At 31.2% G+C, this 142,862-nt stretch overlaps 16 protein-coding genes and 2 pseudogenes across 28 annotated transcripts in view; 8 read left to right on the top strand and 10 right to left on the bottom strand.

Annotated features, from left to right (window-relative positions):
- Nucleotides 1–7,501, bottom strand: part of LOC114186238 (condensin complex subunit 3) — a 7,689-nt gene extending 188 nt beyond the window's left edge. Inside the window, exons 1-12 of the mRNA XM_028074316.1 lie at nt 7,049–7,501; nt 6,644–6,847; nt 6,011–6,156; nt 5,646–5,914; nt 4,090–4,187; nt 3,348–3,495; nt 2,825–3,264; nt 1,817–2,331; nt 1,663–1,723; nt 1,274–1,552; nt 615–876; nt 1–391 (exon numbers count right to left, since the gene is read on the bottom strand). The exon at nt 1–391 is cut by the window's left edge and continues 188 nt beyond it. Of these exons, the coding sequence (XP_027930117.1) occupies nt 81–391; nt 615–876; nt 1,274–1,552; nt 1,663–1,723; nt 1,817–2,331; nt 2,825–3,264; nt 3,348–3,495; nt 4,090–4,187; nt 5,646–5,914; nt 6,011–6,156; nt 6,644–6,847; nt 7,049–7,426 (3,111 nt within the window). The 5' untranslated portion in view covers nt 7,427–7,501 and the 3' untranslated portion in view covers nt 1–80. The remainder of the gene's footprint in view (nt 392–614; nt 877–1,273; nt 1,553–1,662; nt 1,724–1,816; nt 2,332–2,824; nt 3,265–3,347; nt 3,496–4,089; nt 4,188–5,645; nt 5,915–6,010; nt 6,157–6,643; nt 6,848–7,048) is intronic.
- Nucleotides 7,502–20,638: 13,137 nt separating this feature from the next.
- LOC114185122 (glutamine synthetase nodule isozyme) lies at nt 20,639–24,299 on the top strand. 2 transcript variants are annotated; one of them, XM_028072657.1, is made up of 12 exons: nt 20,641–20,936; nt 21,658–21,697; nt 21,791–21,894; nt 21,996–22,044; nt 22,288–22,394; nt 22,482–22,569; nt 22,781–22,909; nt 23,030–23,104; nt 23,176–23,229; nt 23,322–23,359; nt 23,448–23,607; nt 23,808–24,299. In XM_028072657.1, the coding sequence occupies exons 1-12, from the start codon at nt 20,863–20,865 to the stop codon at nt 23,958–23,960; spliced, it is 1,071 nt and encodes a 356-aa protein (XP_027928458.1). In that variant the 5' UTR covers nt 20,641–20,862; the 3' UTR covers nt 23,961–24,299. The 2 variants fall into 2 exon arrangements, with proteins under 2 accessions (XP_027928465.1, XP_027928458.1); XM_028072664.1 differs by lacking the exon at nt 23,448–23,607 and having other exon boundaries at nt 20,639–20,936; nt 23,868–24,299.
- A 1,275-nt stretch (nt 24,300–25,574) lies between these two features.
- LOC114169976 (kinesin light chain 3) lies at nt 25,575–35,995 on the top strand. 2 transcript variants are annotated; one of them, XM_028055448.1, is made up of 18 exons: nt 25,575–25,795; nt 26,427–26,525; nt 27,400–27,587; nt 27,672–27,776; nt 28,244–28,344; nt 29,207–29,285; nt 29,956–29,967; nt 30,121–30,186; nt 31,151–31,219; nt 31,332–31,388; nt 32,442–32,519; nt 33,353–33,450; nt 33,522–33,567; nt 33,702–33,829; nt 34,425–34,533; nt 34,605–34,667; nt 34,779–34,841; nt 35,584–35,995. In XM_028055448.1, exons 1-18 carry the CDS (start codon nt 25,693–25,695, stop codon nt 35,683–35,685), a joined length of 1,566 nt encoding a protein of 521 aa, XP_027911249.1. In that variant the 5' UTR covers nt 25,575–25,692; the 3' UTR covers nt 35,686–35,995. The 2 variants fall into 2 exon arrangements, with proteins under 2 accessions (XP_027911249.1, XP_027911330.1); XM_028055529.1 differs by having other exon boundaries at nt 25,578–25,795; nt 26,427–26,521.
- Nucleotides 35,996–36,698: 703 nt separating this feature from the next.
- Nucleotides 36,699–37,297, top strand: LOC114188866. The gene has a single exon (XM_028077845.1). The coding sequence runs from the start codon at nt 36,706–36,708 to the stop codon at nt 37,207–37,209; it is 504 nt and encodes a 167-aa protein (XP_027933646.1). The 5' UTR covers nt 36,699–36,705; the 3' UTR covers nt 37,210–37,297.
- A 2,773-nt stretch (nt 37,298–40,070) lies between these two features.
- Nucleotides 40,071–42,268, bottom strand: LOC114177031. The gene is made up of 5 exons (XM_028062262.1): nt 41,932–42,268; nt 41,625–41,732; nt 41,428–41,526; nt 40,849–40,974; nt 40,071–40,443 (listed from the first exon to the last, which is right to left on the bottom strand). Exons 1-5 carry the CDS (start codon nt 42,092–42,094, stop codon nt 40,298–40,300), a joined length of 642 nt encoding a protein of 213 aa, XP_027918063.1. The 5' UTR covers nt 42,095–42,268; the 3' UTR covers nt 40,071–40,297.
- Nucleotides 42,269–47,674: 5,406 nt separating this feature from the next.
- On the bottom strand, nt 47,675–49,588 carry LOC114195574 (annotated as a pseudogene). The gene has a single exon (XR_003606513.1). The product of XR_003606513.1 is annotated as an aspartic proteinase PCS1-like (transcript).
- Nucleotides 49,589–60,108: 10,520 nt separating this feature from the next.
- LOC114174712 (centromere protein V) lies at nt 60,109–61,885 on the top strand. Of its 7 annotated transcripts, none has more exons than XM_028059591.1 (2): nt 60,109–60,210; nt 61,174–61,885. In XM_028059591.1, the coding sequence occupies exon 2, from the start codon at nt 61,235–61,237 to the stop codon at nt 61,646–61,648; it is 414 nt and encodes a 137-aa protein (XP_027915392.1). In that variant the 5' UTR covers nt 60,109–60,210; nt 61,174–61,234; the 3' UTR covers nt 61,649–61,885. The 7 variants fall into 7 exon arrangements, with proteins under 7 accessions (XP_027915392.1, XP_027915362.1, XP_027915378.1 ...); XM_028059561.1 differs by having other exon boundaries at nt 61,167–61,885; XM_028059577.1 differs by lacking the exon at nt 60,109–60,210 and adding an exon at nt 60,243–60,316 and having other exon boundaries at nt 61,167–61,885.
- A 554-nt stretch (nt 61,886–62,439) lies between these two features.
- On the bottom strand, nt 62,440–68,826 carry LOC114174262 (NADH dehydrogenase [ubiquinone] iron-sulfur protein 1, mitochondrial). The gene is made up of 5 exons (XM_028059075.1): nt 68,237–68,826; nt 67,155–67,401; nt 66,248–66,542; nt 64,231–64,605; nt 62,440–63,619 (listed from the first exon to the last, which is right to left on the bottom strand). The coding sequence occupies exons 1-5, from the start codon at nt 68,658–68,660 to the stop codon at nt 62,720–62,722; spliced, it is 2,241 nt and encodes a 746-aa protein (XP_027914876.1). The 5' UTR covers nt 68,661–68,826; the 3' UTR covers nt 62,440–62,719.
- A 2,625-nt stretch (nt 68,827–71,451) lies between these two features.
- LOC114177920 (signal peptidase complex subunit 3B-like) lies at nt 71,452–73,806 on the bottom strand. Its single transcript, XM_028063527.1, has 6 exons — nt 73,599–73,806; nt 73,473–73,520; nt 72,715–72,777; nt 72,134–72,187; nt 71,815–71,901; nt 71,452–71,726 (listed from the first exon to the last, which is right to left on the bottom strand). The coding sequence occupies exons 1-6, from the start codon at nt 73,722–73,724 to the stop codon at nt 71,601–71,603; spliced, it is 504 nt and encodes a 167-aa protein (XP_027919328.1). The 5' UTR covers nt 73,725–73,806; the 3' UTR covers nt 71,452–71,600.
- Nucleotides 73,807–74,895: 1,089 nt separating this feature from the next.
- Nucleotides 74,896–82,845, bottom strand: LOC114192443 (nicastrin). The gene is made up of 16 exons (XM_028082166.1): nt 82,538–82,845; nt 82,334–82,447; nt 82,071–82,185; nt 81,783–81,865; nt 81,608–81,684; nt 81,098–81,175; nt 80,383–80,454; nt 80,220–80,293; nt 79,241–79,373; nt 79,050–79,121; nt 77,957–78,076; nt 77,729–77,800; nt 77,420–77,560; nt 76,577–76,661; nt 76,023–76,464; nt 74,896–75,478 (listed from the first exon to the last, which is right to left on the bottom strand). Exons 1-16 carry the CDS (start codon nt 82,602–82,604, stop codon nt 75,214–75,216), a joined length of 2,010 nt encoding a protein of 669 aa, XP_027937967.1. The 5' UTR covers nt 82,605–82,845; the 3' UTR covers nt 74,896–75,213.
- On the top strand, nt 82,671–85,936 carry LOC114192456 (agamous-like MADS-box protein AGL80). Its single transcript, XM_028082189.1, has 2 exons — nt 82,671–82,769; nt 84,613–85,936. The coding sequence occupies exon 2, from the start codon at nt 84,614–84,616 to the stop codon at nt 85,322–85,324; it is 711 nt and encodes a 236-aa protein (XP_027937990.1). The 5' UTR covers nt 82,671–82,769; nt 84,613; the 3' UTR covers nt 85,325–85,936.
- A 260-nt stretch (nt 85,937–86,196) lies between these two features.
- LOC114192450 (U-box domain-containing protein 21-like) lies at nt 86,197–87,821 on the bottom strand. Its single transcript, XM_028082178.1, has one exon. It carries the CDS (start codon nt 87,745–87,747, stop codon nt 86,407–86,409), a length of 1,341 nt encoding a protein of 446 aa, XP_027937979.1. The 5' UTR covers nt 87,748–87,821; the 3' UTR covers nt 86,197–86,406.
- Nucleotides 87,822–88,988: 1,167 nt separating this feature from the next.
- On the bottom strand, nt 88,989–91,874 carry LOC114196307 (zinc finger protein 4-like). Of its 3 annotated transcripts, none has more exons than XM_028086912.1 (2): nt 91,598–91,874; nt 88,989–90,106 (listed from the first exon to the last, which is right to left on the bottom strand). In XM_028086912.1, exon 2 carries the CDS (start codon nt 90,000–90,002, stop codon nt 89,253–89,255), a length of 750 nt encoding a protein of 249 aa, XP_027942713.1. In that variant the 5' UTR covers nt 90,003–90,106; nt 91,598–91,874; the 3' UTR covers nt 88,989–89,252. The 3 variants fall into 3 exon arrangements, with proteins under 3 accessions (XP_027942713.1, XP_027942728.1, XP_027942719.1); XM_028086927.1 differs by lacking the exon at nt 91,598–91,874 and adding an exon at nt 91,358–91,524; XM_028086918.1 differs by lacking the exon at nt 91,598–91,874 and adding an exon at nt 91,210–91,522.
- An 8,013-nt stretch (nt 91,875–99,887) lies between these two features.
- Nucleotides 99,888–103,658, top strand: LOC114163519 (protein GAMETE EXPRESSED 1-like). 2 transcript variants are annotated; one of them, XM_028047828.1, is made up of 7 exons: nt 99,888–100,196; nt 101,190–101,707; nt 101,796–102,383; nt 102,456–102,582; nt 102,661–102,847; nt 102,923–103,070; nt 103,147–103,658. In XM_028047828.1, exons 2-7 carry the CDS (start codon nt 101,232–101,234, stop codon nt 103,406–103,408), a joined length of 1,788 nt encoding a protein of 595 aa, XP_027903629.1. In that variant the 5' UTR covers nt 99,888–100,196; nt 101,190–101,231; the 3' UTR covers nt 103,409–103,658. The 2 variants fall into 2 exon arrangements, with proteins under 2 accessions (XP_027903629.1, XP_027903633.1); XM_028047832.1 differs by lacking the exon at nt 99,888–100,196 and having other exon boundaries at nt 101,072–101,707.
- Nucleotides 103,659–104,574: 916 nt separating this feature from the next.
- Nucleotides 104,575–107,972, bottom strand: LOC114191138 (annotated as a pseudogene).
- A 2,467-nt stretch (nt 107,973–110,439) lies between these two features.
- Nucleotides 110,440–112,242, top strand: LOC114179521 (uncharacterized oxidoreductase At4g09670-like). Its single transcript, XM_028065892.1, has 2 exons — nt 110,440–111,054; nt 111,232–112,242. The coding sequence occupies exons 1-2, from the start codon at nt 110,578–110,580 to the stop codon at nt 111,850–111,852; spliced, it is 1,098 nt and encodes a 365-aa protein (XP_027921693.1). The 5' UTR covers nt 110,440–110,577; the 3' UTR covers nt 111,853–112,242.
- An 803-nt stretch (nt 112,243–113,045) lies between these two features.
- On the top strand, nt 113,046–115,905 carry LOC114173263. The gene is made up of 3 exons (XM_028057578.1): nt 113,046–113,412; nt 114,331–114,568; nt 115,400–115,905. Exons 1-3 carry the CDS (start codon nt 113,113–113,115, stop codon nt 115,549–115,551), a joined length of 690 nt encoding a protein of 229 aa, XP_027913379.1. The 5' UTR covers nt 113,046–113,112; the 3' UTR covers nt 115,552–115,905.
- A 5,103-nt stretch (nt 115,906–121,008) lies between these two features.
- On the bottom strand, nt 121,009–126,410 carry LOC114163029 (transcription repressor KAN1-like). The gene is given in 7 exon segments (XM_028047113.1): nt 121,009–121,452; nt 121,649–121,748; nt 123,940–124,093; nt 124,507–124,552; nt 125,068–125,144; nt 125,415–125,748; nt 125,751–126,410. Coding segments are annotated over 7 exon segments (1,491 nt in total). The 3' UTR covers nt 121,009–121,332.
- Between the last annotated feature and the right edge of the window lie 16,452 nt (nt 126,411–142,862).

Below are 142,862 nucleotides of genomic sequence, written 5' to 3'. Positions count from 1 at the left end.
AGTATTCAAACAATACAACAACATGATGTTAACAAAGTAAAGACTATTAGATGTATCACATCAGGTACATATTGACAGTACTAATCGGATGCATCAGAATCGTCAGATGTCACATCAGAGTCTTCTTCCTGTTCATTAATTTCATCAATTTTGAGCGATCTACTAGCAGAAGACATTTTGTTAATTGCTGCGGTTTTGCTTGCTCTCTCTGAGCGACTTTTTACAGTATGATGGGTGGTTGGAACCACAGAAAGTGATTCTTCGTCAGAATTTTCTTCCTCAATCCTCACCCTTCTCCTGGAACGTGTTGGCCTGGTCACGGGTGCAGCTGGTGTTTGTGGCATTGAAACAGGGCCATCCAAATCCAGGTCACAGTCAAGTTCTAATTTTCCTTCGATAAGGTGAGAGAAGAAATAGATTAGCAGTAATAAAAGATTTTGAAAGGGAATCCAAAACAACAGTAAAACAACAATGCAGAAGCACGAAAGCCATTGGTTTGAAAAGTTATACCATAGGCAAATGAATGTTGAGGAAATAACGAAATTAAGATTAAAAATCACTTCCAAATACTGCATTCCTTTTAAACATATCAGAAGAGAAAATCAAAGAAATACCCAAAATAAGCTTAACGTCATCTTGCAACAATTCCTGATCTGGGAGGCTATCAACTGTCCTGAGACGCTCAGACATGCGTTTCAATTCTTTAACTAGGTCTTTCTCTGAAGATACACATTCAACCACGTGATACAAAAGCTTCCTCATACATTTTATTGGCCCTTGTTCTGATATCCGAAAATGAAGCAAAACGAGTATTCTACATAAAGCGGACACGTAAGCCTTCTCAGCAGCTGTCTTCTTCGATGGAAAGCTCACCACCTTAAGAAAATACAGGGTAAGGGAAAAGACAAAACAATCTTTCATTCAATTCCAATCATCCAATATTTTCATTCAATTGCTAACCATCTGATACAAAATCCATGCATATCATAACCATTTAGTGAATTTTTTCCTTCAACAAAACAAATAACTTCAGTAATAGATTATGCTTATTAATTTAATTTTCAAGCTATATTGCCCACTGACGTTTGCATACAATGAATGCTTATGAAATGTAGTTTATGCATCAAATTCAGAAACAGCAAATTAATCGGAATAACCAGTTCTGCCACTGTCGAATCTTAGTAAGGTACCATAGTATATTGTGCCTATTGCGATGTGAACAAAATTCAAGTATTAGCGTACAATAAATAACTTCAAATTTGTGGATGATTACCTCTACGGCTATGCGTAGTGCAAGCCCCTCCTCACCACAATCAAATGGAACTTCTGCACATTTATCTGTGACTTGTGGCTGTTCCGTGGTAGTACTTTCACAGTCAGGTTGAGCCTCTTTAACGTACAGGGGAATCTGCACCATCTGAAGCATAAAACGGGAAGCTTGAACAGCACGCTTACGCATCTGAGACACCGTAAAATTAGAACCAGCATAATTGCCAAAAATTCCTGGCCACATTGAACGCATTACTGGCATGAAACTCTTCACTATGCCCCTCTGTATTTTTGGAAATAAAACAATTAAGGCGTTAACTGAAATTTAAGTTCAAATAAAGTAAAAAAATTAAGAATGTAATACACAGAAAATATGATATGAGAAACACTTGCCTTGTGATTGGTCGAGAGACATGGGTAAAGCTCAAAGAAAACAGACAAACATTGCTTCAACCTGGTCGACAAGAGATAAATTAAATCTCATGTGCTGCTAGTGCAGAGAAAGAATAGTTCAAACATGGAGGAGGAGGAAATTAACAAATCTCACCTATGCAAGTGTTCCGACACCTCACTGAAATACAAGTAAATGAGTTTTGATAAAAGAATAGGATGCAAAGAGATCGGTAAACTAGGATAGTTGTCACTTAGAAGAAGAATCTTCGCAAATCCCTCTCCAAGTATAGCATGCACGCATTCATCTTCGTTGCTAGGTAAAGGACTCGACCAATCATCATTTTCAAAGCCCCCATATAAGATATCAAGCGTCTCAATATCTAAATCCCCTTCTGAATCAGAAATGTTCACAGGACAAAAGGTCGACTTCTCACTGTTTATTTGGCATGGAATATTGAGCTTTAACACCTTGTCAACTTCTTCAGGTCCATTCCACATTACAAGATCAATTAATGCTTTACAAGCCTCTATACTGATTGAATGTGGCCCCTTAATATATGAAATCCTCAACTGTTTCAAAAGTTCTGCACTTGGTTTCCTTTCCAGAAGGCCATAAAGACCAAGGCATCTGACTGCAATCCTTTGCACGTCCAAGTGAGCTTGTTTGGCCTGCGCATTTCATTTCCCACGCCGATAAACAATTAGCAGTTAGTGACCTCAAGCATGTATCGGAAAGAGCTGAGTTGGCTCTCGTCAAACAGTTTCTATATAGAAAAAGGCATATAGTGTGGTATATCTACGAATTAGCCTATATTGAGTCAAAACGAAAAAGTATTAGCCTATATGTATCATATCAATTTGTCAACTTTTAGTATTATTATTATTATTATCATAAGGAAACATAGCGAAGGAATTACATCAATAAATGAGACACTCTAACTATTCAAGCTTGGATAGATTTATAATTACATAGTTATGAATCACATTTTTCTAAATTTTCGCCCCATTTTAAATATTGCTATAGATTGGTGAGGTTCCTCAAAAAAACATTGATGGTGCAAGAATAAATTCCTGCCAGAATAAATCTGCTAAAATTGATTAATACACAATTAAAGTTAGTTAAACGCCTGAAAACAATAGGGAGAGACGCGGCAATGCTTACCCCAGGAAGTAGTAAGGTTTGGAGTAGCTCATCAGGCGTAATGGCCTTGCCCTGAAGTATTCGCAGTGATTTTGCATTTTTTAGCAAAAGACCAGTTAGAGAGAGGCTGTGCATCCACTGCACATGATTTGCTGTTCTCTCCTTGCAAGGTTGGGCGAGCTCTTCAATGATTGCAAGAACAACTTCTTCAAATTCACCAGCAGCGGCATGGACTTTCCTTGCGAAACTGGCTACAGCTTCAGCCCAATCATTGTCTCCACCAAAACTTAATCCATCTCCTAGAACAACTATATTCCCTTCATCGTCCTCCTCATGCTCAGGACACTTGCACATAAGCTCGTGCAAAAATGCACCAGCAGCCTTTCTATTTGTAGCATCGGAAAAATCAAACATGGCACCAAGCAAAAGCAGCTGCCGAGTCGCAAACCGATGGTTTGACCCTGAAAATAGTCGATTAGTCTACTTAAGTATACATAAACGGTTTTGGTGTGTATCAAAGTTATCCATATAAACATATGCTCACCGGCATTTATATGAGCTCTGACCAATTCAATATATTCATTAACTGTTGCCGGAAGAATTTTTTCTAGAAGGTCATTTCTATCTGATGCTTCTGCCGCATATACTTCTGCTTCAGTGCCCATTGTTGCTGCAGCATCAGAACCTTTTGCCTATTGGGGTAAAATTATAATCCTTAGTGGTATAAAAAGAAAGAAAGAAATCCTAATAATTGCAAATTAGTTTCCAAGCGGTAAAACATAAATGCATGATGAAGATCAGAATTTTGACAAGAAAAGCCTGCCTTCTTGTTTGATTATTTCTTAATAGCATATTCTTTCTACCAGGAAGATATGCACTAATGTGCTGGCAGAATTCTAAATGTAGAGACCTTTATTCACATTAGATATGGAAACTTGATCCTTTTTTCTCTTTCGAGAAATAAGAAACACTGCCAGAAATGCAAGGAAAGCATACCCTGATACTGACTGATAAAGATCTTGAGGAGGTCGAAATATGCACATTGGAAGGAAAACAAATAATCCAGATAAACTGTATTTTGCAGAAATTATTAACGCTAGCCTACGTTGCTTAATACTGGTAACATAATAGTGTAAATTTGAACATTTTATGTCCGTTTTGCTCTAATTCTTGCATTCATTCAGACACTATTCCATAGTTAACAAAATGAGAAAAAACAGGATACACTCTTTTTCAGGGGTTGCATTTAAAGAGATAAATAAATATGAAAATAGGATTTTACTCACGTGCGCTTCTGACTGTAAATGCTTGCAAACAGTCCTCCAATAAAGAGCAGCCTCTGCTTCCATCAGCTGAATGCTTGGTGGGCAATCAATCGTATCTCCTACAAATAAAATGGAAAACAATAAATTATGACCCAACAGAGTCAGTTCAACATTAATCCCCACCTAGCTGCTAAAAAAATAAGTTAAAATCTAGTGATAGCAATCAATAAAGAAACCAATTTTCTGGAAGGAATAAAATAGCTTAAGTTGTTAAGCATGACTGAAGGAACACAGTGACTAAGTAAAATCCTATTAATCTTTTTGTTTGCTTTTTAAGCTCGTTCTTGGGAAATATTAAGAAGTCGAATATACAAAAATTAGTTAAATGTTTCACATCATACAAACATATATCATTAATGATGTTAATTTTCATCATTCTATTAGTCATTTTACATTTACAAAATCAACTTTTTTGATTATTTTTAACCTAGTCATCATTTGGATCTCTGTTTGGAACTAATTGAATATTAGTTACTATGATATAATTATATTACTAATTTCCGTTATTTTGTCTAATAATTAAAAAGGCGAAACAAGATTGAAATCAAAAATAGTGTAGACAGTGGGTCAAATTTGAGACTTCCAAACGCTACTTGCACCGGAGTATATGCGTCTATCATGGGATGATGCGCGCCAAGCACCAGTTCGACAAGGAGCTGGTTTCTTCCGTCCAAGTGCATGCACCCAGGGTGTAACATGTGGCATTGGCGCCGCTTTTGCTAGCGTGGCACTTTTGGCTTATTTATCCTTATTTTCTTCATAAGAAAAGCGGTCTTTTTTGTTTTTTTCTGGAAGTGTGGAACAAGTTTTGACGGTTTTTTGGGCCGTTAGGTTTCCTTGGAGAACTCTTCCTTGATATCCACCTTTTTCCACTATTCATCTTTTCTTTTTTTCCTCTTCATGACATTGGTACGTATGTATTTCTATTCAATATTAGTATTTTGTTTCTATATTTAATATTTGTTGCGGTTTGATCATATATCTTGATATTTAATAATTGGATATTAGAAAATATTTTTTGTAATATAGAATCAAAGCAAAATATCTAATAAAACTTGTATCTATGAAGTTTTCGTCGTTAGTTGTCTTAAACCATTGTTATGAAGAAAAGTTTGTTTCAGTGTTCAAGGAATTGATTTAAAATAAGGAAACCTAAGTCTATTCTACTAAAGAATTAGGATTTGACCAAATGTGTAAATTGACTTAGCACTAAATTGGATTGAAGGTAAGTAACTATGTGCATGAGAGTAGGATTCAGTGAAATCTAACCCTAACTCTAATCTATCATATTATTTTCAATCTAATTCAAAGAAATATTCTTTTATCTAAATTATATATCGATTCCGATCATATATTGCACAAGTAAGTCCTTTGGGAGAAGGATAATTACTTACTATTAACTATCATACGACTGATCCACCTACCATTTAACAAATCATGCTAACAATAATCAACATTTACCAACACTCAAACGTAAAGCAAATAAAAAACCGTTCAAACTGCAAACGCTTACTAACCTTCTGTCCTGTCACCATTTGACGATATGTACTGCTGTATACTTGCCCCATTTTGTAGTTTTACTAAACCAGCTTTAAGAAGTGCCTCCATCACAGACTCACTAACTGATTCATAGGTTTCAACATCAAGATACTTCAAAAGTTCTACAGGTTCACCATTACAAGACTTCGTAAGCCATTCATCTTTCAATAGTTTAAAACATTCCTTTGAGACAGCAAGAGATCGATCAGCAAGTCCTCTCTGAAGAATTAATGTCCTGAGTTTAATACTGCAGAAGCAGGCAACGAAAGGGGGAAATATTAGCAAGGGTGTTTCAGTAAATTGCAAGTAGAAAAATAATAGAAGAAACATACGGACAACTTACCTTAAGCTTTGAAGAGGAAACTTATTAGCTAGAACACAGTATGCTGCTTTGCGTACAGATTCACTCACATCCAAGGTACAATCGATGATAACATGAGAGGTTGCAGTAGAAGGTGGCAAAGATAACACAATCATCTTCCGAACATCCTGCACAGCATTTCAAAATTAATAATGGAAATAATACGTCTCTGCATACACACACCAGCCATCGTAAATGTTTAGTGCAGATATTTTTCATTCAAAGACAATACATAAGATCCGAAACTCCGTAATTAGATTAAAAAGGAAAGTAAATGTCGACTAACACAATATGATTTTAGTCAAAATCGTAAGATATATATATCTCCTGTACTCAAATCAATGAAGTAGAAAATAAAAAAATTAGTGTACCCAAATAACCATAAGGTGCAGGCAGGCTCTGAGATAATGGTATGGCCGTAGAGCAGTTACAGTATAATGCACAGCCATGCTAATTAATAGCAACAGAATATGATGCTTTTGGCTAAAACCCTCAGTAGAAATTGCACCTAATATAATAAAAACCTACTAAAATCCTGAACATGAAACCACACAATTGATCCAGACCGAAGTAGGATACAAAAGGAAATCGACGTGATCTGATCGTAACACTCACTGCATTCTGTTCCAAAGGGAGCACCTCGAGGTACAAATCAAGGATGTCACTATTCACAGAGTCGTTCACAAAGCGTGAAAGTGCTCTAACCGCAAAAGTACGCACAACAGGAATCTTGTCCCGTACCCTCACCATCATCCACTCAATCACCTCATCCCATAGCTCATTGCTCACTTCTGCGTCATCTGGAAGCCGCAATATTATCTACAATTCAACAAATCCGAGATATTAGCTCTAATTTCAACAATCTTCCGTGCAATCATAATCCTTGAACTTGTAAGCATTTTTCACCTCAGTATGAGACTTCATAAAACCATCCCTTCAGTGACTAATATAAATAAAATTCAGTAAAATGCAGCAAAATCGGAGATTAAATAGTGCTTGGAAATTATGAGAATCCGTTACCTCGGAGACGATCTGGCACGCTCGAAATCTGGCGGTTTTGTTGGATGCCGTAGCGGCAGATAGGAGAAACTTGAGGAAGTAATCGAGGAACTCGTCAGAGGAAGAGGCGGCGAGAGCAGAGACGAAGGAGACGACGCGTTCAATGGAGGCAAGGCGCCTCTGGAAGTCAAAGACAGGAGTTAGGGTTCTGGAGAAGGCGGAAAAGAAGACCGAAGAAGAAGAGGATTTGGATAGGAGGAGTGACAGTTCCTTGAGCTTTCGGTTGTGGGTGGCGTATGATGTTCGAGCCTCATCGAGAATGGCCGCAATTTTCAGCATCAATCGCTTCGCCTCCTCTGTGCCGTTGTCCTCCATGAGTTCCTCCTCTCGAACGGCCATGGCGTGAAATTCGTGTGTGGATGAATTCAAACTCTGAACTGAATCTCAATCCTCGCTTTTGTTTTTGAATTTGAGCGGGAGAAGAGTTCAGCTGTTTTTGGGCCTAAATCAACATGGGCCTGACAGCAGATATGGCCCTTTTATTAAAGTTGAGTATTACAATTACTTCCTTCATAATCAGACCATTGATTTTCCTCCCTTACACACACTTATCTTTGCTCAAAATTTCTAGAAGAATAAATATAATTAATATATATATATATATATATATATATAAAGCATAAAGATTTTTTAGACTTTCCTTCCATGGAAAATTGTCGTGTAAGTTACAATCGTTTACTTTTATGATGAAGGAGAATTCAATGATGACACATCTTAAATGTATACCATTTTTTTCTAACATTGACCCAAGTGCTACTTAACCTTTAGATATTTATAAACATATTCAATTAAATTCACATATAGATTCATTACCGAAATCTCTATATCATTTATTGAGTGATTGCTAAGAATAATGTTGATAATATATTCTCAAACAAAACTTGTGAGTATGCTTTTCATCATTGATTAAACTTATTTGTTTGTTAACAGGCTAAATTCATTAATTCATTAATATTCACAAATTTCAGTAGACTTAACTTTTTTTTACTCCATATCAATTTACCACACATTAAACCCTATTATTTAAAATTAATGATGATAAAGCTGTCACTGATTTAATCATTTAAGATGTGCACGATGATATTAACCATGTAGATATGACCCAACCAGGTTGTTTACAATTGACAAACTCACTTTCACTTTTTCTTTTTTTATTATTCTTATCCAAAATGATACTTTTTTTAATGGTTCATGATCCACACTCATAAATTTTACTTTCAATTGGCTATAGATACCGGATAACAGTTTCAGTAGTATAATATGTTCTGTGGAATCTTCGTATATCAGAATCTGGTTAGCAATAGCTAGGTGCGAAGAAAGTCTGGTCTTGGAAAAAAAATTGATTTTGCTTTCTTTGAGTCAATAATACTTGAGTTTGCTTTCTTTGAACAATATTAAGATTAAGTTGTTTAGAGTTTTATAATCTTTATAATAAATTTTAAAAATATTATAAATAAGAAATAAAATTAAATAAAGAAAGGTTTAAAATAAAAAAGAACATTATACAACATAGTAGATGGACACAAGAACAAAAGCTGGCATAGCCAAATTGACACTAGATGCCACACAATTTAGAACTCCAATAACAATAACAAGAGGTGAAGCCACTATCATCTGCTGCATATAATTTTTCCTATTTTTTCTTTTTTCTTTTGTCACCAACAATGATAAGAACAAAGGCATTTGGTGCTTTCAATGCTTTGGGCAAATTTATCAATCTAGTTATCCCAGAGATTCTATATCCGAAAATGAAAAGCAACCTAAGTTCTTTAATTTTCTGCACAGTGACAAAACATGAATAAAGACAACAAACAACTAACGATCTCGCTCCAGTTCTATGCCGCTGCTAGCCATGTTCAAAGCGTCATTCTCCATGTTGTTGACTTAACCAATAATAACGACAATATAACCTTATAGAAAAAATGAGATGCCAACTAATATACGATAACTGATTTTTCTTTTGCGTACAAAATACATTCTTTATTTTAGAACATTGGTATTCGATTAATAAACTACAACGATATACTTCAACAAAATTTGTCTTCAGAAATAACATCCAATAATCTTATAACGCTTAAGAGTGAAAATTTAAATTAACCGTATTTTAAATATTTTGTTCTTTATCTACCTTTTTATCCATTTTTTAAAAATAAAACCATGACATAACTTAAGATATTTCAATAGCGTGAATATTAAATATTAAAATAATTAAAAATGTATAAACAAACGACGTAAAAATTAAAACAATTAAAAATATGTTCAAACAAAGTTCTACATTAAGACTTTTACAAATAATTTGTTTAGAAACTAAAACTAATACAAATTATAATTAAAGTTTTTAAAAATTATATTAAAGAACTCTTAAAGATTAATTCGCTTATAAGGTAATTTTAGTTTTTTTTTTAAATGTTATTCAAACATATGGTTTTAGCAATGCCTTCATATTTGCTTGTGGAAAAAGAAAATGTAAACGATGACAATACCAATGGAAGCATTGGACTATTAGTTAGCCAGCTGCTTTCTCTCATAGTTTTAACATAATTAAGGAATTATATTATGTTTGTCTTTCTCATCCTTTCATCATCACTTTCGTCACCAATCTATAGAAAAACATTAACTCAATTTTCTCTTAAAGAAAATCAATATTTTTTTTATATGGTGATCCTCGAAGAGAATCATGTTGCATCTAACAGATTATTACATTCTTCAACGGCACACATTTTCTTTTTTTCACACAAAACAATGAATAAACATACGATTCCATCGTTAGTTTATTGGTGGTGGATCATATAATTTACTTGGATTCCAATGGTTGTTTAAATTTTTTTAAGATAGTTTTGAAAAAAGAAGCAACTAATGGGCAAGTTCATGCAACTCTAATAATTGATTCTATAGTATATTCCTTTGTTGATAATGGTTGATAATTAAGAAAACTATGTGATGTTAAGACTAGACGCAGCAAATATATTTTTAAGTAATTTACGTTATTGTCAAATTAACAACAATAGCAACTCAATGGCAATTTATTCACATAAGAGACAAGCTACGATGAATAATTGTGTCCTTTGAAGATAACCAAATAACATTGAATGAGAGCCAATGTTTCAAAGTATGTTACATATTTTAAGATTTGAAGAATATAAATAACTCGAAGTTTACAAGGAAAAGTATTCTCAAGAATTGTATGCAGCATTTTATCATTAAATATAACTGAAAATCATCTTGCTATATATTCAACACTTTCATTCTATCCTCAAAATTTATTTTCTCGCTAATGAAAACCTTTTGAATCACACAAATTGCTCTAGCGATTTAACTTTTAAAAATACTCAAGAGTTTTTCCTGAATAGTCTGAATTATTTTTTCGGATTACATTAGTGCTTCTAGAATTGTATATGATTTCTCTCGTGGATAGAATCATAACTTGTTTGTGGTAACCAGGGACTATATTGCAAATTCATCCATATTTAATTAAAATATGTGACGTTTACGGCATATGCCACGAAAATTACTCACAACCGTCAAGTTGAACAAAGAAAATTAAAAGGTCAATTTTTATCCCAAAATAAAATATATACGATTATTCCTTATATTATCCTCCGTTGACCCGAATCAATAATAATAGCTTCTGTTACATCCTGTGAATCAGCAACTAATTAAGGACCTAATTGGTTTAACCGGTTTCCAATTATATCTACAAAAAGGAAAAACTTATTTAATCTCAAAAAATATTTAAAACAGTTCAGTTTCTAAAATAATAAGTAAGATTAAAAAATAATTATAGACTGAGATGATTTTTAAAAAAAATTTGACTCCCAATATTATACTTTTGGTCCAGATAAGCAAGGAGTGATTTGTGTGATTAGATATGCATTTGTGTAAGTGAAGAAAGAGAGGTGATGGAAAGATCATGTGTTTGATTTGTCACTGGGATGACTGATAGGTGAAGATATAATATCATTAATTATATTATATACATATCAATAATAACTTACAAAATATATGAGCACAGTGATTATTATTATTTTTTGTTTTTTATAATAATATTAAAATAATTAATATATTAATTTGTTTATTTTCATCATCTTTGTTAGAATGATTTTTCCTTATTTTTTCCTGTTTAGGCACTTCACCGTATTATTCCAACAAAGAATTATAGAATCAAAATTGAATTTGTTCCAAATTTCAGAGAACAAAGCATAACCAAATTTCACATTCTCATAAATTAAAAAAAAAACTTCACATTCTCATAAATTAAAAATGTCGATGATTATATGATAGTTAATCACGTAACTCTAAAAAGATACTATTCCATTGTTTTTTTTAAATAAATTAAATATATTTTCTTATCTTTAAATTATTTAAAAAATATATTTCATCTTTAAATTAAATATATATTTCTTTCATATGTACACTTTATAGTGATGTAAAATGTAAAACATTTTGAAATGTATAATACACATGTAACTTTTACAAAATATATATAGATAAAATGAGTATATAATTTAATTTAAAACAAAATTTGAAAAACATTTAATTAATTTTAAATAATTCTATATTTTTATATGTTTATTAAAAAAATATAAAAAATAGCACTCTATATATTCTTTATATAGAGAAAAATATGAACAATTAGGACAAAATAGAAACTTACATTCTCATACAAATGAAGAAAATTATTTTTTTAATTCTGCTGAATCTTTCACTCTATTTTTATTTTTCTTTTAATAATTTAAAATTTGAAAAAAATTAACTGACTATATATTTAATAATATTTAAAAATATATAAATATTTTTTTAAATGTTATTTATGAACATCACAGTGTCACTTCCATGTCCTCCACGAAGAATCCTAAAATTTGCATTACCACATTTCCTATCTTCTATTCTTGTTCTTTTACTCACGCAATAAAATATAAGAACTTATAAAAGCCTAAACCAATTATTAGTTTACAATCTAATTTTTCAGTATAAATATATAATCTGATTTATAGAGTTATCCAATTTAATATATTCCTGTTTTGTTAAAATAATAATGTATTTTTATTTTGTATCAATAACATATGTAAGAGTGTATATAACCAATAGTCAAGTCAACCTCACTACTTTCTGTGTACAAAACCTGCTCCCGAAAAAATAAAATAAAAAAAAGTCATGGTTGTAGTCCGTGGCACCTCATTCGGGAGGGTTAAATTTGACTTATGGTTGTTTTCTGAAAAAATTTAGTTAATTAGAAATAATTTAATTAATTATTTATATGTTTCATTTTCACAATATGTTGTTTTAATGTTATATCATACAAATTTCATTTTTATGTTTTAACTATTATATGGTGTTCATTTTTTGTTTGAACAACAGACTAACAATGTCCATCTAATACATGTTATTTGCTTCTTCTTTTTTATTGCAAAATAAAAAAAAAAAAAAAAACTGGTTGAGTGATGTTTAAAAAAAAAAACAAACACATTAATCTACATTCTATGATATTTTCTATTACTACATACTGTTAAGAAGAGTATACAGAAAAAAATTATATAAATAATAATTAAAAAAATCAAACAAAAAAATTATGCACACATTCATATTAAAAGATTAATTAAATTATTAATTATTATCAACATACAATGTTGTGTCTAACTGAGTTTTCTTATTTGGGAAAATAAATTTTAGTGAATTCAACATAATTAAGTGAATTCATTTGAATTAAGGAGAAAATTATGGTTTTGAGATGAAGGTTTGTGTATGATTTGATTAGTATAATAAATTAAAAAAATTATTTAATGGATAAAATTAGATAATTATTATTTTATCCTTGAAAATAAATATGATATAAATTTAAATATAAATAGTAAATTTTTTGTTGAAATGAAATTGAAGTTGTTATTTAAAATTATAAAAGTATAATTTATTATTACTCATATTTTTGAGGTCAAATAAGGTTTAAATATTTATTCCTCCTTCTACTTTTGAAATGTCTTGTAAGAACAAAACTGTGATATAATTTCATATTTCAAAACAGATAATACTTTGGGAACACGATAGTTGATTGTAACAATCTCTCCTTTTATTCTCTGATGTCCTTTTTGACGACAAAACCGTAACGAAGTTTCACACTAAAATACATATAATACCACAAAAATATAATTGTTGATATTAAGATACCGCGGAACTTCCAGTTGAAATTATTATTATTTAAACATAATAGTTTATTGAGTTAAAATAAAATATTATTATTATTATATATATATATATATATAATAAATTATATTAGAATTTTTTAGATATATTTTTAAAGTTAATGGCAAATCTCTTTTCTTATACTAAGAAAACGCACAATAACACATTTGCGTTAGCTATTGTTTTTTAATTATTTTTTTTGTTATTCGTGTTTTCTATATTCACTTTCAAATCCGTATGTTAAAACAATCACATAGTAAAGGTTACCTCTAAAACATAAAGCAGTAATAATAATATGTTCTTCATACTTTTAATAATTTTTCTATTATTATCTAAAATATATTTAAAATTGAAAGTCACGAGAAAGATTATGTAAAAGTACAAAGTTCATTAAAGATAGTTTTATCAACCAATAAAAATATATTTTAGAAAATATGATGACATACTTACTACTCAAAATATTTTGAAAAGTGAACAAAAGATTAAGAACACTCCATGAAGTGCATGACATACTCTGGCACGCGCGGACTACTTCCTCACGAAAGTGGAGACATACTTTAGCAACTTGAGAGACACATTAAATAAGGTCTTCAAATAAAGCAGCAGCTATAATTTATATATTAGACAAGTTTTAAATCTGTTTTTTTATTTTACTTTTACTTTTACCTATTTAAGAAAATATTAATTTATTCCTTGTCTTCAATTTTATCTTTAACTATGTTTACATTTGATTTTAACTATGTTTATGTGTATTTTGCTTTCTATTTTTACAAGGAAGCTTCTACTGTCATCTCTACCTGTAGGAATCTAATATAAAGAAGAAGAAAAAAAATAGTGCTTGGTGTTGGTGGTGGGTAATCTTTGTCCCACACTCAGATCTTTGTGTGTGGATGCAATTTGGTCAAATGTGATAAAGATCCTTTTATATACATTAACGAGCACAACACTTATAATAAAAAATACTGGATCAATTATTATGTCGAGTAAAATAATTATATTTACATATTCTTTCGTACATTTTGTGTTCACCAAACCTTTTATATCAAATTTATTTTATATAAATAAATGGGAATTAAAAATTTATTTTCTTTTTTAAATGAAAAAAATGTGATGGAGGACTTAATTAATATTTGTTATACATTTTATATATATTTATTGTAAAGTATAATGTAACGTGTGTAATGACTATATATATATATAAGTATAATGATGTAGAAAATAATCAAACTAACACATATTCAGTCCACTGCCATCCTTGTAAATCACTAACTATTTCATATGAAGAATATCTAAAATATTAATGTCGCATTTTTTTATTTGTTCGTCGGCACATGCAAAAGCTTTTGACAGTGTCAAGCAAAATAGGTAGACTGATTTCTCTTTTCATCTGCGTCGATCAGTATCCTTAAAATATGATTCACCATATCACAAAGACTTTGCCAATTAATGTAACTATACAATTTAAATATTTAATCAACAAAACATATTTAATGGTAATATTGGTACAAAGACTTATGGTACACCACTTTGGTCAAGGTGATACACATATTATTAGTATGCTCTAATAAAATTATACTACTCCAATTTTGTATGATAATATGTTAAAATATATCAGTACAGTTTATATTAAAGTTATCAAAAATTATATGCATAAAAATAGTTGTAAATTTATTTTGTTGATTTCTATAATGTTATAACTATATATGTATTTTTTCATAAAACTTAAATATAAAATTATAATAAAATATGCATAAACAAATAGTCATAAAATATTTGCATTTTTCATCTAAAAAATCATGATCATAACTATATAATAAGAACTATTTCAATTTTCTTGATATATTTTTTTAAATAATTAAAAATATAAATGTTATTACTTAAAAGTATAAACAATTACAAAACTCAATTCGTTGTTGGTTATTATAAATAAACCTTGTACGCATTTATAAAATATTTTTCACAAATTTCACCATGTTGGACAACGTTACCACAATGAGAGTCTACTGAGTTTGCAGGAGAAATATCCCACAAGGAAAATTATTCACATCTTGATCACTAATAATGTTTTTTTTTCACATAATTTTTATAATTTAAATAAATATTTTTAAAATTTAAACAATTATTCATAATAAAGTATAAAAAAATATTTAATAATTACTTTTTTATAGTGTAATAATATTTTTTATTTCAATAATTATTATAATAATACATTTTTATTATAATAATGAAAAAATACATGCTCACACTCATATATGTGTTTGCATTAACTTTAATTATTTTATTTAATTTTAATTAATCATCAGATATTTCATTGAGATATTTGTAAATTTTGATAATGATGGGAAGTTCTCAATTTTCACTATAATGAGTAGTTCCACTAAAACAGTGAACACTTATGAACTATATGACACAAATGAAGGTATTGTTGACAAAGACTATATGCTCATATATGTTTGAACATTTTATTAATTTATGAAATAAAAAAAATATGAAATTGTAAAAATATATACTATATCATTCAAGAATGAAATATTTGTACTAAGTTAAGAAAAATTTGCCACCAAAGTTCGTTTGTCATAAATAATTATTTAATTGCATGAAATATGTAAAAGCAAATATTCTTGTCTGTCATACAACGCTCGCATTCATTGAGTGTTGTTTAATAAATATTAGACCTATTGCAATTTTTTTTTTCAGTAAAAAACTTAAGATCATTGGTCAAAGAAAAAAAAAAGTTAACATAAAAAAAAACATTTTTGAAAGTGTTGATTAGCAAAAAGGAGACTTTGGTGTTTAGGGTTCCAACAGCAGCGATGACAGAGTATTAAACGCTGTGATTTGGGAGTGGGTAAGAATATCGAGAATCTGATTCCACACTTATTTCTATATTCAATCGCATTGATTGATTCTTATAAAGAAAGTAGTTGCCGGTTGTAACAGAGGACATGTGCCGGTAAAAACCCTCGTTGGGGTAGCGTCCTTAGCCGTACAATCACGTGCATATCCCCAAAATAAAAACTAAATTCCCAATGCTTAGGAGCACTACACTACACATTTCACAGGACTGATCCACCACCTACAATACACCTAGTGCCCATGTGTTTGCTTTTATCTGAGGGACCCACTTTTCTTTTTCACACTTTTTATCTTTCTAACCTTCATTCATATTCAATATATAAATTAAATAACTTCCCTACCAACTAAGAAAATAATTCTATTAGAGATAACATTCTATATGTGAAAGTTCTTTTTCTTTCTTATTTAGATTCCTCAGTTCTTCCTTTCACTTTCTTTCTTTTATTCCAATTTTGATGTGTCTCTCCAATCTTATTTTGTCTTCCATATACTAATTTGTAAAAAAAATTGTGAAAGACTGTAAAAGGAAAGTTAAGAAAAATATAACATAAACGTGTTTATGTGTAAAGTCAGTAAAACAACTGTAAAAGGTTAAACCTTTTAAAGAGTAATGATGTAGCATTGATGATTTATTGTACATACAATTAATATTATTTTCATTATTAATAACATATTATAACTTGTGATTAAATATTCCAAACCACAGTTTTAATGAAAATTAATGTATTTTTTTTACATTAATATACCATTTACAGTTGATTGACTTGTATTTTCACAGTTTAATGAAAACATCACAATTAATTTAATGATATGGTAGGTCACAGGTGACTTTCTCTACATAAACATGTGAATATACAAAGAAAAAAGAAGACAAAATGAATTACCTTTTTTTGTTATTTATTAAAATTAAAATTATATATGTCAATGTTTAAAAAAAGTTAGATAAAAGAGTTTTTAAAATGTATATAATATAATTTAAACACGTGAAAAATGTTTATTTATGTTTTTTTCTATGTTGGTTCAAAATAATACTTCGTCTGCTTAATTAAAAAAATAAAAAAAAAATGTTAGAAAAATTAAGTGATCAGCGTGATAAGACGTTGATTGGAGAAAGATTCCTCACCATCCTTATATGATTATTTCATAAATCACAAATTTCTTATTATTGATTAAAATATATTTTAAGTTAATAGACGAAAAAAAGAAAACTTATAAAAAATATTATTTGGAGCCAACACTACTCTATTAGTAAAGTTAGCACCTGAAATTTGATAATGCATTAAAGTCTTAAATTCCTTATTAGAATGCCAATAATATGTGTCCATCTTTATGCAAACTGATACTTAAATTTATATTCATGTTATTTTATATGCTGTATTAGTGGTTGAAAGGTCACAATTTATAAAATATCACATGAAGAGATGTTTTTTTTTTTTTTTAATGAAAGTTAAATAAATCAAGTGTGATTTCTATTTCTCTTACAAATTGGATTTTATATATTCAATAATTCATAAAGAGATAATTCCTATCACCGACAAAGCTCCTTTATTATTAGTTTAGATGAATTGTAATTTGTTTTCATACTAACCATAAAATATCACATTTTAAAACTTGTAAAAACAAATAATTAAGATAACGCACTAAAATAATAATTACATTGTAATGTTAAGAAAAATTAAGCGACAATTATTCTGTTAAAAAATAAATTTTTAAAAATTTAATAAATCAATTAAATTTAAATTTAATAAAGATTTAATTAAAAGTAAAAATAAAAAAAAACATGGTTTATAATTAAAGTTATTAAATATTTAATAAATGAAACAAACCAGATTTAAATAAACTCATCGGATATTTAATACAACGTTCAAAAATTTCATATTAAGTATGTTTTATTGGATACTAAAATTTTACCATTTAGACATATGTGGGTTGAGAGTATATTTTAAGAATCTAATAGATTGTCCCTTTAAATTCTGCATACATGTTTTTTTTTTAATGTATCCTATTTAGACATGTAATGAAATCAATATTTTACATAAAACTTTCACATCTTAATACATAATTTCAATTATTGTTTACATAGTCTTTATTAACAACATTAATACATTATCACATTTTAAGTATTAAAAATGTATTTGAAAATATCAATAATTTAAAGAAAAAAACATGCAAAATCAACATGTTATTTAAAAAATGAATTAGTTACCTACAGACTAAGGAAAATTGATATTGAATCTTCAAAAGTAAAAATACTAATGATTTTTTAGATACTTTTTTTGGAATGTGAAAAAATTGACTGATAATAAATATATTAATATGCAGTTTGGTGAAATTCAAAGTTTAAAATATTTTGTAAGAGGCAAATCATAAAGAATAATATACACCTAACAAGTTTAAAATACTCATTTACAACTACCCCATGCAACCACCACCATTATTTTCATGTGCTTATCAATATAATCAAAATTAACCATACTAAACCCAAATATTCAAACCTAAACAAAGTGTCGACTATAAAATGAATTTCAAAAGATTATTATTCAACCCTATCTATTCATAATTTCCCCAAGTTACACTATGGGTTTTCATATATTTCCTACACAAATACCTAATGTTTTAACCCTTATTTTAATTATTTTTTGTAATTGTTTTAACAAACATTATTTTAATTAATTTTTGTAATTGTTTCAACAAAATTCTCAATTTCGATTACATTAGTTTTTTAAACTTGTTCAAGTTATTGAAGAAAAATATAAATTGAATTAAACATCTTTATACTATAAAGAACAATTTCTAAAAGTCGTAATTTTTGTTTGAATGTTCCAGCATTGTATATGCACCGCTTGAATAGCAATTTGTACATGTCTACATTGCAATTATCAATTTTCCATTGCAACAAGACTTCGTTTTACTTTCTATTTTTTATAAATCAATAAATGAAAAAACAAAAATTGAAATAAATTTTTTTAAAAATAAACAATTATTTTTGTGAATTGAAGGATTTTTTTATATAACCAAACTTTATGACAAAAGGTTATTTTAATGCATAAAATATGTGATGGTTAAAATTCATAATTAATAGGTAATTTTTTAATTACTTTTAAATTTTAATTTTAATGAAACACCAAATATAAGATTTTGATATTCTGAAGCTAGGAAAACTTATTTTCAACTATTGGATTTAATAGAGAGATCAACATCCGTATTCATCCTCCAATTAGGGTAGCAGAAAATTCCATTCATTGTTTTTAACCTTTTCTATCATTTCTACTATTGACCGTTGACTTTTCTTCTTAAGAATGTTGACAATGTTGTAGGGTGATGCTTTATATTGTTTTTCCACAAGAAAAATAAAACTAGAAAAAAAACGTTTTAACTCCAATACTTTCAATCATAATTTTTTAAAATATTTGTTATCATAGTTTCTTACTGTACAGATAAATATGAAACTCTAGTTGTGTAATATAAGAATCGAGTTATTTTATTTAAATGTAAAAGTTATCAAAATGAAATAAAATCTAAATACTCTATTGTTTAACTTAGTAGAAAAATAATTATTAAAAATGTATTTTATAAAAACTATTTTTTTAAACATAAATTTTCTCTACCTTCATTTTAAATTTATAAGTTAACTTTCCATGAAAATCCAGCTCATCATATAATAAATCAGTAGATAAAAAACAATAATTACGGATCAATATTGTCATTTAAAACTTATACACACAGTAATAATAAACATGTCTTTATTAAAATAATTTTACTACAAATATTTATTTCTCTAAAAAATGTATTGTTTATCGATGGAAAAATATAGACATAATTTATTTAGAGGAATTAGAAACGGAATAACTAGTATTTCACTGAAAACAAAAAATATAACTCAGTTTAATTTTTGCAAAGAGTAAAACCCTACATTTTTTCAAATATAAATAATATTATATACAATGACTCTATATAATAGATATTTTAAACAAATTTTCCCTTTTTTCAAGGTATTTTTCATCAGTTTCATTATATATATAAAATTTCAGATTAGACAGTATGAATGAAAAAATACGATTTGTATTAGAAGAGACCTTAAAAGTACTAAGAAAACTTTTTAGTACTTATTGGCATCACACATAATTAATTAAATAAATAACCCAAAAACCAGAACAGCAGTTAGCCGGTGAACATTGGTGAACCCCACCGATTAGATTCTTCTGCCAAACACACTTTTGAAACGGCCATGCCATTTGGACAATTTATTATCGTATTTAACAATAGTTTAATAATTCCACCTAATATGATCATGGTTATAATTGTCATTTAATATTATATTTTTAATAAAAAAACGAAGCATTAAATTTTCCCACATCGTTCATCGTAAAATATGTACGGTTACAGGTTCAAAATCTATAATTTTAATGAGTATCTTGATTATGTCATTTGAAAATTGTTTTTTTTTTTACCAAATAAAAATATATTTTCATGAATCTAAAAGAAATAAGCATTAAAGGAGTGAAGGTTTAGGGTAGAAATGAATTAAAAAGAAATCCACATGTGAAGTGAATTACGTATTGAATCTGAGGAAGTACAATGTTGTAGGGAGCAAGAACAACCCACTATAAAATCCCACACACCCTACTCTTCTGCTCACGTACGTGTTGAATCTCAGGATTCATAGAAAGGAGAAAAAGAGAGATCTTTTTTGTGCTGTGAAGAAGGGTCTTTCCTTGTTTCTTCGTCTCTTCACTTTTACCATGTCGCTGCTATCAGATCTCATCAACCTTAACCTCTCCGACACCACCGAGAAGGTCATTGCAGAGTACATATGGTTAGTCTCTCTCCCTCTCTCTATATCTCTCATTTTTTTTTTTTGTGGTTTTTTCTGTACGTACGAACAAGAACACCATGAGAACATGTGAAGAGGTTGTTGTTACCTGCATGCTTCTACGTTGTCAGGGACTTATTATTACAGATCCTTTGTATGATCAACGTTGAGAATTGGGTCCAGCTGAATGGACTAGTCTCGTATGACATGATCAACTCTGTTCTACTCTACAATACATGATTTTGTGCCATCCCCTTTAAAAACGACCCTGGAAACTTTTGACCTGAATTCATGAAATCTCATGAACTTAAATATTGCAAGGAGATTACTTTTACCCCTGATTTCCCTTTTCCCCCTTTCCCTCTTGCTGGTGTTCTTGTCATGTTTCACATATTTTGTTTGTGTGATATATCGTATTCTCTCTCGATGTTTCGGCCCCCTGTTCAATATATATATATTTTTTTGGAGTAGTTTTGGTTATTTTGTAGGGGTGGGGGTCGTGTTCCGAATCCGAGATGTTTACTTTACTCTGTATTTTAGTGGCTATGCTGCTGTTTGACTTTACTCAGTTTTTGATTGCTTCAAAGATGAGCTTGCTCTTTTGTTTGTAATTAATTTGAAAAAAGGAAGTGTTTTTTTCTTCCCTTTATTGTTTGGTTTGAAACTTGCTTTTATGGAAATTTTCCTCTTGATGAATTGTAACGTTTTATTTTTGTTTTGGTAGGATCGGTGGATCAGGACTGGATCTAAGGAGCAAAGCAAGGGTAATTCACTATATGTAGCAAGCTGAAAAAAAAAATTGTATTTGTATTATTTTCTGTTTTCTAACGCAAGTGTAAAATGGATCTGGTACACAGACTCTCCCAGGACCAGTTAGCGACCCTTCAGAGCTGCCTAAGTGGAACTATGATGGCTCCAGCACAGGTCAAGCCTCTGGAGAAGACAGTGAAGTGATTATATAGTATGGTTCTTTAATCCTCTTAGCTAACCACTTTTTTCTTAACCAATACGCAATTTTCTTGAAATTCTATTCTTTACTTATTTGGGTTGGATTCCATACAGCCCACAAGCTATTTTCAAGGATCCATTCAGAAGGGGTAACCATATCTTGGTGAGTTTCTCTTTACCCATACAACTTGTTTTTTTGTAGTAAGTTTAATTTTGATACTGTGAAGGGGGAGGTTTTCACAACAAACACTCTGTAGAAATTACTTTTTACATGATTTTTAAAGTAGTTAATAACCAAAAATCAACAATTTTACTGTGCATAACTTATAATCGGTAGCAGTATAAAAAAATCTTTATATATGGACTATGGTGTAGTCCTCTGTTTTACTCTGTATTTTCACTCCAGGTTATGTGTGATGCGTACACTCCAGCTGGTGAACCCATTCCCACTAACAAGAGGCACAATGCTGCCAAGATATTCAGCCATGCTGATGTTGTTGCTGAAGAACCTTGGTATATGTTGTTTTTCCATTGTTGTTTCTAGTAACCATTTCTAGTTTTCATTTTCTGACTATTTGTTGTTACATGGTTTTTTCTTAGGTACGGTATTGAACAGGAATACACCTTGTTGCAGAAGGATATCAGCTGGCCACTTGGGTGGCCTGTTGGCGGTTTCCCTGGACCTCAGGCGAGTACTCAATTACACACACACACACAACTCATTGTATTATCCATTTCACACTTAACACAGTCAAAACGCGTCCTTAACCCGAGTTGTTTAATGTTGTTGGATGTTTTTTCCTTGGAAGTATACTGTTGTCTCTGTTATTGTTTACACACTTGTTATATTTAATCTGGGGAATAACATTACTGTTTGATTTGTTTAACATGTTTGACAGGGACCATACTATTGTGGTGTTGGTGCTGAAAAGGCTTTTGGGCGTGACATTGTTGACGCACATTACAAAGCCTGTCTTTATGCTGGCATCAACATCAGTGGAATTAATGGAGAGGTGATGCCTGGTCAGGTAAGTTGAAATTGGTATAAATTATGCACTATTTTTCGTACACATCATTGATTAACCCTTGACATTTTCAGCTTGTGTTTGCTTTGTATAATCTATTTTGATTTCTTGTATATTATGCAGTGGGAATTCCAAGTTGGACCTGCAGTTGGGATCTCAGCTGGTGACGAGTTGTGGGTAGCTCGTTACATCTTGGAGGTAGGTGGCACGTGACTACTTCTGGTGTTACTTTACCTACCTTATCCATGAACTAACTTTCTTTCTTGCAGAGGATCACTGAGGTTGCTGGTGTGGTTCTTTCCTTTGACCCTAAGCCAATCAAGGTTAACATTTTTCCCCTGAAGAAACTGTATGTTGATTTTAATCAAAGTAAAAGTTTTTACATCTAATGTCTTTTGTGTTATTAAAAAACCAGGGTGATTGGAATGGTGCTGGGGCTCACACCAACTACAGGTAACATTTGTTAACAGCAAATATAGCTTCGAGTCCATCGAATCAATAAGGAACAGTAACAGTAGTGACGATGATAATATTTTTGCAGCACGAAGACGATGAGAGAAGATGGTGGGTATGAAGTAATAAAATCAGCAATTGAAAAATTGGGGAAGAGGCACAAGGAGCATATCGCTGCTTATGGAGAAGGCAATGAACGCCGTTTGACAGGACGACACGAAACTGCAGACATCAACACCTTCTTATGGGTACGCAACAAAAAAACACCATACTATACTCTTTTGGTTCTACTAGCTTTCCTTCGACACACTTTTCTATGTGGGAACAAGCATTATGGACCCTCTGAACAAGAAAACGACACTAGGGACCCCTTCTAGAAGTTTTTTTCTTTTTAATCATAATAATTTTTATAAGAAATTTGTGGTGTGATGATTGTTGGTTGGTTCAGGGAGTTGCAAACCGTGGAGCTTCTGTGAGAGTTGGGAGGGACACAGAGAAAGCAGGGAAGGGATACTTTGAGGACAGAAGGCCGGCTTCTAACATGGACCCGTATGTTGTTACTTCCATGATTGCAGAGACAACCATTCTGTGGAAGCCATGAGCAACAACACCTGCACTTTGTCTCTTCCTTTGGATTGGGATCAAAAAAAAGAAAGGAACAGTGGTGCTTTTTCTAATTAGGATTTGGTCCTTTATTTCTCACCTCTTTTTAGGATTTGGATTTCTGGTAATTGTTGTGGTTCGCTTGCTTGGGGCCTTGCTTGTTGCTACAACTAACTACCAAGGCTTCTTCATTGCTTTCCATTTCTTTCCCATGTTTTCCGATTGTTATAATAATATCATAAATAATCATATAATATATGAAAGTGTATTCTCATCGTATATAATGTTATTTGTGAGCTGAAAGTTGCAGTTATGAGATTACATAAAATTACATTCCCGTTGTTTTGTTTTTTTTTTTTTTTTTTAATTCTCTTCAAGCCGTATTCTTGGTGGATGTTTTAACGATATTAGTTTATTGAAAAGTTTGTAAAAGAAAATTCTTATTATTTATGGCAGGTAATTTATTGAAAAAATAAAATAAGTTGTATTTATAGAGGTAAAAATGAATAGTTACAGGGGTAAAGAAATATAAATAAATTTAAAAGGTAAAGGAAAGTTTGAAATTTATGGCCTAGGATAATAGTAAATGATTGTTTTTGGCCGTTTGAAAACCAAATATTAATTGATGAGTTCTATTTTATGTAAAATGAATTTAAATAAAAATGTCAAATTTTAAAATCTTAGTTTTGACATATAAATGATAAAAGTTAAACATTTAAGATTCCAAGAACAATCTTTTGGAAATAAGATATGCCAAACAGAATACTTCATGAATCAATTATATAAAGGGGAATAAGGAATCATTCGGCCTTGTGTATTGAAGTTTGATTAGTATATTAAGAGCATAAATATTTTTTATATTGTTAATTTTTTAAAACTATTTTTGAATTATAGTAGTTCATGATCTAATTTAAAATTTTCATAATTTTAACTATTTAAACTAATATATATATGATTATTTGTAACAAACTATTCTGTTACGTTTAGGTTAGTTAGTAGTAATACACTAAAATTATAGTTTTAAAGTTTATAAAAACAATAAATATGATTAAATGTATAAATTATTATGAATAAAATGTATAACTTAAAATCTTTAAATAGTAAACCTCTATTCTTAAGCTAATAACTTGAAAACTTTTATATGGATTTTTATCATTCTCAATTTTAGACCTGTCTTTAAATAAAGGGTTAGACTTTGGTTCACATGGGTTAGAGTTAAAAAGGCTCAAAAGACCATAAATTCACATAAACAAAAAAAGATTAGAACCAAAATAGCAATAAAAGTTCTATGGGTGAGACCAACTCGTGGATCGAATGGAGTTAAATTGGTCTCAAGTAAAATGGGATGCACATGAAAGCTATGGGGTACAAAAAGAAATGATTATAAAAATATTGTTTTAGGCCTGAGGCCCATTTTATTTACGCTTGAGGCCCATTTCATTTTACGCTTGAGGCCCATTTTAGTGTTCCCTCGTCTTTGTTTGTAATTAAGAAAATAGTGATTGATTTTGATTCGCATGAAAAATGAAATAAAATTACAAACAATGTTAAAATAATCAACAAATGAATTCACAATGATAAAAGTAAATATATATAATCAGCTAAAAAAAAAAATGAAAACATAAAATGACATCCCCTGAGAAAAGTTTGAAAGCATAAACCCAAACTCCAACTTTTCGAACTCTGCTGCAGCACATCAACAAATCTGTTGTAAATCTTCTCTAGAAAAGATGCTCTTGCGTGTGGCTGCAGCAAATTTGCTGAAAAAACTTCGCTTTCCTGCTTCTCATGCCTTCCCTGCCTCCACGGTAACCACCACAGATGCACTTTCCGGTACGCAAAACCATGCCTACTCTTTCGTCTTAACTCTCTTGACATCACTTTCACTGCAATTTGATGACACCCCTTACATTTTCTCATCAAAAGTCTCTTTTGGGTTTGCTTGTTTTTCACACGTGTATTCAACTCTTATGGTGATTGTGATCATGTCTCTTTTTTTTTAGATTTTAGATGGAGGGTTTTTGTGTAAACGAGTGGCAAATGAAGTATGCACTGTTATAGCATAATGATGTTAATTTCCAGGGCAAGTTTGTGGCAAATCCAAATGCCAACTTTGGTGCCCTGCATCTTTTCTAGTTTCAGCTATTCTTTAGAGAGACGTTAATTTCCTTGGTGCCCATTTTGAGTTTGGTGTTTATTGGAATTGAAAATAGAATAGATAATATTACTTCAGATTTTCACTAAAACCCTTGCACCCACTTCCTAATTTTGAGGAAAGGAACTATTTTTCCTCTTTGTCATTTAAATTTTATATACTAAGGTTTTTTTCATCTCTCATTGTTGACTGTGCTGCATAGGACCGAGGTCGATCATTGTTATTAGTTGTGCACGGAGAACGGTTTTATTATCCTGCAAGGAAGACGACATTTTTCTATTCTTACTTATTGTTTTTCTGTTACTCCAGTTAAGCTCAAACTTCCCCGTTGGTACCAAACTGGTGGACATGGTTGGAGGATAAACCTTAGGGATCCCTGTTTATGGATTGTTATATCTGGACATGTAGGTATGTTTTTTCTTAACTAGAGGCTACTCATGTTTTGTCATTTCATAATTTTAAAATTGTAACGATGCTATCTCTGTAATTCTGTTATAATTATTTCATGTTGTATTCCAATCTTTTGCTGCTAATTTTTACGGAGAAAGTTCTTCCTAGTGACAGGCAGAGAGTAAAGTTGAATCCTTTGGATCAAGGGGAAAGTTCACTATCTTTTAAAATGTTAATCCCTCAATCAATTTATTCTTTGCCTATCAATTTTTTCGCTTTCACTGGCTGCTATTTCATATGCTTATATAGAACAATGCCGCAAAAATCTTATTCAGCTTCCTTTTCTATATTGTTGGGGAAAACTGGTCACTCAAAATTATAGGTTTCATCTCTAAGACACTCCTCATTAAAGACTTCAAGCTTGAAGCAAGGATAAATCTTGCACCCACTTCTATGTTAGCATTAAATTTAATTGAGATAGTAAGGATTGTAGGGACTGAAATCCTTTGTTTGACAATACTGTGTAAAAGAAACTAAGATGTTAAAGTATGGAGTGTGATTTTTTATGTTTGAGTACACTCTCACTTAGCACATTCCCTATATATTAAATACGCTCTTGGGAAACTTAAGAATGTAATTTTGATTGACCTGTCTATTGGATTGGATGATGAGATAAAATTAAGTTGATTTAAGATTTAAGATGAATTGAATACTTGGATACAAAAACAAAATATTAAAGGAAAAATACAAATTTAAATAGTTTGTTTCCTTTTATTTTCGAAATCAAATTGTACATTAAGCTTATGATATTATGTTGGAATGAAGTTAATGTGAAATGTCCTGTGCCAATTGTCCCACATAATTTAAGTTGAGTAATATGATTTTTGTGCAGCAATAACTTTAGGAATTAGTGCCAACGCCACATTTGCAGAAAATGCGACAACTGAAGCATCTTCTAACAATGACCTGGGAGATGACTTAATGGGCTTGAGAAAGATTGAGGATGGTTCTGTCGTATCAAACATACATACAGCAAAATGGAGAGTCTTTACTGATAAAGCGAGAGAATTTTTTCAGCAGGCAGGATGTTTCTTTGTTACGAAGTTCTTTTATACAGCCTGTGTAGTGGAAAAAGATTGTTGTTGACTATCTATTATTTGCCAGGGAAAACTAGATGAAGCTGAAAAACTCTTCCTTTCTGCTATACAAGAAGCTAAAGAAGGTTTTGGCGAGCAAGATCCGCATGTTGCTTCTGCATGCAATAATCTGGTCATTTTACTTGCAATTGACATCGTCACTTTCTTAATTGATTATATTTTTGATAAAGGAGTTTTATAGGAGGGACAAAAGGTATGAGTTCAACTAGGACAGGGCAAGATTACGTACTACTTGAAAAATCTAAAATGAGAGAGATCAAGCGTCACATTATTTATGAGGCAATAAGGCTTTCCAAGCTAAATGCATATCAAACACGATAATCTTTATCAAAATAATCATTAGAACATTTGATGAAAGATATGATTTGATTATATTAAACAGGGAAATATTATATGACTTGATTACATCAAATAGGGAAATATCATAGCAAATATTTATCATTATTAATTATTGATTTTCTTCCTTATTACTGTATCTCTTCATCATTATAAATAAGAATACTTACGTGTGTTGTTTAGGCTAGTTGAGAAATAAAATGACTCTGATAATATGCCTCATTTTGATTATTATTCTTTCAGGCAGAATTCTACAGGGTTAAAAAGGCATTTGACAAAGCAGAGCCATTGTATTTGGAAGCCATCAATATATTAGAGGAATCTTTTGGTCCTGATGATGTACGGTAGGGTGCAATAACTGTTCCCATCATAAATAATGCTTCATCTACTTTCAATTGTATGAAGCTGAGTATCATTACTAGGAATCAGAAATTTTATAAAATAAATGAATGGGAATTGTGATATTATATAGATCTTACGTCAATCAGGTTTAATGCTTATTAAGGGACTTAATTGATGATCTAGAGCTAGCCTGGAAATGGGTCTTGGGAACATAATATTCTGAAAAGGAGGAACAGATGTAGATAAGAAAATACTAGAAAGTTTCAACTTAAGCCCATTGTACCAAATAAATGAAAATCGTTGCTTCAAGATTTGTGGAACAAGCCTTCAAATTTCCTAGTTCCTACTCGATATATAATATAGGCAGTCAACTTTGAATATCTTGTAATCCAGTTTTCCGTGGAAGGATGAAACATAGAGAGGTTAAGACTCCTTGATCTGCTCTACAAATCAAGGACGGGTGGGGGTGGAAGAATAATGTACATATGTGACAAGTTGGATGCTAATGATATGTATGCTATTGCTTGAGAGTGTATGTTTATATATATGGTATAATTAAGGAATATTAGGGAAATCGTACTTCTTTCCACCATTTTCCTTGATAGATTGTTTCTAATCCCTAAATCTGTGATCAATTCTCTTAAAATTGTGCATAAATATGGTATTGTAATTGTGGAATAAACCCATAATTTATATTCTCGTCTAAAGTAGGGACCAAAACCAAAAAAGGAGGTAAATTATAGGGTAAGAAATGCCTTTAAGCTATATATATATGTGTGTGTGTGTATGGACGTGGATATGGATATCCATATTGATTTCCACATATCCATTCTTGTCTCTAATGTTGAATATTTGATCATGTAGGGTTGGAGTTGCTGCTCACAACCTTGGGCAGTTCTACCTTGGACAGAAGAAATTGGAGGAAGCTCGTGTTAACTACGAGGTAATTAGTTGAACTCAACAATCTTGATCTTAGTGTTGTGTTTTTTCTCTCCCATTATTGGATAAGTATCACTTTATTCAACTCTTCTAATTAATATCCATCAATTTTACCCTACTCTCAATAATGTCTTGTACTTTGAACTACAGGAACTAAACCCCACAAATTACCCTATTTTCTAGGACACTCTAATATGGTGTTGTGAGGCAATACTTAATTGAGAAAAACATCGCTGCTATTATCAACCATGTAATTTTTTTCTACAAATTGACAAGTATGACTTACTATTTCTTGGGTCTACAACAAAGTCCCCCACCTGAACACTTCTTTCTCTTAACTCCTAGTCGTGGGTAAAGAGAGTCTCTTAATCAAGACAATAATGAAGGCAAAAGTTGGATAAAAGCCCTTAATAAGTACAGAGTTCTACAAGAGAAGGTCCCCAATGAATTTTAAATGAACCTATAGAAACCAAAACACTCAACTTTTTAAGCAGTTGGAAATCTTCTGAATGTTATGTAATGTTGGTAATTTTGTTTGTACATTTTTTGTTATTCCCTTTTTCCATGCACTTAATCTGTTTGTGACACTAACACAGTTTGATATTGTAGTTAGTCCTACTGCTTTATGTTCTTTCAATTCTAGTGACCACCTTTTCTGCCTTTTTTTTTAACAGCGCGCTTTGAAGGTATGGAATCTAGTATTCTCAGGGAGAGGCTGTTACTTTCCTCTGTATATCACCATGTATTTCATTTTTTATATCTTGACATCCTTTCTGTGTTTGTTGATTGAGGCTGTATGTTGTCTTGATTATAGCATGTGATAATGTCTATTGATTCAGATAAAAAGGCGTGTTCTGGGGTATGGCCATTCAGAATGTTCAGATACAATGTTTCATCTAGGAGTGGTAATTATTTGTCCTTTTGCACTACTACTTTTTGTTTTTGTTTGTTCTGTTAAAGTAGTCTAGCACTGTCTTTAGAAACAAGAAATTTAGATTCTGGAATATTGATCTTCAGATCAAAATAAATAAAAAAAAGGTAGTGTTTTGGTTAATTCAGTTGACATGCTTCTTCACTATCAATTTCCAAATTTCCACCTTCTTTTTCTGTTTACTATTTTTAATAATTTGGAAAGGAAAATGAAAACAAAATTTGTTTCCACCATTTCCTTTACTACATCTTAGAAACATAAAATTTTATGAAACAGTGGCATTTTTATCTCCACTAGATTGAAAAAATTGAGTTGAAGATAGAAACAGCTTTTTATAGATGGAGTCTTTCACTACTATTTTCACAAAACTTAGACATGCTACCACAAAAGTTTAACCCCAAAAATGAGTGAAAATGTGGATTGAAAGTGGTTTATTTGTTTTAGAATGTGGGTAGAAACAGGATACTGATTTGTCATAGATATTCTCATTACCTGCTCTTTTGTAAAGCTATGCGAGAAATTTTATGCCATAGGTTTTACATGTATTTCTAGTTTTTTTTTCTTCTTTATTTTGAATAAAAAAGGGTATTTCTACTTTCTATTCTTAATAAACTTCTTTTACAAGAAAAAAAAAGAATTGTGAATTAAGGTGATGCATGAAGGAGCAGTGAAATAAGTTTGTTTTAGATATACATGATCAGTCTGTGCCAATGCTCCACAACATTGTAGTATATGAAAAAAATCTGAGATTTAAAAGGATAGTCTATGTAATTTCTCCGGCATATAATAGTTTTCTTGCTTCTTTTAGGTCTAATGCTTAATAGGGGGGTTTGGAATGCAATTGCTTCGTTGTGAACTTATTTTTCTCTTTTTGACGCTTACTGGAAGTTGGAATTTTTTCTCAACGGAGGATCTTATTCTACTGTAATTGTGTTCAGGTTTTGTATCTTCAAGGAAAAGAAAGGGATGCTGAGGTCCTTATTAAGGACTCTATAAGAATGCTGGAGGTATGTGGAACATCGTTATATAACTTAAATTTTTCCCCACAGTGGTAGTTCGTAGTTGTTATTATTATTATTATTATCAGTTGTGCTTAATCTAACTATTTTATGAATGTAGGAAGGTGGTGAAGGGGAGTCATCTGTATGCATTAGAAGACTACGTTACCTCTCACAGGTGGCCTTTTAAGCCTTTTTCCTCGCAAATAATCTTTGATAAAATATAATATCCCTTCCAAAAAAGCATATATATATATATATATATATATTTCATGCATTGCCAGTGTAAAGATTGTTTTGGGTGTCAACCAATTAGAAATCACCCTATATAACTTTTAAGGTAATTATTACAGAAGTCAACAATCCTATCATACATAACAATATGAAAAACCTTTACACTGTATATTTATATATGTTGGCAAGGATGAAATGTAATATTTATCTTGAATATTTTGCAATTGCTTAGGGGGTAGAATCACACAGTACAGTAATGTTAATATAAACTTGTGCTATACCATGGGAATCAATTTAAGGCCAGTTATAATAGTTATTGGCAGAAAGTTGGAACAATAATTATTATCGGAATTTATAATAATAATAATAGCCGTCAGCAGTTTTGTATTATTAGAATATGTTCAACAGCAAATGTTGTGGGACAGTAAAGGGCAGAAAGTTAGGAGCTGTTTGCAAATTTTTTTTATGATGCTGTTACATATTATTAAAATGTGTAGTTGTGTAAATAGAATGATACATCACGTGTTTGTCTTTTAAGACTGAGAACTAATCTATTTAGGAGTCTGCACTCGGGGAGACAGCAGATACTATTATGTTTTAAGCATTTTATCTCTTTTAGTGATTCTGTTCAGTTAGTGTTCTATCTATAAGTGGAGAAAGGACACCTAAAACCTATTTCACACAATCCAAGTTGACTTGAAGGGTAAAATATTGTTTACATACTTGCTCTCAGACACAACTAGATAATAGATAAAAACTATTCTTGTTTCTTCACCAAACAACCTTTAAATTTGAGAAGAGCTGGTTCTGGGCTCTCTGTAGGGTTTTTTTACCAATTTGTAAGGAGTTTGGTCTTCTTCGAAACATAATTATGAGTTCCAGCATATAAAGCCAAAATGAGTTTGTGCGTTGTTCACCTCAAAGTGGATCTGTTTCTGTTTATTAATTCCCATATTATCTTTCTTAATTATATCTACTTATTGCTGTATTCTTTTAGATATATATGAAGTCACATCAAGTTGCTGAAGCTGAGATGATTCAGAGAAAGATCCTGCATATTCTTGAATTGTCAAAGGTTATTTTGTGAACTTCTTTTGTTTGCTCTATATCAAGTTTCCTGTTCATGATGATGCATGTATATTTAAAAAAATATGTAAAGTACTGAGTATGGGGATAATTTTTTTAGGAAATTGTTTAAGTAAAACAAACTTCTGCTTGATGAAATAAAATAATCCTCACTACTCAAATACAATTTCTCTAAACTGGCTGAGTTTTTCATCTGAATGAATTGGTGGTTGCGGCTTATTTGGTACTTTCTCTGCCACTTTTATGTCATGCCATTGTTAGGGATACAAGGATGGCCTTGACTTGACTAGTTGGTTTCTTTTCCTGTTTCTTACTGTCACTGTATTGAGCAGGCCCATAGATAGGGTGGTTGCACGCTATTATTTTCTGATTAAGAGTTCAGTTGTGATAGAATGCTATTTCTATTCTTGCTGAATAATAGTCAAAGATTCAAGTTATTCTATTTAGATTGACATTTTATTATTAGCATATTTAATTTATTTGATCAAATAACAGTGGGTGCTACTTCATAAATAGACTCCTTTTTTTAAACTAGTTAGGAGTTTCATTTCTTGCAAAACAATCATGATCTGATTATTCATAAAACTATTATTATTATTTAACAATTGTGGAAAGAAAGTAGCATAAGTGGCACTGATGTCAGATTGATATTTTATGATGTTCCTTGGTAGGGATTTGTAATCTTTTTCCATTTGCCACTTTCTGTTTTCATTTAGAATTATTTGTGGATCATACTCAATGAAATTAGAAAATGTTGCATGAATTGTTGTCACAAAAATATGTCGTCATTGTCAAAATCACGATGCATTTGGTGTAATATAGGGATGGAATTCCTTGGCTACAGTTATTGCAGCTGAATCTCTGGCTTTGACCCTGCTAGCATCTGGCAATACAAAAGATTCAAAAGATCTTCTTGAAAGGTTGTAATCTTAAATCTGGGAAATTAATTTTAATTTTATACAAATGAAATCCTCAACTTTTTTCCTTTCAGATGTCTTGATGTCAGGAAGGAGTTGCTTCCCAGTGATCATATTCAGGTATGTTTTTCTTTGACAGTAATTTTGGCAGTTCCAATTATGTTTAGATTTCAATTCCCTAAAATTGATTGCAAAGCTGGTGTTTTCTTATTTGAAGAAAAATCATGACGTTTTCTTTCTTTATCCATGGTCAGATTGGTGCAAACCTACTTCATCTAGCAAGAGTGGTAATGCTTGACTGCAGTCAACATAAAAAGTTGGATGTTTCTAAAGCTGAAGCTGAGCTTGACATGGCGAAGAATCATTTGCATAATTCCATAAGGTTGGTATTAGTTTGAGATGCCTATCTCTTTCTCAACTACTTTTGAATATCGAAACTCAAGCAAGTTATCATATGCTTTGTTTCTTTTTCTAGTCACAATTGTTCTTTCTTTTTACAGTGCAGTTTTTTTTTCTGTGTCCATGCCTTTTTGACAGGTGGATTTAATATTTTTATTCATACAACATTTAGGTTGGGTTGGTTCACTTAAGGAAAGGATAATATTTAATTAATTAGTTCTGAAATAGATTTATTTTATCGAATGAGCATTCAACAACTGATTATATTGTGGGGTAACCTTATGGACCTTATTGAATTATATTTGCTGAAGAAAACTTGTGCGTTTTAATTTCCTCCCAACATTATTGCATTACACCAGTAATTTCTTGTTGAAGAATTAGACTGGTCTTATATAACTTTTAATTGTAAACATTAATATAATTTGAACTATCATATTTTGAAGGATAATATTTGGTTTAAGGTGAAGGCATTTGCCTGGTTTGCCCAGCAATTACAGCCATCTCCTGAAATTTCAAGAATTTGTCTAGTCTATAGAATGAAGGACATTTATGATATGCCATTTCTTGTTCCATCTCAGAATTGCACGTGAATGTTTACGGAAGGTATCAAAACAAAAGGACAAGTTAAAGAGAAACAGTGAGCCCGGATATTCTAGAAAGGAAGGCCAAGCTGCACTGGCCATATTGGTTAGTTTTATGGGATTATTTTTGTGATTAAGAATGATTTGTTTATTAAAATATAAATGTAACTTTTTCAGTTGCAATCACTCAATACATTGTCGTCAGTAGAGTTAGAAAAGCAAGAATTGCAGAAGATTCAGGTTAGATTACAAGCCTTGATGGCATTACAACTAGGTTCTTTTCCCAAAGAAATGAGAAAATTGCAAATACAATATTTCTACTTGGTTAAGTGTTGATGTTTTGCTAAGCAGGAAGGGAACATTAACCTCGAGGCTCGGGATGCACTTCTTCAATGCATTTCTGCTTACAAAGAGGTAAACGTTTTTGTCTGATATTTTTTGGGGGATGTATAATCTAATTTTTCAAGTTAATTAATCGTCATATATAATTAATGTACTATTTTGGAACATTACTGAGTAGTATAACGTTATTTCAGGTAAAAAAGAAGTTGATTTTTTTCCTTTCTGAGGAGAGCATTTATATAAGATTTTGTTGATTGATGGTTCCATGTCTGCTAAAAAAATTGAAAGTTATGTCATTGGCTCATCTCATCAGAGTAATCAAATATGAAATGAAGTTCGATTAATAAATTCTTGCTATTCTAGTAATTCCTCATAGAAATTCTGGTGATGAAATATTTGATGAGAGTGCACACATATTGGGAGAATTATTACTGGACATTGTGCTTGACAGTGGCTTCTACAATGGTCCATGATATTAGGAGTCATGGGTGGTCCATAGATCAAAGCCGTTCATTTTATATTACAGAATATTAATCTCTTAAACCAATAAAATGAATGATTTGGATCAATAAACCACCCATGGTCCCTAATATTTTGACTGTCGATGTTTTTTTTTTGACATCTTTACAAATCTGTTGCTTTATGAATTTCATGTAGCATTAAGGAGACAAAATTTTCATCTCCTTACATGCATTTGAGACCATACAAATGATGTTTCATTAGCAAATCATTACATGAAGGGTGTGAACATCTTCCATGCATTTCTTTCATATGGGATTTTGAAATCTGTTCCATCTTCATTCTTGCTTTGCAGTTTGTATCTGAGAAGTCAATTGCTGATACCCCTGAAATAAAGAACGAGTATCTTTCATGTTTAAAGCGAGCTCAAAATTTGTTTGGACACAAACTTCATTAGAAGCCAAGCAATGAAACACCATGACAGGATTTTTTGTTCCCCGTTTCTTTTATTTATTTTTTATTATTATGTTTATGTGTTTACTTCAATACATAGGCAATTTTTTTGTTGATAAAGGAAATAAGTAAAAAGGGAAACAATGTTACTGAGCATAGAAATACTGTTGTTAATTACACTACCTTTATATTGAACTGTTCTATGCTCAGTTATAGTATTTTCTTTTATATCACTTCAATATACTAGACCCCCATCCACCCCCATTTGATTCCAGAAATAATATTTTTCCGTTCTGGGAAAGTTGCAGTGCTAACATTTCTCTCGACGAAGCCATAATTTTTTCACTGAAAAGCATTTACCCTTGTATATTCTTGTTCTCTAGTTCCAAACATGACACTTCCGAGAGAAAATCTAGTAATGTATAGTAATCATACCTTCAAAGAACGTATCAAACTAAGCATCCAATTGATTTTTAAGTAAAAATCATTTGAAAATTTTGAAGTTGCAACACATTCTTACGATGAGATTATATATAAAAAAAAATTAAACTAACAGACAGTAAGATTGAGAAGGATGCAGTTTACAATTCCCAAAAGAAAAATCATGATGAGAACATAAAGGAAGTGCTGATTGTGAACTTTTAGTAGGGCATATACACACCACACATCTTGAAGTGGTTGGTTTCTGACTGAACCTAAAAGCCTCTAAAAAGGGTTGAAGAATAAAACTCTATTGGTGTAGACAAGTCAGAAAAATACATTGCTATAGGCCACACCAGTTTCTTACCGGAGCCAAACGACCACATATTTAAACTTCTGGTAGGTCCGAAAACCCATATTTCATTAAATGATGTTATTAAAATTCTGACAACATCATTGTGATTTGTGAACACTTCAAAAAAAAAGTTACACACACCATTCCTGACACGTGAAGTTCTCAACCACAACACATTGCATTGCATGGCGGAACATAAATTTTCCAAACACATTCACATTTTTCAAAAAGAAGTAGTCTCATGTGATCATGTCCTTCAAGCTCTTCTCTCTGAACTCTCTCGTTGAGAGAAAGAAGCCTCAAGAAACCAAAGATGAATTGGCCATTGTGAAAGCTGCTGCATGGGCATGGTACCTACATGGTTCAGGGTCTAAAGCAAAGGCCAAGAATGAGTTTGATGTCAAAAGATCTCAAACTGTAGCAAGGCCTTCACGTTACAAGTTAGAAGCTATGAGAATGGCTAAGGAAACACCATCAATTCGCCCCATTAAGCCTCTTCTTGACTCATATGAAGTTCAACGAATTTCAAAGCAATTGGATGGGCTTATTAAAGAGTCTGGCCAGAACAACATTGGCAATGGCTGCAGCAATGCAGATAACAGTGATCGTAAGGATAATGGTAACAGAAGGATGAAGAATAAGCAGAGGATGAATAAAAGGGCTAATATGGTAGGTGGCACTGCTTTATCAGTCAAATGTGTACCTACGGTTAATCTAGCTATGTGTCTGCCAAAGGCCAATCATGCTTTATGATCATTATCTGTTTTCCATTACTAGGTTTTGGTGATTTATATCTATCTAAATTGCATGTAATCCATGTTTCTGTAGAATAAATTTGTTGACCAACATAAGAAATTTAAACTAAGCATATATATGTTGTTTGTAGACAAAGTTTCTACAAATAAAGTGTCGTGCTTAAGTATTATGGTAAAATACATGATTAAAAAGAGAGATTGTGTTTAAAATTGTTAACTTTTCCAAAATTAAACTCAGTGGTCAACCAATTTTCTTAATAAAGATTAGTCATTGTTAAATTCGGTGATATTTAGAACAATAACATGAGTTGTCGGAGATTTCACGTTGTTTAAAGATATAATTAAATTAGAATATATATACATATAAACTTCATCTTACAAGATAATTTTATAGGATTAAGTTAGTTTAAAGTTTATTTCTTAACATAGTATTATATTCATCCAAAGTCTATTATAATTAAATTATCTATTGTTGGGTATATCATGTCATCGTCATTAAACCATAATTAATGTTTAATTACACGAGATATATATATGTCTCGATGTGAGAATTATGTTAGAAATTTCATGTTAACTAAAAATATGACAAATTTACACTCATCTTGCAAATAAATTTTGCAAAGCTTAGTTACGTTTGAAGTTTCACTTAAAAATAACTCAAATCCAAATAATGTATTTTTCTTTCAAGAATTAACTTGTGTTAATTGTTACGTATGTTTTTGTGGAACATTTGGAAAATCAAAATCTTCATAGAAGAGAAAATAATTTGAAAGGATTTAATTTATAGAATCATTGATAAGAATCACGAGTCAGTGTAACTGAAGAAGTGTAGGTGAATGGTAGCTTGTGAAGAGCCCTTTTAGGGCTCAGTCATGTGATTCCTGGGACTCCTAACCTTACTTCCAATGTAGGAAAGATATAACACGTGCATTTCATAATCTTTACATCAGTGTGTTAGAAGTACCTAAATCAATTGAAGCTCATGTGTTTCTTTCTCTTCAAAGTAATAATTTGTATATCATCACTCAACACAAATGTGAAGGCTACTCATTTTGATAACGCTATCGTAGGTTAAAGTAAATAAACTTTGGTTTTATTGCTACCACTTCTGTTTTGGCATATGGCTTCTATCAATGAAATGAATTTTTCGTTAGAAAGTTTGAAACTATTAAGATTAGTCGCATTGGGTTAAGTTCACACAAACAAAAAGAGTTAATGCCGACTTTATACAAGCGATCCCTTTCATAATGTGAAGTTGTAGAAATCCAATATGATGAGAAATTAATTATCTTTTTGTGATTTGTTGTTCGAAAAAAAAAAGAAAAATTTCCTGGTTCAGTTTGCTTTGTGCCGACTTTATATTTCTTGGATCCCAAGTTTCTCTGTTCCCTTACTTATCTCTTTCAACCATAGCTCAAATTAACCTTAAATTATTGCCACACTCCAGTTGTTGAAAATAGAGAATTTGCCAATGGAGACTTTCTCATAAATATTGTATGCACCGATAACAACCCTTTCTTTGTTGGTAAAATTTATATCTTAATTTTAAAATATAAGGCACGTCTTAGATTATCAATTTATTTCAATATCCTGAATTTCTCATCTTGTTTTAATGTTTTAATGGTGCAACATGAGGGAAGAATTGTTTTTGATGGCAAAGGTTTATTATTTTTAAATTGTTTGATGTAGGGTTGCAGAACTTCATGATATAAATTCTCCTATGGGTCGTGTAGTGGCAGTCCTCTTCTGGTTATTATTTTGTTTTCGTTCTTGCTGAGAAGTGAGTCATGGGATGGTTGTCCTTGAATTCTACCTTGAAATTCCTTTTCATAACTCATATTGGTGGGCAATCTCTGATACCACAGCATGGGCATCACGCCAGTTAACAGCCTTAAATCGTCGTCCATCAGGACCACGAATCATGAGGTCTTTGAACCTCTTCCTTTTCAAACCATCATAACAAAAGTGGGTTTTGTCTGAAATCAACTCTTCATTTATGTCCTGCAATGGCCAAGCAGATCAAGCTTCAACAATAGCAAACTAAGAACCGAAACCAACCTCTTCTCTCCCTCAGAAGAAGAGTGATCTTGTCGTTGATAATAGAGCAAAGTTTCCCCAAAGCATAAAAACATTCAACAATTTAAGAAATACAAATTCAACCAAGACAATGATAAATGAAACCCCTTGGTCCCAAAAGATCAATCCTCTTACAGGGAATCCTCGCTAGTTGCAGGTGTAATTACATTAAGGATTCACATAAATTTTCACATAGATTTTGATTCTCTCATGTGAGATTTTCGTATGAAATATTAATAAGGAGAATGCAATGTTGCTCTCTAGAAACCATGTTGTGTACCTTTTCCTCTGTAAGTGATTTTTTGGCTTTGCTTTTCTCCTTTTCCTCTGTATCTTTTCTATCAACAAAAAAGGTTACAATAGTTTTAAGTTACACAAAAGCTTAAATAATTGTCTTTATTTCCTTTTCACATAAAAACTTTGTGAAAACTTCATTGGACAGTGATATGGTCCTTCTGAAAAGATTGGAGATGGTGCAACATTCCGAGCTTGATAAGATAAATGGAACCTAAATATGCCTTCGATCCTAAATTGCATAGTGGAATTGACAACGCAGATCTGCTGGAGGAACAAATCCTAAATTGTTTAGTTTACCCTAAACAATTTAAATAGCGACCTATGACTACTAGGTCTAAAGACGAGGACCACTTTGTTTTAGCCTAAAGATGAAGGTCATGCTTTACTAGAAATTGCATACATTCACTAATGACAGTGTATGATCAATTATACATTTGAAATGGTTCAACAAGGGTTTAAGTTTAAGAATGTAGAGTGAACCTAATATACAGCTGCAGTTTTATCAAGATTTACATAGATGAGCAACAAATGGCACTTGACAAGTGAATAAAACAAAATAACAGTAACTATGATCTTATTGGATTTAGCCAAAGGATACACAATAACTTCCATTACTCTTCCCCAAAAATGATTTGGTTGCCACCTTACTCTCTCCTATAGTAATATTTCATGCTCCAACAAAAAAAAAAAGAGGCTTGTACCTCAAGTAAAATTCATGATGAAACATCATATCTCAGATCTTGGAACCTTTTCATCAAGCTCAACTTGAAACCCTCAACTTCTGCATCCTCAAGTGAATTTGGTACAGACCTAATTACTGAAACGGCCCCGACCTGATGCATGGATGCTAGAGCTTCATCTATAACAATGAAGTAATTTATGTCAATAAAAAAGAAACAAAAAAGATTAGCACTAGCAGTACTATTTTGCTTTTGCTTTTGCACATCTTTCAACCTCATAATGTTATTTGAACTGAGTTCTTAATAATAAAAAATATTGACAAATATAATGTCCCAAAGTACCAAGTTATTTTTCATCTTTAAAAGTCCATATCTATTGAATAAGGACGACAAACTGAATATTGTACAAATAAATTAATAAAACGTTAGTATGTAGAGGTTGAGTACTTTTGGTGTATTATTTAGAACAACGAAAGCACCATCGGTCTTAAATCTACCTCTCCAAGAGAGCATGATCATAAGTATATTTTAAACAAGTCTACACAGAACACGTAAATAAAAATACTTAAGAATTATGATTCCACCTGAGTGTAATAGTGCATCAAGAGCTTGCAATGCTGCTTTCCGTGTCCGGTCATCTTTCGCTGTGCTTAACATATTTAAGAGTTCTTGAGCTCCACCCATCTCAATTATCTTCTTTCTTCTTTCATCTTGCGAGCAAAAAAGTAACAATGTTGACTACAAAAAACTTATGCAGAGACAAAAGATTTTAGAATGTAATAAATCACCTTGTTTCATCCTTAATCAGTTTCATGAGATACCTAAAAAAACCTCAGTAAGTATTTCATTATCAGTTTTTGGGGACAAAATTTCAACCTATATTAACTCTTTTATTCCAAATTCAAAATCTCCCATCAACTATAATTTTGTCATCTCAAGAATAAGCTAAGATTAATACTAAATGACTAAATGCAACTAGTGTAAAGCAGAAGGATAATGTAACTATGTTTGTCGCAAGAATAGAAATTTGATAACCTACCCTAATGTACAAATAAATAAACCAACAAGTGCTTCAATATATGTCATGTGCCAAAGAAATATGGATCATAAAGTACCAATAACAAGCAATTAGCGGTGACACAGATAGTGATAGGAAAACTTACCATCTACTGCAAAACGAGTCAATCTAGAAGCTCCCATCCTTTTGAACAAGGGATCCTTGACACGCAAAAGCGAAATAGACTGTTGCATCAAATTATCTCCTGAAAATTGTATTTCAACAACACTGTAAGGCTAGAACTACAAAAAGCAAATGAAGACTTTTTACAAGTTGAAATTGTTGATGGAAAATTGCGGATACCCATATAAGGAAAGAAATGGTATCCTGCAACCCCGGCAGTCACAAAAAAAATCGTCTTCAATAGCCATCCAACTTTCCTCTCGGCTTCTTCCTCGATCGATAGCTCATCTGAAAATCGAAAGAGCAATAAGTGAAGCCGTGCAACATAATTGTAGTTGAAATACAGAAACCAGAAATTGAATTAGAAAAAGAAAACCACTTTCTTTTTATTTTACAATGTCTGATGATCTTAGTCATCACCATACAACATAATCACACAAAAAAATACACCGAAATCATCACTCTAACATAAACGGTATAAGCTAACCAGGAGTCCGCGGCGGCTGCTCCCGCTGCGCGGCGGAGGCCTGGGGATTGCAAAGCTGAGGCTTGGAGACGATGGTTCGGAGGAAGATGGTAGGGTTTTGGGAAGAGTGGAGGAGCCTCGAGGTGGGTCTGAGGACCTTCGAAGCTAACAAACCAAACCCCATTCTCTCTTTTTTACTTTCTGATTCGCTTTCTCTTTCTTTCGATAGATAATGGCTTTGTTCGGAGTGGGAGATGGTGATGCAACAGGCGATGGTTGAAGGAATCTTCTTCAGTTCCTGAAGCTGCGATGTGAGTAAGTTTGTTTCGTTGGTGAAGAAGAAAATGGTTTTCAGATTTGGGTGGGTGGAGTGGTCCGATACTCGATTTGGGTTTTGCCCGACCCGAAACTAATAAATGGTTGCGAAAATGAATGAAAACTACTTTGAGGGCTTGCCATTTCAATGTTGAAAAAGTGGAGTTCGTCGGTTTTTTTGGGAAGGCCCATTAACAGCCCACTTAATGCAAACATAAAACAAATGAAGGCAAAGTATTTATATTTGAATAAATAATATAGGCACTCATCATACAATTATAATAAATTATAAATTTAAATTAGTCAATTACCTTAAAATTCATATAAAAAAAATTGATCGACATAAAATACGACACTTCCTAATTGTTCTTCACCAAAATCAAAGGGCATTACAGAATTTGAACCCGAATGTGTTTTCCGGGTCGGATTCCGAATTAAACAATGTTATTTATAGGGCCAACAGGAGCTTGAGATGAATTAGTGATTTTAGCCCACGATCTATTTGGGTAAGGAACAATTGCTATCTGTACCCCCAACAACTTTTTCTTTCACCAATTCAAACACTTCTTCCTCTATTTTAAATTGATGGATACGAAAGTCACCGATCCATAAGTTAAAAGGCGAAAAAAATATTTTAGTTGTGCAAAGCCTGTTCTGAAACTATCTTTAACAATATTCTTTGATTTTTATAAGAATAAATTTATTCTTTTACCTTAAAAAATCACTTATTATTTTATAATTTGTAATAATTTAAATTATATTATGGGTTCCATCAATTCTCTTACAGTGGAGGTTAGTTGGTTAAATCGTGATAGTTAAATAGTTATATCTAATGCTTGTCCAGTATTCGAAATGTTAAATAAAGGTGTTAAAATTTGAGGAAAAAACAGTGTTACATGAATCCAATATTTTAAAGATGGATGAAAGAGGACGTTGATGAGTTGTAGTACCCACTAAAGCAAACCCTAAAGAAACCTTCCACATAAAAAACTCGCACCATAGGTATCAAAAGTTCTATCATTCTTGGATATTCTCTTAACACAAATCTCTATACAAGCTCTTATTAGAAAGACTAGGTAAAGGGTTGGGTTGGGACCATTCCCACAAATGTGCAACCCATGCTCATAACATAACCCAATTCACCCTTCTTTTTCCACTTTACAGATTCATTTCACCCTTCAATTCCAATTTTAAATTTGGTCTCTTTTTCAATGAATTCGGCAGCGTTTCTTGTACCGGGTGGAATATTATATCCCAACTTTCCACATCTTTTGTTTCTTTTGTGCTCAAAATCAGAGATTCCAAATTAGCCATAGCTGTAAAATAAAAATAAAAAGAAAAAAATTGTTTGTGTAATTATTATTACTAGAATCTTTGGTGAGAAAATAATGTAACATTTTCCTTGGGATTGCACTTTTCTTTTGTTCTCGAGACTAGGTGAAGTCTGCTCCACGGTCTTATGGCCAGCTGGTTCCTATAAATAAAATAATGTTCTGATTGTGACGTAACTTACTTTCCACCTATTCTCTGTTCTCTATTCTCCCCTGGAACAAATAAATTCCTTTCCCCTTTTCACCCTTCACTCCTCCACTCTCTACTACACCTGCTTCCACACATTCTTCCTAATAATAATCAATCAAGTTTTATGGATTCAATTCAAATCATACCTTCATCATGTTTTTCTTCACATTCATCCAAATGAGTTAGGGCTATGATATCTTGTACCAATCATACCCATACAATTATTAATATTTATATTTATTGGTTAATATACGAATAAAATTTTTGAGAAATCAAACTTTAGACGGTTTCAAATACAGGGACTAAATAGTATTTAATTAGGTTGTAACTCATTTATGGTAATGGGCCATTCCATGTTTGCTTTTTTTTTTACTCCTATATCACTTACCTGTCCCACTCACTTCCTTCTGCCATTTTTATTCAGAGATGTTTCCTTCTCCCAATTTTCATATTTCATGGAAAAAAGACAGTTAATACTGGAATATTTTAATACTTAATATTTACTACAAAATCATTTCTAGCCACGACCTTGTTTAATTCCTTGCAACCCTTTTCATAATTAGTTAAATAGTATAAAATGCAGTTTCAAACTCATTTTAATAGTTAATTACTTCAACTCGAGTCATGAACTAAATACACTGAAATTTAATTGAAATTTTAACCATCTTAAGCACACAAATGTTGTAAATGCTCTCATATTTTCCCACTAATATGTGCTACACTTTAGTATAACTTTATAGAAAACTATTAATTATACTTCAAATTACATAGGACAAAATAGCTTTGTTTACAAAAAAGGTTTTTAAAATCGTGAATGTGGGAGAAGATAATGTATCTCAAAGAATATAAACTTCACTATATTTATAAACTCAGGTCAAGCCCTAAGAGATTGGATTAACCTAAGGAATTGGATTTTATCCTATTATAAATAAAATTCAATCCGGTCTACTAAATATTTTTATGAAATTCTTGTAGGAGTCATTAAAAAAGGTTATAAAAGATAAAAAAAATATTGATTTTACTTATTTTAAACTTCTCTTTCTTTACAATTTTATACAATAAAATAATTTTAGTTCATTTTCTCCTCTCTTTTTTTCCTTATTCCTTCATATTTTTCAAAGCAATAATGACCAGGGAGGAAAATCGGAGGGTGTAGTAGGGTCTCACTGACTATCCAACGTGAGGATTAAACAAGCCTAGATAGACCTAGATCGTTACTTAAATTGATGTTCCCATATTATAACATAAATAAAAAAAGTAAACATTTATCAGTGTTTTATGTAGTTTGGCTCATAAACTCATTGTCTTAAGGTTTTGAGTTGAGAGTGATGTTAGTGTCTTATGTGGTTTGGTTCAGATCTCATTGATGTTGTTCTGTAAAATCTGACATAATATATATATATATATATTAAAATAAATTAAAATATCCAAACGACAAATTGTTAACCGGGCCAAGTCTGTTCACAGTGGTTATATTATTTATGTGATCCTTCATATGTGTGTGTGAGATAATATTTTAATCAAAACATTAAATATGTAGGGTCACCGGGCAGTTGTAAAGTGTCTTTCATTTATAGGTTAGTGTACCTTGCAAATTAAGCCTATTGTAGGTTCAACATAGTACAAAAACTTATCGCTTCAGCAAAAGGTTAAATATATTTTTACTTTAATAAATAAAAATGAGTTATATGCTTATAAGCACCATGTAAGAGAGAGATTAATAAAAATCTCAAATAATTTTGCATTAATTATACTCCAAACAAACCAATCAAACGAGTTCTTGAAACATAATTACAAAAATTACAATTGCAACAGAAAGTAGATTGGTTGGAAACAAAAAGTTGAAACCCTTTTGCTTAGATGATTAATCGTTGTAGAGGCAAACAAAACCTAATTGAACGTACACCAATGAAATTTATTTGACAAAAAACAAGTTAGGTGTGGAAATGGAATGGGGTAACCATTGATCATTCTATATTTTGTGGGGGCATGTGTGGAGAGATTTTTATGCTTGTGGTGTGAATAGCATTACTGTATTTCCTTTATAAGTCATATTTTAATTTATTTTTGCTATTATTAATAATTACAGGCTGTGCATATAAGTATTACTTTAAGAACAGTTAAAGCCTAAGAAATCAGTAGCAAGAAAGGAAATGAATCATAACCTATTTGTTTGGTTATGAAAATTAAATATAATCAAAAGTTGACTTCATAATGAGTTAATGTTTTGACTTTAATTCAAAACAAAATAATATTATGACTTCCATATTATTTTACTCATATCTTTTTTATTTTCTAATATGATCTAGTGTAAATTATTTATTAATATATTATTATTTGACGTTCTTTAAGATTAAAAAACTGTTCATAATTACTAATGTATTTGCTTAATTTGATTAAAATGGGGTTAACTTTATTCCCACAAGGGTGTAACATTATTTTGTTAAGGACTTTAATCATACGAAAGATATTGTCGGGAATTAGAAGTGTCTCGGGCGGCGAACTATTCGAAAGTAGCTGTTCTTGTCCCATCCCACTTCGTTTCTTCTTAGTAATCGTAAAATCTTGTTCCTTCACTTTCTTCCTTCTACTACTAATGTCTTTGTCCTCTTCTCATCAAACCAATACCCTTTTACCTTTTTCGCCAAATCTTATTTTAAACTACTATTATCATATTGCTAAAACCACTTTTTGTGGCGGCATGCCCATTCTTTTCTTCTATCAGATAACTTTGGTTAATAGCACCATTAGTCAATGTTTTAGGGGTCAAATTTTAAACATAAACATGTTTCTAAGATTTTGCCTCCTATATTTTATGTTTTCTTTTCTCACACCTGCATGTCTCTCGCCATTTTACAATCTCGTGTTAATCGTCGATGATCTAAATTATGTACTTTTTTTTTTCTTTAGTTGGGTAATAGTTGCCATTGCCAGCTCATTCCCTCTTTTTGAAGATTCATCCAAAAATGCAAAAAAAAAAAGGAAACAACTTTGGCTTTGCTCACAAATTAGCCAGGGTTAGCAACGTGAGATTGATGAATAAAGATGGAGTGAGAGAGACAAGCACGTGCCAATGAGACAAAGAGAATCAATTAAATCAATTAAATTGTAAAAAAGAAATATAACCTACAAATTACATCTCTTTTAACAAAGGGAAAAAAAAGTAAGTTTCTTTAAAGTTTATTTGTCTAAAATAAATTATGAAAACATATAAACTAAAAAAGTTATTACAAGCATATATTATGCATGCCATAGAAATGCTATGCATATTCATATTATTGATTGTCATTGAAAATTATACTAATCTTTGTTATTACATGAACTTTATATTTAAATTGTAAAAATTTAAACTAATAATGAAAAGGGTGGTCCTTAACTTAACACTCGTTAATGAAAACATATATGTGAAAGGTGAAGAAAAGTTGAGTAGTGATATTGAGGCAATGCAGATTTAAAAGAAGCAGTTAAAGATATTGCATGAATGGTGTGATGTAGATTTGAATTCGAAATAGAGAGACAACTGTTTTGAAGTAGATAAGTTTTGGACACGAGAAAGCAATTGCAAGTTGCAACATTGTGTGATGAATGCTACCAGGTGTCACATTCAAACCTTAAGACCGCCACTCTATAACTTCTTCATGGTCCTCCCAACTTAATTACCAAAACAAAAAATTTTGAACCAAACACACAAAAACCATTTCTATTGGATGGGATAATTCATTTCCTTTTATTAATCACCAATAATACACATTTTTTTTTACTTCTTTAATGTGCTTTAAAACTACGCCTGCATTGCCAAACAAATTATTACTAAAACGCGTTCCAGGGTTGCCGAAAGCGATTTCGTATTTATAGTAATTTTGTCTATGAACGCCTAAAAGGTTCAAGAGGAGGAGGACATTCGCAATATAGTATATATAACATTATATTTAAAAAAAACAAACCAATGGTTCATATATATATTAATATTAAATTTATAATAGACATACTCTAATTAATCCTCGTATATATACAATGTGTCATGGTCTCGTTCATATTACAGAGAACAACATATTTATGTGGCTTCCTCACACATACTCCAAAACCAGCCCCACACGTCGATCTTAAACGAACCACGTTTTGGTGTCATCATGGCAACAGCTGCAGAACTTTCTTTTTCTTCATCGCTCTTGGACCGTGTGATCAGTTTCAACTTCATTATCATCATCATCTCACCGGTATAACACTCCTCATACACGTGACACGTTGATATTTCCTTCGTACAAAATCCCTAATTACCTACAGCTGACACACGTAAGGTACGTGCACCATTACGTATCTAAGGGTTTCCCTCTATGGAGCCAATCTGCTACAATCAGCCGCACCGAAACCCACTCTGCGATTGGCGAGATCAAACTCCACCCACAGATTCTGCTGATGGAAATTCCCGATGATGTTACTGGCCGCACCTAATTTATCAGAGTTGCCAATCCCGACGCAATGGACCCCACCCTCCACGGAAGCCAGAACCCCCTCCTTGGGAATCACTATTTCCACGCCCTTCTCGAACTCAAACACCATGTCCCCTATCATCCGTCCGATCTCAATCGCATTCCCGTCGAAGCACATGTCCGCAATGCCACCGTACACGTAATCCTTCTTCATTCTTGGCCCCACAGTCCTCACTACTTCCGCCCGCACCTTATCATAAGCCTCATTAACGAGGTAAGTAAACTCGGATCCGGAGTCAATCATGGTTTGACCCGACCCGCCAGCGTCGGCGCGAAAAACCGCCGGCGAAATGTTCAGTTTTCTGCCCCCGATTCTTATCCCCTGCAAGGCGACGGTATAAGCCAAGGGGTCAAGATTTGGCATACGTTGACTCTGAGCAAAAGTCAACATCGGGATAAACCGAAACCGGAGAGAGTTCGGGTTGTGGCCCAGGTAGAAGGAGCCTGTTGGAGTGGATCCGGGTCGGGTTTCTCGGTGGGAACGCAGTAGGAGAATTTGGTAATTTTAGATTGTGAAGCGAATGAGAGGCGTCCACGGTTCATTCCCAAAATGCCCCTGGGGTCGGTGGACTCCGTGGCGCAGCCGAGGATCAAAGGAGGGGTAAAAAGGGAACGGGAGAAAGTGAATTTTTCTCTGACGAGATTTCCCTCGGCGTAGGTACCGTCGGCGTAGAAGTAGGAGTAGTGACAGAGGCGGTTCTGGTCGCAGGAGGTGGGGAGGGTAAAATCGGGAATCCGCGGTTTGCAAACGGGGTGAGTACAAGGGAGATTAGAGAAAGTGGAGGAGCGAGAAGGGTCAAAGGACGCCGTTGGAGGAGGCAGCCTGGGTGGTTTTTTGTGACACTGAATCCAGGAGAGTTGGCTTCCGGTGTCCAAGACCATAGGCTGAACCTGCGGCGGGGTCCCAATGGGAAGGTTGACGATCAAAGCCATGGAGTAATTGAAGGTGAGCCTGTAGTTATAGGGAGAAGAAGGCGAAACGAGTCGCGTGGTGTTTCTGGTGCGGTTTGTGTACACAATGAGAGAGTCGCGTAGCATGTTGGAGGCGGTGTTGGTGGGGAGAGGGAGTGAAGTGAGAGGGAAAGAGAGTGAGAATGAGGTGTGGTTGAGTTGTGCAGAGGAGAGAAGAGGAAAGAAGAAGAAGAAGAGTAGTGTTGGAGGCATGATGATGTTGTTGTAGGAGAGAATGGCATCGCAGGTTGTAACGGTGTGTTGCATATATATAGAGGGAGGAAGGGAAGAAATAAAGGGAAAAAGAAGACGCGTTTTGATGGGTTGAGTGGGGTGTATGTTGTAATTCTATTTGGGAAATTGAGATCTATCTGTGTGTATGTATCTCTGCATCTTACGTTATGTTTTGATCCCACCCAATTAAATTTGGGGTGAGATATTTAAAGTTGGAAGGTGTGTCTTGCTCAGATGGTTTTATAATTTCATTTATGTGAAGGGGGTATCTGTCCTATCATCTTTCTTTACGCCCCTTCTTTATTACGCTCCCATACTTCTCACTATTTTTTAAATACATTTTATTTCAATTATGCTCAATTCTAGTATTTGCTTCTTTTAACATATGCACCTATCCAATTTAATTTTATTATTAATATTATATATTTTTTTAAACACATAATATATTTCAGTAGTTTAAGAAGTTAGTGGTGTGTGAATTTTGGAAGATTAGATAAAATATTAGAAGAAAATATTTTTGTTGTAAGAAGGAGGGTGACATATGATGTTGGTGAAGAACAGCTGGTTCTTGGAAGAAGAAGTGGGTAACCCAACATTTTGTCACTGTAGTGGTACGACAGAAGGTGATGTTTGTTTGGGTGGTCAACTCCTCAGTGAGTGAAAAAGAAACAATACTAAACTGTTACATCCCCGCCAAAATATTTTCTACACTTACTTTTTTTATTAAGGTTTCTAACTTCGATTTTTAATACTTAATCTTTAACGAATATATGTAAATTTAGTTTTAACAACAATTTTATTATTTTTCAAATATTTTTACTATTCTTAAATTAATAATATTGCCATACAATTATTTATTTAAATATTTGTAGATATACGTATACTGGTGCGTGATACTAAATTATCAATAAAAATTAATATATTAATATTGTTAACTTAAAAGTGACAAAAATAGTTATCAATGTTAAATTTATGTGTTTATTAAATATTAAAAATACTGAAAATAAATTGAAAGTGTGAATTTTATTATTGACTCATTTTAGATTTACCAAAACTTATTTAACCCTATTTTTCTATAAGTGGTTTGATCCCAGCTCATAAAGCATACACTTTCCGCAAGTTATTACTTAATGCTTCATTTCTTTATTTCGGTTAGTCCTATATCGTAATCCAAAAGGGTTTTGCTGACTCACTCAATAAAAAATAATTAAAAACCTTTCCAAAAAAATTACACATAAATGTATAAAAAATATTTTTATATTTAAATCAAAACCCTATATTTATCTAACGCCTTCTTCATTAGTTAAGTTGGAACACATTATTATGAATTAGCGAAGATGATGTGAATTTTCACAATTATATGAAGATGCAAATGTGATGCAAACCAATTCATTGAATCAAAATACAACTACACACAACAAGACGGTGCAAGTAAAAACAGCGAATGTATAGTATAAGTGCATGTGCATACAATCTATAAACAATGTGGATATTATGAGGAGATTTGAAGCATTTGTTATCTTCATTAAATTGTCTACTTCTGAGTAAAAACCAGTGAATCAATTGTTATCTAAAATATTGAGCCGCAAATTCCTTTGTCCCAATTGGAAATCCTATAACTTTCTTTCCATAAAATGTTTGCACATTTTGTCACATTATAAAAATTGTTTACTTTTTTTAATCAGCAAATTTTGTTTACTTGCATCTTACTCTGTACAGCTCACAGATTATGTCTCCCGTTTCAATGCATGCGTTTGAAAAAATATCCGACAAAAGCATTCAAATTATTTAATATTTTGTCACTACGTAAAACAACCATCTAGATTGATAGCTATCTAATCATCAGTAGGCGAAGCAAGTTAGGCAACTATCTTGTACCAAAATTATATCATTGTTTGTTACTTCTCGGTAAATATACATTTTTTTACAAAATTTCTGTCCTGTTTAAAATAGCATTAAAATAAAAAAAAAAAATCTTCTGTTATTCCTAACCTTTATTCATCTTAGTCGATTTTGACCATCGATTCTGATACCAGTTGTTAAGTCTATAGAAGAATAAGTTTTATTAGAGAGAACAAATATGAGTTCAACCACATAAGGCATTGACATCATTTTCAATCTAAAACCTTAAGATAATGAATTTACGAATCTTGATCTTTATATAATGCTCTACCTTCTCTTCTCATCTCTAACCAATACGAGACTTTGACTCACACTTAGATTCTTAACAATTTCAGGAAAATACAAAAATGTATTTAATACTCATCATACAAACGTTTGCTCAATTTTATTAAAAGTTACATAAAGTTTATTCAGAATAAAGTTTGCAAGAGAATAATTCAATTGAAATAACACATGTCATTCGAGTGTAGAGATTGTTGAGTGGACAATGCATGTAGATAAAGAAACAAAATACAATAGCCACATACACCATTAAATAATTAATTGAATGCAAAACTGAATACTCAGTGAACATCAAACAAATGATGTTGGAGATATTAAATTCCCAAACACATTTGAATGCATAAAAACTAATTCACGGGTCATATAAAAACATTTTTGACCAAAAATCACCTGTTAGAGATTGTCCCCAGTCTCACTAACATTTCATTGTGAAAATGGCATCAACAAAACGAACAAGAATGTAATCGACACTTGGTCTGCACCGGAGAGCAAATGAAAAAAAAAAAGTTATGCAAAATCATATAAAACGTCAAACTAACTAATTATAATACAATTTTTTGGTCTCTATTAAAATAATATTGTCTGATTATACCTAGATTAAAATTACTAATAAAATATTTGCAGAAAAGTAATATCTTATTGATATGTATAAACTAATAAGAGAAGAATCAAAGTATAGAATAAAACAAGAAAGACTAATATAAACAATTCGTATCTATGGGCTATGTTATGCCGCAAACATAAAAAAGCAAAGATTAGTCGCATATAGTCATAAGCAATCCTAAAAAAAATAAAAAATATTAAATAAAGAAATAGAAATATAAGAAAGTGTCAATCTAATATTCAAACTTTTTAATTTCTAAAAATTTGATATTAGTAACAAAAAGTTCTCAACAAAGTTACCATGCCAACCCATTGTTTAATTCCTAATAAAAATATAAAGCGGTCAAATTAAACTGCGCTGCAGCTGTGTATGTACATTTATAAATACAATTTATACACACTTTTAATATGTATTTGAGCTTCTTTAATCTATTTTTATGCTTACTTTTGAATACTTAAAATTGGTTTTGACAATTAAGACTGAAAATGATTTAATCATAAAGAGTTTGATGATGTATATTTTAAATAACTTTGATTTCGTAGGTGGATTGAGATAAAAGTTTAAGACAAATATACAAAACAATGTCATGGTAAAAGAAAAAAACAAATGTTATTTTCTTAAAGTTCAAATTTTACCATAGTTGTATTGATTATTAATTATAATTTTTTTTAAGCGATTGACTATCTGTCAAGCAAATATAGTCAAACAAAAATAACTAAATAAACAATGTAAATAAGTAGTCGAATAATTTATAATATTATAATATCATCGAACATTAATAAAATATTATATATATTTTAAACATGGATACACAAGTGCTATCCATATGTATTTACATTAGTATATATTAAAATAATATATTAATAATGACAGTTACGTGATTATAAATGACAAAATTTAATTTTTTAATTTATTTTTTAATTTTAAAATATAATTTAAGAGTAAAATATAAATATTTCTTTTGACATTATTATAGCTGTTTTTCATCTCTTTTATTTTAAAACATACTTAAAAATAAAATGAAAAGCATCAACAAAATTTATTTATTGTTTTATATGATTTTTTATATTAATCACATATTTTTACACGTTTTAATATGTGAAAACAAGTAAGATAATATTTATATTATTTAGTTAATAAAAATATCAAATTACATAAATTCATTTTGAAAAAATCAATACTTAATAAACTAATAAAATTTAATCAAAACTTACTTAATGTCTAAAATTATGAAAATTTTGAAATTTAATTAAACAAAAAGTACATATTAAAGAATAATAATAATTTAATCCACTTTTTTTATCAAATTTTAACCCACCATTACTCCAATCACTTCAAAAAAAGTGAATTAAAGTATCATTATCCCACATTAAAAGATGAAAATGTAAATAATGATTGCTTTCTAGGGATTTCAAAGCGAGTCAAACTCGTCGAATTAGCACACCAGCCTGTCCGAAAAAAGGCAAATCGGATTGGAATTTCGAATCCGCCAACCCGTTGTGGTTTAACCCATATAATTTGCTAATCCGTTTTTTTATTATTTTTTTACTTTTTATGTTTAAAATTTATATATATATATATATATATAAACAAAAATTTTAAAAAAATTAAAAGAAAATGAAAAGAATTAAAATAAAATAAAACTTGACAGGCCAGCCCACTAGTTTGTCCTAAAACAGGACACGTTGAATTGTGCAACTCAGCCCGACCTAGTATTTTTTGACGGATCAAAAGTTGGACGGGTCAAAACAGATAAGACTGACCCGTTTTTCACTCATGCTGCTTTCTCAATTTAGTGTGCAAATATTATAATAGACGTGTTGGAAACTTCTATCTTAATTTCATAATCCCCCGAAAACATATTTTCCTGATATTTTTCATTGTTATTTCTTCGTAATTTAAAAAAATATATATCTTCTTAACTTAACCAATGTTATACAATATATCAAGATAAAGTGTTCCATTAATTTTATTTAAAAAATTGACCAATCCTATTTCTTGTGATTTTAATGAATTTTTCATCAAAAAGAATCAACCATCATTAGTCGTTGCCTTTATCATTTTTTTTTTCTTTTTATCGATAACAATATCACAAATTATATTCCTCATTTACATTTATTTCATAATCCTAAAATTACACCCCAAAATAACTGAAACAAAAATGAAAAACACTTTATTGTCTTGGATGGATGTTAAAAGGTCATATATTTAAAACCAATTAACCTATTTTATATATCTAACCCATCATTAGGGTTTGGATAATAGAGTTCCTACTTTCTGACCAAACACATTTCAAACAGAAAAGTTTTGTAAAAACATCTTTTCAGAATTCACCTACATGTCATTTATAGCCTTGTTCTCATCCCAGAAAGAAATAGTGGAATTAGAGGAATACTGTTACTTGGTAAAAATAAAATGTTTATGACATGACCCACTCAATGATTGAAATTGGCCATGTAGGTCGGAATTGGACCCTTTGTATAATATATAGTTTTGTATCAACATATATCTTCACATAATTTTTTTATGCAATAATATTTAAAAAGCTTAGTTTATAAAAAAAATAACAACTCTAATTATATATTATATGAAGGTTAATTATTTAGACCGGATGATCTAAAAGCACATGGTATTTTTCCATAGATATATAGGAAAGAAAGAAAAAAAAATGATAAACATATAGTGAAATTGGATATATAAATAATTATTGAATAAGTCAACGAAGGTAGTTTTATGTCTTTGGATGAGCTTGAAGAGAGCCATTTCCACTCATAAATTCTTGCTCTGTACAAACTTAGACCACCAGATATCTCGTGGGACATCACAAAAAATCATAATTAATTAATATATTGCATAACACTCCATATCATTTATCAATAGTGTCTTTCAATTGACAGAGGATGTTTAAGAAAAACGTAAGTATCATTCAGATATACTTTATTTTTTAGAATAAGTTATTTATTTATTTATATAATTTAGAAAATAATTAGCAATAAAGCGATGATAAAACGTGAAATATAAGGAGGATTGAGGTAAGTCGATTTTTGAGATAGAGATGGAAAAGAAAGAAGGTGAATGAATTAATAATGAATGGTCACAATCATGGACCAGGGTCAACCATGAATTAATAATTTAATTTCTTTTGCAATTTCTGATTATAAAGAATCAGACATCATGAACAGAAATTTGTACCGCTAGATGTTTCAAGCTAAAATTGAATATTAAATTAATATTTTTAATGATAAAATAGTAGTTAATATATATGAACAAGTATTTTAATTGTCTGTACGTTAGAGTAATGTTTCAAATTTAAATCTATCGAGACAATATTATTAGGATTAATTATTATAATTAATGGATTTTTTTTTAACTCTAAAGGTTAAAAAAGAAAAATAATGTTTGATCTCAACTTTTAAACATATGAGATTGTTTATATACGAAGTGAATAAAAGTTCAATTACAGCCAATTTAGGAGTATTGGGTAACATTAATTAATGTTAACGAAATTTTGTTTGGATATTTATGAAAAGAAGTTGAGTGATTGAAATAAAATTAGTTAAATAAATGGAAATATTGAAAAGTGATGAGTGAGGTAGTAGAAGCTAAAAATGGCATGAGTATGTGGTCCAAAGGAAGTGTTTGGGTTGGCATGTGATTTGTTTCACAACCTCCTCAAACAACATGGACTTGTTCCCCAACCCATCCTTCTTTCACTTTCTTCTTATCTTTAGACAAAAGCAAAATCATCAACTGTTACTTACTGCTAACAAATCATAATTTCTTAAAAAAATTTATAAATAATAATTTCTGTGAGTTAAAACATATTTTTGCATAAATTCAAAATTTTTATTCAGAAAATTTTCAAAAATAATTTACAATTTAACTTCTTTTCTCGGAAGTAGAGTGATTGTATTTTATATTTTAGAGCAAACTTTGTCAAGAGAGATTTATATAGAGTGATGCAGCCTAATTGGTATTGGGTATGATAGATTCAATGACGGTGAACAATGTTCAATACTACATTATTGTTATTATCAATCTTAGTCGAGTTTACTGTTTGAATGCTTTTGAAGATGTCAAATAGTGTTTTCTTCGAAGTTGAAAGAGATAATAGTTACAACATTATCATAAAATTTAATTGAAGTTAACCTCACACCTTTTAAGCAACACTATTTATGAAATCATTTTATCTTTTTCTTTAAAAAAAAGTTAAAAAATCTTTTTATCCCAATTTTCGTTCAGTTTTGTTATTTTAGTTCTAATATTGTTTATTTGTTTAAATAGGTCCAAATTTTTGTCAATTTTGTTCAATTTAGTCATTTTTTGTTAACGTTGTTTAAATAATTAACGGTAATGAACGCTGACTGTCACATGTCACTTTATAATTTTTTTTACTTTTTAATTTTAATTTTAAAAAAATGTCCATGTGTCGATCTAATAGTTGCGTCATGTGTGAAGACCAATATTTTATCTTCAATTGATTTCTATATTTGTTATTTTTGTCCAATTTATTTCAAATTTTGTTTAAAATTAAATAATTTTATCCTAGGTATACCTATCATATTCACTTATTATGACAAGTTTCCAAATACTTGTCATATTAAGTTGAATTTACTATAATTATTACTCAAATACCTGTCATAGTAATAAGTCATATTTACTATGACATGTTTTTCTGACATTATAAAAAGAATGTATTTTTTATAACTTATACAATTATAATGTCAGAATATTTATCATAATAAGTGTTTTTTTACGATGTGTTTTTTTACCCTCAGTGAAAATTATATATTCTAATCAAGATATATTCTAATCAAGATATATGATGTTATTAATATATTATTTTAGCTTAAAGCCCATTCTAAGTACCCATTAAACCACGGTGAATCAATATCCAATAAATTATATATGGTGTTGAGGGGTACAGAGAAAGAAATGGACAAGAAGACCTTTAACCACAGAGAAGCCAAGGGGAGCACCAAATAAAAAAATATGAAGCATGAAATTCGAGTGAAACCATTTTAGGAAATGCCACAGAATAAGTAAATAGAACACAGTTAGTTCAATTCCGGAAAATTCAGTACTGTGAGATACAACAAGTGATTGCTCAGAAATAAAGACTTGTATTTGTCACTGTTATTTATCTTTTTGTCAGAGAGAATGAAGGCATCACTGAGATCAACAAAGAGTGAAAGTGAATCCCCGAAGGAGGCAATTGAAAATATGAAGGCCTGATTAAATGCATTGATTCTTAAATAATTAATGTATTAAATTTTATGTATTTGTCACTGTTTTCCTTTTTAAAAACTATGTATTAGATTGTTAAAATATATTGGAGTATAATTCGCGTGGCCTTTTAAATGGTTAAAAACTGGCGAACATAAAGGTCCACAATAGATTTTGTTTGTAAATGTATAGCAGCTTGTTGGTTCATTGTATTTAGGAATGCAAGTTTCAAACTGAAAATCTCTGCGTTTTATTTCTTCTGGTCAATAAAGAAAGAAAGAAAAGAAGAACTTAGAACTTCCAAATATGGGCACGAAAATTGGTGTTGAGCAGTAATGCATGGAACACCTACTTTTCTCCTCTTGTTGGGGCAAAGAAATGGAACAACTGAAGACGGCAAGAGCTTGTAGAATCTAAGATGGTTAATTGTATGAGGACACAAATCTTAAACTTTACACAATCTACACCTTTAAATATTCTCACAAAAAATCTATACATCGACACGTGCATGGGGACATCAACGACAACAACAGCTGAAACGAATCGAGTACGTTTCAGAGTATCTCGCTGTTAGTTATTACTATGAATGAAGTTTCATCTCATGCATTGCACAGCATAAACTATATATTTTGCATGCGTTGTACATAAAGTATCGACATCACTCTCAACCTAAAATTTTCGAAAGTATTACAGAGGAAAACAAACACCAATAAGATCTGAGCTATGTATCGACATCACTCTCAACCTAAAATTTTCGAAAGTATTACAGAGGAAAACAAACACCAATAAGATCTGAGTTCAACTACATGAAACATTGACACCACTCTCAGCCTAAACCCTTAGGGCAATGAATTTATGGGTCTTTATTAGGTTTATGAGTCTTTATTCTTATATAGTACTCTACTTTCTCATTTCTAGTCAATGTGGGACTTAGATTCACACTTATTTATATCTTTACTTTCTCATTTCTAGCCAATATGAGACTTAGACTCACATTTATATTCTTAACCGTAGATAAGAAAGAAATAAGAGGAAATAAAAGATGTTTTTAATGTATTGCACGGATCGGAGTAAAAAAAAAAACCGGAAAGAATTAGAAGAAGAAAAAAAACACTGCTAAATAAAATTGTATAAAATATGTATGTAGGTTTTGTATATTTATAAAATAAATTTAACTCCAGAAATTGAACTTTTTTACTTCATTATTTTTTTTCTTAGCATGATTTTTCTATTTTGCTTTTATTTTTGTGTTTACTCACATCCTTGTTACAGTGGATGTTCTAGCTTGGCCTAGGAAAGTGAAATACAACAATTTGTGTTCTACCTCTTCATGTAACATTTATCTAGCTGTCTACGAATCAGTATGCCGAAATCAATTACCACAACGGACAGAGGAAAAAAAAAATCTAGATGTACTTAGCCCAACGCATAAGAAAAAGAATTTGGGTTTTACTTGCTGCACCCCACATTTTCTTCGTGCATCCCTTCAAAATTTTAAAATAGCTATTTTATCCTTGAAAAAAGTGATTTTCAGATTACATATGTTGGAATCTTTTGGAAAAAAAAGTTGGAACAAAATTTTCATAATAGAATTTCAGGAAAGAAATTTCTGAAATAAGTTTTCATAATAAATTTTTTGGAACATATGAGATATATTTCAAAATAAACTTTTTCATAATGAAGTTTTCAAAATAAACTTCCCTGTCTTTTGGAACAAGTTTTTCGAAACACCTATACGAATTGTGTTTTTAAAGAGTTTTTGGGATCATACATGTTCCGATAAAAACTTTCCAAAACGAGTTTTTTTTTTTTCTGCATTTTCTATTATTTTTCTTCCCTCTCTTCTTCCTTTGCAGCTGATGTGTGGTGTGTGCAGTAATGAAGGATGGCTGAGTCTTTTCCTAGTACTGATGTGTGTGCAGTAGTGCAGATAGTAATTATTGGGGTGAGGGAAGCAGTAGCCTCAAATCTGGAAGTTGAGGGTCAGACCCAACTTCAAATTCTAATGATATCTCGAGAAATAAAGAGACAAAATCGACTTTTGTGCTGTAAACATGCAATAGTGAACATAGTAATGTATGAAGGTGTCAATGAATGAATTATAAACAATAAGTTTAACAAAACTTAGAATTATCTAAGATGCATAAATAATATTACTTAAATAAATATTTAAAATTCTATATTAACAATGACAGATGTTTTAATTATTAGTTCTAATAATTATCAATAAAATGATGGTTCAATATTTGATATAAGTGTTATACTTAATATAGAGTATGAAGAAAATTATATCCGAAATTTGAAAGTATAAACTGGCGGACAGTATAGAAAAGACATGGATTTGGGCCTTGAGACTGTGATTTGAGGAGATTAAAGATAAATGAATCTTCATTATTTAGCAAGCGCTCTACCAATAGGTGTTAGTTATTGGAAATTGATGTCCTTTTTATTAAAGAAAAAAAAAATAGGACTATATTATTTTGGCAAAATTTAATTTTTTAACACATTAATTTTTTTCCTTTTCAATTTACATTAATTTTTTTATCCATTACTGTCACGTATGTATTATAAAAATTCGTTAATAAAAATTTATTAAAAAATAATATTCCAAAAAGATAACATATAGATATGTATGAAGCAGAATACAAAATAATAGAATATTTGATTCTGACGTATTTAGCCTTGTTACTTCAAAAGAAAATTAGTAAGTTGAATACAGTTTTTCGAATTTGAAGTTGACATGCCCAAGTCACAACCTGCAAGACAATATAACTGGTATACATATTTCATTTATTTTTTTGATTTAATACCCATCTGATGCGATCGTGAAAAAGTTTTGAGAATCTTTGATTTAATTTTGCTTCTTGCAAAGGGTTTTTCTGTATTTCTCAATACTTTTCCCTTTTCTTGATCAATACCTTTGTGAACTAAGCTGATTTGTTTTTCTCTTGCGTGCACTTTGATCAATGTTTCCTCGTTTGTTCTAAATTTAGACCATCAACGCTTTCTCCATGGTTTTTCATTTCCTAGGGTTAGTGGGTAGTTGGAAATTTCATAAAGTTCTTGTAAATATTTTATAGAGGTTAAGAGGTGAAATGAGGGGAGGGGTGGCTGGTTGTGGCTTCAAACAATTGCGAGATGTTTACGGGAAGTTCTTCCTTAGTTTGGTATCAAAATACGGTTCCGCCACTGTGATTAATTGATTTGTGTGTATGCAAAATTTGAAAGCGTGAAGCTGAGTTGTCGTAGTTTGAGGTAAAACTATTGTTGCCTCAGTTCAAGATAGTTGTCTCAGTGGAAACACGCTTGCAGTATGTGACAATAAGTTTCAACATTAATGTGATTGTAAGTTGAATTTTTTATGTGCATACTTTGTAGATCTTTGAATGAAACCTGATTGAGTTGCACAATAATATTTCAAAATCTTTAGTTCTTCTCATTTTGTTAAATCAAAGATTTATTCATCTAAAAAATAGAAGTCCATGTTTAATTTATGTGAGCCTCATCGAATTCCTCACTTTGATTTGCAAAATCCCCCCACCTTGTTCTTTCTCTTTCTTTGGAAACAAAATGTGTAATTTGTTAGCAACATGATTTGTCACAAACCCATAATTTATTTATTACTGAATTTATGGATATGATTCCAACTTGTTCCCTACTTGATTTTTAAGTTCTGATACCAATCTGAGTCTTGTTTCTTTGACTTGGTCTTTGTGCATGACAAACTATAGTTGACAGGAAGCTGTGACCGTAGAAGCCAACATTTCAATCATAATCATCAGGTGTTGAGAACTGTGAAATGGATGCTGAAAAAGTGGTACACAGTGGAGGTTGTCATTGTAAGAGTGTAAGGTGGAAAGTGGTTGCTCCTTCCAGTGTTGTGGCATGGGATTGCAACTGCTCAAACTGCAACATGAGAGGCAATACTCACTTCATTGTGCCTGCTGACCAATTTGAGCTTTTGGGAGATTCTGTGAAGTTTCTCACAACATACACTTTTGGCGCTCAGACTGCAAAGCACACATTCTGTAAAATCTGTGGCATAACCTCCTTCTATTATCCACGCTCGAATCCAGATGGGGTCGCAGTTACATTTAGATGTGTTGACCCTGGAACATTGACCCATGTTGAAATCAGACATTTTGATGGCAAGAATTGGGACACCGCATATAATCAGACAGGTATCTCTTCATTTTCAAAGGTGGAGAAGTAACTCTCGTCACCTCCAGGACTGAAAAATAGGATCATTGGCACTCCTGCGTTATGTTTTCATGCCGTGGATTCGTTGTGTTGCAGTGTGTTGCTACTGCAAATGCTATGGAAAAGATAAATCTGATGCAATACAATACAAAATTATAGAAGGTTTGGGAATGTTTATGCTTCTAGTATGGTTCCATTTTGTATGTCAAACGTGTCTTCTGAAGAGAGAACTGCTCGAGTTTAATTTTCACATGTTATTAAAATAACTATTTCTACAGAATTACTCACATAAATTATCTGAAGTATAATTTTCAAAATAACTATTATAAACTCAACACATTTATTATATGTAACAAATATAATTAAATGACAACATAAAAAAACAAAATTCTTTGATATTTGATGAGATGTTCTTGCTGTGTCTTATAAATGCAAATAATTCATGAAAAAACAAGACAACTGACAAAAACAGTGATATTTTGAGAATGTAGAGCTTCACTGAATTGTCTACCATAAACAATGAGTAGTAATATGTTAGAGGATGATGCAGTCCAAGTCATGAACTCAGACAAATGATAAAATAAAAGAAAAAACCATAAATCTGCGTAAAGTGCCATTTGTATCGATCGAACCCGATAATTTTTTTCTACCAAATCCCCCTATGTAACCTTCCATTAGGTGACTTGAAAGTTTCGACTGAATTTTCAATTCGTCCCTTTTATCTTTCTTCTTACCCCGGTAACCTAATACGTTGAATTTAACTTGGGTAACTGTTCATTCTTGCATACAGCAAAGGTAAATAAATTGCAATAAAATTTATATCTGCATTTCCTGACTATGGAAAATGGATTAGTCGAGTAAATCTTTCACAATCAGTAGGATAACTCAAATTGTACACGGCAATAGTTCTAAATACTGGTGCTTTCACACCGCAAATTACAAATGGAACAGATAAATCCTAGTTTTCATTTATTGGATACTACTTCCAACATCCAATAAGTTTTTGCAAGCAAAGTCTTGCACGGCCAGGATAGATAAACGTGAATCTTCATTATTGAAACCAAAAAATAAAAAAACCCATGCTTCACTTCTTCAACAGCATAGCACTGCATTGTGCCATTATCTTTGATGCCCTGGTTATGGCGTCGGTCATATAGAAATTTTCAATTACAGTCCCGAATGGAGTTGTGTCTACCTTCTGAGTGAAGGATGGTCTCAGTGAAGATGGCAATGTGGCTGGTTCTCTCTCATCCACGTTCACTAGGTTTGGGGCTACATTCCTGATTCGGGCACGAACAGCCCCAATTGTATCATAGGGTAAACGCACTCCTGCCACCTCAGACAGAGCTCGAATTATTTTCCAATCATCTCTGGAGTCACCAACGGTTGGAACTGCAGGCAACGTTTGTTGCGTGCATCCTTCTGTATTTTGATAGGTCCCTTCCTTCTCACTGAATGCTGCCGTTGGCAAAATAACATTTGCACGGTAAACACTTTTGTCACCATGGTGACCTTGATAAACAACAAAAGCATCATCTGGGATCTTGTCTAAGTTCACATCATCAGCACCCATCAAATATACAAATTTTGCAGACTCGAGGCTTTTCTCAGATTGTGGAACAAGTCCAAGGTCAAGTGCGGCAGCCTGGGCAGCATGGAGAAGCAGCACATTGAGGCCATTCCAGTCAGGTCTGACAACATTTGCCTTTTGTGCAATGGTTTCAATAGTGGCAAAAATTGCATCCTGGTCCTTCCTCTCAAAAACCCCGGCACCAACAATGATAACAGGGTTTTTGGCATCTGATAGTGTCTTGAAAAATGGGTGGCGACCCTCAGCAATTTCAATAAGTGTTTGAGGGTCAGTACCAAGATGTTTGTGGTCATAGTTGAAATCAGTAGCAGGCCCAATGTACCCAACTTTGGCTTGGTTTGATCTGACAGTCTTGCGTATTCTGGCATTAACCATAGCAGCTTCTACCCGTGGCTGCAAATTTGAGAATGAACAAACAAGATAATTAAAGACAACACAGAAGCGACAAAAGGTTATGCCTGCATAGAAGATCCCAAGCTCTATCTATAACCAGTAGACGAGCCAAGTCAAAACACAATACTTCAAAAAGTTTACAGGGTTGAAAACTAAAGCTCCTCCTTGGCATAAAAGGCCCCCAATCAAAACAACATTTATCAAAATCAAATCCAGCGCAGAAACAGGATATTTGCAAAAAAAAAAATCAACGATAAGAAAATTTCATTTTCCAAAGCAGAATGTCGTTGTAAAACTTCAGACCAACCTCTCATAGCTGTTGTCAGAGTATCATGAGGATTTAAGGTATCCAAGAGAAGCGCCAAAAGAATAGAATACTATTATGGGAAAAAAGCAAAAACATGGGATTCCTATTTTGTTGACAAGTAAAAAAAATATGAAAACAAAAAAAAGCTGGAGAATAATTAGAATTTACATCAGTGGATTGTTAAATCATTATGAGATGAAGTACCGAAAGAAAATCTATAGTCTATACACAGGAACTATATGACCATCTGTAACGTTAAAATACAGAGAATCAATTAAAATAAATTAGAGATAGTGACAAATACCTGGGTACCAACCAATAGGAACACATCCGCTTTTTCAAGACCAGCAATGCTGGTATTCATAATATATCCTGATCTGAAATCAGCATTAGTATTTACACCAATGCCTTCACCCCACACATCATTTGACCCCATCCTATTTAAGAAATCTTTTAGGGCAATCATGGACTCGGCATCAGAAAGTTTCCCAGCTACTCCAACAATTTCTTCTGGTTTAACTTGGTGGGCAATATCTGCTATAACAGAAAGTGCATCACGCCAGTTAACAGCCTTAAAGCGTCCATCAGGACCACGAACCATGGGGTCATTTAACCTCTGCCTCTTTAAACCATCATAACAAAAGCGGGTTTTGTCTGAAATCCATTCTTCATTTATATCCTGCAATGGGCAAGCAGTTCAAGCTTCAAAAATAACAAAACTAAGACCAGAAACCAACCTCTTCTCTCCCTGAGAATGGTTTTTTGTTAAAGAAAAAAGAAGAGAGCGATTTTCCCATTGGTAATTGAGCAAAGTTTTCCCAAAGCATAGAAATATAAAACAATGTAAGAACTATAAATTCAATCCAGAAAATGATAAATGAAACCCCTTGGTTCCAAAAGATCAGCAGTTACAGGGGATTCTCACTGGTCGGTCATGTAATTACAATAAGGATTCTCTTAAATGATAACACAGATTTGGATTCTCTCACGTGAGCTTTTCATATGAAATGCTAATATGGAGAAAGGCACAAAATTATTTGAATCACAGGTAGTGTGGCTAGTACAGTGCATACAAAACTTTGTAAAGCATGCTCTCTCTGCATGGCCCTACCATAAAAATTAAAAGAGAGGATCTAATTGCAGTAAAAATACATTAACATTGTACAACAATTTAGTCAAAGTCAAAAGCACAATCGCACGAAAACCTTACATCTCCAGCAACCCGCTACCAAAATAATAAGACCAGTCAATTATCTCAGTAAGGTACCTATGAATGGTAATGTAATATCATATAGGTTAAAACATCAATATTTTATTTTGAAAGTGTTGGAGATCCTACATTCATTGGAGATAAGGTCAATTTACGGTATATAAGTAAGGGCAAATCTTACCTTACAAGCCGATTTGTGAGAATGAGTTGGACTTAAACTTGCTTCATGATATGATACCAGAGTCTATCCTAACAAGGTTTGTTGGGCCTATTTTATTACTCACTATCAAACCACTCAAAATGTCTAGTCTTACGCATAAGGTGTCCATGCCTCGGCGTGAAGGGGATATGTTAGAGATCTCATATCAACACTATTTAAGACCAATTTACAGTATATAAGTGGGAACAAACTTAACTTTACTGGCTGGTTTTGTAAAAGTGAGTTAGGTGTAAACTCGCTTCCTAGTAGAAAGTATGGTTATCCATTGACAAATAATCAAAAAACCATTTAGTGGTTTATTTGATCTCACAAGATCATGTTAAATTTTTAGAACATCATCGATAGTATGAAATAGGATGAATTGAGACGATATTTAGTAAGTACACAATTACCTTGAATAAACTCACTATTTCTTTCATTTCCAATCGTTTGGAAAGAGAAAGATGTTTCTTTTGTTCTTTTCTCAACAAGTTCCGATCTCTAGTAGACCTAGCCAACCTAGTCCTTGTTTAAGGTTTTCTTTTTCTTCTTTAATTTTCAATATTACATCATTGAACTTATTTCTAGGTTTAATAACTCATTTATTCCTTATAGTTGTACAAACTTTACCTCTTATAGTTTTAATGCTTAGAAATTATATAATTCAGTCCCTACACATACTGTATTAACATCATTATATTGTTTTGGTGTGCATCAGTTCCCATCAAGTTAATCAGCTTACGAGCAACAATTCTATTACTAAACAAACTCAAAACATGGGAGAAGTATTTCTCAAGCACCAGCAAAAACGGGGAAATGGTTTTTCGTATAGAAATTAAATAATTTCAAAAACCACAAAGAAGCAGCAATCACACACAGTTCAACAAAAATGTTTCCATGAGAAAACCTAACCTCGTTTAGACGAGGAACAATGCGCATTACTTCAGGTCCTCTGCTATCAATTCGAATATTGGAGCCAACAGCATCAGTAACATCAATAGTCTCTGTGCCCTTCAACTCCCAATTTCGGGCTTTAAATGCAAACGGTTTTGAGGTGAGAGCTCCAACAGGACAGATATCTATGACATTTCCAGAAAGCTCGCTTGTCAAGAGTTTTTCAACATATGTCCCAATCTCTTCTCCACTGCCACGACCTAACATGCCAAGATCCTGAACCCCAGCGACCTCAGTTGCAAATCTAACACACCTGTTGCAAGAAAGAAACATTCCACCAGCCTTTCAAGCACTCAGACAACATTGTTTACCAAGGCAATTTAACTGATAGCAAGAAGAGTTTCTAAAATGTCAAAGGTTGGGTTTCAGACATTAACAACGCATGCCAAATGTCAAAAGCAGAAACAAAAGAAACCAAAGATGGTCCTCAGCTGACAGCAAAAAGTAACAAAACAATCAGACAAAATTATTACTCACAAAGGCCACTTTCAGCATATGCAAGTTAAATTGAACCGTGAACTTTGTCATTAACCATCATAACGTCATAAACAGTATTTCATTTTGAAACAGAGTTATGCAACATAGAGGGTCCTTAAATTTTACAAGAATACTATTCAAATAAACATTCTATAGATCAAAGTATTTCATAGTTTTTTTACAGGAAAAAAGTCATAAACACAACCTCCAATGTATAGCTTTTAATTAAAATCGCATTCACAATAAGCAGATGTGCAGGGAAAAATAAAATATTAAAACCTGCATTCACAGTAGCAAGATTTGCAGGGGAAAACAGAATACTGAAATCTGCATTCACAATAATAAGATTTGCAGGGGTAAATATAATAAAGTTTAGTCCAATATTGACCTTGTACACTGAATGCACCGAGTCATCACAGTCTTCACCAGAGGTCCAAGATTTTTATCTACCACAGATCTCTTCACTTCAGTAAACCGTCCGCGATCAGAGCCGAATGCCATAGACTGATCCTGAAGATCACATTCCCCACCTTGATCACAAATTGGGCAATCTAATGGATGATTCATCAATAAAAACTCCATCACCCCCTCTCGAGCCTTCTTTGCCACAGGTGTGTCAGTCTTAATTTTCATCCCTAAAGATGAACATCTTATCTTATTAGACTACATCTTTAACAAGAATCATAGCAACAACAGGTCAAAAACTTCATTAAACAAAATCCAAGGATGTTTATCTGTTTTTGTGCGTGTGACTGTATATGAATATAAATAAAGTAATATCTGATCAAGAAAACGAAGACACCACAAGCAAAATCGACTGGCAAATTATGATTTTTCCTCCAAATGTCAGACATTTAAAATTAAAACTTAAAAAATAATAATACGCTCCGGTGCAAATAAGGAAAAAGAGAGAAAAAAACTAAACTAATGAAATTGTGCACAAACTACTTCATATAAAAACAGCAAAATGAGCAATAAATTGTGATGTAGAACAAGTTTGTTGAGTTCTAACCTAACTATCTTAAAAGTCATATAATCAAATTTCTGTCTGAGTTATCTACAAAATTTTAAAAGGTCAATGCATATTACAGAACGCATATATAATGTCAGCTGGCGACTAAATGATGTATTCAATATAACTCAATCGACTTTCTCGAGCATCACCATCATCCACAAACTATAATGTTCATACGACATCAACCGATCAAAGTTGACAACTATTCCAACGAATTAGAAAACTGAACAACATCAACAAACCTGAAACTCAACAACTAAGTTCGAGAATGCCAAATCTAAGATTGTATCCAGCGGAAATCAGACTCAAATAATCAAACTAAAATAAGTCACCATACATATAATCACTCGAATCACCAACAGTATCAAAATCTAACGATCTTAATCATCATCATACAGGATAATCACAAAACAGACACCGAAATCATCACTCTAACACAAACGATATGAGCTAACCAGGAAGAGCGGGCATGGCGCAAGAGGCGACAGGTTTGGGCGATTTCTCAACCTCGACGAGGCACATGCGACAATTGCCGGCGATGGAGAGTCTGCTGTGGTAGCAGAACCGCGGGATATCGACGCCAGCGACCTCGCAGGCCTGGAGAACGGTCATTCCCTTGGGGATTTTGACGGGGTAACCGTCCACGAAGACCTCGATGGCATCGTCGGGGTTTGCGAAGTGGACGCGCGCGCCAGCGAGCGGAGTCCGCGGCGGAAGATCGACGGGTGGTGGCTGTGCCGGCTGCGCGGCGGAGGCCTCGGGATTGCAAAGTTGAGGCTTGGAGACGATGGTTCGGAGGAAGATGGTAGGGTTTTGGGAAGAGAGGAGGTGCCTCGAGGTGGGTCTGAGGGCCTTCGAAGCTAACAAACCAAACCCCATTCTCTCTTTTTTACTTTCTGATTCGCTTTCTCTTTCTTTCGATAGAAAATGGCTTTGTTTGGAGTGGGAGATGGGGATGCAACACGCGAGGGTCGCAGATCGTCGAAGGAATCTTCGGTTTTTGAAGCTGCGATGTGAGTGAGTTTGATGGTGAAGAAGGAACTGGTTTTTCAGATTTGGGTGGGTGGTGGGTAGAGTGGTCCGATACTCGATTTGGGTTTTACCCGACCCGAAACTAATAAATGGTTGAAAATGAATCGCTGACTTCCCATTTCAATGTTGAAAAAATGGAGTTTTCAGGCTTCTTCGGGAAGGCCCATTAACAGCCCACTCAGTGTAAACATAAAACAAAATGAGGGCAATTCTTCTTGCACCCTGTGATTTCATCTATAAATTTAAAATTTTCAAATTTATCTTATAATTTTAGATTTCATGTTTCACTTCTGAATTGTATAATTTAGAAACTTTTTAGATTATACAGTTTAGAACATTAAATATCAATATTTTTTTATTCTTGAAATGTATGATCTAAAATACAAATTTGTATCACATATAGTATAATATAAAATTTAAAATAAATAATAGAGTTAAATATGTTTTTAGTCTCTAAACTTAGATCTAAAATTGAAATTCACCCCTATTTAAAACTTTGATAAAATTTTGTCCCCAAACTTATTTAAAAATAAATGGATATAGTTTTTTTAGTTGAATTACGTTAAATATCTTTTACGTGTAAATATATTTCTTAGCTGACATTGAAATGAAAACGTATCAAATAATATAAATAACAAAAATGTTAGCATGAAATGCAGAATAAAAAAAATAATGTAATTGGAATAAAATGATTTTATTATTTATTTTCAAAATTTAGAGATCAAAATATATAAAAATTTTGAACAATGACGAATTTTAATTTCGTGTCAAAGTTCAAATACTAAATACATATTTTATCCTAAAAAATACAATATAGGTGACCCAATTCGAACTACAAATTTATATTATGAAATATGGAATTTAGAAATTATATTATGGATTATATTTCATATTATACAATCTATTATATGTAATAAAAAATGCTTTCCGGATGACACAATCGAAAATACAAAATCATATGGAATGTAAAATAAAAATACAAATTTATACCGTCGATTGTGTTCCAAATTGCATATTCCAAAATACAATGTAAAACTTGGAATACAATTAGTAATACAATATAAAATAAAAAATATTTAGAATTGTTCAATTCGAAATGAGTTTTTTTTATTAAGGTAAGCTTCTGAAATAAGACAAAAGTTAATTGGATGAAGAGTTTGTTAACTTTGACAGAGTGGTTCGAAATGAGTTTTTTTTTTTTTTTTATTAAGGTAAGCTTCTAAAATAAGACAAAATTTAATTGGACGAAGAATTTGTTAACTTTGAAGGAATGAGAAATTACATTTGCATGGGAGAAACCACTGCATGGAATGGAACTCTATTCAAGAAGAACTTGCAAAGGGGATGCATGACTGGTATAGGAAGAAAAAAAAAAGAAATGGAGAAGATAAGAACAAAATGGTAATTTCACGATCAATGGAGGTGAAGTATTTTTTATACAAAGGCAAAGTATTTATATCTGAAAAAACAATATAATCACTTATTGATTATACAGTGACATTTAATTATAAATTTCAATTTATTAATTACCTTAAAATTTATATAAAAAAATTAACAGAGAGAATACACAAATTTTTATGTCGAGAGGCAGTGTATAATTATTTAATTCTACATTTCATTTCTACTCTGAAAAAGCAACCAATAAAAATGGAACGAGCTACTAAACAATAAATGAAAAATTGAGGAAAATTTTGTGTCAATAGCCGAAACGGTACGTATCATATATAGTTTTATCAAAAAATGTTATTTATATACAGCAATTATTATTTGTATATATGACATTTCACCAAATATGTGATAAAGAGAAGTAAAGAGAGAAATAATATCAACAAATTATTATTTGTATATATTTGACATTTCTCTTTTATTGCTAATATGGTTACAAGTATGGCATTGTTAATTTCAGTAAATTATTAGATAGTTCAACTCGAATGGAACAAAAATATGACAACTAGCCTACTTGTCTGTACCATGAACATTTCATATATATTCCAAAAAAAATAAATTATGTACGAGTCAAAAGATTATCAAACAAAAATTCTGATTATGAGAATAATATTCACTTTTAAAATACGTTCACAAATTCACAAATTATATAACAATAAACATTACTTCATTTTACGAAGAATTCGTGCCAATTACCATTATTAAATTGGCAATGATATAACTATTTCTTACAATTAATTATCTATTTCAAATAACAGATTATAGTGTCAAAAAATTTTAGTCACTCAAATTAAAGCTAAATTTATTATCCATGACAGCTACGTGATTTCATGGATCAACCGGCCAAATCAAAACCATTTAATAAAATTTCGACAATTCAGATTTTATCTTAACAAGTTACACCTAAAATATAGGTTACCAATTGAATCAGTGCAACTTTAATATTAATTTTGGATGCAAGTAATTTTATAACAATGATTATCAAGTGAAATGATGTTTATGTCTGTATGCTTTCGTTTTCAAAAGTTGTAAAGCTTAGTATAAATTTCCAACTGCTATGAAAAAACCACCTCAATAAAGCTATTATTTTCTTCCTCAAGGCAGAGTTATCGCTTCTAATTGATTGACAATTTCAAAAGTTCCAAGCAAACACTACCTAAATATCTTTCTTTCTCAAGAGACAATTGAAGACTAAAATCAAACTTCTAATGTTTAGGTATTCATTCAAACGCTATTGATTTCACTTTCCAAAACACAATCTCCATAATTCTAGTTTCTTTGAACTAATCATCGACATAGAAAAGGTTACAGTTACAGCTAGAGAATTAACATTACAAGACATCATCTATATTCCTCTGGCAATCTGAAACCTGGCATGACTATTTTATCTGCAAACATTTTGCCAGTCTTAGGCATAACATGCCAATGAATAGTCAGGTTATATTCTTTGCCGCGCAAATTGCTTCCCTGGACATTAAAAAATAAAAATATTAAGGCTTAAAGAAATCTGAAGCAAATCATATATTAGTCATAAAACAAGCTTAGATTTGTGTACCTGGTCAATGAAGCGGTACTTATTTGATGTATGAATCCAAAACTTAGCATGCTCTTTAGAGGGTATGATACCATCCCATAAAGATATCTGTAAAATGGAATTCAAGAACCTAAGCAACATTCATGACACAACATATACCCAAGAAGGGAGATAAACAGCACGCAAGCTATCTGAGTGACATGAATTGTATAAACAAAATCTAACACCATTATTATGGCCTCTTTCTGTTTTTTTCCGTTATAAAAAGGAGCTGGAAAACTTATAATAGAAATAATTATATTTCAAATGTAGAGATACAAACAAACAAATCAGCTCATACCTGATTCAAGGAATGCTTAGGAGTTTCATACTCGGCAGCAAGAAAAACAAAAACCTGCAACCATACAAAATGAAACAAAACTAAGTCCCTGGACAGACCTGAAATTATAGCTTCCAAAATATTTAGAATAATAAATTGTCAGAAATAAGAATCTCATGGGCAGGAAAAATAAAGCAGATTCAAAGTTTCCACAGAAATACAATTTTGTACACAGAAAAAAAAAGGGGCAATATTAGATATATATCATGAAATTAAACAGATATAACAATAGGCAAGACAATTTAAACATTAAGACACGCATTATGTTGGGAGGCATAGAAAAGAAAACAAACACTCATTTTGTAAGGATCAAGTTGAAGAAATAATGTTTTACTTTCTCTAAAAGCTCTCACTGAGAAGTGTAACGTTTCCAGAATAAATTCAACCAAAACATGGGCAAAGTTGATAATATGACAAGACATGAAAACATTATCAATTTTCATTCTTGCTCCTCCAACCAAGAACATCCTTCTTACTTTTGAGAGGCAAATGGAGTAAAGACAAAGCACTTGGAATTAAAAATCAAAATTAAAGGGAAGAACCTGTTTTGTGTTCCATGTAAAAAGGGACTGCAAATCTGCTGATATATTCAATGTCATGCTGACCTGCAAAAGTACAAAGGCTTCGACATGAAATTAATTAACGAATAAAGATGACCTCTGAATAACGCAGAAAGAAATTACATGCAAGCTGTTTCACTTTGAATTCTACAACAACTCTGGATCCATAATTATTCCTAATTGAAGCAACTGTAGGTAGCTTTTGCACTGATAAAATAAAATTAAACCAAGTCTTACTACAAACTTGTTTATACAACAAAACATCCAAACATAAATCACAAAAACTTCAATGTCAATTTTAACCGAAATCAATTTTCAAAATCAATTTTGTAATTGGTCATCCAAACGCACTACAGTATGTTCATTACGACATACGATATCACGATCATGATATCATAAATGTGCAATTCAAAATATGAGCAGCATCACTTTTGGTGCCAGATTTGTTCGTCTTAGTCTTTGCACTTGGAGATTACTCATTTCAGTTCACAAGTGTACACTTTCTTAATCCGTTTTAGTCTATACAATTTGACGCAAAGAGTATTTGGCAGAATTTTGGGTATCAGAAGTAAAACATGAAGATTGCGCAGGCATGGAGAGAAAAAAAGTAATTGAAGATGTTGAAGAGTGAGATTGAGAAGTAAAGAAGAAAAATGAGGGAAAAGGGTGGCATTAGAAGGGGCGAAACCTAGATTGTAAAAACGGTAGACATTGAGTGTAATGAAAGATGAATAAGTTACCTCGTCATTGGCGTTGGGCTGTTTCTGAAACCAGTTGATGTTCAAGACCTGCATAGAGTGAGTGAGTAAAGAGGAGGGGCATGGATCCCTAAAGCAGAAATGCAAATGGAAAGAAAAGATAGATACCTGGACATGGGCGGAGGGAGAGGGGGAATTGAAGTTGTCGGAGAGAGAGGCCATGCCGCACATAAGAGCCAGAATGGTGACGGCGAAGGTCAGCAATGCGTTCGCTCGATACCCCACTGAATGCATTTTCACTTTGCAGCCCGACTCTCAGAGAGAGAAGAGTTGATGCTGTCTCTGTGAGTGTGTCACTGTGTAGGCAAGGAACGGGAGTCAAGGGATTCGTGTGGGGGAGGGGTGCGCATTGGGCTCAATGGGCTCAATGGGCTCAAAACCAAACCAACTTTTGGGCTCAAAACCAATTAAGAGTATATTTTAATTGAGGTTTAATATCAAGAATAAGCAAGCTTAATTTTAAAATGGAATTTCAATTAATTGAAAAAGATTTCTTTTAATGATGTATTAATTAGAATAAAAATAATTAAAGTTGAATTATATTTGTCATAAAAAATAGAATGAAACTTTAAACTCTTCATCTTCAATTTACAAACTAACCTGTGCTCATTCATGAAACTTTGAACAATCGAATGCTGTTTAACTCCAATAAACAAGGTTAACGCCATGCAAAAACAAAAAGAATTGTCATGGGACGTGGATACCAGATACTGATTTACCCGATGATGTGAATTGCCTTGATAATCCTGATTACATATCTTCAGAAAAAGTTGCAGAGAATTCAGTCACAGTAGGAAAAATTATATCCTAATCTTTTTCATTTGTAGTTACTACTCCATACTAATTCAGTAATTAGAACTTTGAAATCTTCCCGTGAACATCACTTTATTCCAATAATAAGTTTACATTTATCTGATTTGTATGTTGAACTTTGATGTGAATACTGTACTTTCATAGCTCTTCCACTTTTGTTAAATCAAATATTTATTCGTATAAAAGAAAATAAAAACCCGTGTTTAGTTTAGTGGACCCTAAATAAATTCCTCACTTTGATTTGTAAAATTCTTTTCCCGTGCCATCTTTTTCCTCTTTCATTGGAGAATCTAATTGTCACTGGATTTTTCTTATTGACTTTTTTTTTTCCTCCAATCAACTTTGCTGTTGTAAAGAGCCTAGTGATAACAACTAGTCTTCATCAAATAATCAAAATATTTTATCCCGTTTAATATCAATTAGCAATAGCATAGTCCGTGGTATGCTTGCCGTGTACCTCAAGCACAGCTTCTGTCTAAAAGAAACCCCAATTTTGATTATCAACAAAAAATTGTTGTCACTATCTCTCAATTAAACATTTTAAACTCTTCAATAACTTTAAATGCCCACAAATAATTCAGAACCATCTATCAATGATAATGAAAGTGAAAATTCTTAACCAAATAAAAATTGTATAGTCACTGAGTAGGCATTTACAGCACCAGTTAATTTTGACTATTTTCATTATATTTCCTTACTTACCTACAATTGACAAAAATAATCGTGTTATAGAGAAACTTCTGAAATAGAATTCATGAGCACAAGAATGCGGCCCCAAATAATGCACATCCTTGAAAATTCTTCAAAAACGGATCATTTGTCCATCAAAGGACCCGTCCCTCCAATTCCCTATATAATACCTTTACCCTAGTTTCACAAAATTTACTAGTCAGACCCGGGAGGTCAAATGTCAGTCCCTCTTCATTGCTTTGGAAAACAAGGTTCTAGCAGTTGCTATTGCAAGGTATGAGAAGATTGTCAAAGTGATGCCCCCAAACAGAACAAGCCGGTCATAAGAAGCATTTTGGACTGTGTACACCCGCATACCTATTGAATTCCAGTTGCTCTCAGTCCAGACAGGGTCCACAACCCCCATTTTTTCAGAGGAATTAGGAGGCAAAACATTCCACACTCCTGATTCAAATTTTAGCCGTGTTGAGTATGCTGGAACATACCTGTAAATTATTAAACATCACATCCATTTACCCATTTATTCATGTGTCAAGCAAATAGGAGTGCACATTACATGGACAGTGAAACCACTCATAAATTAACTGCAGTCTACCCAATTACGTACACCATATAAGTATACTTAAATGGCGCCAATTGTGATGTAAAGTTTACATGTGGTAGAACTAAAACATGATGAAACAAGTGAATGACACCACCCGTTTGGAGTGTGCAAAATGACTAGACAAATCTATAAAATACCTAGTGTGGTGATTATGACTGTGAATGTGTGAACATATTAAGAGTACCTATGTTGAAGGTGTCAAAAGCAAGGTGGCTTCGAAAAATGTGTAACACACATGGCTTAGGCTCTCAGTCTATATCATCCAGAAATAATCAATATGGAACAGAAAAAAAAGTTCTAGTTTTAGCTAAAACATCCAAATAACTTATACTTTATTTACTTTCAAAACTTATTATAAACTTTAACTTTTGAAGTAGCTTAAGTCATAAAATGTTGAACTAAACATAGCCTGAGAGAGGAGATACCTTGTTGTAGAGAGAACACAAACTCCCTTTCCATCGGTCTCTGCTTTGATGCAAACTTCATCTCTATCATTGCAACCGTGTTGACAACCTGAGCTGTTAGCCTTCCTGGGGATAGAAGTCCTATCAGCCAGAAAATTCCAAATGAACCTGGGAACATCATTGATGTATCCTGTATATGGTGTCGATGAAGGTTCATCCAAGATAACACCAACATAATGGCTTGGACAGGTTGACATGGGTGAAATATATTTCTTCACCAGTTCACAAGAAAGACCAGGATCACAGTCCAACAAGCAACCCATAAGTTGTTCAACAAGTGAGACATTAACATTTATAGCAGCCAAAGTTGAATCATGAATATCTTCATTTTTACTAGCGAGTATGTAAAGTGTACGGGCAACAAGAGAAGCAGCAGCAACAACAGCTGATGAATTCACATTTGCTGCATAATCATACAAAAATAAGAATGCATGTGACATAAGTGGCAGCCATCAAAATGTACGAAGAGTTGAGCAAGTAGAAGAAAATAATGTCAAGAGCATCGACTAGCTCACATAAATCATCTAGGTGACTATGGTAGAACTTGTTGACAAAGACAGAGTCAAAATCTTCAAGAACGACACCAGATATTGCAGGATTCTGATCAAAAGTGGAGGGGAAAAAAAGAAGAAAACGATCAATGACCAACAGAGAATTTTTGAATTATATGTCAATATAAAAAAATGAAGTTATTCAACACGAAAGCAGTCAGATTATGCCAATATGAATGATGTGAAACTTATTCATCAAAAAGCAAAAAATGAATTATGTTTATACAAATATGGCACATTGGATCAACTACATCTTCCACGTAAATTATTGAAGTAGTAAGTTTTCATAACCTTTTTTATTAGAGCATGCTATTGCAATTTGTCCACTGTACCAACCCACTGTTTGAGCATGGTGTCAACAGTTATCGATACTACTCAAGATGTGATGTTATACATTAATTTACTGAGTATATGTATACCCATATAAGGACAGTTTGTGAGCTTTATATCAAATTAATTTCAATAAAATGTGCAGGTATCTTGGTATATGAGTGTTATGAATAGAAATAGGTGACTTGATGAAACTTAATGATCTCTAATGTAAGAAAGCATAAATAAGAATAACGAGAAGGCTCCTTAGAACTTCTGAAACACTACATTTTTTAATAACTTCACTCAACTGACCAGGTCCTTAGCTTATGAGGAATTTGCCAACGTACTTTACAAAGTCTGAACTTTTAAAACATTAATTTTTTTTTAAACCACCACCAGTTACAAAGGATTAATATTCTTCTAGATATGGTTGTACTTTTCATATCATTATTTAGGGGAGGGGCCAGGAAAAAAGTTGTACTATCTATCCTGTACCTTTTCCAAAAAGGACATTAAAGACGATGGAGGTATCCCAGGATTTGAAGAACTTGCAGATGCTATCTTTATGTTTTCAGATAACAGTGACTCCTGTGCACGTTTCAAGGCAGCCATTGTCTGATTTGTGGAAGAAGAATCCTGCATTGACGAAGTGTTAGTCACAAGCAGATGTGGCATATTTCTTTAATCCTGGCAGTGTATACACAGAAACTATGTAACAATGCAAAATATCCAACTAATATTGCAAAATTTTCTATAATAGCCACGAATGGGCACATAGTTGAAAGATCAATCAAGATCACTCACCCCTTCTGTATGAGCGAAAAAGTTGTTAACACCTCCACTGAGACCCTTTCCCACAGAACCAATTTCAATGACCTGTGAAATAACAGGCAGGAAAGACTGAGGTTATTAGCAGGAAAAAAAAATCAAGTAGAAGTATATATAAACAGTCTAGCCTACAGATTTAAATGTGGCACGGTAGATCCCCCAATACTTCCCAGCAGTCATATTTACAAGGAAGAATAGAAGTACCTTTTCAATTAATCCATGATTAAGGCCACGAACAGCATCTGAGTGCAAGTCAAGTTCTACCAAAAATCTCCTACTTCCAAGATAACCCCATGCCTCTCCAGTGAAAACTGCAAAAACAAGCTGCATTGAGTTCAAGAAATCATCAGCAATAAAGTTTAGACAAGTGGACATATGTCAGTAAAGTACTTGGTTTTAGAGCATTAACAGGTTTTAAAAAGCAACCCTGGAAGTTGAAAAGCATAAACCACCAAACACTAGGAACCATAATGAATGAATCATGATAAAACCTCATACAATTATTCTTATAGATACCCACACCCTGAGATGATAGCCAACGTAAGTTTCCAGTCACTGGTGAATTAGTGCACTTCGACAAAAAATAAATAAATCCAATCTCATAACAATGGGAAGGATAGTGGATAATTATCTCACATACCCCAAGAAGATAACCAGTGAGATAATGACCTAGGATAATTTCCACCACAAAGATCTTGTGGTGCGTTTGATGAGGGATTTTAAAATTTCAGAGATTTTGAAATGCTTGAAATTGAATTGCTTTGGTTTAAATTCCTATATTTTTTAAATGAATTGTTTAAATCAGTTAAAAATTTTTAAATTTCAAATTTTAAGTTTGGATAGGTTAATTCAACTTCTACTAAATATAAATTGAAATTTTAATACCAAACAGTAGTGAGTTTTAAATATTTAATGTAAGAGAATCATATAAAAGTGAGAGAAGAGAGAATATTAAAAATTTCATAGTCTTATCTTTTAGGTCGAATTTCGTTTACAAGTTTAAGTGATAAAAATACTCATAAATTTCTAAAATTTCAAATTCTTCTAAAATACATTATTCCAAAAACCATTTTGTTAACAAAACATATTAAATTATCCACAAAATTAACTATTCTATAAAATTTGCCATACAAACACTAGGTTAAGGTAAAAGAAAATCCAAAGAGACACAAGGAAAGTTAGATAAACTCACACCTAAATGATAAGGAACAAACTGAGGCTAGATTTACACGACCAAAAAACCGAAATAAAAAAGAAAAAAAGAAGAGTTATAATCCCTGGACCATCTCAAACACACCTGTTTACTAAGGTCACCAAGACTATCCAAATGAGAGAGTGCATCAACAGCCGCGAGTAATGCAATTAAACCCTGTTTGCAGCCAAAATACATTAGGCTATTATTGATTTAAGGACAAGCAAATATCATAAAGAAACACAAAATGTGGCCAGAAGAAATGGAGAGAATGTAGTAGATGCACTTTCACTCACAGAAATAGGGGAGTCTGCCCCAAGGCTTTTGTCCCGAAAAAATGAAGCAGAATCCATGGAAGCCACTGTCATTAAAATGGGCTTAGACTGCTGTAAGGAGGAAGTGTTGATCCGAGGAAGAGATGACCAGACACTGCCTTCCATATGAAACATACACAAAATTAACATCAAATGTAATAGCAAAATTATAATTTTATAAAGGGTTAAATACGTTTGTAGTCCCTAAACTTGGATGCGAAATTGAAATACGTCTCCGTTTCAAATTTTGATACATTTTGGTCTCCAAACTTTAAAAATGAATGAATATAGTCCTTTTAACTCAATGACTTTAAATTTTTTTTACGAGTTAAACGGAGTTTCAAATTGGCATTTGAGCTGGAACATGTAAAAAGTATAAACAACTCAAACACTGACCTAAAACACCGTTTGACTTATCAAAAAATTTAACTTAATTGGGTTAAGAGGACTATATCTATTCATTTTTAAAATTTGGGAACCAAAATATATCAAAGTTTGGGACATGGACAAATTTCAATTACGGTTCAAAGTGTAAGAACTAAAAACATATTTAATCCTATTATAAACAAAAATGAGAAGGAAAGGATGTTAAAATATTCTGCAAAAATAGATCCAGGACAGCCCATTTCCACTATGGGAACCATGTGATGCTAAATCTTTTTTCTTTTTGAAGATAGTACCAATCCATCCAGTCTAATAATGAACACCATATTCACATAGGCAATTCACTGCATTCTTTATCCAGTACAGTACATAAACAAACCCTCCTTACATCAATATAAACTCAAAGCTGATCATATTCTATGTATAGCAATATTCTATACAGATAAAAGTATTGTTTTTGAGACTGCAAGAGATTTTTTCAGGGAAAAATCTGAAAACTTGGTGTCCTGACAGTGTAACATGATTAATCACATATCTAGTTTAGTATCATTTATAAAGTAGAGTCAAGAAACTTCACCTGTATCCACCTAAAGGAAGGCACGTTTCTTCTTTTAAACAAGACTCTGAATCAAGTGTCCCAGATTTCACTGTCTAATTGAAGATAACAAAAAAAGTAAATAATGAAACATTTTTCTTCATAAGCTAGATAAAACAATTTTTTACTAGAATCTGAATAGTACCTGCATCACCAGATCAAACTCAGCGACATTAGAAGTATAAGCTTTCTTTTTGTCCTTGTTCTTTGTTACAAACTGAACAAACAGTAAAGAGAATCAATCTGCTTTATTTTTATATACAGAATAATCAAATTCATCAGGTCACAAGAAAATGAATGCCAATGGATTAACGTGATCAAACTATAAAGTTAACACTCTTATGAGTTTAAGATCCTAGGTACAGAAAACAAGTTAACTCATCAATATTTTTTTTCTTCATAAACTTGCATGAGCTCTCAAATCAAAAAGCAAGTCACCAAGTTTGAAATCAAATATAATTGTTGCCCCCACAATGATTGTTTTATTTTCAAAGGCTTTGAAGTTGACTTCTTTTTTAAATGTGTCCACTTTAGGATTTTTTTTTTCATTAATTTACACATGACATATTATCATATTGTAGGTCGTTTACCACTTTGCTATATTATGAAGTTGAAATGCTGAATTATTGTTGTGCTAAAAGTATTACAGTTATGCATATATGTCATTAACAATTTTTAATAAGCTGTAATCTTTTACGATTTCATAAGTTGAGTCTATGGAATCTAAACAAGCTTGTGCAAACTATAGAGTTTCACAACTTGGATATGGATCAATTAACTGACTCACTACACTCTCAAAGTACATTGAATCATCACCGATACTTTTGCAAGTATAAGAACATGAGAGTACCAAGCAATACCTCTTGAAGAGTCTTTGACCCACTTTCTGTGAGTAAAAACACAGGAAAGTTGTAGGATTTCCACATAACACCAGAACCCTGCACAAGTTGAGCCAAAAATAAAAACATAAAGAAATTAATCATTCTGAAAAATTGAATGCGCTTCTCAAAACTGTAATAGCATTAGGATTAGCCAACATCCAACAAATAGTTGGTAAAATTCCCACCACAGATCTTTTGAATTCATCTAATATCACTATATGCTTCAGAATATAATCCAAGACATGTTTGGCCTATTAATTCACTTACTAAATAATAGCTCTACGACACTAGGTTATAACAATGTACATCCTTTAAAATTAACAACTTCATAAAATCCCAATTTGATTACAACCTTCACAAAATGATCAAATCAAAGTTGGAAAATGATTATTGGTAACAAGAAAGGATAAAAAAGGACAACTAATTGATGATGTCATGAGCTATAAATCTGCCAATAAACCTGATGAAAAATGGCAGCTCATATCTTACATTTGGATTCCATTCATAGCCGGTATTACGGTAAGGCGCAAATTGACCTTGTGGAAACTTTTGATCAGGAGAAAATCCTAAACATGACAAAAAAAATTATCAGTGACAGCTCTACCCAGGAGGGTCACTCCAGCCTTGTTTGAATACAAACGACGAGTAAATCAATGATTTCTACCGTTTATCTTATTCTGCAAATCAGTACTTGGTTCCACAAGTACACCACTGACTTTACTAGCAAATCTAGAGTCATCTGATATTCTGAAAGGGAAAATATGTATTCAAAAAACAAACACAATTTAACTGATAAAAAATTAATATAGAGAAGTAACAACCAGCATCACTTAAAAATAACTAAGCAAGGGTAGCTTTTATTCCCGAAGTTACAAAGATTCCACAACTATCAGTTAAACTAAAATGCAATAAAGTTAAGACCTCCTAAAACAGAAACGTTGAATTATGATACCTAGTAAAGAGAGTTGGAAAGTCCTCCACTGACACCAGTATAGCAGACGGCTCAGCTATTTTGTCAACATTTCCGAACCGTACAATAGGAGCCACAACCTTATCTCGTCCAGGATCTAACAATTCGAAAACAATAAAGCAAGGAAAATTCACCGGCTCAGAAAACATAGTCATCGTTTATATTTAAGTCGCACTTAATCCCTACATCTCAGCTAATAAAAAAAAAAAAAAGCGAACCACCGAAAATGCGAGAGCGAGACTCACTAGAACAACCGATGTTTCCAGATAGATTAAGCAGGCGCACGCAAGGATATCCTTCGATGGAAGCATACATAGTGTTCTGAAGATCGGGAACTGATTCCATGGAGCTCGATTGTCCTGCGGAAACAAAACTCGATCAGCGAGAAATGACAGTTGAAACGATGTTTGGCGACGAAGTGAATTGAAGAGGTGAAGTCAACGAGGTACCAGAGGAGCGGAAGGGAAGTTGGAAGGTGAAGAGGAGGAGGAAGAGAGAGAGAACGATTAGCGCCATGGATGAATAAACCCTAGTGAGAATTGTGCATGAGCTGGTGCATTAGCGGGTGCAGAGAGAGAGAGAGTGTGGATTTTCTTCTATGCCGTCTTCTCAGCGCCCTTCCTCTGATTTGGAATTGGTGGGATTCTTAGAATTCAGAGAGATCAACAGCAATTAAGCAAGGTACGGTCTAGATTCTGCTTCCGAACTACAACTGCTTTGTGTTAGGTACTTGGGTCTGCTGCTTCATCAAAATCCAATGGAAAATTATAAATTTATTTTGTGATTTTATTCTAACTGGTCGCAAACATAATTTATACATTTTATAAAAAATATATACATCTATTTTTGAGCTGTCCTCTTATTACAAATCGTCATGTTTTAAAAACATATATAATATTGATTTTATAATAATCAAGAGTAAATATACAAAATAATATACATTATTAGAAATACACAATGTTTATTACAAGCTCGTTGCAAGTTTAGTTACCCTTACTAATAATATAAATCTTATTATATTCCTTATAGGCTTGTAATATTTTTTTTTATAAGATTATCATTCTTATTTCAATACATTAATATGTTCAAAATTTTGATTATGCTTGAAGATCTCTTACTCGATCTTCCTTTGAATGGTTGCACCAAATTATAAAAGTTGAACTTCAGTTTATTTTAGCCTAATCTAATCTGATTTGAAGTTTGGCTAGTCCAAATAATCATGGCCCATGATGGACTAGATTGGATTGTGATCTCATTTATGTACTTTTACTATATATATTTCTATAAATAATAAAATTAACTGAGTCTTAAAATAAATCAACGTGTTAATATAATCTAATAATGATTTAATAGGGTACTTGACATTTTCGGTCTACCCGATCATTTAAATCCATCCCTTCTGGTTTTCAGCTCAATAAGCCACAAGCAAATAAGATGATTGATCTACCAACTTTTTTTTTAATTTCTTAAAATTATCATTAAAATCAAAATAAAAAACTATAATTTAAAATAATAGAATTTCATTGCGTTTTATTGTTGACCTATTTTGTCACACCGAAATTTTTTATCAGCTTGTCACACTGCAATTAATATCATATATGTTAGTAATGTCTTTTTGTCTAATTAATACTAATATTAAACTATAATTTTTTTTTTGTGTGAATTATATTTGGGAAATATTTTTGTTAGATTAAATAAATAGTTGTGTACATAAAACTATATGAAAATTATAGCCAAAAGACAATTATTAACTCGAGTAAAAATAGATCATATTTACTTCTACATAAGTTACTTTATTTAATTACACATAATCAACATTTAGTTATATTTGGTATACGTATTTTTAGGATATGTATCAACCTCTTCACCCTCTTAAGTTTATAACAATAACAATGTAAGACCTTTTTATGATGTTTTATGCACAGATGGATCCATATTAAATTGTTTTCGTTATGTATAATTCCATTATTCTCATATACATCTCATAATTTATGAAGATCTCTGCTCCTTTGTCCAAGGCATAGAATAATAGTTATTAATGACAGTTAATGGGATAAAGGTTTTTTCTACAATAGAGATATCAGAGGGATATAAACTACAACTGTGGTATCTAAATTATATTGCCTTGTAAAAGGAATATCACATAGAATTTAAGATCATTTGTTTTTTCAATTATTAATTCCATTACTACAGTATTAACTGAGAATATGTTTTCTCGATGCATTTCGATTCTAGCCATTGCATTGCACACTTGCATTGCTTATTATTCCGTTAGAATATCTTAGTAAGAAATATATTCTGTATCCTCCATTGATGGAAAGACACTTAAACTTAACATCTCCTATTTAGTAAACATATATTTGATATTGAATGGTTCAAGTCAGTACTGTGAACGAAATACAAAACAAAATTGGTTATCACTACTGCAAAGTGATCTATATAAAGAAGAGAATGCTGGAACAAGATAACCACAACAACAACGTTTCCAAATTTCATATCGCTCTAATTATCTTTTCATCAGCAGCATGACTAGAAAGAAGGTGAAGTTGGCATTCATAGTGAATGACTCAGCTAGGAAGGCAACATTCAAGAAGAGGAAGAAGGGTCTGATGAAGAAGGTGAGTGAACTTAGCACCCTCTGTGGGATTGATGCATGTGCTATAGTTTATAGTCCTTATGATCCTCAACCTGAGGTTTGGCCATCCCCAATGGGGGTTCAAAGGGTGCTTGCCAAGTTCAGGAGAATGCCTGAATTGGAGCAAAGCAAGAAGATGGTGAACCAAGAGAGTTTTCTGAGGCAGAGAATCCTAAAGGCCAAAGACCAGTTGAAGAAACAAAGGAAGGACAATAGGGAAAAAGAGATGACTCAGCTCATGTTTCAGTACCTCAGTGCTGGTAAAATTATGCATAATATAAGCATGGTTGATTTGAATGATCTGGCATGGTTGATTGACCAGAATCTGAAGGACATCAACAGAAGGATTGAGGTGTTGACTAAGAATGCTCAGAGTCAAACCCAAGTTGCAGCACCAGCGGTGACTGATGCTGTTTCCAAGATTGAAGACAAGGGGCAAGGGAGTCATAGTGGCCAGGGATTTGATATCAACATGGATCTCATGCAGAAGCAGAACTGGTTTATGAACTTGATGAATAATGGTGGTGGTGGGAATGAGACTATGCCTTTTGGAGATGTTAATCAACAAAATGGCTTTTGGCCAAACCCATTTTTCCATTGAAAGATGCACGTGCTTGGTTTGATGTTTAGTTATCATTGGCATTCACTTTTGTGTCTGAGCATGAGAATAAGTGACCAAGGAATCATGGTAAAAAAGGGTTCTTAAATAGAATAAATACCCTTCTGGTGTGGCTGTTTATTTGAAGATTTGGTACTGTTTAGAAAAGGAAGCATGTTTACCTTCCGAAAAAAGTTGTAAATTACTTTATCCCATGAATTAATTTATAGTTTCTTATCATGTTCTTGAAAAAATGTCATTACCTTTCATAATACTATTAACAGGCGTTGCTTGTTTAGCAGAATCTAAAATTGAAATACAGAAAAAAGAAGAAGCTTAAAGTAGTACTTTATGTTTTTCTTTTAAAGATGGAGTTATAAACAAGTGTTGGTTGTTTGAGATATCATGCCATTGATTTACTGCATATAATTAGTGTACCCTTGAGATGCCAACTTTATTGGAATATTTTAATTTCACAGTGGGATTATAAGCATGTCACCTTTATTTTAAAAAAAAAGATCTGATGCATCATGACTAGGATTGTCACCACACCATCATTGCTTCCACTCTTGATCATCACCACCAGCTCCACTGTAGTAAAAATCATGTCCTAAGTCAAGGTCTTTTTGGCTTCAACATATCCTAAGGGCTAACAAATTTGAAGAGTGAAGTACTTTTCAGTTTTACCCTAAATAACATGTTTTAGCATAAAGATGCTTGAATTAGCTTTAGCAGTGTCATTGAGTGGTGTTACTTTTCTCATCACTGCATCTTTTTGTACATTTGATTATTATTTTTTTCAAGTGCTTGTTGGTTTTATGGAACTTGCTTCAGAATCAATCGGCAAAAAATTCAATACACCATATGAAACACAATGACACAAAGATGTTTCTCTGTATTTGCCAGAACAATGATTGTTGTATTGTAACTAATTACATGGAATCAATTTTCCAAGAAAGAATTGAAAGAATCAAAAGAATGTTTGAGCCTACAATTTCTATGCTTTGTTCGTGTGTGTATCTTTTTACATCAAAGAATTGTATGTTTCAATAAAATGAAGGAATCTAATTCCCATTCTTCATTAATCAGAATGACTTCTTAAGATACTTGAAATCCGATGATGAGTCAGTGCAGGTCGCTTTGTTCCTATAACCGTTCAACAGTTTTAACAACTCTGTAGCATTTTCCTTTGTGCTATCATCACAACCAACCTGCAGTAAAACCAAGAGCTTTTGAAAAGTCCCTAGTTGAACTGCTTCAATCAGAGCTCCCTCCTCCTTCTTGTCAAAAATCTTCTTAAGAATAGAGACAACAAAACTTGAAGCCAATGGTGACACCCTCAGAAGCTTCTTAACGACAAGAGGCAAAGTAAGAGCATTGTTCATAACAACCTCCTTCCCCATCTGGATATCACAAACGCAATCCAAAACCCCAAGTGCCTTCTCACACACCCCTTTATCTCCATCAACAATAGCCTCAACCAAAAGTGAAACCAAATCCAACTCCACGAATCTTTGAGCAATTTCCCCTCTGTTCTCAGCTGAAGACACCAATTTAAAAATTGTTGCCAAACAAGCCTTGGTGGAAGCACTCCCAGTAGGCTCCCTAATCATTTTAACCAAAGCTTCAGCCACTTTTCCAACTTTGGCCAATTCTTGAACATACACTTGCCTGAGCAACAAAGCAGCACTTTGCCTTGATGCAAGGTCTTTCCCCTCTAGAAACCAAACCAGGCAATTCAATGAAGCTTTTGAACTCAATTTAGACACACCCTCTTCCCCAAGTGGGATCATCCATGTCAGCACCTCCAAAATCTCCTCCAAAACAACCACATGCTTGTCAAAAGAGTCACCGCTTGAGAAACAATCAAAGGCGTGTGCAAGAACTGCATCGGCAGCATTGCCAGCATCAGTTCTGGCACGATTCCCAATTATGCACCTCCTGTTCCTCTCATCTCTCCCCCAATCCTTAATCTTCAAAACCAACTCCTGGCACTTTTTGTCATCCCCCCGCCGACAGGCCGACAAGATCCTCGTACATGTCTGAGAAACCTCGTAGGTGGAGAGAGGAATCCGAGGAGTGGGGATCCTCTCAATCCCATAAGAGCTGTTTTCAACGCACCAATCCTGAATCATCCTACGAATGGCATGGTTGGGGATGTTGTCAAAGTTTGTGAGGACCTGGTTGGTGACGGGGCAGGTTTTGTTCCCTCCCTCGATCCACTTCTCAATGCTCACCCTGTCGTAGGTGATGCCGGTTGATAAAGTCACCGGGTCCGTCATCAGCTCCAAACTCACCGGACACCGAAAGTGGTTGGGGATCACAACCTCCACCTCCAACTCACCACCACAACCACCACCTTGAATCTGTCCCTTCTCCTTCTTGGCACGACGGAAAACATTTCTTCTAGTCCAAGACAACACCATTTTGATGATGATCTTTGTTTCTTTGTTTCTTTGGTTTGGTGTGAATGAGAATATGATATGAAAAAAAGAAGTTTGTGTGGTTGGTATATATATAGGTGGAGGAGGGTGTGAGATAAGGAAGGGTCATAAAGGTGGTACACGGGTCAAAGGTAGCTAGGTGAGATGAGTGGTTCAACCAGGAACGTTTCAAATCAATTGAACTCAAATAATAAAGTATTCTATATCTATGGTGTGTGAGAGCTTTTCAACGTTGACCATTGAAAGTTTGAAGGAGAAGTATGATTTGTGGAATAGTGATGCTACCAAACGCTCTTAAATCACTTAACAAAGTTGTAGTTGTACGATATTTTGTAGTAGCTGAAGTAGATTACATTCAGAACAGAGAATTTTTTGGTGTAGCTCTTCGCGTTGTGCTAACGTTGTAGCGTGTACGCGTGAACCTCTTTGTAATCGCGTTATATTAGCCGTGTAGGCGCAGCGAGTTTTATTTTTAAAATAGTAACTGGCATGTTTTAAGTTATTTTTATATATAGATATTTTATTTCCAAAAAATTAATATTATTTTAGAAATATTATTTTATTATAAAGATAAAAGTACTATATAAAATTGCATTTCAAAATAAACATAACATGAAAGTCGTTAATTAATTTCAAATAGTAGAATCATAAAGATAAAATCACTTACAATGACAAATAAAATGTAACATACCTAGATTAATAAAAAATATTGCGAGCAAGTTGACACAAATTCCATGGGAATGTTGTGAAGATTTTTCATTTATGGGATTCTCTATTACTTGGGGAAACTTGTCTCTTTTCTTCTTTATGGGTTACTAACTTTCTCTACAAGGTTCAAACGTTCTCTAAAGTAAGACTAAAGCTTCTTATAATATAAAGTTCATTTTTTTAATTTTTCAAAATCTACTTTTAGTCTTTAACTCTGTTCACTTGGACATTGGTCTGTGATACATTTGCTCACTGGATTGTACTCTGTTAGACGAATCCTTAAAAAGTAATTTTTATTTTACATCTAACATTCCCTTAGCATATTTTACATCACTACATTCCCTTAAAAAGTTGAGTTTATTTCAGTTCTCGGAGATGTGTTGGACATCTCTAGGAATATTTAATTAGAAGATATAAATTTGTAAGTCTCAATTATTTTTCTTATGATTAAAGAAGCAAAATAGTTCAATATTCAACATGGAAAATGACAGAAAAACACAATTGAAGTTCAGTAATTTACAGTAGAAATAAAACATGATTTATTTGGCAAACACAGAACCTGGAAACTTGTCCTCTCAAAGTAATTATACAGTAACAAATACAGAGAAAAACACCAAACCAAGGATTTGTAAGAGGAAAACCTGAGAACAAAATCACATGAGATCAGCAAGTTTAACAATGAAAGTGATCAATCTGGCACCATTGCTTTCATGCATGTCGTACTGTACAGAAATACGATAAATAAATAGCAGAAGCCAGAAATTTGTCAAATAATCCCTTTAAAGTTTCAATGTCAACTCAGGTGTTGAGTTCTCTATGTCAACCGGTGGATGATTCACCCCAGTAAAACTCAAATTAGAGGTTCCACTCAGTGTGAAATTCTGATGAGTATGGCCTCCATTAGAGGGAACCTGATGGTAACTACCTTGCCACAAGAGTTCTGCTTCATCCTCCTCCAAGAATATTGGAAAACCAACATATCCTTGCTCAAATCTTGCACTGCTTTTCATCTCAGAAGGCCTCATTGTTGGTGAAAAGCCGTGGTGCAGTGAAGAGTGTGCCTTTATCCCCAAGGACCTGAAAGAACCATGAAGAGGGAGAGATGCAAGACTGGCATACCTCTCAGAGAAAAACCCCATGCGTAAGGCTCTCTTTGCTAATGTTCTTTCTCTCTTGTGTGCATTTTGGTGGCCTCCAAGAGCCTGAGAACTCAAAAACTTGCGGTTACAGTAATTGCAAGAGAAGACCCGTGGCATGGTTTGAGAGGGAGGATCGTTGTTGTTGCTCTCGCTGGTAGTGCTTGAGAATGAGAGTCCTGTTGAATCTGTAACCACCAAGTCACTGTTGTTGAAGTTGAGAGTTAAGTCAAGGGAGATAGCATCTGAATGGAGATGAAATTCTATTGGTTTATGGGGAGAGTTGGTGAGGTTGTCACTGCAAGGACCTGCATAGGTTTCTTGAACCTGGCTTCTAACTTCAGATTCATATTCTGCTGAGGCCACCACTTCAAGATCAAAGTGTTGTTTCATGATTTAGCTATGCTGAGTTCCAAACTAATTCACCAAACAAGTGAAACAATCCACCTTCAGTGAAAGATCCATTTAAGAGCTTGCAGTGAAAGAACTGATTGGTCCTGCAATGAAAATTCAACAGTTAGTAAACAACCTATGCTTTATTTTTCCTTTGTGGAAAACGTACACTTAGTGGTGGCAGCCTGGCACATATACACATTTTCATTGACATGGAAATGATGGCATGTTCTGTGATTCAAGTGCCTTGATAAGTCTACTTTCTGCTAAAAAAGCATTTGTACTGGGCACTTCGTTTTGCGTTATGTTGGCCTACCTAAATGGTAAAAGAAGCAGCCACTAACATCATACATCAACACATGATTCGAAATTTTTGGTATATTGGTTAAACCCAGAAATGTACAATAAAAGCCACTGGTACCTCACCTTCTTTCTAACAAATGGGACTCATCAATGATACAACCCCATAATGATAAAAATCTACAAAACCAGATTCTTTTTCCTTTCTTTCTTTTTGTAGTCTCCCTCAGTTTTCCCCCCATTGTTATTGAATTTGTTATTTTAATGGTAGATCTGAAATCAAGTGCAATGGCCAGATATTTTCTTCAATTGTTTTTTAAACCAAAAATCATTTCTAAGTATGAGTCAGAGACCAAATATTGGCTAGCACAATATGAACCAATTATACTCTTCCTAAGCATGGATTCTGGATCTTATCTTACGTTTGTTGAGTAGGACTATGGCTAGTATATTATGCTGTTTGTTGCTCTTCCAAGAAAAACAAGAATCCTAAATGTATGATTGAAATTTAAAGTTGAACTAGATACCTATAAACCAATTCATTTTTGGAAATTCCACTAAACTCTTCATGCAAGGAACTGTTTCTGATTGAATCTTACCTGCATATGTTTGTTATCTGGCCCACTATTTTGTAAGTATATGAAAATCTGGAATGAGGTAGCTAGGAGACATGTCATGAACTATAAGTTGACCAATAAATAGTGAGTTTATACTCACCTTGGACCGAGCACTATCATGGATCTATGAAATCAAATTCCTATTACTTAATAGTATCAACCTACTCAGTTATGATCTGATATATTAATCTGGAGTTTTTATTAAAGATTATCTATGTACAGATTTTCAAGAACCAAATCACTGAGGAGCAACATTGAGACAGTAAAAGATAGGGTGAGTAAGTAGCTACCATGTTATTGTTAGCACCCGGGACAACGAAAAACCAAGATATAAAATATTGAGGAATAACAACTTGTGCAATATCCCAAGTCATAGTTGCAAGCAGATACTTGTTTCATTTTGTTCAATTCCAATTCTTGGAGGGAAACAAAAATTACTTGTAAAAGTATAGAGAGGAAAGTGACTTCAGAATTTGGTGATGGGGTAAAGAAGGCAAAAGTAGAGCACAGAAGGGTTGAGGAAACGTTGGAAGGTAGGATCCAGAAAACATGTGATCTTTGCAGTGATTGAAAGTTGTTGAGAAACGAAGAAAGAGAGTAAAGAGAAGCAGAAAAGCAAAGCAAGAAGAGAAGTAGCAGTTGAGTACAGGGGATGACAGTAGAAGAGTATCACATAACCTCTCTCAAGTAAGTTTGAAGATGAAGTGAAAGTAGCTTGCTTCCGAGATCACCAATAAAAACTGCTTTGAAATTGAAGACATTTATGGTGTATCTCCCTTGTTGTTGCTTCTCTTGGTGTGGTTGATTATGAGAAGACAAAACAAGTCCATGTGGTTTTCATGTTCCTTAAACACTAATAATGGGAGGGTAGGGGGAGAGCTAAGAGGTTTGATTGGTCTAACATTAAAATACAATGTAAGTGAAAAGGAATAAAAATTAAAAAAAGAAAAGGAGTAAACAGCGACAGTGAGATTGTGGGAGTTTAATTATGGGAAAACAAAGGTAAGATGGGACTGGTGGGTTAAGGGATAGAGAAATCAGAACACAAGGTATCGGCATCTATCCATTTATCTCAATAATGTTGAATTAAGTCTGAATATTATTAGAAGTTTCAGATTAGTGATAAATGTCGGTTTATTTTATATAAATACGTGTAAATTTTATTTTATGAGTTGATTTTATAGAATTAAGTAGATTTAAAATTTATTTATTAATTATGAATTTAAATTTATTATATCAATATTTATTTAGTTTTATAAAAAGATGAGTGGGTGCAATAATAGTAAAAAAAAGTATTAAATATATTTTTGTTTCTCAACTTTTAGTGAATTTTGAAATTAGTTCCATATCAAAAATTTTAATCAATTTAGTCCTTCATCTTTAGAAATGCGTAGATTTAGTTCTTTTAATCAAATTTTGTTAAGTTTATTATAAGTTTCAAACGCGTTTTATGATATTATTTGAGTTAGCATTCAAGCAAAAATGGGTCGAACGATGTAAACAATTCAAATAATATCATAAAATATACTTAAATGTAACAAAATCTGATTAAAATGACTAAATTCACACATTTTTTAAAATGAATGACTAAATTGATCAAAAATTTTGAAGAGTGACCAACTCTAAATTTTACTTAAATTTGAGGAAAAAAACATATTTAACCAAAAAAAAATTGTTATTTGTAAACTATATCTAATTCAAGCATGTTTTTCGTGCAGAAATTTTGAATGTTTGAGGCAATGGTGTATAAGGGTTGTTTATTTTTGGTAGAATGTTATGGATTTTAAAGGCAAAGGAAAGAAAAGGAGTGGTTGGTTGGTGACGTATGTAAAAAGGGTGAAAGCAAGAAGCAGGTTGATTGAACATAGTATGGGGAAGAAGGTAAGAGTGTGTAGTGATTGTTCCCAGAAAAGATTCTCTTGTCTGTGTGTTTTGTTTCTCTCTCTTGCCCACTCCAAAAGTGGTTCAGATAAGTCCACAATGCATGGGGTCGCGGCTGCTTTCTTTCATAGTTTCATATATTCCATCCATCACATCCAGTTTAGACTATGTTCTGCCTCTATCATTATTTCTTTTTCCTGTTTATTTTTCTTTAATGAATAAGTTAAAAAGTTAAGTACTGTACAATGAAAAAAAAATCACAAATATATTATTATCTGGGTTTTAGGTGGAAGACAATATTTATTTATTGATATATGTATAGAAGTGCTAAACACTTGTACATATGCATAAATAAATAATTACGGTGATAAAATAAGTTAGTCTTGATTTAGTTGAGTTAAAAATAAGTTAATACCTATCAAATATTTTTTTAAATTTGTTCTCTTTTATTTATATACCAGTCTGCATCTGTTTTATTTTATGAGATAATAATAATATTATCTTAACATATTTATTTTTGGTAGTTAAGGTCGATTGGTCGCATTAAATGGGACAATCGTTCTTCTAAGTCATTTTTTATTTGTCTATATTGATCGAAGTATTTGTCAAAGATAATGTGATACTAAAATTAATTCGATTTAAATGTAAAGATAATAAATGTGTAATTAATATGTAACATATTACTTTATTTGGTCTTTAGTTATATTTTTTTAATAAACTTCTTATTAGAAACGAGATCCAAATTCATTTAAACTTGATTACTAACTTAGTTAGAATTATTTGTTTGTCTTAAACTATTGATTTTTCTTATTAAGATAACAAGTTAGGTTTGGTTGACGAACTGACTCACTCATTCACCGGTTAGTCCATACTGTATAATTTTATAACATCATAATGACAGATCTAAGATCCTAAGTCAATGAGTCTATTTAAAAATTATTTGAATCTCAATCTAACAATTTATGGACAAAATTAGAGAAAAAGGTATATAAGATGACAAGAGATAAAATAATATTTTTCAAATATTTTGTAATTATAAACAAAACTAGGGGTGTCCTTACACACCCTTCATGTATATGTAGGTCCACCAATGTAATATCATATATGAAAACAAATAAAAAATTTTAAACACAAACTCTATGTTTCAACCTTAAATTTATTAACATATACCAGTAAAAACACATGTATTGTGAGCATGTGTGTTTATTATTTTATAAATAAAATAGAAGTAAAACTATAATTATAAAAATAAATAAATTTTACAATTTGGCTATAGATAGTTTTTATTTATTTTTTAGATGATTTTTATTTATTTACTTTTAAAAAGTGGTTAAATTTAAAAAAAAAATAGTTAAATTAAAAAAGTAGTCATTTAAAAAATAAAATTAAAAAAAATATAGACAAAAAGTAATTTTCTTTATACAATAAAGTATTGATTAAGAAGATTTATACTCATATTCAATAAAAAACAAAATTCAATTATAATAATTTAATACATAAATAAATTATATTATATATTTTAAAAAGTAATATTACTTTGATATTTAAAATATAATAATTATTTTATAAAATAGACCGAGCTTTACGTATCAAATTAAATAAACAAGAAAAAAAATCACTTGATTAATTTATATTACAACATGAATTTCCAGTCGATTCATCAAACTATATTTTGATAGTTCCAATTAATTAATGTAGACAATATAAATAAAAAAACAACAACAATTTATTAACAAAACCCACAGCTATACATTAACCATGCATTATAAACATTAGAGTTTAACTTGTATAATTTGACAACTGTATTTAGTATTTTCGATTCAAATATTAGTACACATGATTGTGATATAATAAATCATTATCTTTGAATAAAATCATAAAGTTGTATGAACAATGTTTTTTCTAAATTATTTGTTACACTATTCATTTACAATTTATAAATGAATGAGTTTATTTCAAATAAAATCTAAACTTGGTTAAGAATCAATACAATTAAAAATTTAACTTATTATGTATATTTTCAGCATTCAATTTAAAATTAATATAATTAAAGTTTACTTTTTTTTTCAACTGCAACATTTACTATTTTTTTTTATCAAATAAAAGTTAAATTTATTTGTGCTGCACTCTTCACTTTCTTAACATAATAAATTTTAATTAAAATATTTAATATTTATAATAGTGGCGGAGCTTGATACACTCTAGGGATCTTGGTTCTTCTCAATTTTTTAAACCTTGCTCAATAAAATATGATATTATATTTTTATTATTTTAAAATATGAATATTCAAACAATTATTTTTCTTAAAGATAAAACTCAATCAACCATTAAATTTGAAAATATGAAGACAAAATAAAAAATATTTATCATACTTAGTTGATTGTTCACTATTAATTAATAATTCTGTTATTAAGTTGTTAATATTATATTCGATAAACAATTAGTTTAAAATTTTACTTTAACTATTTTATTGTATCGTAAGATGTTCTTAACTATTAAATTTTAAAGAATTTATCAACTATATATTTGAATTATGTTCTTAACCTAATCCCTGAATCTTAAATTCTTTTAAATAACTTTTTTTATAATATTTTATCAAATACGGGATTACAAAATAAAATGGAAAATAAATTTTGTACACAATATAATTATTTACATTAAAAGAAAAAATTAAAAATTTTAGTTTTAATTTAATTATTAATGAATTCAATAATTTGAATGAATATAAAAATCTATTGGATATATGTGATTTTTTATAACTATAATTATATCAAATTTTATATTTATTTTTATTATATTAGTGATAATAACAAAATATAAATATTTTTGGTATCTTATTTTAGTTTTCCACGATCAAGATTTAACACTGTTTATATATATAACAAATTTTTATAAAAAAAATATACAATTTTATACAATTTTATATGATTTTATGAGTGTTTTACTATTTTTATCAATAATCCCAGTTTTAACTGCTTGATAACAAATAAAATACATATACCCAAGTCTTCATAAGACTACCAAAGTTGACCTGTACTTTTTATTGTTAGTATAATATTTTTTGTTAGTTAATTATGTGAATTACATTTTTTTATTATATTATAAATAATGATAAAATACCAATATTTTAAGTATATTACTTTTATTTTCCAGTAACAAGATTCGTTACTTTATATATTCTTTCGTGAGACCATCAAAGTTGACCACACTTTTATTGCTAGTATAATAATAAAATTAATTAAAGATTTTGAAATCAAAATTTCTATTGATTTTTGCAGTCCAATAACTCCTTCTTGAAGAATGCCTACTAAATAATCCATTAAGGCTACTAAACACATGTTAAAAACAATCAGTGGTTTTTTAATCACATCACGCTAATCCAGAAAAATATTTCTAAAAACTCCGACATGAAACTAGGCATAACATTGTACCCACGTGCGTCTTATCTTAGTCCAATCGAAATTAGATCTCACATTAAAGTAATTGTTAAGAATGCCTTCTTTTCTCGATAATCCAAGAGAATTATAAGACATTATCAAAAGCTGATATTATTTTGCATCAAGAACAAACTCATAATGCATGTGCTCTCAAACCCAACATCCCAAAATAACTTTTTTATAATAATTGTAATTAACGTTTCTTATTATTTTATTTATGTTTTTACAGTAAATAAAGTAGTAGTCGTTTTTTCAAGTTCACCCTGTGTAAACTAACTTAAAAGCTAACAAGTAAGAATATAATTGAAAAAAGTTAACATTATCTTAAATTTAAAAACAACAAATAAATAAAAAAAATTCTTAAAAAAAATTCAACACTTAGGTAATGCTTGTTTCTAAGAATCACATTACATTTGGAGAGTCAAATTTAAAAATAGTATAGCTAGAGATGCTATTCCTAAGTATATTTAAAAGATGGTTCGATTACACGTTATTGCTTTTAGGAATATTTTTGAAACTTTAGAATAATAATTTAAATAAATAAAGTAAAAATGCAATGGTGAATAATTTACATATATCCTGATGAGAATAGTTGTTGATTATAAAATTGAAAATACCTAAAACACAAAAAGAAAAAGAAATGGTAATTAAAGAAACATCCCTGAAGAAAGTACAGAAAGATAACGTGTGTTGATGTGTGTTGTGGTTTATTGAGTCATCACAGAGATGGCACGTGAGAAAGTGAGAGTTCACCTTTTGGTCATGCCAAATAGAGACATGTCCATGTTTCCGCCGCTTACACCCACCACTGCCAACTTGGTTCCCAGTTCCCACCTATCATCACAAACCCTAAACCCATAACCATGTTATAATATTTCTCTCACCATTATTGTGCAGTGCAGAGTATTTAATATTAACACCCTCTCTTCATAATTGCACTTTATTATTATATTCTCCTATGCTTGCTTCCTTTAAATTTGTTTAGTCTAAACATTTAGTTAGTGCTGATTAGTAATAGGCTTACTCATAATTCATAGCCACTACGTACCCATGCCTTTTTTTTATATACATACATACACATGATTCCTTTGGGAGATAAAAACATGATGGATGATTTTGGATGCTGCATGACACTGTCACCAAATTAAACATCAGTATAGAAACTCATAACATTCTTCCAATCCAAATCAATTTTGTATATGATACATTCATTTCATTTTCTTTTATAAATTAAATATTATTTTAGTCTTTAAACTTGATATAAAAAGTAAAATTTATAATATTTCAAACTTTGACAAATAATTTAGTTCTCAAATTTAAAATATAAAAGGATTTTAAATATTTTAATCTAAGAATATCAATTTTTTTTTTACATTTTAAACATTATTTTAGAATGACATTTGAACTCTATCAAATAATATAAATATTTCAAATGTCAATATAAAACATCTTTTAATATATAAAATAAATTTAATTATATTTATTTATTTTCAAAATTTGAAGATTAAATTATATCAAATTTGAGACGAGAACAAATTTTAATTTTAACGTATAAAATTTTCGAGACTACAAAATATTTAAGGCTTTCTTTTATTTATTCAAATCACATCAGCATGATATTAAGTAGTTCTATTTGCTTTTTGTTTAACTCTACAACTATACCAACTCAATTCGAACCTGCGTTTTTCTTCCTGCACTCCCCAATTTTTCTTCCTGCACTCCAAGTTTGACTGTGAAGACCATTATATCTTTCAAAAAAATAAAAATAAATTATAAATTAAATATTTCCAGTCTGCACACCAAGAATGAAATTCAGGTACTTCGGTTTTTGAAAGCCGGTAACACCGGTTTCTGAAAATCGGTAACCCCAATTTTTGTTTTTTATTTTTTATATATATTTTTATATATTTTAAAATTATATTTATATATAATTATATTATTTATATTAAGTTTAAGAAAATTTCTAATAATTTTATTTATATATTTTTTAGTTGTATATCTTTATTGTTTAAAAATAAAAATTAATTTGATGGATGTTGGTTGATAAAAACGATTAAGGTTCTATCTCTGATCATAATAAAATTATTTCTCAATAAGTCATCAAGAAAGTATTAAAGTAAAAAAGAAAAGTAAGGATATAAATGATTATCTCAATATTTGTATAAATCATTAATATTTTATTATGGTTTATGTATCTTAAATTTATGATTCTCCTATGATGTTTCTTCCAAATTAAGTTTTACCCAAATTAGTATGAACCCTAATTATGATTTTAGGAATTTTTTATCAAATTGGCATGAACCTTAATTATATTTTTACCCAAATTAGTACAATCTTAAATTATGAAATTTAAAGGTTGTTGTGTTTTCTGCTGAAATGGTAAAATTTATGGATATATCTTGTGTTGCATTACAATTTCTACTACACATAATGAATTAGTTGGATAACCTTAATTTGAAATAGAAATTAGAATACCTCTAGTGTGTGAATTCAATGATTTAGAAGTATTAGAAATTAAAAAGTGCATACGTGAATCACTATATAAAAATAGTTTAAGTAAAAAAAATGAAGAACTTTTTGTTTAACTAGAAAATTAATTTATATATAAAATAATTAAATTTGGCACCCTAAATTTTTTATTTATGTTTCGCCATTGTTCCTATCTTGAAAATCGACAGAATCGGATTTTGAAAATTGGTAATACCGGGTTCTGAAAGCCAGTAACTCCGACTTCTGAAAGTCTGTAACTCCGGTTTCTGAAAGCCGGTAACTCCAGCTTCTGAAAGCCGGTAACTACAAACTGAAAGGGTAGCAGCGGAAATATAAAAATTTTGAGGGTGTAGGAAGAAAAATTGGGGTGCAGGAAGAAAAACCCTTCAAAACTATGAAGCTGGTAAATTAGATGGTAAGAGTTTTGGGCCTTTCAGGGATAAAATTGAGGCTTGCTATTCACACCCAGTTTTCAACGTTTTGACCCTAAGTTTTGATTTTGTAACTTTTTTTTTAAATGTCAATAATGGAATACTGTTTCTACAGTATACATAGGAAAAATGTATTTATGTTTCAATCTTAAATTTCAGATACCTATACATAAGGAAAACACTTTTTTTTGTTGAATAAAAAATTGTTGTCGGTAATTGTCCAACAATTTCATTTCATGATTTCCGCTCAGAATCGTAGCTTTATTTAAGATTTTGTTCATGCAAGTTGACGTTGATCTCGATCAATACACCAGCTATATAACTGTTCATATAAATAATATTTATAATACTAATAAGACTTAATTACTTTCGTTTGTTCATTGGAATAAATTTAAATTTAGTTTTCTAAATTTAAAATTTTTTATTGTAGTCATTGAAATTTCTAAAAATATTTTTAATACCTAAACACTAAATTGGAAGAACCAAAAGACCTTCTTAAAATCGTTTTAGTTTCTACATAGTAAATTTGAGGGATCAAATATATGTGTTTTTCAAATCCAAGAAAATAAAATATAATTTAGAAATGAAAACCGAGTTGCTATCAAATTTAAACTTTTCTTTATCAGAATCCAAAATCTTGAGTAAAAGAACAAAACTTTTCAATTCAAAATCTTTATTAAACGAAAAAACTGTATGAAATGAAGCACACAAAAACAATTCATAGGACAGTGAAATCTATCCCGACATCAAGTCCAGACATTTTTTGTTGTAGAAAACCAAGAAACAAAAAACCAACAACAACAGAGCGGAAAAGATTATCACTGCAGTACGCCGGAGCACCACCATCACCACCGCCAAACAGTTACTGCCTCTTTCATCGAACGCCTTATATTCCTTCTTAAAAGCATTGTAACGGTTACCACAGCGTTATGTCTTTCCAGCGGGGAAGAGTTGTATCAAATGCTCTCTTCTATATAAGCTTTACAAATTCATTTTCACAATCTTGCAAACACCTTACCTACAGTATCCGCGCTTCAGGTTTGTACCCTGCGTTTCATTATAACATAATATATGATTTTTTTATTTAATTTTATTTTTGTGACTTAACAATTTATTATATTAACATATAGTTTTTGTGAAGTGCATGCATCCACTTTGTGACTTATACCTGCATTCATACACACAAGAAGTGAAGATTTTGTTTCATTTTCTCTTTCATTCATTCATCTACTTTCTATTTTTCTTCTTCAATGGTGCAATATTTAAGCAATGTTATTAATTTACTTGCTATTTAGTCATCAGAATGCTGATTTTAACATATAATCATAGTACCAAAGGATACCACAGATTTTTCTTTTAACACTTTCTTGTTCTGCTTCACCCCTGTTTAGAGAATTGTCGATATTATTTTGCGCAATTCTCATTTGTAGTCACTTTATTTTATTTAAAGACAATTATGTTACGCGCATTTGATGCTGGATGCTTTCACATTATTATTTTTTTATTGTTGCTTAGAGATACTAAATTCGGTCTTATGTTTTCGTAGATAATGATGGGTGATTAATACAAACCATCTCTTTCATGATGTGAAGTTGTAAAACAATGAATTATCTGAAATCCAAAATGATGACATATTCATTGTTTTTTGTGATTTGTTGTTTGAAAGAAAGGAAAGTTTTCTGGTTCTGTTTTTCTTTGTGCCGACTTCATATTTCTTGGTTTCCAAGTTTATCTTTCCTTACATATCCCTTTCAACCATAGTCCAAATTAAACTTAAATTATTGCAACATTCCACTTGTTGAAAATAGAGGATCTGTCAAGGTAGACTTTCCTTATAGATCTTTATTCGCTTTCTCTTTCTGTGTCTCTCAATTAATTGTGAAATGCATGTACTGCATACTACCTAACAGACATTTTGTATTTGTTTTCCACATTAAAAAGAAGGAAACAATCGCGTCTTAGTTTTGTAGTGCAGCATGAGGTAGTTGTTTTTGGTAGAAAAAGTTAATTATCTTACGTTGTTTGATGCAGGGTTGCAAAACTTTGACATAAATTCTCTGGTTAAATTCTCCTATGGGTGGTGGGAGTCCTCTTCTAGCTATTATTTTGTTTTCATTCTTGCTAAGAAGTGAGTCCTGGGGATGGTTTTCATCATCAAAGGAGCCTCCCTCTAGTGACAGGACTTATTCCAATGGAGGCAATTTTAAAGGTTCTAGTGCCGAGTTCTCCATTGAGGCCTTCAACGACCAAAAGGGCCTGAAGTTAATAGATAATGCTCAGAAGAAAATGATTAGCTCAAACTCTTGTTGGCAAAATGCATATCAACATCTTTTTGCTGGGTGTTCTGAGATCTTGGCAGTTGATGAGAAGAGATCTAGATTAGCTTGGCACTTAAGTGATTGCTTTCAGAGGGATTCTGGAAGATCTCCTTTTCCCCACTGTGACTCCAAAGCTTCTATTGCTTCATGCTTGAGAACCTTAGATGATCTTGCCCATAAGGTTTACCTTGAATTCTACCTTGAAACCAACATCATTTGTTATCAGTTGCAGTTAAGTGCAATTCCTTTTTCCAGTTTATATTCTATTATTTTTTATGTGTTTGTATCAACTTGACTAATGTTTTGTACACTTTCATAGGGCATATGCATTCAAACATGAAACTGAGAGACTTGTGACTGAATTAAAAAGTTCAGCCCAGTATGTTGAGGACAAGTTAGATAACATCGAAGAGAAATCAGAACGTCTATTACAGGGCTCTAAACGGGTTCATGATTCTCTTGATTTAATTGGTAGCCACACTCAACAAGTAGCTCAGACTGCTAGAAATCTGGAAGGTCATATAGATTCTGTATTAATTCATTCACAGAATGTTTTCGAGCAGACTACAAAAATTGCACTGTCACAATCACAGTTACAAGAAGGTCAAGAGGATATGAAAAGAAGTTTGGAGGATGGGGTAACAATGCTCAAAGAATCATATAATTATTTGGGAAAAGAAATTGAAAAGTTAAGGGATGAAGCCATTGAGATAGAGAACGAGGTAATTAAAGTTGGAGATGCCATGTCATTAAGGATGAACACCCTGCAAAGCAAAGCTGAAGATATTGGGAATATGGTTGGGCTTTCCTTAGACAAGCAACAACAGCTTTTAGATGGGCAATCCACAGCACTTGAGTCCCTAAACTCATTGATTGAGTTTCAATCCAAAGCACTAGAAGAGAGCAGGTAAGTTAACTCTCATAAATTTAAATACAGAGATTATATTTGGAAAATGTTGAGCTCCTTGGTGTGTTGCAGGAAAACCCTACAATATTTTGCAGAATATGGGCACAGACAACATGAAGAGCTTATTCGGCGTCAGGAACAGATTCAAGGATTTCATGATCATTTGATGGAAAATTCGAAGTCAATATTGTCTTCTCAGGTTTGTCATTAATTGTAAACTACTGGCTTTTGTACTTCATGGATTTTTTTAACCAGAACTTCTATTTCTACTTTACAGGAATCTTTTGAATTAAAGCAAGCTTCCATGTTTGTTGTTTTAGACCGGATTTTTGCTTTGCAAAATGCCTTGTTACTTGAATCAAGAATGATCAAAGCTTTCTTCGTTTATTCCATATCAATATTTGTCATCTTCATGTTGACCAGTACGAAGCAGACATACAGTATAAGGCCGTTCCTATATATTGGTATGTAACGACTAGTGTTTTTAGTTTATAAACCTCATTGTATATTTTTGACTAAATATTATTGGTTGTTTGCAGAGCTTTTTGCAACTTTCTTTGTGGAATTACTCGTTATTCGTTTAACGAGTGACAACACTGAGCTCCAAACCTGGATAATAAATGTGGCCCGATTATTATTCATGGTAGCTGCTTCGGTTCAAGTGCTACATGCCATTTGCACATACAAGTAAGTTTACAAACATTAAAATGTGCTATTTTGAATAAAATAAATTATATCTAAAAATTGTTTGTTAATCATGCAGGGACTATGAAACTTTGAACCATCAAATGCTGTTAACTCTAATTAACAAGGTTAACACCATGCAAAAACAAAAGGAATTGTCATGGGACGTGGATGCTGATTACGAGGACTGGTCTGAATGGGTAGATGCTGATTTACCAGATGATGTGAATAGTCTTGATGATCCTGATTACATACCTTCAGAAGTTGCAGAGAATTCAATCACACCTATGAAAAATTATAACCTACGCTCTCGCAATCTTTACCATTCCATACTAATTTAGAAAATTATAATTGTGTATTAGTAGGTTTTTATGTATTTAACGGTTTTTGCAATGATTCTTGTAAATTTGAGTTAAGAGTTGATACCAGAGGAAGGAAAGTTGGTTGGGGGCTTGAACAATTTCGAGAAGTAGTAAACTTATTGCTGCCTCTGTGCAAGATAGTTGTCCCAGTGGAAACACAATATCATTATGTGACCATTTTGGTATGTTGCATGACTGCATCAGTGATGTTGTGCATTCTTCAAGCTAATGAGTGATTTTATAATAAGTTCAATATTTATCTAATTTGTAAGTTCCCTTTTTTTTTCCTCCTTTGGATAATATAATTGTCACTTAATTTGCGGAAGATTTTATTAAAAGATATCCCTTCACTTTTCCAGGATTTTTAAGAAAAGATAAGGAGAAATTATAAACTTACGAGAGAGACTGGTGCATTTTACTTTTTATTGATTTAGTCATATTTGAAAAAAATATAATAATAATAATATATTAATTTTAACTATAAGGTCAATAATTTTAGATTTTATTCTATTATAACTTTATTTTTTATCTATTACATTAGATCACTCACAAATTTCATTTCAAAATTCATTTATTTATTTTTATTTTCAAATCCTTTAAAAGAAAATATATAAATTTTACTTTTAAATTCATCCAAATATATTTACTCACTCTTCCTCAAATTCATTTTCTAAAAAAAAACATTTGAACCTAATATTATAAAAAGAATGTTATAATCAATATATTTTGATTATAATTCAATAAATATATAAATATATCAAAATAACAAAACTATGACTCAATTCATTAATTCACCTAATGGTAGAATCAGATTACAAATTTTTTACTCAAAACCGATTCACTTTTTCATAACCAGAGGCAACTCGTCACTATATTTTTCGAACTCTTCCTTCCAAATAGAAAAATCGATTACCTGTAACGAAAGACAAAAGGAGAAAGAATGAATATTAAAATGACAGTAATAGTCTTGACCAGGTTTTGATTACAAGCTCCTAAAGATTTTTTTATCTAAGAATTAAAGCATTTCGTTAATCAAACATGCTTGTATTTGAATCTAACAATTCAAAAGATTCTTTTGTGCTTCCTCACCTTGCAAACATAAAATAAAGCTGTTCATGCCTAAACAAATTTGCGTGGCAAGAAACTTAACCAGGCAGGAACCATCTGCAAGTATATAAGAGGTCAAAAGAATAGTAAAACTTAGATCTTAAGAAACATATAGTGCCAGACCAGTGGTGAAAATCTGTTTGGTAGGCTTTTAATAGAGGCCAATTCCTATTTTCTCTCACCGTCTTTCTCGCTCACTCTTCCTTATTTCATAATGCCCAGACCATGTAAGAAATTAATAAATTATAAAACTGTCTTCGATTTCCATGATCTTGTGTGTTAAAAGGTACAAGCAATGAATAACATTATGTACATTTTTTTTTTATATAAATGGGAAATGCAGTCTCATGCCACGTAGAAAAATTAAGATCTATGCTGACAAATAAGTGAGAGTGGACGAATTGTACTGTCAACTCTCAAAACTGGAATTAATTAAGGATGATAAAATATCAAGTTTTGATTGTAGAAATAATTAGTAAATACATTTGCAAAGTTTAGTTTTATGTAGAGATCATACTGAACTTTTTTCCTGACAAAAATGTGAACAGAAGGCAAAGAAATACCGACCTCTAATGATGAGGACCAAAGAATGAGTTTTGACATCAATGCATTCACGATGTAATTCACAAATTCTTCCCAGAGCAGAAACTGCACGTCCTGCGCTTTTTCATTCAGCGGTTGATTTGAATGAATCATCAAAAGAATGAGTTTTGACAATATTCCTAAAATGGACCAAACAGATATTAGCTGTGAAATTATTAATAATATTGCAAAATTGTAAATTGCAAATTATGGAACAAAGAAAATACTATGATAAAGGCTTCAACTGAGGTGTTCCAAGCTCTACACAAATTTTAATTCCCCGTGTTGCCTCCTGAAAAGTGAAGGGGGATAAATAATTGAATGTAGAAAATAGCATGAGAAATGAAACCAAGGCAGGAGAAAAAACCTCTCTGATAGTAGAACTTTCGTCAGTGCATGCTTCCAGTAACATCGGAAGATAAATTGCGCAGTACCTACCAAGTAAAACAAACAGTGGGTAGTATCATATCTTTTTGAGATTCATAAAATGTTTGGAGTATACAGGAAGGAAAAAGGAAAATTAAAAGGACTACTTGTGAGCAACTTCTTCACATCGTTGTACAACTACATTTAAAGTTGACAAAGCAATACTTTTTAGCTTAGAGCTTTTGTCCTGCGCAAGCGAAAAGCCCAAAAACAAAAAAATTAGAGGACTATAGTGAAGGGGTCATGGCGATTAAAATATTAAGAGCCTTGAAAGCTCAGAATGAAAATCTTATAAGGTAGGTCTGGCAAGATCCAACCAAATTGGATTCAGCATAATGCAAGATAATATTACTTACCTGAAGCAATGACAAAAATTTTCCCATTACAGTATCCGCATTCTCATTCAGCGTTAAGCTTTCTGGCAAAGTGTTCTTCAGAAAAGATTGCATTGCTAATCCAGCTTGCTCCTACGAAAACAACATGACATTGTTAGCTTATCAAGTCATGTTTGAAATGATAAACAGTGGATAGATATGAATTTTAAAAGGTTTTCCAAGTATTTATGTTTCAGGTATAATTAAGGAGCAACAACCAATGGATTATGTAAGCTGCAACAACAGCTTCAGCATGATATATACAAAGTCAAACACAGGTACCATACCTTTACATCAAGGTCTTGTTCGTTGTCCAGTGCATTGCAAAACACATGCACAAACCTATGATGGTAAAGGAGTTGCACCACCTGAACAAAGTTTGAAGAGGTCAACATGAATTTGAAAGTTGCCATCCGAACCTGAGCATGGGAGTCTTCCATCAACTCCAAAACTTTCCTCACTACTTCACCAATAAAACTTCCCATTAATACCTGCACAGCACACGAAAATCATTACTAACGATTTCAATAACATTTAATATTTACACCAAGAAGTAATTTAATATTCCAAAATTTTTGTTACAAAATGTTAAAAATGTAATGATCAGGTCACCATTTCATCGGAGAAGTCTTCTGCGATCACACTCAGCATTGTGATTCCCGCACGGCGCACCCTCCATTCCTCGTTATCCAATTGAAGAAGGAAAACTTCACACGCAAGAGGCACTACTTTACTCGCTCCGAGTGCGGCACAAAGCTTCTTCAAACCCTTCATTCCAGCCTTCTCGATTTCCAATTCACGCTTGCCATCACAGCCATCCTCGGCAACATATCGCAGCATCTTCGTCGGAACAAAGAACAGCCTCCGCACGGTCTCGTGAGGAAGGTTGACGAACACATGCTCGTACTCTTTCACCTCCGTCATGACCACCACTAACTGAAAGGCTAAACAGTGCGTCTCCTCGCTAAAACTTTCGCTCTCCGCGATCTGAAGCACGTCGAGAACCATGTCATTCATGTACGTCTTCAAAAGCAACGGCTCTTGAGAAACCAGATTTATTAACTCCGCAAACGCGCTTGGGAAATAGGAACCTTCGGAGCAATGCAGGAGCGTGAATACGCCAACCATGATTGCGCGGAGGAGGTCGTGGAACACCGGCGGTTCGGAGAACAACCGGACGAGGCTGACGACGGCGCCGAACGACGCGACCTGGACGTCGCGGTTAGAGGAGGCGAGAGACTTAAAAAACGACGCGCGCAGCGCGGAGACGGTGTCGCTTTTCTCCTCGAGAGCGCTGGAGATGAGAAATCGAGAGTCGTTGGAGAGGTTTTTGAAGACGAGCGACGCGAACTCGCGGCAGTTGTCGTTATCGGAGGCGATAAACGACGTGAGGAGATCAAGAGCCTCGGGCCAGTTTTGGTGCGTTTTGTAAGTAACGGAAAGGATTTCAGCGAGGAGGAGTGAGGCGAGGCGGAGGACGTGGAGAGAAGATTCTTTGGCGAGATAAGCGAGGAAGTGGGCCTTGAGGTGGCCCTGGGCGATGGGCTTGAGTTTGGGCCAGAATTCGGCTGCTTTAAGGAAGTGCATGGCCCGTGCGGCGTTGGCGCGTGTTTCGGGTAGTGCGTCGGTGCGAAAGAGGAATAAGAGTTTGATGAGGAGAATATCTGGGTGGTGGTGTTTGCAGCATTGAAGGAAAATGAGTGCATGGGAGCGGAGATTGTGTTGGTCTTGGTGTTGTGAAGCGTAGATATGGGAGAAGAGGGTTTCAATGGGTGTGTTGTCTTTGGAGCTCAGAATTTGGAACGCTTTGGTTTGCATTTCGATTGGGAACTCTGAGGCCTCCATTCAAATGTTTCTGCTTTAACTAAGTGTGAGGGGAAAAAGGACAAAAGAGTTTGGCGGCTGAACATGAAAGAGAGATCGCAGTCACAAATGGAATTCCTCATCTGCATTGGAATTGCTTAAGAAGAGAGTGTGATTTTCAAGATTGCGATTCTGTTGCACCTTCTTCAGAAAGTTAAGCCTGTGGAACTAAAAGATAACGTGGTTTTAGGGGAGTTGGTTGACCGTTGACGAATGAAGTTTTGTTGTGATTATTGGGTATAAGCAAAGATACATTTATCTCGGTACTGTATTTGGAATGTCTTTTAGGTACGTGTTAATATGCATGCAGAGAGTGTTTCTGTTTTTGCTTACCAATATTAAGTTTGTTGGGATTTCGCTACAATTTCTTGTTCAAGTTCTATAAACTGACCAGGATCTTTCTGATAAAAAAAATAATAATAGACAAAATTATGTCAATATCTATTCTATGAGATTGTTTGTTGTTAACGGTTACGTAATTTTTTTTTATGTACACATTTCACTATTTTATTTTTAAATTTTATAAACTACTTTATTAATTATTTCACAACTATTTTTTATAATTATAATTATTTTTTGAAAAAAGTATTTTTATAAATTTAATAACATTTTTTTTATTTTAATAATAATTAAAAAAAATATTTTATTTATTATCATAAAGTAAAAGTAAACATATATTTTAACTAATCCTAAGTAAAAGATATTATCTAATAATGTTTTATCCGATTAACTACCCAACATATATGTTTTCTAATTGAATCTTTACTCATAGGATATCTCTAGTATTAGTTTCTAGTAAGTTGCTTGAAAACATTCATTTATCTAGTTTCTTCAAATTAAGATAGATTGATATTATGTTTAATAAATTAATCACAACAACAACAAAATTATCATATGTTTCTCGTCATTACTAAATACAAATCGTTTCTTTTAACAAGGCTTTGTTCTTAGAGCATTGTGCACCTAAATTAAATATTCATCTCTTATTTTTTATATCAAATTTTCATTTTCATGGATCATTGTCCATCACAAGCGAATGTTTATTTTTCAGTATATGTCTTAGATAAAAAAAGAAACAAAAAAAAGAAACATTGATATGATTTTCCTTTATGCTATTTTCATAGTAATGAAAATAATGTTAAATTATTAAAAAAGTGAAAAAAGGTGTTAGCATAGTTTCTTAATAGTTAGAGTAAAAATGTTTATCATATAATAAATTAAATAACTTGGAATTTAAATTTATTTTATTTTAGAATAATGATACTATAATTTCCATTTTTTTACTCATTTTTTATTTTTAATATGACTTAATGTGGATTATTCTCTCAAAGGAAAAGATAGTGATAGATTAATCAATTATTCACACTAAATCACGTCAAAAAAGTAAAAATTGGGAGTCAAAGTATACTTTTCTTTTATTTTATTTAAAATGTTTAAATGTTCTAAAATTTCAACTTAAAAGATGGATTATAATTAATTAAAATCAAGTTTATCTGTTTTCTAGTTATTTATGCTTTGTTTGTTTGTACTAATTTAGTATTGGAGAAGAAGAAAGAGAATGGATTTGTGGTGCAAGTGGTTGATTTTGTTATATTAATTTGAAAATAAATTAGTTAATTATTATGAGGAGTTTATTACTTTTTGAGCAAGTTGACAGACAATGAAAGGAGAAAATGTATAACTTGTATTTCGTTTACCGTAATCACTATCCTCACATTTATGAAGTTTCAAAACTCCGGTGTACAATTAAATCTCTTTTTGAAATTACATAACTAATCTCTTTTTCAAACTACAGAGACGTAGAGATGCAGGTCGCGTGGTGGAGACGAGGCACGGAGGGTAAAGCTAGGGCTAGTAAAATACGGGCCGTGTTGGTATGTTCCTCTTTAAAAAATGAGTTCAAAAAGTCTGGTCTATGGACGGTCTATTTTTGTTTTAATTTCTTGTGATAAGTTTTTAATGTTATACAAATTAGAAGAATCAAACAACTTCACAAAATTAAGTTAAGATTTTGAATCATTAATTGATAATTTAATATTTTTATTATATTTATATTTATATTTTGACATACATGATAAAATATTAAAATTTTAGTACATTCAGAAATAATATTTATATTTTTCACTTATACAAAAATTTAAAATGTCCATACAAAATTTTAAAGAAAAATTAAGAAATTTAAATTTTTTACTGAATTTTTTGTTGTTATTTTCTTAATACTAAAAATACACTATATTAGTATTTTAAATATTTTTTTAATATATTTTAAATTTTTAAAATTAGTGATCATCAAAGTATAAAATAAAAGATAACGTGTAATTAAATATAAGATAAGAGATAACATGTAATTAAAGATTTATTGATATTTAATTACTTTTAACTTTTAATATAATAATAGTTTAAATTATTAATTCATCATATATCTTTTAGTATATTTTATATTGATACAAAATTTCTTACACGTTATTTTTTTTCAAATACTTTTCTGTAATATAAATAACTCTGTCCTTTTTTTTTCTTTTTCGTTTCTTTTCTCCTCGGTTTCATTAATTTTCATACTATTGGAATTTATTATTGTTGAAATGAAAAATTTTATTGTTTAAAATTTTAAAACAATTTGTAAATGAGTTGAAGCCCCACCACACGATCTACCAAACAGTATCGGTGGCATCTCCCTCACTAATATCCTATCCATGAGTACACAATATCATCAAGAGCTAAACTAAGTACTCAATCCTTGCGCCAAAATCTCCATAGCGAACTTACACCTCCGATTGAAACACCCGTGCATATATCATGGTTGATACCACCAAAACGGTGCGTTTCGGCATCTTAGGCTGCGCCAAAATCGCTCGGAAAGTGGCTCGAGCCATTGATCTCGCCCCCAATGCCACTCTCTGCGCCGTCGCGAGCCGTTCCAAAGAGAAGGCCGAGAGGTTCGCCGCCGAAAACGGGTTTCCTGCAAGCGTGAGGATTTACGGGAGCTACGATCAGGTATTGGAGGATCCTGGCGTGGACGCCGTGTACGTGCCTCTCCCCACGAGTCTTCACGTGCAGTGGGCGGTTATGGCTGCCGGTAGAAAGAAACACGTGCTGGTGGAGAAGCCCGCGGCTCTTGACGTGGCGGAGCTTGACCGGATCCTGGCAGCGGTCGAATCTAACGGCGTGCAGTTCATGGATGGGAGCATGTGGTTGCATCACCCTAGAACTGCCCACATTCAACACTTGTGCTTTGTTCCAAGCTCAGCTAATTGCATTGGACCAATTCATTTTGTGAGTAATCGAATTCATATGATTTATAATTTTGTTAGTTCAACATATTAACAATTTCACCATACATTTTTACAATGACAAAAAAATTGTCACATAATGAGAGCTTTCTGAAGTCATGGAGATTAATCTGTATTGATAAAAAATCTGACACGTTTGTAATCTGCAATTTTTTTGAAGATCCACAGTACATCAACAATGCCAGCAACACCTGAATTTCTAGCGAGTGATATTAGGGTAAAGCCGGAGTTGGATGGTCTTGGTGTACTTGGTGACTTGGCCTGGTACTGCATTGGTGCTTCCTTGTGGGCAAAGGGCTACCAATTACCGATCACTGTCACTGCTCTTCCTGATGTCAAAAGAAACAGTGCCGGAGTCATCTTGTCCATCACAGTTTCTTTGCTGTGGGAGAAACCAAACCAAACACTAGCAACCATTCACTGCTCCTTTCTTTCTCACTCCTCCATGGACCTGGTCATATGTGGTTCCGATGGCTCTGTGCATCTCAGGGACTTTATAATCCCGTACCAAGAGACCAGTGCGTCGTTTGACCTCACATTTGGAGCCAAGTTTGTTGACCTTCACATTGGGTGGAATGTGAAACCAGAGGAGGTTCCTGTGGTCAATGAGCTCCCACAAGAAGCTCTAATGGTTCAAGAGTTTTCTAGGCTTGTTGCAGGTATTAGAGATTGTGGGTCTCAACCCTCTACCAAATGGCCTGAAATCAGTAGAAAGACTCAACTGGTAGTTGATGCAGTAAATAAGTCACTAGAGCTTGGCTGCAAACCTGTTTCCTTGTAGCAGGATGGTTGCAAACATGTGGCAAATAATCCAACACCTTAAAACACCCTCATTTCCATCAAAATTGGAATAGATCACCATGGCTTAGTAAAGAAGGAAGCTTTTGGAACTGCTATTCCTAATCAGTTTCGAGGCGTGATTGTAACAAGAGATACAAATCATTTTGACCTCTCTCAGAATCGTTAATGTTCATGTAAGTAGTATGAATGATATTTGCCATCCGAACCATTTATCAACTTCCGTTTATATTATAGTTTTTCAATTCAGTCACTAGTGAAATTAGGGGATGCTGTTGCGGAGACGTGTGGAGCTTTAGGACAGAAATCATCACCCTTATGGATAGCAGTTTACTGTTGGGAAAAACAGAGATTTTCAAAATTGTTTGTTTAAGTTTTGAATTTAAAATAGTTTACAAATTTGATTAGTATATTGGACAAGAACTTCAAAAAACTTATAAACTAACTACAATTTCAATTCTAAAGAAAAGGTGGGACTGCAGTATATATATATATATATATATATATATAACAAATTTCAAAGATATACATTAAATAAAAGTTAATGGATCAGTTTATTAACTTCTCTTTTGACAGGATAGGTTAGGAATACACAATTTTGTTTTTGACGGATCAATAATAAAAAAAAAAACAGAAAACAAATGGAATAAACAAACTCATTTTATCATTCTTAATATATTAATTGTACACGTGCAATACAAAATAAATATAATAGTATTTATATTCACGTCCATAATATTTCTAAAGATTTATCATTCCTTGTTTGTACCTCTTATTTTTATACATAAAAAGAAAATTTAGATGAATTGCGCAAAAATACTCATAACATAAAAAGAAAAATAAAAAAATCTAAATGAATTAAAATTCATTTAAACGCACATAAAAGTAAAATATTATAATAGTTAAATCTTAATTATAATTAACTTATATATAAATTCATATATATTAAAGTTGGTTCAATCATGTCACAAAATAACACAAATTCTTCTTTTCTCTTTCTTTAACATTTAATAGTTTTCAATATCTTCGTTCTTAAGAGACTCAGACTTAGTTAGAGGTGTATCACACCGTCCACGTGGAAGATAAAGCTCAAAATATGCCGCCGACGTGAATCTCACTCTATGACGTGTCCGTCTTCACACTAAATATGCAGTCACACGTGGGACCAACCTTGATGCAACTCTTCTTCCCATTAACAAAAAGTAGATTCGAATCACATACTCTTTCTCCTCTGCAACTGAAAATGGCAGAAAATTCCAAAGGCAATGATAATGGTAACGGCTTCTACGTTAAAGAAGAAGAAGAACTTAAGGTGAAGCAGAAGAAGAGAACAGGGAACGATTCTTTGCCGGAAGTCCTTAACCGCATCGCCTCCGCCATTCTCTTCCCGGGACCCGGTGACGATGGATCTGTAATTCGTCGCATCAAGGTCTCCGTCGCCGACAACGCTCCGCTCCTTCCGGAAGCTTCCAGAAACTCCGCCCGCGATGTTCTCCTCTGGTCTCGCGGCGGCACTCCCCTCCGCGCGCTCTTCGTCATCACCGTAAGAATAAATGATTCAATCGAGTAGTATTTCTTCGATTTGTTGATTGAATGGCGTTTCTTCACTGTTTAAGAATATATTCATTCTTCTAGCTTTTATAGGATCTGATTTTAGCTTCTGCATGCGTTTCTATTGGTTAAATGTTTCAATCAAGTAGATTGACCTCGGTGTAATTAACTGATTTTCAGCTTGAAGAGTTTTTGTTTTTAAAACATTCAGAATTTAATTAGTATGTGTATAGAGGTCTGCTTACACTATTACACTAATATCTAATCAGGAATTGCTAGGTTTTTCTGTGCGTTTGGATAAGGGTTTTCAACATTGATTTTAGTTCAAATTGATTTTGAAGTGGGAGTTATTTATATTGAGATTTTTATTTTAAAAGTAAATTAGTGGAAAAATCAAGTGTAAGAATCTTGATCCAATACAAATTATACCTAAAGTTATTTCAACTCAATTTTGCACTATCGATTTCGCAAAATATCTGATAAACTTGCAAACTTTGTAAAAAATCCCGTTAAGAAACCCAATAAAGATGCTTCATTATGTATTAAGAAGTAGTAGTTTCGAGAAGGTATTGCATTGTGTTGTAGATGTAAAAGTAAGCCGATGAAAAAAGAGGCTTAAAGAGGCGTTCCGATAGAGTTATTAACATGCATATGATCATCATTAGATTTCAAAGCATGCAGGGTTTGTTTCTTTTCGTCATATTGATCGTGGGAATAATCAAAAGGAGACGCATGATTATCACTTATCAGATTTGATGTCGTTTAATTGCATTTTACATACGTTTTTAAAAAATTAAGTTGAAGTAAAATAAAAACTTCATAATATTTATTTCAAGGAAAGATTTATGATAAGATACATTTCTCTTTTCTTTAGAATGTTTACGATTTTTGTTTTTCCTTATTACTGCAGGTTGGAGCAGTTGGTTTTGTTGCTTTAACAGGACTGCTTGTATTTATGCTTTTCCTTCTCGCTGCGACCATAAATGCCATAGTCATATCGCTGCTGATATCTTTGGCAGCTGCAGGAGGATTCTTGGCTCTTTTCTTTGCTTTTGTTACGGCTATCTACATCGGAGCGTTATCAATTGCCATATTTGCAATTTCAGTTACTACATTTTGGGCATGTGTGGCTATTCTGATAATCACAGGTAAACAAGGTGCTTGGTCACCATTCTTTTCTCTTTCATTTTCAATGCTTCGTGTTTTAGGTTTGATTTTGTGTCAAGTTACGCTACTGTAAAAACTTTAATCAATTCTTTGAAATTCAATTGAGTACAGTTATAGACATATATCTCTTCAATAAGTGTGCCTCTGAATAAAATTTAAGATATAAACTGCATCCTTTTGTTACAATTAGGCAGACATTTTGTCAGATTAACTGTTCTATTGGTTATTTTCCTTCCCACTATAGAAAAGCTCCTCTGTATACTGGCAACATTGTACTAGTTTCCTTTCCTAGTCACTGAATCCCATTGGTCAAATGAATGTTTAAAATTCTGAATATAATTGCAATTATTGCACTGGTATTGCCATTTTGCTTATCTTAGTGAAAATACTACCTACTGAATTGCTAATGAGCACGGATGATTTAATGGGTTATATATATATATATATATATATATATATATATATATATATATATATATATATATATATATATATAAAATGTCTACCATCAGAGTTTTCCTTCACTCAGGAGCTTACCAATTAAACACTTGCGTAGACCAATATTTCCTGATGTGCTGGACTACTGCAACAGAATTTCAATAAAATTATAGAATATTCATGCGAAGATCAAAGCTACGCGGAAGGTTGTATGGCATCACTAACTTAACTGGATCTGATTTTATCCTCTTCAATCTAAAATTAAGATTATGTTGATGTTTCTTTGATGGATTTTCACAACGTTACTTTTTATTTATCATCCTTATTTTTTCTGTGGGTTAACTCTACTGAACATGGAAATCAATTTGAATCAGGCTGGACCGGATTCATCTATTCGGTGTGGGTGGTAACTAGAAAGAGCTTTGGATTTGCTAAACACTCGTTGGACGTGACTGGCTCTGCAATTTCATCTTATACTACTGCACGGCATGCCCGCTACCTAATACACACAAATTCAAATCAGTAGGGGATGATAACAAATGGAAACTCGTGTACAAATCTTAAGCTACATGTCCGTTTTGGAATGACACTAGCTTCTGTTGGCTGGTATGAAGCCTTGTTCTTAGATCCTACCTAGTTTGGTTTCAATCCCTATCCTTTGTTCCATATCAATGAATTGTGAGAGATGTTTGGATAAATAAGCCAGGTTATTGTGTGTTGCAACTTATAACCGATATGAAATTACATTTCCGTGTAAATGATGTAACTGTGGAACAAGGTATGTTTGCTGCATTTGTGGGACAACGATGTACGTGCAAATACTTGTATATATTTACATTCTGTTTTAAAGCTAGAATGCAGAATTTCGGATTGGCATTCCTCTTTTTTCCATATTTTCACCTGTGATAGAAGACGGATTTTATTCTACCACGAAACTGGGATTTGGACAAGCACAAAAAAAGGGGCAAACTTCAAAGGTGAGAAATACTCCGAATATTATAAAACAAGGCATCTCTTTAAGGCTTATGTTAGTGTCCCTTTGGTAATTTACTGAAATCAATTTCTCACCCCGTTATACAGTTTGTATTTAAAATACGTTTTGAGAATCTGAGATTAGTTTGGGGATACACTTTAATCAAATTAAAGCTTTAAAAATAAGTTCTATTAAAATTAATTTGACTAATATTTAAAAAAGACTATCGACACAGGGTGAAAACCGTGAAAATATTTGGGTGAGAAATAGTAAAAAGGCCTATATAGGTTTGAGTGAATCGGATAGCCTGACCCAAACTTGTTAGTTTGGGTTGAGGTTTTTAGTGGTTTGGGTCAAATTCAGCAGTTGAGTAAATCAAATTTTGGTTGCTTTGCATAGAGAGTTTATAATTTAAAACCTGTAAACTCGATGTAATGCTGCATAATTATCTGTTGTGAAAAAAATTGCGGAATACCTCGTCATTACACTAACGCTTGTTTATGTTTCAGCTAAAACATAGAGTTTGCATTTGTACTAAAATGTATTTCATGGTTAAACAATTGCTCTGAAAGTATTGTTTAAATTCCAGGAGTTCTTCGGCTTTATGCCTCTATAAAACAACTATGAAGATCATTATACGTGTATCATTTGTCTAAAACTTGTAATTTAGCATCTCTTAGTTTATGTCCTGTTTTTTCTGTGTTGCTCGTAGTTTTTCTTTTTTGCTTACAGGTAATGAAATAGATTCAATTTGCTTTTACTTTTAATGGTAAAATCATTGTTAATCATATTTTATATTAAGATTTAAGTTTAATGCACCATTATAATCTTAAGCTTAAATAATATGTGTATATATATAAAGAAAAACAAACTATTTATAACTAGATACTTTTATTATTAATAATAAATACTTTGTTATAGTAACTGTGAATAAATTAAAGAAACAAGGCACTTAAAAATGAAAAGTAAAGTTAGGAAATGAATGATTAAAATCAAGGCACGTCATCTCTATTGATGAGATGTATGATGATTTAAAATTGAAAAATATTTTTTATTAAGAATATTTAAAGTTAAAAATGTTAAAATTCAATTTATTAAATATGATTTACTATATCAAAACATTAATTATAGAGAAAATTAAAATAAAATGTAATGGATATAATGTGGAATGAATAAAAATATGAATTAAATTAAATACTCAATATGGAAGTCACATTTTCATTCCGATTTTCTTATTCAAGGGAATAAGAAATCCGGACGTAAAAGCTTTATGTAGTTGTTAATTACATACTGAATTAAGATACATATATTCATGGATAAAGTTAGAGCTGTATTATAATTACTTCCAATTGTAATGTGAAACTAAGGGTTGAAAATGAAGTTAAGCAGCGTAAATAATGTGATAGTCTGAGAACGAGGTTCACCAGTAACGAAATCACAATGGATTTTTCTAAATCTCATTGGTTTCCGATCTTCATCTTAATTAGCATTTGCTTGATCATTAAGAAATTGGGATCCTTAGTCGGAGAATATAGTGAACTAAAGGAATTGAATTTCAACTAAGATAGTAAATTTGATCTTAAACTTCATTTTCTAAAACTTGAGATAAATCTCGATTGCCTGAATAAGAATGGTGAAGACGTATACCCAAACGTTTTCTGTATTGTGAAATGCTCTATTTTACTAATTGTGATCACCCCCTCCTAATTTTCTATGTTAGTTTACGTACTGCATTAGTTTAGTTATAGAAATCGTAATGAAAGTTCCCACGGCCATAAAGTGGAGTTCGGATAAAAATGAATTTGTAACATTGGTTCTACAACTTTCTTTAGTCACTTTATATTATGTGTGATTCGATGCTGCAGTTGTTCAGATCAATACATTGATTTAACAATCGTCATTAGTAAATAAAAAAAAACGATGTTAAAAATAAATCCAAGTTATTTATTATTTTAAGAATCATAAGAATATGTTGAATAGAGATAAAACTAATTTTTAATATATAATTAGATACACAGATGGAATTAAACTTAAAATTAACATAATATAAAAATTTAGTTTAACAAAGTTTGTTGTAAAATTGAGTTAGATTTAAAATAGATAATTTTAAAAAGATAAATGTTAGACTTTTAAGCTATGTTAATTTTTTGTTTGTTTTACGATTATTTTTTAATTTAAATTTTTGTGTAAATATTTCCATGTAAGACATAGTCGAAACTAGGCTAATTTTATCGAATTAGAATTTGATTTATAGTATTTTTTTTTTGCTGTAAATATTTTCTATCTTTTCTTTCTCGATCTATTTGGAATTATATCACATGGTTTCACAAATTCAATTAGTTAAGGATGCTGTTCTTTTAGTAGGCCTAACTCTTGAATGTTGTTTGTTTGGATTGGTATATAATAGGGCTTTGTGAGATATTTACAGTTTTTCTTTTAAGTTAAAGTTGCAACTGTCGGTCGACATAAGATTTTGTTTATGAGTAACTGTGATTATAAATTCGTGTGAATAATTGAAAGATAAAATTTAGAAGATTTCAATTCAGGTGTTCAATAGTCTTTGTATACCAAGTGTATTATAGTGATTCTTGAAAGAAGTTCTGGAAACTAGTTGTCCAATTTGTTGTGTTTTTGAGTTTTTTTATGTACAACTTAGCTCTTACGTTCAATTCAAACAGTAATAATTATTGTAAGCACAAAATATTATTACTCAAGCATCATACCCACCATCTTAGTATTAATTATATTGAGTCAATTAATATAACCCCATAATGAAAAATGTATTGGCTAACTCCTACATAAAAATACTGTATTGTGACAAAAAAAGAAGAAAAAGCTAAAATGATAATAAGCTCCAAAATTTTATAAACTAAGTCAATATTTGTTAGTTGTAACTTTGCAAATTATTCTCTTTTTGATGACAATTTAATTCCTGTCATTGAACCGTAAAAACTTGGTTAGAATTAAGCTAATTTGTTTGTAAAGTAGAAAAAAAGAGGTTATGTAGTATAATAGTAAGTTTAGGTTGGTTGATTTGTTCATCTGAAGTACTTTTGAAGTTCATATAAACTAAATAAAATTTTGCAAAGAAACCTGGAGAGGATAGAGAATAAAAAACAAACTAACATTTTCGAGAATTCATTAATTAAGCAGATTTAATTTGATAAGTGAAAATTGGATAAAAGGCAATGAATTTGTTTGAAGGAAATTTGACATTTGACCACACCTACACAATCAATAGGTGCCACTTTAAGGGTAAATAAATTATTTTTTTGGGAGATCGGTGAAAATAATTCGTTAAGTGAAAGTCTTAAAATTCAACGTATTTTCTTTTAGAATTGAAAGATATAAATATGTTAGGCTAATAAAAATAATATCTTAAAAAATCTCATATCGTTTAGGATATGTTAGAGAATGGGTGTTAGTAATTATATAATGGATTCTAAGTCCATAGTATTTCATGTCCTAGTCGAACATATTTTAAGTATGTATTTGATTATTCTTTATAGTTTTGTATTAAAGTATTGTGAGGTTTGGGTTACATTCTTGTATCGGAGAATGAGGATGTAATTGGGTTTAAGGACATGTGAGAGTAATACCTATAAAGTTCCACATCATTTAAGATAAGTTAGGAAGTGAGGTGGGTATTGGTAACTATATACAAATATTCAAAGTCTATGGTGTTTTGACTTTTTTTATACTTTTCTATCAAAGTGATGTGACATGCTAAATTCTTGCTTTGGAGAGTAAAAATATATTTAGAGTCAATGATATATAAGAATAATGATATATGAGAATAGTCTATTGTACAAATCTTCATGTGTTATTCTCATTATTTTTAATGTAAATTAAAATTCAGTATATACATATTTTATATATATATATATATATATATATATATATATATATATTATCTTGAATAGATAAAAATTGTAATTAAGATAGTATTCAAGTGGATAAACAATCTTTTATTTACTTTTTTACTTATTTGCCAAGTAATATACCGTGTAAAAGAATAGAAAGGAACGTGACTCAATATTTTAACTTTTTGAAGAAAAAACAATTTAAAAATATCAATTTATTTGTTCGAAATTATTATTTTAGCTTTTCAATAATCAAAAGTTAAAAGGCAACGGAAATCTCAGCATAATTAAACTTTTTTATTGTAACTTATAATTAAAAGTTATTTAAAATATCGTAAACTCAATTAAATGATTCTTTCTTATTATTAGAAACCAACATGAAAAAACTTTTATATTTTCTGCAAATTAATCAATAAGTTATATACTACAATAATTTCTTTTTTAATCTTAATAAACAAAACTATTATAACCTCTCAAATTCTCATCTATGGCTTTCAATTAGATGGCCGAGTGAATGCATTAAATCACTAATTGCAGCGAATTTGAATAGTCTTGCTTTCCGTCGGCATTCTCATCACTGTGTAAATTTCTTTCAAGAAAGTGGTAGATCTACTAATTCTAGGTTTTAATAACCTCCCAATTCTTTCATTCTCTTCCATTATCGTTGCTTTCTTGTTTTCTTTTATCTACACACCACAAATTGGCATGTAATTTTCCCTTCCACTGCATAATTCTTTTTTTTTTCACACTTTATGATGTTTATACATTTCTTCATCTTCACCAAACTCTATAACCTGACAATGAGCTCTAACTACTATACGTTAATGGTGTCTTCATATGCTTATTCATGGGTTTTATTTCTCGAGACGGAATAATTTCTTAGCTTAAAATTATTACAGCAATCACTATACATTTATTTTCATTACTTCGTTTTACCATTTAGATATTAACTTAATATGATTCATGACTGGTCTCTTTGGCTTGAACGTAAACCTGTAATTTGTAGGAATAACTCTTACAAAGTTTCAATCTTGCTCATGATTTTTCTTCTTGTGTGAAATGCCATAACTTTTACTGAATATTTTAGTAGGGTTTGACAGGTATGCTGAGAAAAAGTATGAAATAGAGAAAGAGAAAAAGAACAGGAGAATACGATGAGTTTTGTATTTCTTCCCCTTCCTCTCTATGTTTCTTCACTGTTGTTCTGCATTTGCAGCTACATAAGTTTTGGTGTGTCTCCTCCTCACCAATAAATAAAATATAAATACAAGAAAAGGTTAAACCAAAATTGTTCATGAACCCAGGAAACTTCTATATAGGGCTTTTTCTTCTTCTGCTTGAATATATATTATATAGTACCACCTCTCTACATTTGAGGAAAGATGATGATGTTATCAGTGTTAACAAGGGTCGTAATTAAACTAAAGATTCAAACTAGCTAGCTACAATAAGAGAATTAAACCAATGAAAATTAGGCTTGTCCTTTGCCATTCCAATCTGGTCTCCCTAATGTGAACTCCAAGCTTGGGTTCTTGCATTCTAAATTTCCTGATCCTGACAAGTTGTTCTTCAGTTGGCTTGAATCACAATCCTGCTAAACCAAACAATCATTCGTACAACAACAATAATTATTATTACAAAGTATTAACTGATATTCACTAATTTAGTGACATCACGTTATGTTATCAGTTAAAGCTGAAAACTAAAGTTTCCCAATAATGTCGAGTTCAATAATAATGAGTACGAAATGGTAACAACAAATCAAAGTACATAGTCTATGTTAGTACCTGAATTTGATGTCCTCCGGATATTTGTTGTGACTGGAAGATTGGTGGTCGGAAACCATTTATGTCGTTAGAACTGTTTTGTGGCCATGATTCTCTATTGCTGATAAGATTCATTCATATATCAGAAGGACACAGAGAAGAAAGATGAAATTCCATTAGTGCCATTGCTCCTTCAGATTATATACCATGTATATCATCGCAAACTATTTAAACTACATATATACTATGTACATATCATATATATTCAATATACAATACTTTAAAATTTAAAAACTGTTAAAGAAGAATCAGATATGTATCAACTATCTGTTGGTATTCTCCTGAGTGTCTATTTTTGGTTTTTTTTTTATCTTAATCATGACACCCTAAACCACTTTAATGAATTACATGAATCTATTCTAAAAAATGTCAAAATCATAACTGATCATAGCATAAAGCCTAGCAGTCAACACAACTGCACAAGAGCTTCAAAAAGATACATGTTGTCTAATCACTCTCACGAAACATCTTTTATATATTTGATTCAAATATATAAAAGATTGATGTTGTTACTTTATCTCAGAGGTAGCTAAGATCAAGACCTGGACTTTATCGCAGAGAAATAAAACCACTATCCATAAATAAGCATATGAAGAGTCTTATATTTTAACCCACAGAAAAAAGAAAGCTAATAAACACAGTGAAAATTTTATATATGTGGGTGTTGAACTACTTGTCGTGGTATAAAATATTTATTTTTATTGCATTATAAAGGGAAGAAACTGAAACAAAAACAAGCCTACATATTACAGTAGTGATAAACAATGATAAAAAAATCATATCTAGAAGTACCATCAATGTTGACACATTATATAAAAAAAAAGTAAGAAAAAGGACTCACTACGATATTTTGATGTGGTCAGGCAAGCACATGGTAACTGCCAGTTATACGTACAATAGAACTCCATTATTATAACATAACGATTTATGAGACTTTTCTTTTTCCACCAAACGTGACGTTTATTTTGATGAACTTTTTTGATCCAAAGTTTAAGTTCACTAATTCAATCGTACGACTACCAGAAGGTGGTGTTTGTCTAAAGTTTAGTAAATCCAGAAACTGAATAAGAGAATATCATGGCTATGATGAAGGTATTGGTTAGACGCGTAAATAACATAGATAGTTGAAGAGAATGTAAAGGATTAATGTCAAGTGGTAAAACTGAGAATGATTTTTATGAGATAGTTTTTGCAGTCAAGTATTTGATATGACTTTTAAAAATAATTAATTGTAAAAAACAATAAAGTTAACATGTATAGTAGTTTGTAATCAAATGAAAGAATAAAACTGTTTTATCTTGTGATAGCCTAATCCTTCTTCTCTTTTTGTATGAAAGTACAAACTCTCAAAAAAATAAAAAAGGTTACTGGCTATCTTTACTTGCAAGAGAGGCAATTCAACCACTAGGATTATAAATCTACCTTTTGTTCTTTTTGGGGGAATATAAACTTATGTACATGTATTTTTATGTGTAGGCATGTTAATCACTTAGTTATTGGAATATAATTCGTGCAGTAAGTGATTAATTACATGTCAATCTATCCAGCATTTTCTGTCATAACACCTTCAAGATAAAAGCAAAGGAAAACCATTTCAAGGGAAAACTTAGTCAATTACTTACATTTCCCCACTCTATAAAATATATATTATTTGTTAAGTAGAAAAAAGCTCGAAGGATTTAACCATTTGAGTTGTATGCAATGTGGTGTAAGTTGAGAATGTTAGCAACAACAAATTTTACAGCATTGAATAATTAAGATCAAATATGCATCGAGAGGAGTTAGAAGTTAGTAGGTAGTAATAGGAGACACACACTTCTAAAGGGAGAAAAGAGAGGGGGCAAAAAGAAAAGTGATTGAGAAACTGAGGGTTGCTTTCCTTTTATGCTGATTAACGTTGGATTATGTCTTGTTGCTTTCTTTTGACATTGGCTACAAATCTAAGGCGAAAAAATTAACTAAGGTACAAAGATATATAAAGGAAAGAAAAGAAAGAGGAAAATCAAACACAAGTAAAGCAAAAGCTGCCACAAGAACCCTTTTTATTCTTCATAAAAAAGAGTGAGGTTGGACGTGGGTTTGCGTTGATTTCTAAGAGATACCATGCAAAAGCAAAAGCTAACAAATCAAGCAACGCAGTGTCCCAAAACAAATTAAAAACGTACGTCCATGCAAGCACAAAAAACATATATATGAAGCAATTTTTATAGTCCGTAAAACGAGAAAGAGGAACTGATAATAGTAATTTTTACCTTGAAGAGTTACTCCATAGAGTATTGGCCGAAGAGTAATCCATATCTTGTTGCACCGGTCGATCCGAAAGGCTTCTTTGGTCTGAAAATTGACGCATACCACCGCTGCTTCCCATTGGAGACATGTCATCTTCTCCTGATCCATCTGAAAGGCCTGCAACATAAATAATGACACAAATTTCACATCCAAGATCTTTCTATGTATAAATATTAATTAATATATGTGTGTGTGCATGCATGCACGCATCTTCATAATTTTTATATAATTTGTTTTGGAGTATTGTGGAAGTCTTCTGGGATATCTTAAATATATCTTGGTGAAACCCCTTTTTCTAGGGACAGTTGAAAGCCTCAGAAACAGTATAAGGCTAAGAGAGTACGGTAGAAAACAAGGGAATGAATATATAATACTTGCGGTGAAAAAACCGAAATAGTTGTAGAAAATGTCCGAAAAGAACGAGGTAAGTGGCATTTTCATTTATTTAGTTTTACATAAAAAACGAAAAACTAGTTGTGTAAGGGAAAAAAAACGAAAAAAGTGGGTGAAAGTTGAGCAATATGAATTACCTGAAGAAGCTGCAGGCTTGTCAGTGGTCTTCACAGTTCTATACATCTGGAAAGAATTAACACAAAAACAAGACATTTTATTTACAAAAGCATTTTATTAAGTGAACTAAAACAAGTACGCTCACACACGCGTATATACATGTATAATTTTTGGTGACATAAATAAATTAAAGAAAATAAAATAAAAATAGCTGGTGATTCGCATTTAGATCCCCTTCCATTGTCTCTATCTCTCTCTCTTTCCCTCTTCCATGTTATAGCTCATCTGGATTGTCTGAGTTTTCTCATTAATCACGAGGTTGATGTTTGATAAGGTGGTAATGAGAGGTGTATTATTGGTAAATGATGACTTTTGTCTGTTGTTTTTTCTCTCTCTATAAGCAGAAGCTGTGTGTGTCTGGTTGTTTCAGACGATAAAGCCTCCAACTAAGCTCACTCCACAGTCTTTAAATTCATCCACTCCCACATTCACTGCTTTGTTCATCGGCGAATGTGCCTCTTGGAGAGACCAAAAACCCGCCCCACAAACAAAATATAGAGAGAGAGAGAAACCAAACATACCTGCAAATGGCTTTTGACATGAGCTAATGTGAGATCCTTCACATCCATGAGCTCTAGAACTGACTTTGGTGTAGCTCCTAAAATTCATCATCTAAATACATTAGCCAAAAGCCTAAAAGAGGAAAAGAAGAACAAGAACAACAAGAGAAATAAAAAAGAAACCTACCTAACTGTCTAATATTGCACATTCTTTGATTACAAGAAAAGAAGATATAAAATGACAAGCGAAGCGAAAGTCAAAAGTTTTAAAAATGAAAATATATATATTTTAAAAAGAAGGGACGGAAATTTGAAAGAAGAAACAGTGGAAAAAAGTTGGGGAAAAAAGATAAGTAATTTATCTTTACTTTCATGGCCACCAAGAAGCTCCACAGCATGGACGAATCGAGCGTGTAGTGTGCTTGTCCACCGCATTCTCGGTGCTCTCATGCTTCTCTTCGTCGGTAACTTGGGCAAAAACCTTGATCTCATCAACCCCGAAGAGGCCTCGTGAGAGCCTCCAAGTCCAACCCCGTAGTGTGATGATGAGTGATGGTGGTGCAATGGATGATGAGATTTGAAGGCCTCCCCAGAAATTCCATTAAACCTCGTGGCCGTGGCAGCCCTATAAGCCGCGGCCGCCGCCACGGTGGTCCCACCTGAGCTCAAATAGGACATGGGATCCGGTGTACCTGGCGCGGGGCAAAGTAGGGTGCAGGAGAAGAAGTAAAAGAAGGAGAAGAACACAGAGGAGAACAAGAAGAGGACAAAGAGGGATATGTAGGCATGTGATGATATAAACACATTTTGGCGTGATGATCCTTGTCTCCTGAATGTTCCATGGGCAAGAAAGGGAATGAACGGTTGTGATACACCGGAATCCCCTTGATTGGCCTCAATCCTTCTGATGACACATCAAGCAAAGAAACCCCATAATTTATGTGACTCAAGTGATTGGAGGAACTTGTGGTGCTTGTCGCCGTTGCTGCTTTTGAAGCATTCCCGGTGTTAGAATGGTGGTGAAGATGATGAAAATGAGGCTGTTGGGTCTGATAATAAGGGTTGATGCCGGTGTTGGTGTTGGTGTTGTTGTTGTTGGTGTTGGTGTTGTGTGGTGGTGGTTCTTCAATACCCCCTCTTCCTCCACCACTGAAATTCCTTCCCAAAGAAAGCTCAGTGTGAGCTTGAGAAGGGAAATTTGTGCTGGTTGAATTGCGAGCCTCATAATTGGTGGCACCACCACCAGATGTGCCGTTGTTGCAAATCAAAGAAGAAGAAGATGAAGTGCTGGGTGGACTTATGTGAAGGGAAAGATCAGGTGTAGAAGTTGAAGTAGGTTCAATGAAAATCCCCTCCAAGGGCATCTTCTTGAGAAGGGGTATATAGCTTGATGGTTAAAGACTATATAAGAGAGATATAGAGATAAGTATAGAGATATAGAGAGAGAGAGAGAACTTCTTTTCCTTTATTAAAATCAGATTTTGAGACAAAACAATTAAAGTGCAATATTCAGAGGCAAGAAACTGTGCAACAATCGTTATGTTTTGTTGGTGAGAGAGTTGGTTGAAGACATAGAATGAAATGAATAATTTTCCTTTCCCGTTTTTAGGCTTTCCCCGGGAAAGAATCTGGAAAGCTAACTCTTGCTATCTGGGAAGAAACCTTTGTGCTTTTGAAAGAACCAACAAAAAAGAAAGAATAATAACAATAAGAGAAGGAAGAAGATTGTACAGAGAGAGAGAGAGAAAGCTAAGGGAAAAAGGAAGAATGAATGATAGCAATCTTTAGTAAACAAAAACAGACATAGTGAAGAGAAAGCGGAAGAGTGTGATGAGAGGAGGGCATGTAGAGAGAGAAAGAGAAAGAGAAAGAGAAAGAGAGAGACAGATAGATAGGAAGAGATAGGAGGCAGTGATGTTCAGCTAACAGTGGAGAGATGAGAAGAGAATTTAATTTATTTCTCTCTATTTTTCTTTTTCCTCTTTAAATAATTAAAGAAAGAAAATATGGAAAAGAATTCCAGAAAGGCATGGAATAGAAAAACAGGAGGATTTGCGTTTTGTTTTCCTCGAGAGTATATCTCGGAAAATGACACTAGTGAGACGTATGATACACAAACATTATTTTTATTATTATTTTTTTCAAACTGTTTGAGGGGTTTTTAATATCTCTACAAATCAGACATTAGAGGATAAGAAGACTACATATGCGGAATTTCCCTAATTTAATACACATTATAAGCGCAAGCATCCAAGATTAAAATTAGATAGACGTGATCAAGATATGTATGTATGTTTGGTTTAGATGAAAGGAACCCCAAATTTCATAAACACGTGATCTTCACTTTAATATTATCAATTTCATGTGTGTAAACATATTAATTATACACACTTCTCCAATCTCCATTTACTGTTTCTTGGTAACACTGTTTAACAATTATATTGGTCCCATGTTAATTAAGAAAGGGTTGAATAAATAAATACATAAATGTAACTTATAATATTTTAGCTTTTAGTAGACTTATTGATCTAGTTAATTAGGTGATATAAGAATATAATTGGTTAGTGCAAATTGATTTGAATATTTTAAAATTAAAATTTTTAAGACCTAGACTTAGCATGGGAAAAGTAATTTCGGCCACCAATTCTTTTATTTTCTTTGTGAATATATTTTTGAAAATACATAGGAGATAGATGGGTTTATAAATGTTATAATTCCTTGATCTTCACTATTATGTCGTCGTATTGATTAATGCTTAGTGTTTTAGCACATTTAATCATAAAGGTTAAATCTAATTTGATTTGTACAAGTAATGAATACTATTGTCTATAGCCAACATAAAATACATATTTCTCAAATGTGTACAAATTTATTTATATAAACTTAAATTCTAAACTCATATAGATATTGTTCGATAACAAAACAAAAATGTTCCATAAAAAACATGTACTTTCTTCTGAATTAAACCTTACAATATAAACATGATTTTTTAATTAATTTTTAAAAAAAAATCTGCTAAAAACTTGAATATATTTATTATAGTCTACATTTAAAAACTGCTATTTTCTTTTTAAAATATGTTATATATAATTATAAAACTAAGAAGATTTATAGGTGTACTTTCTATTACTTATAAGAATTTAACACGACATCTAACAATTTACATCAAGAGTTGAATCCATATTGTAATATATTATGACTTAATCACCTCTTATTGGTAAAATCTAGAGTAAAGGTATATGATATTTATCTACTAGAAATACCATATTTATGACTTTTATTTTTCCTTTCTCGATTTTCTTGGAACATTTATGATGTAATAAATTAACAGAAAATTCCTTGTTTAACACATAAGATTTAAGGGCATTTATTATTATTTTTACTCCAATGTTAGAATTCAACTTGAGTGATGAAATTTATTTTTAGTTATTGCATTATATTATGTAAATTTATCTCTCTCTCCTGGGTAGATGATAAACATTACTGTCCAGGAATAATAAAAAAATAAAAATAAATAATAATAATATTTTTTTTGTAAAATATGAAAACTTATGTCATAATGAGTATCTTGTACCTTGTAACCATTAAATTGCAATTCACCGTATGTACCGAAGGCCATTTCATTAGATCTATCTTCCGTTGGACACCTCCAAAAATTTTTTAAAATATTATTACTTGTATTTTCTTAATTAAAAAAATATTAATTGTACTATTATAAATTACACACATAGAAGGGAGAAGGGTGCGATGACGGTAACTCTTTATTTTGTCAAAACCCAGAAATTCACTGTAGAAAAAATCATGGTGATTCTGTATGAAACATTTTTTTAAGTCATGTATATATAAAGCATATTAGAAATAAAAACAGCATCATGTGTGACACATTCTTCCCCCTAAATGTTTAAATATATAATATCTCTACCGTTCTGCAATAATTAAATGTAGAAAATATATGAATATTTAATATTAAATTAATGAAATGGTGTCTCATTTTCTTACTTACTTAAATAGGAAAAGTCAGTTATAGGACAATGCTTTTATGTTGTTTACATTTTCAAATTCTCTGGTCTTAATCATTTTTATATTGTTCCGTGTACAAGCTACTAAGAATTAATGCAAACATAAAAAATAATGAAATAAAGAAATCATTGACCAAAGTGTGAATGAGAAAGGACTTCAAACAAAGGAGCTCCTTCTTGCTTCTCCATTTATGCATATGCACCTCAAAAAACCGAATTAATTAATGACTCCCACATGGAAATTTATATTACATATATATACATACCTCTTATAAATTAATTAAAAAACAAATTTTACTTTAGAGATTCTATATTCATCAATGAAGAGAAATATTCAAAAAAAATTTTAATTATTTCCATATACTTAAGAAATCCATTTTCACTCAGAAAATCCTACAGTTTTCAAGACATAAATATAGAAACAAGGTGAGCATGTATATTACCATTGAACCTGAGTTTAGTTGAATCCAAATTGGTTTCTAAATACACTCCAAGATTTAAACATTTCATATAATATAATATAATATATATATATATTGTTCTAATTGTTTTAATGACCAATTTAATGTAAGTATGCATTTTTTAATTTCGTCATGAGTAGTGCTTTTGGAAGAACTTTTTAAGTTTTGTTTTTTTTTTCAGTAAAATAAAAAATAAAACTAATGAAATAAAAAAAAAGTATGAATATATAGAGTATATATAAATAAAAAATAAGAGAAAAGATAAAGATAGAGTATAAAATTATCAGTAAATAATCGCATCCTATTTTATTTTTATTTATCAAACAATGAACATATTTTCACTCTCATCTCTTCTTTCTATGCTGCCAACATATGCCAGTGAAAAATTTTCTTTGACAAATTCTTTTTATTCACACTGTCCACACACAGCAATATATTTAGGAAATTCAAATTCCGTGGCATGTTAGTTTTTCCATTTTCTTATTTTAAAAATGTCAAAATACACTTGTATGTTCCACAAAAAGTGAACTACAGTAAAAAAAAAAAGAAGTCATAGGGTTTCCATTTTTCTCTTGAAATGATTGAAAAACCCTCTAGCATTGACCAAGTAGAGGGGGTGTCAGGTTTCCAAAACCCTAGGTTAAATCAACGATTACCATAATTTATTACACAAAATATGGGATCCTTAACTCTTACTATCGGGAACTAACCCCCCAATTTAATGTCTGACACCCTAGCTTGGGGGTGGGGTGTCATCTTTTTAATCAAACCTTTTTTTTTATTCATTCACTGTGCCACCATTGTACCAAAAACTGCTACAGGGAATGACATTTTCTTTTTAGAGCATGTTGGAATAGAAAATTATAAGCATTTATTAAATGAAGTAAACTTTAAAAATACTTTTAATTTTCATCTTTAAACTACTTTTCTTTTAACCCTTCTGCCAAATTTTTGACCCCATGTCTCTAGAAACGGTCTTTAACCGACATGCACAGTAAAGTAGTTAAACATTTCATTCAAATTGTTCGTCGTATAATGGCAAATATTAATTGGTAACCAGGTTTTTTACAGAACACGATCTTGGAATTACATAAGACACTGAACCACACTTTTGTCTTCATCAGACACGGGAAAAAACTCATTCCAATACCGTGTACGTATGTATATACACACATATGTATACATACATACACTAATTGGTGTTGATTAAACAAGAGTTAATTAGCAAACATCGTAATCATTTAGATATAATATAAACATCAATTTTAATAGGGTTTTGTAACTTAGCTATCGCACTCTTGAAAATAATATCTTGGATTGGGATCCTCACCATTTTGTCATGAACTAGTGTAATGTCATAATCATGACGCGTAATTTGACATGTTAGCAGTGGTAGTTAAAAAATGAAAGTCGTAATGTAAAATTTGTGGTGATGCGGGTGAAAAATTATTAGACGACGACACATACCTTTTTATTGTGCATAGAGTGGGTCAAACTCTTGGAAAACTACACATCGAAAATTTTGCCAAAATTCTATATTATTATACTTTTGTTCTCATCGAGCTTTGACATGTTAGCTTCAGGAGCAAAAATTATTTCCAACCTAAGAGTCAAATAACAGCATGCCTTTAACATTCATCAATATTTGCCACACTCAGAAGAAGGACCCTATGACTTATCAACTGCTATAATGATTAGATGTAAATAATGGTCAGAAATATACAATATATATTTATTTATATATCAGAAGTCGGCACCTAGGTTCTTTTTGAGTCAATTAATCATATGCAAATATAACTATGATGAGTGAGCCGACATATACGAGTAAATCTTTTTAATAAAGGGTAAATTTCACCGATACTATTTAATACTTATGTATTCATACATGCTATTTATATATATTTATATGTGATATATTTTTTAATAACAAAAAAAAAACAAATTCTCACGACAAATGATTTATATTGAGTCAGAGGCTAAACAGTAAAACGAGGATCCGTTTTCAAATTTTTAATGAGGGGGAGTGAAGAGCAGCAAGAAAGATACATATCAACACATGTAGGAACACCGTATGTCACGTTAAAAAAAATAACGTTGTTAAATATATTACAATAAAAATTTTCATTTAATTTATAAAATAAAAAATTATTAATTACTAAAATAGTCATTGTTAAAAAAATTACTCTTTGATAATTTATATTATCATGTTTTTATTTTTATTTTTTATGATTATTTTATTATTATTTCTTTATATATTTTAGGTTTTATTTTTTATATATTTTAGGTTTTATTTGATAAAATAGGAAAATATAAGTATTTGGTTTATATTTTGTATATAAGGAGAAAATCCCTCAAAATTTAAAAAATATTTCTAATATTATTAGATAAAGAGAAATTTTTTGAAGATTAAAGAATATTTTTAAAATTATTATTCAAGTATAAATATTCAAAGATTATCAACAACATTAATTATCCACGAAGTTGGTTACTCTAATTATTAGCCAGAATATTTGAAGAATATCTCAAAATGTTGAGTTTTAGTAGATAAATATATCCAAGATATTTCAGTACGGTATCAAGTACAAAGTTGCAGACCCAATCCAATTGAAAAATTTATAAATAAGGAGCTCGACAGAGGTGAAAAGCCAACATCCTTTTGGGAAACTTTTCCTTTTGGGGAGAGAGGAAAAACAAATACTCTTGGAGAGAAATACGCTTGATCTAAAAACATTTGACAATATAAGCACATTCTGAAGACCGAAGACATTTAATTTCATCATTATTCTAGCATTCTAACTCCTTCATTCACGTGGTTGGGTGTAATGTATTTTTAGTTCTTTATGGATTTATCATTCAATATAATTCTTTATCATCATCTCTTGTGTTATATTCTTATTTTAACTACATAGTCTAGATATTTTGTACATGGAGGAGTACCTATTGATCCAAAAGATAGTTTGGAAAACCTGATTATGATCTTCAACTATATACTCTAGATATAGTGCATATGTGGGATTATCAATTGATCTAAAAGAGAGTTTGGAAAACTTGATTAGGATAGAACAACTAATAGATTCACATGCTAGATATGGATATTGGTCATTCATAACTTTGGAATATTGTTCATTAATGCGAACTTAATAATAAAGATTGTTAAACACAAAGTTTTTATTATTCAAGTTATGACAAAATCGAGGCATGTCACAAACGATGAGAGCTTGAGAGACCAAATTAAAAATATATTGTTTAGTGTTTTTTGCTCTGAATGGAACCATGAAACTCAATCCCAATAAAACCTTTACCACATAGTTTTTTAAATCAAATTAATTATTTCCATTGCGTGAATTTTGTTTATTCTTATTCTTGAATTTATATTTATACATCAAAATGTTTTGTTATTTTTACCTTTTATTAGTTAACAAACAATTATCTTAAATCACATTAGTCTTATCGGGAAACGAGATATAAACGTGTCTACCGTGTTACTTGTGTGATTTAGTACACTTGCCAATTCCATAACAATCTCTAATTATTAGTGACAAATTGATTTTTTTATTCAAGATAGTAAGTATTTTACTAACCAATAATTTTTTATTTTGTAACACTACAACAAAAATAACTTTAGACAACACTAAACGAGACCACGGGCATAGAAATGTGGTCTAAACATAGGAAAGGTAACATTTATTTGCTTAAAAACTATCTTAAGCAACATTTATATAAATGTTGCTTGTAAAAAGTGTGGGCTAATCCATGGTCTAAAATACACTAAAAATTAAAGCTTTTAGATTAGAAAATATTTCCTTCCTCATTTTTTTAAAATGCAAAACTTAGTTTAAAAAACGTAAAAATTTGAATTTCTTCCCTCCCTTTGATTTTAGATTGAAAACGTCAAGAGCTCACAATTTTGAAAATATGAAATTTTGAAAAACACTTATGTCAAAAAGTCGTTATCTTTTATGAGAATTTTAAGCAACGATTTTAAAATTATTGTTTTATTAAAAACTGTGGCCTATTACCTACAACTATACTCACATAGACTACACCTAAAAAAATGTTGTCTAAACTTTAGCCTACGATTTTTGTGGTTTAACTCACAATTTTGTGTTGTTGCATAAAACGATTTTTTTTATAGTGTAAATTGGTGTCTAAATTAGTTACTATAGCGACTAACAATTTTTTGTCACTAAAATTAGTTATTATTTAAGATTTATTTTATAATAATAATAATGAGAATTTCAATCATTCATTTGTCCATGGTTTCATATAGAAACAAACTCCAAAGTCACATTATAATTTAAAAAGTAAAAACATAATTAATCCTCTATTTTAATATTTCATCCATAACTACTAAGATTAAATAGGTTTGTAAAAAAAACAAGAATTAACTTTGATAGGTAATGAAAATTTCATCCATATTCATTTCTAAAGTATAAAAATCAAACAAACTCAGAGTTTCATATAGAAATAAATTCCGAAATCATGTTATATTAAAAAAAAATATGTATAATTAAATCTTATTTTAATATTTATTGTCATTGTCGCAATTTTACATAAATTAATTTGAGTTAATTAAGAGGCGAAGATGTTGGACTATTAATAATACTCGGTAGATCTAATTCAAAATATTAGAAGAATTATATAAGTTATATATTATAATTTAATTGTGATGTAATTTAATTTATTTTTTATAATAATAGATGTTTCTGCAACAATATTTTCTAACAAAAATAATTGTTTATCTATGAGTGAAATATAATTCAATTGTAACTTTACTTTTGGACCTATAATTAGTACAACTCCCAACAAAATGTATATAAAATTATTCTTCTCATGGATTTGTAAAAGATGTTAAATTTTTAGATGTATCAAACAAATCTCCTCATCATTTCCTATTTGAGACGATTGAATAAGAAGAGATATGCATTCATCCTTAACATTGTTACGTTTGAAATATTAAATCTGTCTCTGGTTCTTCAAAATTTTGTTATAGAAAGACATTTCAAAAATTTAAGGTACATCATTATATAAGTTACCATTTAGTTCAAGGGTCCTGCTGCTATCTAGTAGACTAAGAATACAGGTTAAGAATAGTCAATAATATAATTTTATTTTTACAAAAATTTAATTAATTGTTAAATTAAATGAATTATTATCTTCAATAAATATTAATACAATTTTATTTTATTTAGAGAAAAAAAATGTACTAAAGATTATAGAGTTGTAACTTGTAATCGATAATTATTTGATGCATACCAAAATTTATCATCTATCTATCATTCACGCCTATTCAAAACAAACAAAAAAGAATAATTTGAAAGAGTGAAAAAAAAATGAAGAAAGATGAAGTTTTTCCATCAAAATGTAATATTTCCATCACAAAAGAAATTGAAAAAAGCTAGAAATTTAAAAGAGGTGGAATAAAAGTTAGAAAAATATGATTTTTATAAATTAAGATGGAATACAATTTTTTAGATTACTTAAAAAAAATTAAATAATAATTTGACATTATGAAAATATTTTAAATTGATATGTGTTAGTTTAAAATTAATATAAATTAAATGAGAGTAATTTGGCTAAAAAAAATTATACATTGATGAAAATAATTTAAATTGAAAATTGTACATTTGAGATAAAGTTTAAATACAATAAAAAAAATATAAGAATAAAATGATAATTACACTGAAAATTATCTGATTTTTTACTCAAATTTTCTCATTTCAAAGAACATCATTCTCTTCCCCATTCCTCCAAATTTGTCTTTACAAATAAGTGCAAATTGTTATATACAAACATAATGTTCACCTTCACTTCCGTTTTTTCTGCAGTACAGAAATATTTTTGTTCGTTTTTTGATAAAAAACTTTAAAATTTTAAAGTATTTGTTTTGTGTTTAGAATAACGATTGTAGGAATTTTATCTTTAAAAATTTTTATATGAATTTATGTTATTTTAATTAATAATTATTTAAGATTTCAAAATAAATATAGTATAATCAATGATATTAATTATACATTTTCCTTATATAAATAACCATTTATTTAATGTTTGTAACACTTTCTAAAATTCATGGAGTTCACGTCCCATTGCGAAATGCCTTCTTTTATTTTCTACATGAAGAGGTAATATTAAAATTGTCAATGAAGTAGTTGCCAACTCATTTTTACTTGTAAGTTAATTATGTATGATTTGTTTTCTAGCTGTTAAATATATATATATATATATATATATATATATATATATATATATATATATATTCTAGATAAGAGCTAAAGTAGTAGTTTGAAAGGTTACAAAATTTAATAAAATAATTAATATATTATCATAAGTGTAATAAACACGCAATAGAAAATATGCATTCTAAATGGATCTTAGTACTAATTAATTATTTAATTCAAATTGAAAGATATATAAATTAAAAAAAATAGTGGTAATAAAGACACCAATTACAGAAAAAAAAAGACAATATATAAAAAACAAATGAAAGAAAAATGGAAGAGGGAAATAACATTAAAGATAACATGTGAAATAAAAAACGAAAAACAATCTAAAGATGTAAACTAAAAACATAAAAATGAATCCAAGTGAGAAATTAAATACATAATTAGTAAATAAAATTGTAGATTCTATTACTATTTAAGTGTGAATCAATATTGACCAAAGATACTAAACATATCTAAATTAAATCGATGAACTAACACTATTTAAATTGAATTGATATAAAATGAATAACATTTAAAATTTTAAATTTAATAGAGGGTTATAATAAATATGTTCAAGTTTATTTATTTTCTTTTTAACATTTGACTTCATTTTATATTATTACAACACTTGTCCTATTTTAAAATTAAATTATTTTTTTTCTTCTAATATATACTTTGTGTATTTTTATATTAGGTTTTTTTTAATGTAATTTTTTTTACAAATTTAACATAAATATGGTACATAGATTTACACGATACGACAAGAATAATAGTAAGACACATCTTTCATATTTATCAAGTATAATAAACTCATTGTTTATTTCATTACTAAACGTGTTTATGTTAAAATAATTCGATTTTGTTTATCTAAAATAAATAAATATTTAATAAAGTACACTAATGATTTCACATAACTTTCCAAAAATAAAATAAAATAAATCCAAATGCTGCATGAAATAAGTTAATAGCTACACATATTTTGTTTTAGCTTTCAAATCAAACATGATAATAATGGAACATTGCCACATTTAGAAGCAGAGCTTATCGTGATATATATATTTTTTATTAAAATTCATTATATCATTAAACTTAAATATATGATGAAGTTTGATTTAATTTTAACTTAATATAATATAAAATATAAATAAAAAATAGTAATGTTGTGTGTTTAGTTCAGCTAATTTTTCTTTTGGTAATTTTGAATCCACCGAGTGATGGTAATTTTGAACAATGGGATTCAATTTTTATTCTGATTAGTCATAATCAATTAAAAATCTATGGGGCAATGTTAATTTTTAATTACTATATCTTGTAGTGAAATTAGTGATTCGATTTAAGGCAAGAGAAACGTTTTTGGTGTTTTAGAATGGGAATTTGTGGAGAGACCGTGCTTGTGATGGAGTGAAGATGCTTACCAAGTTTCTAACCGACGTAATAAAATTTAATATTTTTTAGAAACTAAAAACACTATTAATAGTTAATCCTTGGTTTATATATATATTGACATGACATGTACTTCATAAATGGTCTCAAAAGTATAGAGCAAAATGGTTAGGAAAATATTAAGTTAGTGTGAGAAATAGAGAAAAAAAAATTGGTTGTGAAGTTAATTGTAACTTTTAGAAGATCGGCATTGATTCATTGATCATATTTTGATCACATGCATGTCATTTATTAGTTGTCAGATTGACAAGAATGTATGGTGGAGAATATGGAATAGGCTGTACCATCAAACGTAGTATATTCGGTGCAGACCCTATACCATTGCAATCATGTTGGTTGGTTCCTTCATCAATCACACACCATTGATCAACCGGTCCCACCTAAATTAACGGAGGTCCCACCATAGCTAATCTATGATCTCAATCACATGATTGTAAAATTAAATTTCCCTGCCTTTTTACTTCATATAAATACCACTTCCACTTCGTTTTAAGCCTTTACAAAAAAAATAAACATAATTATTTACTTTATTTGTGTAATTCGTATCATGAGCCATGATTAAATTTAATAATAAAATTAAAAAAAAAACACACTCACACACACACAACCAAAGGAAAACAAATCCTTTAATTGAGAAAACTAAATTTTTATTATTGCCTTAGTAATGTATCTCTTCAAAATATAGCAACAAAAATAATATATTGTTTTAAATTTTTTATTAAATACGTTATTTTAACTTTGTATTTTATTAAAAATAACAATATTTATTTAATGATTATAACTTTTTTATAGAGTAATTTTGAATTATTGTACAATTATCTATTTTAAATACTTAATTAACTAGTGAAGACAACTTAATACATATTTAAACCTATGTTTATCGTGAGTATTTTTTATTTTAAATTTATGTTGAGAAAGTTATTTGAGTTAGAATTTTATTCGCTGACAACAAGATATTTTAAGGAAGGTAAAATTCATAAATAAGTAGGCTTTTAATTATAATTTGATATTAATATTAACATAAATAAAACAAGACTTTAGAATTTAATTAAGAGCGATAAAATGGGTCGATCTAAATTATTTTGGTCCATCTCTTAGTTAAAAAAATAGATATATAAGTTAACTTGAAATCAATGGCAGATGTTTGAAGGGATCGGATGTGCATGGCTCACCAATTTTTTTCTAAATTTTAAATTAATATATTTGTTTATTTTTTTTAATTTATATGTAGTGTGTATATCATAAATCGATGGAAATTAAATTAGATGTATTTTTTTATAACATATTTAATGTTAATAAATAATAAAACATAAAATAAAATATAATAAAAATAAAAACATTAATTAAGACATTTTTTATTTTCTTTCTCGTTGTGCTTTTAGTTCATCACATATTGTATTTATCTTTTACTTTTACATATTTTCTTTCTTGTTTATAAAGAAAAATGTAAGTTACACAAAAAACTCACTACTTTTACTCTTATTTTTTACCTATTTTCTCTTATTTTCAAATAAAAAAAAGATTTTTTTTTGTCTCACTTGATAATGAAATATTAGTTTTACCGTTAGAATTATCTTTTTAATCTCATGAGCCTTTATATTCATATTTTATGAATATAAAAAATAAAATAATGTACCGTGTTTTCTCATAACCAATTTTCAATTGTGATTCAATTATCATAATTTTTTCTTTTAATAATTGTGTCTTTGAATTTTTTATTTTATTATGATACATTGTTTTTAAATATTAAACTTAAAAAATTGATATATTGATGAAAAATAAAAGAATAAATTTAATTTTTAAAAGAATAGATTCAATTTCTTTACATATTAGGAAGTATGATACGAATAATCTAATTATTCACTTAGAGAAGCTCTTTCATAAGGTTTAAAGAATAATTACAAATGAGGAATTTTGTATTGATTCTTTGGAACACGATCCGAGAGAAAACATTTTCAAATCTAGGAATATCCAATGTATGATTTATTTTGTAGTTAAAGAGTTATTTCTTGTGTAGTTACAATTATACTAAATTATGTATTAATTTTTATTGTACCAGTGACAATAATTAAATATATAAATGTTGAGTGTATTATTTTGGCTCCCAAAATTATTGGTTAGGATTTGTCACTCTGCTTGAAATGGTTAAGTGAATTGAGAGTTTTGATCATCTTTGTAAGAAAAAAATTATTATTATGGTTTGACATCCTCTCAAGTTTTAATCCATAATTGAATTATATATCTTATTGTTGTATTGATGTTTGAATGATATTAAATTGTGCTAGAAATTACCATTTAACAATCAATTAGAAGGATGACAAATAGATCACTTTCGTGGGTATTGCTTGAACGAGTTCTTATCCTGACGGTGAATCTCCACATTAACTGTGTATGAGTATGAATATGGAGAATATTCAACATTTTCAATTGGGTATAGGAATAAAGATGAGGATGAACATATTTCTCCCCATACCTGCCATAATATTCATCCCAAATCCTCATCTAAATTATGAAAATACTCATAGTCTAGTAAGTAATCTTATATATACTACACACTTTGTACTTTTCATTTCTTTTAATTTTTTGGTTTGTCATGAAATTCATTTGCATCTCCAAAATATTTTTCCTTTTGTCAGAACCTTTTTGAAATTATAGTCAAATGATGTATGTTAATTAAATATTTTTTACTTATCAAATTTGAATATTTATACTCTTTTTAAATATTTCTATTTATTGTATGTTTTCTTTTTATATTAGAATGTTTAACTATGTAAATTTAAGTGTTTAATAGCACATTCCTTCTATTAACTAGATAATATAAAAACTTATATTCTTTCTTTTATTATTGTTAATTTTTGTTTCATTTGAAGAACTATTGTTTCACTAAAACAAATTTGATTAGCTCTCAACTGTTCGACTAGGTTGATGTTTAAAAAAATTTCTTAGATCTCTAAGGTCTTTTTCATCTTACCATATCCTTAACTATAATTTTTTTTTGTTATTCCTTTCAATGGTCTATTATACTATTTCCATTTGATCATTTTTTTCTATATTGTTATTTATTTTTATCATGTAAAACACTTATTTTTATTTTTAACTCATTATCATACATGTAATTTTATCGCTATAATTGTATAAATAAATTTTGTTTCATATAATATAATTATTTGATGTAATTGTCATGAATCTTTTTTATCATCATTCAACATATATTGAAGTTCAAAAGATAAAAAATCTATTTTAAATTTAAAATATTCTTAGTTTAATATTTGTGTGATTTTGATCAAGTAATGTATTATAATTTTTATTAATGTAAAAAAAAAAAAAAGAATTTCATTGGTGATCCGTCCTGGATAACCACTCTCGGTCTTTGGACAAGTACTAAAAGTTAATAATATCCAGGTTTAGGACATGGAGTCCACTTAGAGTAAGAAACACACTTATAAGAGTATCACTACTCCACTGCTCATGAGCATTATAGCATAGAATAACCATCTCTACCTCTATACATAAAACTTTATACTACTCATTAATGGGGATACACATTTGAATGTTTTCTAGAGTAGGTATACTCGACAAATTTACCATAATTAAAAAAGTTGAAGTAACATACATTTAATTTTTTTATTTAAATATTTGTTTTTAGTTTATATATATATATATATATATATATATATATATATATATTAAATATTTTTTAATTTTATCAACTAAGTAACATTAGCGTTTGCAAATTTAATAAATATTTTGACTCTCAAGAAGATTTATTTGGTATTTTAATTTGAAATGTATACAATTATAATTTTTTATAAATATTTGATATTAAATAAATTAGAATAATCACCTTTTAATATTGAATATTTTATAATACTATGATTCCTTTACCGTAATCTTTTATTATTTTATAAATAATAAATAATTGATATTGAAACAATATGAAAATAGGTATGGATACGGGTATAAAAATATACCCATTATTTGATGAGATGAGGATGTGATAAAAATTTGATATATGTTATGTTTAGATACAAGGATGAGGATGAAGTTTTTCTCTGACCATGGGCATGAGATTGTAAAATTTGTCCCTACCCCGCTTCGTTGGCATCCCTATCAATTTCTTTGCTACTTAAACTATGTGAGCCTAAGAGCAACTTTTTACCATAAGGCGTATAACATAAACTCAAAATTAATACAAACACTAAAAAAAAAATGATCAAATAGTGACTAGTTTCATGACCCGAAATACAGGGACGAAAAACATATTTATCTCTAAATTAAATAATATGCGTTTCCAATCACTTGTTCCAATATTTTTTTTTTATTATTTACCCATTTAAATTTTATCCTTATCAAAACTTCTTGCCCTAAATTTGAAATTATAGCATAAAAATAATTTATAGAAAAAAGTTATAGATTCTAATACAAATAATTTTAATTTAATAAAATACAATATTAAAATAAATTCCTGAATAAATAATAATAATGATAATAATGTATAATTTATTTATTTATATTAAATAAGAGATATATTACTATTTATGTAAACAATGAATTTTTCCTTTTATCTTAATCATATTAACTAATATTTTTATTGTTATTGCTAAGTTAACTATATTTAGCGAGTAAAGAATTTTGTTAGAAAAAAAATTAATTTTATTAAGATTTAATTAGTCCACTTTCGTTCATGTGTGTCAGTTTGGTATTCGCTTTTAAAAAGATGTCAGCGAGTCTCAACTTGTGAAAATAGTTTTTTTTTAAAGGGACCTAATTGAGGCATGTATTCAAAAGTTAGGATTCAATTTACACATTTTTAAAAGCGGATACCAAACTAACACATCCGAACGAGAGTGGGTACCATCTGACTAGGGATGTCAACGGAACAGAGCGAGAGTGAGTAGGGTACGAGTAATAGCTCCCCCGTGCCCGTATCCATATTTGTCGGGTATCCGTTATGCGAGTACCCGTATAGTTTTTTAATATCAACAAGTACCCACGAGTATTTAAAAAAATTAAAAATAGATATTTAACAACATATTTTAATCGTAAATTCAAATAAAATACAATACATAACATTCATAAATTTTAATTAAACTCCAAATAATCCATTTGAATAACAGTTTACAAAGAAATGATTTTTTTAAAACTTATTGATACAAAAATAACTCATTTAAAATCAATATGTTAATATTTTAATCATGTTTTTCAATTTTTTTAAATTTAAATTAGAGTATAGCAGGTATAGGTATTCACGGGTACAGATACTATAATATTCGTATCTGCCCCGTTAACATGTGGGTATTAAAAATACAGGTACCCTTACCCACGAGTATCCATTTATAATATCCATTTCATACCAGTTACAGGTTTTGACATCCCTACATCCGACTAATTAAATCTAAAATAATTAATATTTATGAAAATTAAAAGATAAATAAGTTCAAATTATCTAGACTAAAAGTAAATGTATTTACTTTTAAAAATATTTATTGGATTGAGTACTACTTGTATACCAATATACAATAGAGATATACAGAGAAATTGAGATATTGTTTTTTGGAACTTTTGAATGTTTACAAATATTGTCAAGATAAACACTTGTTTTATCTTCTATTGTTTATTATATCAAAAATAATAATTAAGACTATAGTAATTTACTGGCTATTAATTTATTCTTTTATACTTCATTGTAA

The sequence above is a fragment of the Vigna unguiculata genome, chromosome 1 (genome assembly GCF_004118075.2).
Source record: "Vigna unguiculata cultivar IT97K-499-35 chromosome 1, ASM411807v1, whole genome shotgun sequence".
Classification (NCBI taxonomy): Eukaryota; Viridiplantae; Streptophyta; class Magnoliopsida; order Fabales; family Fabaceae; genus Vigna; species Vigna unguiculata.
The sequence above is the reverse complement of the archived record's forward strand: the minus strand, read 5'-3'. Positions and strand labels throughout refer to the sequence as shown.

Bases quoted from the DNA above. Each gene is read 5' to 3' on its own strand.
- LOC114185122 (XM_028072657.1), top strand. From the start codon at position 20,863: ATGTCGCTGCTATCAGATCTCATCAACCTTAACCTCTCCGACACCACC. The intron at 21,895-21,995 runs GTATGGTTCTTT...GATTCCATACAG, and splicing joins GACAGTGAAGTGATTATATA to CCCACAAGCTATTTTCAAGG. The intron at 22,395-22,481 runs GTATATGTTGTT...GTTTTTTCTTAG, and splicing joins GTTGTTGCTGAAGAACCTTG to GTACGGTATTGAACAGGAAT.
- LOC114169976 (XM_028055448.1), top strand. From the start codon at position 25,693: ATGCTCTTGCGTGTGGCTGCAGCAAATTTGCTGAAAAAACTTCGCTTT. The intron at 26,526-27,399 runs GTATGTTTTTTC...ATTTTTGTGCAG, and splicing joins TGTTATATCTGGACATGTAG to CAATAACTTTAGGAATTAGT. The intron at 34,668-34,778 runs GTTAGATTACAA...TTTGCTAAGCAG, and splicing joins AAGAATTGCAGAAGATTCAG to GAAGGGAACATTAACCTCGA.
- LOC114188866 (XM_028077845.1), top strand. From the start codon at position 36,706: ATGTCCTTCAAGCTCTTCTCTCTGAACTCTCTCGTTGAGAGAAAGAAG.
- LOC114177031 (XM_028062262.1), bottom strand. From the start codon at position 42,094: ATGGGGTTTGGTTTGTTAGCTTCGAAGGTCCTCAGACCCACCTCGAGG. The intron at 41,733-41,931 runs GTTAGCTTATAC...TTCGATTTTCAG, and splicing joins GCAGCCGCCGCGGACTCCTG to ATGAGCTATCGATCGAGGAA. The intron at 40,975-41,427 runs GTAAGTTTTCCT...TTTGCTCGCAAG, and splicing joins GACTCGTTTTGCAGTAGATG to ATGAAAGAAGAAAGAAGATA.
- LOC114174712 (XM_028059591.1), top strand. From the start codon at position 61,235: ATGGATGCTGAAAAAGTGGTACACAGTGGAGGTTGTCATTGTAAGAGT.
- LOC114174262 (XM_028059075.1), bottom strand. From the start codon at position 68,660: ATGGGGTTTGGTTTGTTAGCTTCGAAGGCCCTCAGACCCACCTCGAGG. The intron at 67,402-68,236 runs GTTAGCTCATAT...GTTCATCTTTAG, and splicing joins CGCCATGCCCGCTCTTCCTG to GGATGAAAATTAAGACTGAC. The intron at 63,620-64,230 runs GTATTTGTCACT...TCAAATTTGCAG, and splicing joins TCCTATTGGTTGGTACCCAG to CCACGGGTAGAAGCTGCTAT.
- LOC114177920 (XM_028063527.1), bottom strand. From the start codon at position 73,724: ATGCATTCAGTGGGGTATCGAGCGAACGCATTGCTGACCTTCGCCGTC. The intron at 73,521-73,598 runs GTATCTATCTTT...CACTCTATGCAG, and splicing joins CTCCCTCCGCCCATGTCCAG to GTCTTGAACATCAACTGGTT. The intron at 72,778-73,472 runs GTAACTTATTCA...GTACTTTTGCAG, and splicing joins AGCCCAACGCCAATGACGAG to GTCAGCATGACATTGAATAT.
- LOC114192443 (XM_028082166.1), bottom strand. From the start codon at position 82,604: ATGGCGCTAATCGTTCTCTCTCTCTTCCTCCTCCTCTTCACCTTCCAA. The intron at 82,186-82,333 runs GTGAGTCTCGCT...TCGAATTGTTAG, and splicing joins TGGAAACATCGGTTGTTCTA to ATCCTGGACGAGATAAGGTT. The intron at 81,685-81,782 runs GTAGAAATCATT...TGTCATGTTTAG, and splicing joins TTTGCAGAATAAGATAAACG to GATTTTCTCCTGATCAAAAG.
- LOC114192456 (XM_028082189.1), top strand. From the start codon at position 84,614: ATGACTAGAAAGAAGGTGAAGTTGGCATTCATAGTGAATGACTCAGCT.
- LOC114192450 (XM_028082178.1), bottom strand. From the start codon at position 87,747: ATGGTGTTGTCTTGGACTAGAAGAAATGTTTTCCGTCGTGCCAAGAAG.
- LOC114196307 (XM_028086912.1), bottom strand. From the start codon at position 90,002: ATGAAACAACACTTTGATCTTGAAGTGGTGGCCTCAGCAGAATATGAA.
- LOC114163519 (XM_028047828.1), top strand. From the start codon at position 101,232: ATGGGTGGTGGGAGTCCTCTTCTAGCTATTATTTTGTTTTCATTCTTG. The intron at 102,384-102,455 runs GTAAGTTAACTC...GGTGTGTTGCAG, and splicing joins AAAGCACTAGAAGAGAGCAG to GAAAACCCTACAATATTTTG. The intron at 102,848-102,922 runs GTATGTAACGAC...GGTTGTTTGCAG, and splicing joins AAGGCCGTTCCTATATATTG to AGCTTTTTGCAACTTTCTTT.
- LOC114179521 (XM_028065892.1), top strand. From the start codon at position 110,578: ATGGTTGATACCACCAAAACGGTGCGTTTCGGCATCTTAGGCTGCGCC. The intron at 111,055-111,231 runs GTGAGTAATCGA...ATTTTTTTGAAG, and splicing joins GCATTGGACCAATTCATTTT to ATCCACAGTACATCAACAAT.
- LOC114173263 (XM_028057578.1), top strand. From the start codon at position 113,113: ATGGCAGAAAATTCCAAAGGCAATGATAATGGTAACGGCTTCTACGTT. The intron at 113,413-114,330 runs GTAAGAATAAAT...TTATTACTGCAG, and splicing joins GCGCGCTCTTCGTCATCACC to GTTGGAGCAGTTGGTTTTGT. The intron at 114,569-115,399 runs GTAAACAAGGTG...AATTTGAATCAG, and splicing joins GGCTATTCTGATAATCACAG to GCTGGACCGGATTCATCTAT.